This window comes from Coffea arabica, chromosome 3e, assembly GCF_036785885.1.
Source record: "Coffea arabica cultivar ET-39 chromosome 3e, Coffea Arabica ET-39 HiFi, whole genome shotgun sequence".
Taxonomy (NCBI): domain Eukaryota; kingdom Viridiplantae; phylum Streptophyta; class Magnoliopsida; order Gentianales; family Rubiaceae; genus Coffea; species Coffea arabica.
The window spans coordinates 33578597-33722775 of record NC_092315.1 but is presented as its reverse complement, the minus strand read 5'-3'; the positions used below and the strand labels follow the sequence as shown (position 1 = coordinate 33722775).

Below are 144179 nucleotides of genomic sequence, written 5' to 3'. Positions count from 1 at the left end.
TTTTTATTGTTAGTTCAATCTGTTTTACAATATATCCAAAACAATAACTTCTATTCTATCAATTGGTAAAAAAAACATTTACTTTCTATTGCTAATTAGTAACATTTCGATGTTGTATCCCATGTTGATCTTTATTGATTTTTCATTACTAATGTCTTACAAATTGTTTAGTCATTTTATGATATGTTTAAGTAAATAAAGATTTTTGTTTCACAAATTGATGAAAATTAGTTACATTTGGTTACTTATAAATAATATACATGCTGATTGAACAAAAATTTAACTAGTTATCTATCACTATTATGGAAGTAATGGCTTTAGGTAAAATTTTAGTTATTAATATATTATAATTTCGAAAAGCAATAATTGCCCATCAACAAATTTGTAACACCCAATCATAGTGTCACTCGTTTCCATTTTTACCAAACCCCAAACTAAAAACTTTAGAACCGTGGTTGGGATGTCAATTTTGGCATACTTCTATCATTTAATTGCTCTTTGAACAAATATCATTGGATTTATTAGGTATGATACATATAAAAATAACATATACATAAAGAGAGATGATGTGTGATTTAAAATGAAGAATGGATTCTTCAAAAAAAAATAAAGAATGGAGGAGCTTGTTAAGTTTATAAACATAACAAAATGCCTCTTTATTAGATACTCTTATTATTTACAAATATTTCTAAAAATTGAACAAAAAAAATTAACCAATGTACACTCTAGTTATAATAACATGTACAACAATTCTAATAGATATATATAATGCTTCAAATAAATCTACAAATTGAACAAAAATCTACGATGATTACAATGATATCTACAAGGATTCTTACCTATCACTACATAACATTTTCTATAAATTGAAATTGAAAATTTACAAATGTTGTGATAACAAATAAATAAAAAGAAGGTAAAAGATTTATACACTGTTGTTAGTTGAGTTTCGCTTGCTCCATTTCTTCTTCTCAAGTTGATTTCTTCTTTTCCTTTCTAATTATAAATAATGGGATTGGTTCTGCAAGCTCAGTAGTTCTCCCTATTTATATTTCTTTCTTTGCACTTGGATTCTTCTTTGTCATTTTCCTTGCCATCTTGCCACTGCTCATGCAAATTGTAAAGGCTATTTACTTTGTTCAACACAACCATTCTAAATGATGTAATATTTTTTGAACAAGGCGTAACTCTACGTAAACTACTAGTAAAACTTAATAATAGAGACACAATTATTACATATGGGATCCATATGAACAGTAACAAAATATCACACCTCTATTGTAACGATGTACAAGAAGTTTGCATAGAGTTACAAAATGTTCAAAAAATGTTACATTGTTCAGGGACGGTTGATATGCTTCCTTTTTGTCCTGGCATTCATATGACATTATAAAATCACAACTAAATATGATATACTATATTCAAATCTGAGTTAGGCATACTCAACATTTAGTACATTTAGCCTAATACATACATATTACAACCTACACTTATCCAATCAAGTTTAATCCTATAGACTAGGAATGTACAAATAGGTACCAAGTTACAAACACGCAATAATAATTGTCAAATTAATAGTGTGCGCACTTCACCCCACTTCTCTTTCTTTTATTTCTTTTCCTTTCATTATAAATTCCTTAGCTCTTACTTTAACATCATCTTGTTACTTCATTGCTGAATTACAACCACATAAAAGTATTTGTCGATTGTCACTAATTGTTCACCAATAATAATACTTATCCAACATGATGTACAGGCATATTAACTAAGACATCTTGTAACCATTTTCTACCAATAAGTAAGGCATACTGAATAATATGTACATCAACCTAACACATAAAAATTAGACTTTACATCAATGCCAATCAACTTTGAAGCAATCCACTTCAATTGCTATACTACTATTATACAAACAGGGACCACCATTAATATTTGATGCGTGCACATCTTTTTATTTTTTTCCTTTATTGTCAAACCTTCACACCTTTCTTCAAATGCTAAATTAAAGAAGGTAAGGAGGGTCCTTACAATATTGGCACGGCTTATACCAGGCACAGATATATCTGGAATGTCTTTAAAGAGTTCTTTAGGATCTAAACCAATATCATCCAAATGGAGAGTCATTAACTTGGTCTTTTTGCGCTTCCAATGCTGGTTCGTGCTAATGGATTATTCATCCTCCTCATCAAAAGGGTCGCTCCTCTTCTTCTCATGGGAATTGCAAGAATCATGATCAATAGCCTTCACAATTTTTGAAGGAAGATGAAATGAATTACCCTCCGGAAATTCTTCATTAGGAGTAAGGTTTTTAGGGGTAACAGCCTTGTTGCTTGAACTCTTCAAATTCTCCTTCTTGCTTCTCACAGTCTTTTGCTTCATCTCAAGACTATTGTCAACCTTGGAAGGATTGTTCAGGTTTGCAAGTTCCTTTCCTTTTGATTTCTTTTGCTCTCCATTTGATTGGACACTCTTAATCAAAGCATCACGCCCTTTGAGGAGATGATCATCATGCACCATAGACTACCATGTTTGAAAGCTTGAAAATGTATGTTTGCTAGCATTCAAGGGATAGTTAGGAAAAAGCACCTTCGATTCTGTTTTATTTTGGATAGCAGTGCGCTAAAGTATTCGACTGAAGTCATAATTTGTGGAACGAACATCTGCTCCAAATTCCTGTGGGGAACTTGATAAAACCCGAATTGCCGCTCGAATCTATAGGGGCTATATGGCTCAACAAGGAAGTCTCCATCAGCATGCAAAACTAAGTAATTTAAGCAGGAGCTTACAAAATAACTTAGTTCTGGATTCGTTAACTTGTCATTATCAACAAAAAGTTCATTTTGATTCTTCACAAGAGAAGTCGTCTCCCAAGTTGCTTTGTCTCCTCGATGAATGAGGTCGCGAGCACTGTTTTCATCAAAGTACCATGCACCACCCTCTTCAGAATAATTGGTCATTGTTGGTTCATGCATGGTATTTGGAGTTAAATAGTGGGTAGAGAAGCAACTCGCTAGCCAAGCATATACATAGTACACCGGAAAAGCCGCGCGCGCGCACTCTGAGGTAGATGAATTTGAAATTTTGTTGAATCCTCGATAGATATTTAGCAAGACAGGAATAGCGAGGCAAGTCTTACGGCCGGCGGCCATCGTACTAGCCATTTTGAAAGTAGATGGCCTGATATAGTAGAGGTCCTCAACTGGTAAAACAGAGACACAGAGCCAACAAGATATAAATACTGCAAGATAGATCTCTTCTCGCAAGTGAAATTTAACTCTAATGATATCAAATACGCCATTGTCCTGACTTGAAAACTTGCATGGTTGTCCAATTTTTCCATCCGGATTTTGGGTCGCTTGAGCACGAGATGCTCTCTTTATCCTTCTCTGCTTTGGTTTTGAATACTTGGTTTTGCCTTTAAACCAGAAGTTAATCCATTGGGTAGCTGAAATTCCATGTCTATTGATTTCTCCATGTTGAAGATGGTGGAGGGCAGCGAACAAATACTCACAACTTTGTGGAATATGCCTTAATTTATTTTTTTAACTCCAGTTAGTTCCTCTGTGCATGGAATTACCTCTTCATAGATACCCCCAATGATTAGAAGTCCTCCTAACTTGTGCAAATCCCAAAGTGAGAGAGACAATTCTCCGGCAGATGTATGTAAAATATTAGTATCCGGGCACCATGCCTCGCAGAATGGCCTAAGTACATAAGGATTCCTATCGTATGTGAAGAGAGAAACATATAAGGCGTCAAACAAGTGATTTTCACGGAGCACTTGTTTACTCCTTCCGAGAATATCCTCCAACCACTCCCAATAATATTCGACATAACTAAATGCACCACTAAGCCTCAAGGAAGGACCCCCAGTGTGCATCTCCGTCTATGATCCGCCTGCCAAGGGTTTGAAAAGGAGTTGCCCTTGGCTCCTTATCATGAATAAGGGATTTCAAGGAGTGAACTTTCGTGTCATTATCTTGAGAAAGTTTGAATGACCAATCCTTCAGCTCTAGGTACTGGTGAGAAGGCCACTTGCCAGAGTAAGTTACTTGTATAGGAGGCACCAATAATGTTGTCTCTTTGTCACCAGGGTCATCATGGCTGTCGGCGATAAGAAGAAACTTTTCGTCTGAAGATATGTCTTTCTTGAAGAGCACCATCGTATCAAGGTCAACTTGCAACAAGACAAGAAAAAGAAAATCGGGTTAGATCGAAAATAGTAAAAGGGTTTCTCGAGTTTTGGTGAGTTTCCATTGAAGTGGGTAATCACGCCTCCTCCTTTGTACTCCTCAAGCCATAATATGGCTCTCGTGGGAGTTTGTGGTTGCACCTTCTTCAAATATTGGTTGCACCTCCTTTGTGTACTCCTCAAGCCATAATATGACTCTCGTGGGAGTTTGCGGTTGCGCCTTCTTCAAATTTTGGTTGCGCCATCTCCTTTATACTCCTCAAGCCATAATATGGCTCTCGTGGGAGTTTACGGTTGCACCCTCTTCAAATCTTGGTCGCAACTCCTTCATGTACTCCTCAAGCCATAATATGGCTCTCGTGGGAGTTTGCGGTTGTACCTTTTTCAAATTAAATGTCCACCATATAGGATGTGTCGGGGGATCTTCCTTTCACATTACGCAAAAAAAAAGGAGAAATCACCATCAACAAGGAGTAAAAGCCATGGAATAAGTGAATTACCTTAGTACCCCAAGTGATGAAATCCTCAATTGTAGAATCACGGTCATGATTGAGGCGAAGATGCAACTTTATTTGCAAGCTAAAGAAATAAAAGAGGGGAGGGTATCGATTTGCCTTGAATAATGGATACCGACACAAGGTGCAAAAAAAAAAAAATCACGAAGGCAAAGGGGTTGTGCGAAAATAAAGTTACACAATGAATAACAATTGAAATCAAGAAAATGGTGGCTTACAAGTGAAAATCTTGAATATGGCATGCAACCAAATAATGCTATTGGAATGCTAGTTGCTTTCTTTGACTTCAAGGTGTCTATTAAATTCAAACCATCAGAGATTCCTATACGCAAGATTTGGAAGCGTACCATGGTAACAGAAAAGAATGACCAAAAAAAAATCTAAAAAAAAAGAAAACATTTTTTTTCTCTTTTCTCTTTCTTTCTTTCCAAGGTGGAAATAAATCAAGTTTTGACAGATCTCAATGAAATTTGGCGAACATCTGTTACTCGACCAACATGTAGTCTTCCAAAGGCAGTAAAGATGATTACCTTCAGGGTGCACGTGTAAAACATGTTTCTTCCTCAAATATTGTGGTAGTCTTCAGTAAAGATGTTTGTCACAGTTTCAAGACAAAAACATGTCTTGTGCAGCTTTATAAGGTGCTTGGAGGAATCATTTTAAGAAGTTTTAAATTTTGGGCAGCTACTAAATTCAGTGATTACCATTTAACTTTTTGGAATCACATGAATTTGGTTCCTAAGATTAACTTCAAAAGCTGGAAGTCAGTTTAGGAAGCTCTTGAAATTCAGCATTCAGAGGTTGCCAACATTTGTTTTGGAAGTACATTTTCGATTTAGGAAGTGTTGAAACTCTGCAAATTCCATTTTGCCAAGTGCCAAAAACAAGATTTGGTAGTCAGCGACCTAAGAGCAAACTCCAAATTTCGGCATATGGTTTTCACGCAGAAGCCCGCATCGCATAACGAGATGGGAGTTTCTAATTTTGACTGGTTAAAGCTATGGTCTGGTATTGCGGGGCGGCATTTCCAAAGACTACTAAATTAAGAATTGGAAGATTCAAAGTGGAGACTCGTGACAATTGCCTACCCAATTGGAATTTGAGATGCAATTCTTCAATTGATATGAATGATTCTCTGCTAAACAAAAAAAACGGATCATCATATGCCGAACGCTTGAAGTATTTAATTTGGTTTGACTTTAAGTCAACGGTAAAAAGATTGATACTTCAAGTCTTGCTTCTAGCGACTGCATGCAATGCTTCACCAAGTCTTGAAGTGGGGGCATTTGTAGACAAATAAAATTTATTTATTCAAGATTTATTTAAATTAAATTGACCTTGATTAAATTAAATTAAATTATAGAAGTCCATTATGTTTTGGACTAGCAAATTGGGGCAATATTAAATGGGCTATTAAATCAAATTAAATTTGTAATGCCCACTCAAAGTAAAGTGAATTAATTAATTTATTAGTTCACAAGGAACTATTTAGATTGGTTCATTATTTAAGCCCAAGTTAAATGGATTTCTTGAGGGACAAGTGATCCAAAATGCAGGAAGGTTCTGAGGGTTTTCTTGAAGATTTAGCCTACATATTTTGGCTATAAATAGAGGTCTTCCCTCAAGACAAAAAGAGATAAAAACATCCCTAACTTTCGGAGAAACTCTGTCAAATTCTCCCAAGAGTTTTTTTTTTTCTGAAATCCAAGTCCAAATCAAGCCAAATAAATTCTCCTACCATTGGTGTTGAAGACTTAAGAGTTCCAAGTGTTTGACGCTACCATCAAATCAATCGTTTTCTACGCCAAAATTGTAGGAACCACTCCTTCAATCGGAGAATAAGCTTTTTGGGACCTTCGATTGAAGCCATTCGAAGAGAAGAATCAGGGGATTAATTTCTTTGATTCAATAATTTTCAGAGATTGTAACCTACTTATTATTTAATTCAATAAATTTGTGCAAGTTTTCTTGTCTTTTATTTTAGGCAACAAAATTTGTGCATACAGGCTGGTTCCCTATTTCATCTTTGAGTTATCTGATGTTCTGCTTCAAAATTGGATTAGTTATCCATTTATTTCTTTAAAGTTATATTTGGTTAACTATAAAAGAGTTTCCATAACTATCAGCAGAAAGAGGAATGCAAAATACTATAACTAAATTAAATCTTCTTGTCCATTAATATCAAAATTAGCTATAATATTGAATGGATGGATGTTTTAGTTATAAGTAGCCGCTTGTTATGAGTTAGTTGAGATTCTTCTTATGTATATAGACATCTTCAAATCCTGACAAGTTCGCAGACTTTCAAGTTAGCAATCAAATTAATCTGCTAATTGTAACACTTTTTTTTGGATGTGTAAATGTCAACTGTAACATTTATATCGGTTTAACAAGGAGAGTGAGTAGAGATTTAGATGAGGCAAGATGAATAGTTGACATGAAGTCCAGAGGTTTGGGAACATGACGAATTGTGTTCTGTAATTAGATTGCAAATGTTAGGCCAGTTAGTTTTGGTTTTGAAATTTTCGGTATCATGGTTACTTTGACAACTTGAGTTTGTTGCCCTTGTACTTGCCCATACCAAATTAAATACGTTTTGCATTTTCTGGTGGACAACTTGTTCAATTTCATGTTTAAATGAAGGTAAATGCAGTTAGTCTATGTCATGCTTTTGGAGCCTTGCTTCCATGCTAGTCATTTTAAGCTATTCCAGTTTTAGATGGTTGATAACATTTTCTTGTGAATAAAAAATCATCTTATAAAAGGAATGGAATTTTCCTCACGTTGAAAGAAGAAGTTCTTTCTTTGACCTTCTCAGGAACTTCTTCTACATATACGGGGGGTTTTTGGGTTGTACTTTGAGGAAACTGATTAACTGTTCAGCATGAAAGTTTTAGAAGATGAGCTGTGCACTTCCACAAGTATGATGAAGATGAAGAAGAGTATTCTTCTTTGGAAAATCTTGTTGTCCCTAAACTTTCTTTTATCCTCTTCGACACTCCTATTATTTAGTAAGTTGCAAATGGCAAGCATGGAATTAGTTGCTTTAGATATTCTATAATAGAATATCTAAATGTGAATCCTAATTATGATATTTGCTTTGGGTTTTCTGATACATGGTGATTTACTTATCAATCATGCCATCCCAGTTGGATATTTCTTCTGCTTGCTGCTGCTATTAATGTAGTGGAATTGAAAAGTATACTTTCTTCTTCCGAGAGAATAATATTTGTCCACATGCCTTCATGTGTTTCTTTTGATTTCCCTTCTTAGATAAACATTTTAGTCAAGTTTAGACGATGCCTGTTGGAAAAGAAGTTAATGAATTACTTGTGTTATTAAGAATTGTTTCTCGGTTGAAAAGCAGATATGGCCAAGATGTAGTGAATCAAATGCCATGCGGGGTATTTTGAATTAGAAACAGATGATCTAATATGAATAACAAACTGCCATCAGGTAGATGGCTGGTTTGAGGTTGAGTTTCATGGTTTCTCTTTCTTTTTTTTTTTTGAAGATGAAAATATGGGATAAGATTCTTGAAATGTGATTTAGTCCTCAAATTTTGTGAAATTTGATATCCATTAACATTAATAGGTTTGAAGCCATTTTAGATTCTTTTCCGATCCTTAAATTAATTACTGAGATATTGATTAGTGAGGTATCTACATTGCAATAAGGAAAGAAGCAATGTGGATGCTGAATATCATCAATGTTTTATTTCTTCATGGGACGATGTTGACCATAGATAGTAAATAGTCTGCGCATCTTTGTCAATTTTTCTTTAGGGCCTTTTAGAAAGCACAATCATCAGCAGTCTTTAAACTTTTCTTTTTCCAACAATCATTTTTCACTCACTGGTGCAAATGTCGAATGAATTTGGATATTGAGTTTTCGTCCTTTTCCACACGCAGCAAAATAACTGAAATTCATTACAACTTTTTTGTTTTTGAGAACCTAGACACTGCTATGGACCATGTCGTGGCCCTGGCTAGTCCTGATTTTAACACCTGTTGCTTTTGAAACAAATTAGACCACTTCCTTGTCTACAAGCCTTTAAATAGTGACATTTTTATTTTTATTTTGCATGCCATTCACTTTATGTTTCTTCAAACTAATGTAAGAGCAATTCTGCATGTCATTACAGTTAGGCTTGTGGATATTCTCTTAGTTAAAGTGTTATTTTTTCTGTTTTATTTACTAACTGTTTGGTCTCAAGGTTAGCTTGCATCCGAGTACACATTAGTTGTGTTGTCTTAAGTATCTGAAGTGGTTTCTGAATTTAACCTTGGCTTATCTATCATAGTTATTAGGGTTTTTATCAGTTTACCTCCTTAAACTATACCCCAACTATCAGTTTAGTCCCTAACGTTAACTTTTAGTCACTTAAGTCGTTGGACTAATGGTGTTGACCGTTAGTCCAAGGACTTAAGTGACTAAAAGTTAACGTTAGGGACTAAACTGATAGTTGGGGTATAGTTTAAGGAGGTAAACTGATAAAACCCCTATTTTATAATTTACTTAAAAAGATATGTTTAGATCCAACTTAATTATAAATGGACAAATATACCCATAAATTGCCCTGCTAACTAACTAAAGTTTAGTGAAAAATTTTATAACAAAAATACCCTCTCCTTGTACTTTAAGTATAAAACAAAGATTAGAAAGCTTTTCTCTCCTCTATTTTCTTAAATTGTTTACAAAATTTTTTATTTTGCGCAATACCTTGTCAAAACATTGCAAATATGATGATATCGAAGTGTGAAATTTTATAACCTGTTTGCACATCATCGAGCAAAGACAATCTTAGAAGGAAAATTTTATAGTTATTCCATTATAAGGTCTATTTTTTCTCAAGTGATATGTTAGTAAAAAAATTTTCCCTAGTGTTCCTTTTCTTTTCATAATTTTCCAAATTATAAGAACATGCGAATTTTTCCAAATTGAAGCAATTCTCACATATTAGCAGGGCAATTTATGGGTATATTTGTCCATTTATAATTAAGTTGGATCTAAACATGTCTTTTTACGTGAATTATAAAATGCCTTCTCATTTGACCGTTAGTCCAAGAACTTAAGTGACTAAAAATTAACGTTAGGAACTAAAATGATAGTTGGGGTATAGTTTAAGGGAATAAACCGATAAAAACCCTAATTATTAAAGGTGTGTCACGGAGGCACAGCAAGGGGCAATTTTTGCACATACTTTCTGATATAGGAAATTGTAAGAAAGCTCACATCTTTTTGGCTTGGGAGAAAGAAGCTCTTAGGAACGCAGTTTTTCATTTTTCTCCTTTTTTGTTGAGTCTTTAATTTTAGAGTTGGCTCATTGAGATGATTATTCAAAATCTTTAGTGGTTTCTTAATATTATCTACTTTTCATCATGTTGTTTCGGGTTGATGTACATTCTTTATTGTGACTATGATGGTGTGTTAATATGTTTATGACTCTTATATAAACGTGCTTAGTTTTTTGAGGTTGGTTATTGATGCTTTATTTTCTGTGCTCTTATTGTGAATGATTGAATATTGCATATGCTGTTTTTTTTTTTGGGTTCATTTATTAGTTATGCACATCTAATGTGAAAAAGCAAGTGTCGTGCCTTAAGCCTAAGATGCAGGGACCTTGGTCCCTAGATGCGCCTTGTGGCTCAAATAATTAATATCTCAAGAATTACGTCAAACAGAGGGGTGCCAGTATCTTTGATTTGAAAGTGTCCATATCGTTCGTTTGTGTTTCATTCTATGTATTAATTCAATATCTAAGAAAACGCTTATACGAACGCAAGTATTCAGACTGTATGATATATATATATCCTATAGGTCTCCACTCACACTACTGCATAGATATGTTTGCCCTTTTATTCCTGATAGTGCGATTCTGCCACCTGCTACATTTTCTCAGCTTGACCCGCAAACTTCATATTTTTCCTATCTTCCTAATAATGCTTCTTAATTTATGAGAGATTAGTGTACTTTTAGCTTTCTCAACGGAGAAACAAAATCTGAAGGAACTTTCTAGGGAAATTTACAGAGCTCCTCCTTCCAACATTTCAACTCGATCTAGGAGGCATCGTAAGAAGGTCTCACCTATTTGTAATTCTTGCAACTGTCTTTCTGCGTTTGATTTTAGAATAGTTTTTTTTTTCCTGATTTTTGAGGATATGGCGTGTGATATACTTTAGTTTGCTTATTGTATATTAGATTCATTAGGAATTGAAACAATTTTTCTCAATTAACCATGCCCTCCGTTGACCCTTGGACTTAAGCGGTATCTGTCTATGTGATGCAGAAGGAACTGCTTTAATTTTCATATCTGGTGTTCTTTGTACAACTCTGAGGACAACTAATTTTAACAGTTACAAAAATTGAATTCTTAGAAATAGTCAATCTTGGAATTAGGAGTTGGGATTCGTTCAAGATTTTGGGATATTAATTGAACTTGTCAAAAGATAATCAAGATTCCGAAATTTTGCTGACTAATTGTGTGATAGCCTCTTAGTTTTGGCTTAGAAAGAATAGTAGGTGAATGTATGGACCATCTAGAATATAAATATTTCTTTCTTGAAAAAGGTAGAACTACTAATTTTGTTTTGTCTTGACCTTTCTTCCAATGTAATAATATGGTTTATTTAATATTTGTTTCATAGTTCTGCTGGGTATGCAAGGTTTTCCTTTTAAACAAATTAAGAAATTCTCTTATTTTTTGTGGTATGTAGGAAAATTGTACTTTTTTACTTTATATACTGGTTTTTCTTTGGTGGACATTTTTATGTGAAATTGAGTTTGAGTTTTTCTCTTCAATTCCACAATTCTGTTCGACATTTTGCTTCAAATCTTGTTGTGGTGTTATGAAATTCCCACTTCAACTGCTATGAGGTGGGAAGATTACTGATAGAGAGTTTAGGTCATTAAAGATATATTGGAGTTTAAAATTGTTTCTAGTTCCAATCTGGTTTTGAGCCTTTGTTGCTTATGTTAAAGATGTCATAGATTTGCAGCATATATTGGCAGTTGAAATTACTGCACTGAAGGTCAACACAAAATTCTGCTATTTTTTTTTTTAATTTCTAAAATTCCGCTTTTGTGTGAAAGTTTTGTCAGACAGATTGGTTGATGGAAGCCATGTTTTAACTCTTGCTTTGTTGCTGCCTTGTGCCCTTTTGGAACCTAATCTACACCTTTTAAGCAAGTTACTAGAAAAATGCATCTATTACTTTTGTCTCATTAAGTGTTTTTAGACTTAAATTGTTTTCAGTTGCATTTTAAGGTCTTTTTGTTTAGCTCATGCCTTGAAGAAAATGTTATGTCATGAGTAAGCCACTGATTTACGTCCTAGAACTTTCTGGTGATTGTATATGGTTTATAACTTGTCATGTTTAAATGTTTAATAAGTGAATGTTGTTTTGTAGGTTGAACTTCCAAAGGGACCATCATCCTTCACCCATATTTACCATAATGATTTTGTTGGCCGAAAGTAAGATTTCACATTGTTTGTGCTCCTTGCTGAGTGATATTTACTCTGTTGAACCGAGTGGTAAATTTAGAGCTTGTCTACTCTTCTCCTTCTTATGGTATGTGATTGCTTGTATGGTTTTTACTTAGATTACTGACACTTTGCTTCTGGACATCTTTAATGGGCAAAATTAGGGACGCAAAGAAAACTCATCAAAATTTCATTTTACCAATCTTAGTTTGCAAATTAATGTAACATTGCAAGCACGCACCACTTGTGTTAAGGATGGATAAATGTAATGAAGTAGCTTTGGATTTTAGCTGGACGTTTATTCCTGCTTGTAATTATTTGCCTTTGAAATCACATATTAAAGTACTGCTTTCTGCTCTCAGACCAAAGAAGCTGAAGGATGATGATGTGGCCATTTGTGTCTATAAATATGATAACCCTGAAAGTGCGTGCGGAGAGGGGTGCTTGAATGTCATGACCAGCACAGAATGCATACATGGGCACTGGCCATGTCAGGACTATTGCAAGAATCAGGTAAGTTTTACTATTTGAGTTATCTATTGCAAAAATTTCCACAAGGGGACCATAACCTTTGTCTGAGTTTTAGTCCCAAGAGAGATTTTGCAAGAAAGTGAAACAGGACTGGTACTATAAATAATTTTTTAGCCCCTAGAATGATGATTAAGTTGCTATAGACCTGCTACATGATTTCTGATATGGCTTATGAAAATCATGTTGTTGCTGACTCTGATTACATTTTAGTCTTCCCAGTTGACACATCTTGTGCTGGGTATAGGTCCCGTGATGATGTGGAAAAGGACTTTACATCTGTTATCACTGAGTCTGAACTCTTATATGAGGTGGACCTGTATGTTTGGTTAGCGTTGAACCCTTGCCCTCAAGAAACCACATTAGAAATGGCATTAGTATACTTGCTTCTTGTACTTTAGCCGATGGATCTAACACTAAAATTAAAGAACTAGGTACTGTAGAAATTAATCCATCTTTTCCGTTGTCTTCTGTTCTTTACGTACCCAGTTTGTCTTTTAATCTAATGTCTGTTAGTAATCTTACTAAATTTTTATAGTGTTCAGTTATTTTTTCTCTTGATTTCGTTGTCATTCAGGATTTGAAGACAAAGAGAACGATTGGTGGAGGGCATGAGTATAATGGTCTTTATTTTCTCAACCCCAATGGTTCGATTGCATGTCCTACTACTGTTTTTTCTCTTGAAATTCACTGTCGTTGGGTCATCCATTTCTACAAATTTTGAAAAAGTTGGTTCATACTTTGAGTCAGTTGTCTTTATTAGAATGTGAGTCCTGTCAGTTAAGGAAGCATCATTGTGTTTCTTTTGCCCCTAGAGTCAATAAATGGGTTTTTGAACCCTTTTTGTTAGTTCATTCTGATGTTTGGGGTTCTAGCCGAATCACTTCAAAGTTAAGTTTTAAATATTTTGTAATCTTTATTGATGATTTTTTCAGAGTTATATGGTTTTATTTAATGAAAGATCGTTTAGAATTATATTCCATTTTTTCTGCATTTGTTACAGAAATAAAGAATAAATTTGGTGTGCCTATAGTATACTTCGCAGTGATAATGTGAAAGAATATTTTTTCACTCCTTTTGATACTTTTATGACTAAGTCCGGTATTATTCATCAGTCCTCTTATTCCCACACTTCACAACAGAATGGAGCTGCGGAAAGAAAAATTAGACATTTAATCGAAATTGCTCGAACACTTTTGTTGCACATGAATGTGCCCAAACAATTTTGGAATGATGCAGTTCTAACTGCATCTTATTTAATTAATCGCATGTCATCTAATATTTTTGGAGGTCAATTACCTCACTTCATTTTTTTCCTCATGAACCTGTGTTTAAATTATCTTCTCGTATTTTTGGATGTGTGTGTTTTGTTCATCAACTTATTTCTGAGATGGATAAATTAGATCCTCGTACTATTAAATGTATTTTTTTAGGATACGCACGAGCGCAAAAAGGGTATACATATTACAGTCAAGTTTTAAATCGATTTTTTACTTGTGTTGATGTTACTTTCTTTGAATCCACCCTTTATTTTATGAAACAAGGTATGCCTTGTGAGTTAGACCAGTGTCTCTCTTTTCCCTCTCTTATTTTACCAGTCCCTTTCTCTTTATTACCTGAGTTATCTAGTCCACCAGATTCCGCAACTCGATTATCTCGTCCTAATTTTCAAGTTTACTTTTGTCGTTCCATAGTTGAGAAAGCTTCTGATATGTCATGCACTTCATCAATTAACTCTCAATCTTCAAATCCAGGTATGACGCCCTCTTATGAGTTAGATCTTCCTATTGCTTTACGCATAGGTAAGAGGTATTTAATTCTCATCCTATTTCTAATTTTGTTTCTTATTCTTGTCTCTCTCTGTCATATTCTTATTTTGTTGATTCACTTGATTCTATCTCCATTCCTAAGTATATTACCCATGTTCTCAATCAGCCTGGTTGGAGATTAGCTATGCAAGAAGAGATGTCTGCTTTGGAGCAAAATGGTACTTGGGATCTTGTCCCTAAGCCTGTTGGTAAATGGGTGTATACTATTAAAGTTCAGCTTAATGGTTCTATTGATAGATTGAAGGCTCGTCTGGCAGCTAAAGGATTTACTTAGGTGTATGGAATAGACTACTTAGAAATATTTTCTCATGTCGCAAAGATTACCTCTATTCGTCTTTTTATCTCTTTGGCAACAACCTATAATTGGTCATTGCATCAGTTGGATGTGAAAAATGCGTTTCTACATGGAGATTTAGAAGAAGAGGTATATATGAAACAACCTCCTGGCTTTGTTGTTCAGAAGGAAAATTCGCGGTTGGTTTGTCGTCTGAAAAAATCCTTATATGGATTGAAACAGTCTTTTAGGGCTTGGGTTGGTCGGTTTAGTAGTGTTATCATGGAGTTCGGTCTGACAAGATGTGGAGTAGATCGCTTTGTATTTTATCGGCATTTTAATGTTGGTAAGATTTTATTAGTTGTTTATGTGGATGATATTGTGATTACAGGTGATAATGTTGTGGGGATCTGGAAACTTAAATCCAATCTGCAGGCAAACTTTCAAATAAAGGATTTAGATCATTTACAATATTTTCTGGATATTAAGATTGTGACGACCCCACCTCCCCTTAAGGCGAACCAAAGGGTTCGGCGGACCGCCTGCCCAGCTCTCGCCGGGACTCAGTCGTTCACTACAGTCCTCAAATGAATTACAAAATAAATCTCAAATATACATCCAAGTCTCCAATAATTACATATCAAAAGCGAAGCGTCCACGCTTCCGCTGCGCCACTCTGATCCTTAATACCAACTATGATACAGGAGGAATTTCAAAATTTAAAGTACACATAAGATAATTCATCCGATTACAGGAATAAGTACTACAAGCCCTTCTTTCACCACGAGCCATGTGGAGGGGAATAAAATAGTTTTGGGGTGAGCTAGAAACTCAGTGAGTAACCAGTAAAATCAGTAAGCAGATATATTTCACAATAACGTATTTCGATGATGTCATGATTCAGAGATCAAATGTACGTTTATTGCTCTCGTGAGCCAGTGAAATCGTTGCACTTAAACACCCAACGCTCAAATAGATCCAGTAACAGTGAAACAGTAAGAGGGAGCCATTTGCTCCAGATGAACAGTAAACAGAGGTGGAGACGTTGGTGTTTAGCACAAGACTTCCCAAGAACTCAGTGAAGCCAAATCATGTCATGAACTCACATGCAAGCACGCATGATATGCAGTCGAGTAAATAATGCAAGAAACGGTTCAAAAGTAACTTTAGAAACAGTTTAAGGTCATTCACCTCCACGACTCAGGAACCATCCATCATATATCATTATCTTGTCCGAATCTAAGCTCTAAATCACAAACTCAAAGTCATATACAGAACCATCTCATTTCAATAGCCATTCTATAGGCTCCAAGTTATATGATTACCAAACCAAGCTAGGACATATGCGGAAATGACGTTTAACAAAAGACAGATTTGACGGGTTTTTGCGGAAAGGACACATCCGAGGCTACACTTATTGGATTGAGGTACAACTTATACCGTTTCGAAGCTAAGTCAAAGGCCTACAACTTTGATGAAGACCACTCAGTCCAGTTCATAGTGTAGTTAGGTCAAAATTGAAATATACGAAACCAGAATCTCACAAACAGGTTGGCTAACCGCACAATTGTTAAACAGCAATAACTCAGGCTACCGAAGTCCGATTGAAGTGTATCTTATGGTGTTTCGAAGCCAAAACACAACCCTACATTTCTTATGAAGACCTCCAAGGCCAAATCATGCATTTTCATGATAAAAAATGGAAAACTACACGAAAACAGAAATCTGGGCGCGAAACAGGTTTCATGGACAGTCAAGGGTATTTCGGTCATTTCACATGCTACAGTGGTAGAATCAAGCTGAAATTTTGTAGGCAACTAGTTTATACCATTGGGTACAACTTTTATGTTTTGGGCAAAATCTAATTCGGTAAGGATCAGAGTGAAAAGTCACAGTCAGATTGGGTGAAAAGACAACCCTGTTCATTGAACTCCTACCTAGACCAGTCTGGGTATTTCCGACCTTTCACAAGCTACTGAGCTTAGATTGGCCTGAAATTGTACAGGAAACTATAAAACATCATTCTCTACAACTTTCATGTTTTAACCTAAGGCTAATTCGGCCTCTAGCTTGCTCAAAAAAAATCGGACAGAACAGGGTCATTCAAAACCCTAACCTGGAATTCATGCATTCAAGTGCTAATCTTCCACAAAACAACATCTAAAACCACTAATAAGCAATTAATTGAAGTAAGGAGGATGTTCTAGGCAAAATACCTTAAAACCACAAGAAAAGTAGTAGCTTAGTGGTTTTTCTTCCAAAACAACTCCACCAAGACCTTCAAACTCCCTTAGCAAGTCACTTTTGTGGACTAATTCAAGGTGTAATCGGTTGGATTTCAAGATTTGTACAAGAATGGAAGATGAAAGGTTGAAACTTTCTTTTCTTTTCTCTCAAGAGAGAGTCAGCCAAGAGAGGTGAAATGAAGGTGATTTTTGGGTCAAATTGAGGTTTTAGTAAAGGTAAGAAATAATGGTCAAAGTCCAAGCTCGAATGAAAAAGTGACACGTGGCACCTTGTAAGTTTAACACTTATCCTTTTGTCTCTCCACTACTAATCCATATAGGTAACTTCTAATTATCTCTTAGCACCTTGTATAATAATATCACTTAATACAAAACTCCAAAAAGTTGTCAAAAATATATCGCATTTACCGCACTAGTGGGTCCCACCTCCAGTATACACTCCTTATTTCTCAAAAACTACCCGATACTAGAAAAATCATCTTAAAACTATATTTGCTCGTAAACTTTATCTGGTGAATTTTTCTAATAAAGAAAATGTAGAAAAGGCGGGCGATTAAATAAAATAAACCCTAGAAAATTAAAAAATTTCCGGGTTCTCACACTCATTCTTTTGGGGCGTCACAAAGATAGATCGGTCTAAATGTGAGATTTATTTATGTCAAAGGAAATATGTACTCGATATGCTTAGTAAAATTAGGATGTTAGGTTGCCGACCTGTGAATACTCCTATGGATCCTAATATGAAATTAGTAGGGGATCAAGGTGCATTACTAGATGATCCTAGGCAATATCGAAAACTTGTAGGTAAATTAAATTATCTCACTGTAACGAGACCCGATATTTCGTTTGCAGTGAGAGTCGTGAGTCAATTTTTTGAGACCCCTTGTACCAGTCATTGGGATGTTGTTATATGAATTCTTAGATAGTTTAAGAGTGCACCTGAAAAAAGATTGCTGTATCAAAATCATTGACACACTGATATTGAAGGATATAGTGATGCAGATTGGAGTGGGTCTACCTCAGATCAAAAATCGATGATACGATATTGTGTGTTTGTTGGTGGTAATTTAGTGTCGTGGAAGGGTAAGAAGCAAAAAGTTGTCTCCAAATCAAGTGTAGAATTTGAATACCGTGTTATAGCTCATATTGTGTGTGAGTTGATTTGGTTGAAGAGCATGTTACTTGAAATTGGGTTTGAGTATAAACAGCCTATGAATTTAGTGTGTGATAATCAGGCGGCTGTTCATATTGCGTCTAATCCAGTGTTTCATGAAAGGACAAAATATATTGAAGTTGATTGTCATTTCATTCGAGAGAAATTGCTTGATGGTGTCATCATGTGACGGCTCCACCTCCCCCCTAGGGCGTACCCCAGGGTTCGGTGGGTCGCCTGCCCAGCTCTCGCCGGGACTCACTCACTCACTACGATCCTCAAATAATTTACAATATAAATCTCAAAAATTACATCAAATTCTTTAATAATTACATAAACGAGTATATCAAGTTATACAAACCACGAGTACCAGAAGTACCCTAGAAAAGCTGATAACTCTAACCACCATGACAAATATATACAACTTACTAGTCCACTTATAACAAGTACAAGTTCAACTTATCTAAACACCTTCCCGACCGATCCCCGTGTCGGCCCCCTGCTAAGGAAAACAAATAGAATGGGGTAAGCTATATGCTTAGTGAGTAATCAGGGGTAAAAATGTAATTTTTACATGTCAACATTTGACCGGTAAGAGCAAAGCAAAAGCAGAAAAGTAACACTACATAGTAAGGATACGGGTGGCTCCCAAGCCAACTCTTGCCCTGGTTGACCCTTAAGATCCTGAGCTACACAGCTCACTTCTCTTGCCCAAGTCACGAGCAATAAATGCTCTAAAATATTTTTCAAGCAATAAATGCTCTGGTTCAAGCAATAAATGCTCTGGTTCAAGCAATAAATGCTCTCAAGCTATAAATGCTCTGGTTCAAGCAATAAATGCTCTGGTTCAAGCAATAAATGCTCTGCAAATATTCACAAGCCATGAATGCTCTATAACAAATCATAAAAATCATATTTCACAGGTATTAATAGCAACTAATGGGGTTTAGATCGAGTGTGATAAAGTACACCCTCGCCTAAGTGCCCATTCATAGTAAACTCATTTTTGTATTGAGTTACACAGAAATCCTGATCACTCACCTAAAGAGCAAGTATAACGAGAGAAAGTACGGAAAGGAATTCAAATCGCCAGCTAGTGGGCCCCACCGACTCCGTCTAGCCCGCCTTCGCCTGTAGCAGAAGTTTGAGCCATATCATCACACAAACAACTACTAAAGGATGCAAATTAAACAAAACGGAAAAATCGGCACATGCACGCGTGCGGAAACGGCAATGGAAACGGCCAGATTTGACACCAAAAATCGTTTTGATCAAAAGTTTGGCTGGGAATGTCGGATCAAAGTGGGTGAGACACCGCTTCGAAGCTATGAGGAAGGGCTACAATTCTCATGAAGACACCTTAATCTAGATCTGAATGGAAGCAGGTCGAAATTATGGAAAACAGTACCAGAAATTTACGTGTTCGGGTGACAAACAGGGTTATTTTGCTGGACCATAACTCACAGCTCACAGATCCAAATCAAGAAATTCCAAAGGCGTTGGAAAGCTAGGACATAAGGCTATAACTTTCATGTTTAGATCAAAAGCTGAATCAATACAGGGCATGGAGAAAAATGGGTCCAAACATTCCTGTCAGAACTGTCCAAACTTGAAGGCAGTTCTGACAACCGATCTTGTCTTGGTCATAACTGGAGCTACGGGACTCGGATTTGGATGAAATTTATACTGTTTCGAAACTAAGAGATAAGGCTACAATATTACAGAAGGTCACCCAACCCATTTTCGAGTGTAACCAGGTCAAAAATGTAAGAAACTACACCAGAATCACAAAAACAGATTCACAGAACGCGTTCTAGCGGAAACATCATAAATCAGGCTATCCAAGTCCAAATCCAGAAATTCCAAAATCAGATGAAAGCTAAGAAACATGAATAAATTTCATCAGAAGGTATCAACAACAAATTCGGAAGAAATTCCAGCCAAAACAACTAATTATAGGCGCAATTCTTACATTCGGGTAAAACCAGAATAGCAATAGTAATTTTGACTTATCTCATTCTACACTACTCCGATTGACCTGAAATTTTGTAGGCACCTCTAAAATGTCATTCCATACAACTTTTATGTTTTGAGTTAAGGCCAATTCGGCCTCTATCTATGACCTAAAATTTCGGACAGAATGTAGCTTCAAGAACCCTAGATTTTTCAATTTTCTTCCAAAACAGAAATTGGTTGAAATTAATCACTTTTTCCACCTTCTAGATGCCTTATATACCATTTCCAATCATTATACATAGCCACACAATCATGCTTATATTAAAACAGAAAAATCTCCAAAAATAATAAAACTTCACCAATTCAACCAAAACTCAAGATTTAATCCATAAATTTGCATCTTATACTACCACTAAGCATGATTTAAGCATCAATTAAAGGAGGAGGGTGGTTCTTCACAACTTACCTTAAGAACAAGAGAGAGAGAGCTATTGGTCACCTTAACTTTCCAAACAACTTCACCAATCACCTGAAAATCACTAAGTGAAGGGGTTTTATGGAGTAATTGCAAGATCAAATGGTTGGATGGTTCAACTTGAGCAAGATTGGAGCTAAAACTTGAAGAGTTTTCTTTCTTTCTTGAGAGAGAAAGGGTCGGCCAAGTTTGCAGAAATTTAGGTGCTTTTTGGGTCAAAATTGAGTATTAGTAAAGGTAAGAAATAATGGTCAAGTCAAGGTTGAATAGGAAGGTGACACTTGTCACCCTTTTTAATGCAACTCTATCCTTTTGTCTCTCCAATGATAGTCCATCTAGGCATCCTCTAATTATCTCTTAACACCTGATAAATTAAAGCCGGTATCCAAAACTTAACTTAATTGATCGAATTTTGCCGAACTTTCCGCACTAGCGGGTCCCACGTCAGATATACGCTCTTAATTTCTCAAAAACTAACCGATACTAGAAAAATCATCTAAAAACAATATTTACTCATAAACTTTGTCTGGGAAATTTTTCTAATAAAGAAAATGTAGAAAAGGCGGGCGATTAAAAAAATAAACCCTAGAAAATTAGAAAATTTCCGGGTTCTCACACTCATACTTTTCGGGGCGTCACACATCAAAATATCTCATGTATTGTCTGTAGACCAATTGGTTGATTTGTTTAAAAAGAGTTTAGGGGGTTTTTGAGTGAAATACATTTGTAACAAGTTAGGCGCTTATGATATATATGTTCCAACTTGAGAATGAGTGTTAAGAAAATATAAGTATTCTTGTACATAATAAATTAGTAAGGGTATTCTTGTAAATAGTTTGTTAGATTTGTACTACTATAACTGCACTTGAGAGAGAATGGATTTAGTTGTTGAGCAAATGATTGGGTCGATGGAAATGAAAGATAACATGATTAGGGTTTGTTGAGAACAATCCAGACCAAAAGGTTAATGGCCTAAATCATTGCAGAAAGACTTGAAGGTTCGGATTTAAAGGTTGATTGAAAAATGAACTTTGAAATTTCATTAAAATATGATATTGATGGCACAAATACCAAAAATACCATACAATGGCTTTGGAAAATCATGAGGGTTGGCTATGAAGATTTGACAAAAGGAGTATTCAGGATTTGTTCCAAAGGGATTTAGAATTGATACTCCATATGAACTAAAAACTTCTAGTTCATATTGGTTTCGAATTCTTTCTATATCTTCTTTGTCCCAAAGGTAAGGTATTTCATGGATATTTGGTGGTTCTGAACAAACAGGTGTAAACATGAAACAGGTTGAGATTTCTTTTCGGGTGGAAACTTCTTTGGTTGGTTCTTTTCTTGAAAAGAAATCAGCTACAATATTTTTTTCCCTTTAATATATTTAACATCAAATGAGTATTGAGAAAATCAATCTGACCAACAGAGTAGTTGAGGATGAGGGATGGTTTTTGTTTAAAGTGCAACATTTTAGGAAATGATCCCATATCCATTTCAACCAAGAAAGGATGAAAAATGAGAAAGAAAGAGAATTTTTTAATTCCATTTCTTACTACAAGAATTTCCTTGAAAGTGGAATGGTAGTGTGGCTTTGAAACTTTGAATTTTCCACTTGCAAATCCACAACAATACCTTTGTCCCTGTTTGTCTTCATCAAGTAGTATGGCTCCCCAGTATTTATCACTTGCATCAGTTTGTAAAATCTTTTTACCATCAGATGGGATGTACAGGGTTGGAAGATGAAGTAATTCTTCTTTCAGACTTTGGATTGCTTTGGTCTGAGATGGACCCCATGGGAGTGGTTTCCTTTTAAGTATTTTAGCCAGAGGACTAATATGCTTAGCGGTTTTTGAAAGAAATTCTCGGACATAATTTACAACTCCAAGAAATTGTTGAACTTGTGTTTTTCTCAAATCTTTTTGTGAAAAATCTGCAACTGACTGTCTAACATGTTCTTCGGGAGTGCACTGTCCTTTAGAAATTTTCATGCCAAGAAATTGGATTTCTTGTTTTGCCAAAAGCATTTTCTTTTTAGAAATCATGATACCATATTTCTTAACAATCTTATGAAAATCATTAAGCAATTGGATATGCTCTTCCGAAGTGTTACTGAAAAGAAGAATGTCATCAATATACACAAGTGCAGTGTGCAAGATAGGCTAAAAGGTTTTTATCATGGCCTTTTGAAAATGTGATGGGGCTATCTTTAGGCCAAAAGGCATCATCTTCCATTAGAAGTGATGGTTTGGAATGCAAAATCCAATTTTGTGTCTATTTTCAGGATGCATTCCCAATTGCCAAAATTCAGATTTGAGATCAAACTTTGAAAACCATTTAGCTTTTGCAATTTGAGCAAACAGAGTAAATCTATCGGGAACTGGAAACTTGACATCAAGAAGAAAAATGTTGAGAGGCTGATAGTTGATTACCAGTCTCATCTTTCCTCTTATCTGCTCAGATCTTTTGTTGACATAGAAAGCTTGACATGCCCATTATGAATCAGAGGTCTCGATGAGACCAAATTTCAAGAGTTCATTACATTCTTGCTCAGCTAGTTTGGAATCTTCAAGATTCCTTTCCGAATGACTAGCTTTTGTGGGGTTTATATCTTCATTCCTTTTAAAAGGAAGTTGGATATAAAATTCTGGGTTTTCCCACAATGGATGGTCACATTTCTATAAAAACTCTTGATGATTTGAAGCACAAGACTCTTTGATAATTTGATCTTGAAATTCTTTGAGCTGTTCTTCAATGGAGAATATCTCATCTTGGATTTTGTACAGCTTAGGGATCTCAATGAAACTTTTGAAAAATTTTTTAGACTTGATCCCATAAGGTGTAACAAGATATTGAGTGTGTTTGAATTGTAAATTATTTGAGATATTTTTACTGTAGCACTTTTTGTGATGTGATATATGTGAAATAAAAATGTAATTGGGATGATAAAAAGGTGTATTGAAAATTGTAATGGTGATGTAAACAAATAAATTTGGGCAAATAATCTCTTGTCCAAACACACTCAATGATTTGTTCTATAAATATCAAATCCACGAATAAGATCTTTTCCAGTGAAATTTTCTTCCAAAAACTTTGATTTTATTTGACAATCTAGGAGAAGTTTAATGGTGATGGGATCTTTAGTTATGAACTTTGTTTGGAAAAGCTCACCATTAGCTGTTCTGAAATCATGAGTCTTATGAACCCAACATTCATCAGGTAAGTATCTTTTTTTATGATTGACAAAGATGCACCTGAATCAAAGAAAGCTATTACTGGAATTGACTTAGAATACTTATCCAAGAAGATATGAACAAGCGTCTGAGGATAAGTTCCTTTGTTGTTTGGAGGCTCTATGGTGAATATTTTGCTTGGAATTTGCAAGGCCAAGAGAGTATGATCAGTAACATCTTCTTGTTCAGAAAATTCAGATTCTAAATCAGAGAATTGACAATGGAATTCATCCTAAATTTCTGAAATTAATTTTACTCCCCTTTGATTTTGAGGACAATTTTTTGTAAAATGTCCTAGTTTTTCACAAATAAAACATTTACTGCCTTTCCTTCCTCTGAATTTTTTCTCTTTCCTCTTGAAGTACTTCCATCTCTTTCAAAAGGTTTTTTTTTGGATAATTCTTATGAAAACTTTTGAACTTCTTTCTTCTTTTGTAAGGAATACATGTTTGACACTTCCCTTTTGTAATCAATTCAGGCTTTTTACAAGTTTGATCTAAGCAAACATCTTCTTTGAGATATTCTCGAATAACTTTCCTCTTGTTGCAAAGATCATCCAAGGATAAAAGAACTGCTTGCTTTATTTGTCCTGTAAACAAATTCAAGTTGGATCCATACGTGTTATGGATATACATTTTAGTTCCATCAGCAAGAGATTTCGGGAGTGAACTCACAAAAACTTGTTTAAAATGAATATCTGCACCAAGAGCAAAAAATAATTTAGTCATTTTCTTGAAATGTTTATTAATATCTTTACGATCATATAAGAGACATTTCATTTGGAAGAATTCTTCTCTCTTTGTTTCTTTGCTCTCTTTCAAATCTCCAATAAACATTAAATGCAGAATATTAATATTTTCAGAGAAGTCTTGTCGAGTCACAAAATACATCTTGTCCTACTCTCCTAAGCTTGACCACCAATCCTTGAGGATTCCTGAGAAATAAGCAGTGAAGTCAGACAAGATTTCAAAATGAGATTCTTCTGTAAGATTTTGAATAACCATCCAAGCATGAAAGGCCTGAAATCTTGATTCCCATTTTTCTGATGGGATATAAACAATGGTAAAGATTTGAACTCCTTTTATTTTTGAAAAGTAGATCTCTGGTTCCTAAGAGCATTTGAGATTTCTTCTTCACCATCTTCTTCATCATCAGGATGTAATACTTCTGCCTCAGTAGCCATATTTATGATCATTATTTCTTCCTCAAAAGATGTCATTTCGTCAGATTCTTCTAACTCTGAAGTTTGACTATCATCTAATTCAAAATCTTGTTATGATTCTGTTGTATCAAAATCTTTTGAATCTTCATCCAACTGGTCATAAGTGGAAATGTATGGTACTGATTCCTGATGTAGTTCTTCTAACATTGATAATAAAGGATTGTCATAGACTTTGGTAGTCTTTTCTGCTTCCTTTTCCTGTTCAAGAGAAAATACAAGATTAGAATGTATTTTTGTATACATTAATGAACTGTCTGGTTCCTGAATAATCTCTTTTTCCTTTCTTTTTCTTTCTTCTTCAGCCTTCTTGCTTTCTTTTTCTTCATCCTTTTGTTTTTGCTTATTCTTACGATATTCTCGTAATACTTTTGCAATATTAAAAGGAGGAGGAGTCTGTTCCTGTTGGCTTGGAAAGAATATAGAAGGATTAGGTGTAGTTACACCACCAAAGTAGAAAGGAGTTGGCCAATTTCTGATGGGAGTGGCACCAAAACCTGGGCTGATCTTTGGTACAAATGGTTCAATTGGTCCAACATCAAATTTAGGAATCTCACCTGTAGTCCTAAGGGTTTCAATCTGATTTTTTATGAAATGAGTTTCCTTTTTCTGATTCAAAACAAAATTAGCCAAAAATGAAGAATGTGAAGGTAATTCATATTTCAGATTTTCAAGCCTTTTTCAAAAACTTCAATCTTATGAGATACTTGAGAATTTTGCGTTTTGACAGCAGTATCAATATGATCAATTTTCCCTTTAACCTCAGTCACATTCTTATGGATAGAAGTAAGATCAGTATTTTGAACCAAGAAATTCTCAATTTGCCAATTCAAAATTTTCTTAGTAGGACTAGATATGACCATTTCTCTTGTTGGGAGAACTGTAGAATGAGCATTTTGAAATTTTGGAACATGTCTAGAGCCATTTTTGACAAAAGATTTTAGTTTAGGGAAATCTTCTTTATTGAACATGAAGATCTGTTGAAGAGGTTCCTTAGGCTTTTGGTACAGGCATTTTGATGGCTGTACCGGCTTCTATTTTTTATTTTCTTTCTTGGCCTCCTTCTCCAAAATATCTAAACATTTTTGGTAGTATGGATGGAGTTTGTGTTTGGGAACCTATGGTTCCTGAGGGATCCAGGAAGATGGAATTTGATAGCCATCAAAACCACTTCAATCTGACATGAAATTGTCAGTGTCAGGGTCCTGTGGTTCTAGATCTGGTTTGCAGGGCCTTTCCTCATATGGCTTTGTCTTCCTGTTTCTCTTTGAGGATGATGAATAATCATTATCAAAAGAATCTTCCCAATGACAATCATCACATCTGCTGCATACATCAAAATATGTGTCCAGAAATGAGATCCTGGAAGTGATATAATGGTTGTCCTTCTTGATTAAAGTAGGAAATGATATCTTGAAGATTACATTTTTCACAATTGTCATCATAAGCCTCGAGTGCTTTTCCTTCTTCAGTTGGCATCTCCATAGAGACCTGTGTAAGCATAATGGAAGGGTGAGACTTTTTTGGATTTGACTTTAAATGAGAATGATCAAAAGTAATTGAAATTCTCCCTTCTTGGATTTGGGAGATCTTTGAGTTTGAAGACTCAATAAGTTCATTTGCTTCTGAGTGCAGATTTTCGTAATCAGCAATCCAGTTGTCTGGTAATAATTGGATTAGTTCTGATTTTGAAATCTGTCTAGGAACATGGGTACTGTACACCATCTGGTAGCGGAAAGTTGCAGCAATAGCATCAGTGACCTGATCTGCTCTTATAATTTGAACTTGAACCTTCAAAGCATCTAACAAATGAGGATCAGACAGAGACATATTAAAATTTGAAAAAAGGGCCACAAAACAGTTCGAGCATTAAGAGTAGTTTCCACAGCTGTTATATAAGCATGCTAGTATTTTGTGAATTTGGTGTCAAGCAAAGTTATGCGAGCCACCATAGGTAGTCTTTTTCTACCATGAAAGGATAAGGAAAATCTGATTGCACCAAAGTGGATATAGATAAATCCTTGTTGCTTCCATTGAGAAGGAAATTCTGAAGGGATGTAGAGTGTCATGAATTGTTCCTTCTTGGTGGCAAGGATGGGATGTTGATCCACCTTTGAAGCTTGGATATATTCTTTCACACCTTTTGGATGGTACTTAATCAAAAATTTTATAACCCTTAATGGTGAAAATTTTTGTTTACCAAAAGCAGAATAAGGATTAATAACTGGCAGAGAGGTAGGATTAACCACTTCTGGTTCTACAGATATTTCATACAAATAATCTAATTTATTACTATTAATTTTATTTAACATAAGCCCACTAGAAGTAGAAGTACTCATATTCAAAATTCTAGTACTTGAACAGTGACTTTGGATGTACAATGGGTTACTTGATACAATGGGTTACTTGCTTAATCCAGTATACCAGAATTTATTTCAAAAATTCTCTGCCACAATCTATCTATAATTACTTGTCTACTGACTCTGTGATATGAAAAGAGATGCAAATATTCTAAGAGTTCAAGTATTTCTGTTTGCAACTTATTTATATACTCTAAGCATTCTACTTTGTTGAATGTCTCAAACTGGAAGACTGGAGTTTCTTTCCACACCTGTTGAAAAACACGGCAATACCAATCAGAAGGAATGTTAGCATAATCATAAGGATTATGATTCATAGATGGATTCATAAATAATAGATAATGGATAGGTATAAATGATGAAAATTTTTCCCTTTAGGTCTAGCTCTGATACCAAACTCAGAGTGCCAGTGTAACGATCCCACCTCCCCCTAAGGCGTACCAGAGGGTTTAGCGGGCTGCCTGCCCAGCTCTCGCCGGAACTCACTCACTTACTACATTCCTCAAGTAAATTACAAGGTACAACTCAAATAATACATCCAATTCTCCAAAATTACATATCATAAGCGAAGCGGAAACTAGTTCTAAGCGTAAAATGTAGATTTACATCCGATTCAATTCCAAATAGTTATACAAGCCCAAAAGTACATAAACCAAAATCAAAACTAAACTATACAAGATGTACGCCATCCAGCCACATACAAGTTCTTCCTTTACCTCGATCCCTGTGGGGAGAAGAAGATAATAGGAGGTGAGCTAGAAGCTCAGCGAGTGACCAGTAAAATCAACAGCCAAGTATATTTCACAATAAAGCATTGATATTATGTCATGATGCAGTAATCAAATGTTCGTTTATTGCTCATGTGAGCCAGTGAAGTTCTTGTACTTAAATATCCAACGCTCGTTTAGATCAGGTAACCATGAAACAGAAGTAAGGAGCCATCGGGCTCCAAAGAATATGTAAACAATAGTGGAGACATTGGTTCTAAGCACAAGACTTTCCAGGAACTCATTGGAGCCAAATTATGTCATGGCATACACCCAAACCCAAATGATATGCAATGGAGTAATAAATGCAAGAATTAGTTCAAAAGTAACTTTGGAGATAGTCGAGGGACCACTCACTCAAAATATAGTGCTTCAAGTATTCACGTTCAACTATACTCCAGGTTTGAAGTTCAGATCTGCGATAGAAATCCAATTTGAGAACTTTGAAACACGAGTAAGATTTGACACTTAAATGTTCCGTTCATTAAGAATCAACCAATTGAAATTCATTTGAAAGGCATTCGTGAAACACTTGCTCGCTTCTCAAATCGTAAGGTTTTTGTAGTATATATACTTGAGTTGAAAGTACAAGGAAATACAAGTTTACATTGGCCATTATATCTTTTCCTCAAGGGTACAAGTTCGTTTAGGTTTTTAACGTATAACCATCGATAACAAAGTAGCAAAAGTTCTCGCTAGTTCAAGTGGTAATCACTTAACCTTCACTCAAGTTGCAAATATAGTTTTCTAGTTCTCGAGTAAAAATTCGGCAGCATGCCCTTTGTGTTTACCTAATTTTTCAGCCATTTAGGCTTCATTATTTTTCCTCAACCAACCCAACATCACACATATAAGCAATTCAGGTCAAGAGCCATTCCATAGGCTCACAATATGATACGTTCCTCGATCAACACGTTTCGAGACACGTAGCACGTTTGCCCAAGGATCTAGCGAGGACGTCCAACGCTTGGAATTGCGGGATCTAGAACCAAACGGACGACACGATTTGATTCAAGACGGTAGACGACACTCCGATGAAGGTGAATACTCCAGGGGAATAGGTCGGTAGAACAATCTAGGACAGGACGCAAGACTGCTCAAAACCCTTGCCAAAGCAAGTAAAGGGGTCGAATCTCTCTCTCAAGAAGAATCGAAAATATGCAAAACTTTATTGATAAAACGTCTCCCTTAAACCTTACAAAGCAAGCCTATTTATAGGCTAAAGTGACTAAAATCCTAAAGGCTAGGAAAAGGAAAAAGTCGGCCCATGTTTTTGGAACAAGATGGGCCGGCCCATGCTCTTACTTAATCATTAACTAATTGCTAACTAATTGATGGGGCCTAAGGCCTTATTCGCTTGGTGGCCCGCTTGACTCTTCGTGGACTTGGATCATGGTGTAAACGACTCGATTGTCTCTCTCCAAGCCCTCAATATCTTAGTGAACTCCATGTTGGTCTTGAACGTTCCTTGAATTGCTTAGCCCGTGCACATGTGACTGGGCCCAATGGTACTTGAACTGGGTCATTGGTGGGCCAAGGTCCGTGCACACATCAGTCCCCTCCTCTTAAGAAGGATTTGTCCTCAAATCTAGATGGGGATGGAAGATACTAACAAGAGTTAGTAGTATGACAACTCAAATCGATAGTGCGTTTGGAAGTCAGCCACGTTGGGAACAAATGAAAGGTCACGAGCCAAGTTAAATGTCGTTTGGTCAGCTTCATTAGGCTCTCAAACAAGGACATGCGCCAAGATAGGAAAGAGCTTGTGTAAGGCTCGCGAAACTTCCAGGTAGCAATCCAAAGCGCTCTAATCATCCTTCGGCCATGCATTGTTATAGTGTCACCATTCTCATGCACAAGATAAGGATCTTCAGAATGATGCTCATGGGAGCAAGAGAAATTCCAAATCGGGTTTGTCAAGGTGGTATGACTCGTCCCTGGTTGTTGCTGATTTGGCACAACTTGCCTATTTGGAGGTGAAACATTGAACCAATCGGGTTGCACTTCCCTAGAAGTACGAACCAGTGATGTAAGACCAACGTTCGGATCTTTATTGACACATTTGTGGGTATCACCCGACAAAAGTGGCAGCAATGAAGTGAGACGCACTCCATACGAATCATATGAATTTGTGCAAGTTGGAGTTGGTGAAGTAAGCTCGTGGTGACCAGCTTTTGGACATGTGAAGAAGCACGAACATGCTCCACTTTCAGCAGGAATAAGCACGAAATCGGGTTGCAAGTCCTTAACCATAGTTGGAAAATTTTGGACAGCATTACAACCTACAAAAACAAAATAACCTTCAACTTGAAGCAATTCGGAAATCGGGTAAAGAACTAATGGTACATTATTAACTAGATGGTAAGAAGGTGTAGAGCAAGATGGAAATGAGAAAACTCCCTTTGACACTTCAATATTCCTTCTACCAATTGATTCAACTTGAGATGCCAGTGCTAGTCCTTTACACTTCTCTTTAACACCTACATGAGAGCGACAAGAGTTAGTGCTAGTATCATGCTCAAAATAAGGCAAAGGTGAGGAATAAACCATAGGTAGAGAACAAGCAGTAGAATCTGAAATTTCCCTTTTAAGACGAGCTCGAATCAATCCTCCAATGGTGTGGACGGGTTTGAGTTGACATGGTTCCATGAATTGAGACCAAAGAGATTTAGCTCCTAGAAGACAAACTCCATGGAAACTCGCAAAGTGTCCAAGTGACATGGGAATGGAACATGCCATGACCAACTCTACTTGACTTTGTTTAATCTGCACAAAAGAAGAGGTACTAAACAAAACACATGTTAGCTTGTTAGCAAACAACACGTCCAGACTTTCAACTTTTGCGAACATGGCCAACTCCTCCTCTTTACTCATCAATAAGGCCAAACTATTCTTGCCTTTTCCCACTCCATTTGTCTCGGACCATTGTCCATTCATTGCACTTGAGTTCGGATTATGTTCATGGCTTAGTTGCATCTCATTCATAGAGGGCTCTTCAATCGACGAGGGACTAGGATGAATATTTCCTTTGTTACCACCAGTCGACACATGATTAAGTTGCTCCAAGTGGGAATCCCATACTTGGCTAAGTCTTTCCATCATAGAATCAATCAATGCATTAGTCCGACTTCGGAATTTATCCTTTGATTCACGAAGCTTTGACTCAATTCGAGAATTCTCAAACTCCTCGTCTTGATTGTCAAGACACTTCTTAGATGCACCTCGTTTGCTTGAAGTTGACCTCGATTTAGATGCTCTACGCAGACTTCTTTGGTCCTTCTCACACTCATCACAATCTTGTTTATACCTTTCATATACACACAAAGCACGGTGGCGTTGCATCTCCTCCCGGAGTGAATGATACCCATGTTGTGAACTGGATTGCATGGAACTAGAGTACTTGTGAGTAGGCATCTTGAGACCCCTCCTCTTGAAAGGCTCATTCTCCAAGAATTCTTGGTTGTATCGGTAAGATGCAACTTCTCTAGGCATGAGTGCGTGACCTGCCAAAATGGTAAGCAAAGAAAAGGAGATTCCTCACGTCACACAAGCTCACGTGTATGTGCTCATCCCTCGTGTATCTCTCGAAGCGTTCTAATGGACTTACCAAATACCTTTACCTGTTGGATTAGGTAGTTGAGAAATGCTGCTCAAGTCCAACAACCGTTACCAACCTTTCCACAAGTGTAACCACAAGAATGTAGGAGAAAAAGTAGGAAAGTGTTCCTAAAATCTAGGAAGAGAATATAGGAGATTTTCCTAAAGTGGATGAGAGAATATAGGAGAGTTTCCTAAAGTGGATGAGAGAATTTAGGAAAGTTTCCAAAAAATAGATGAGAGAGTTTTAGGAAAATTTCCTAAAAATGGTTGAGAGAATTTAGGAAAGTTTCCAAAAAATGGATGAGAGAATTTAGGAAAGTTTCCTAAAAATAGATGAGAGACCTTAGGAAAGTTTCCAAAAAAAATAGATGAGAGAGTTTGGGAAAGTTTCCTAAAAAGGTAGGAGAGAGAGTGTCCAAGTGAGTACAAAGAGTTATCCAAGTGCTTTACTTAGTTTCCTAATTGATTTTGGAAACAAGTTAGTTTTTGGAAACCCCTTTGAAAATCCTTTTCCTCTTGAACAACTTTTGGTAACCTTCTTGAAACAACTTTTGGTAACCTTCTTGAAACAACCTTTGGTAATCTTCTTGAAACAACTTTTGGTAACTTCCAAATTCTACTCCAAGAAAGATTACACAAATCAGATTTGGTTCCCTATTCAAAACAATTCGGTTGCCCCTTTCTTTCCTTTCCTTTTTTTTTTTCTTGCCAACCGATTCCTCTTTTCTTTCTTTTTTTTTTTCGTTTTTGTTTTCTGTTTTTTTTTTCTTGACTACAACTATCAACCACGATACAAAACAAGGAAGTCAACAAATAATAACTACCAAAAACTCCAAGATCTTTCAAGGAAGTTGTCAGGAACTTCAGAAATTTCAAGATTGTGGTCAAGAATTCAAGAAATTCAAGATTATTGTAAGTTCTCTTCAAGATTCACAAAATTCCAACATGTTTTGCCAAAATCCAGATTTGAAAACCAAGTAAACAAGTTGGATAACACAAACAACAAGGCTGGACAGATTTATATTCGGTGAACAGTAACTATGAACAGTACTATGAATAGTACGATGAACAGTGTCGGGGGTGAACAGTAATGGTGAACAGTACCGGTGAACAGTGACTTTTTTTTTTTTTTTTTTTTTTTTGACAGCGGAAAGTACTAAGAATTCTACGACACAACTATGAAAAATATGGATATAACGAAAGATACCTCTACCAAAGGCTGGACAGATTTATATTCGGTGAACAGTAACTATGAACAGTACTATGAACAGTACGCGTGAACAGTATGGTGAACAGTACCGATGAACAGTGATTTTTTTTTTTTTTTTTTTTTTTTTTTTTTTTTTTGCACAAGGCAGCGGAAAGTACTAAGAATTCTACGACACAACTATGAAAAATATGGATATAACGAAAGATACCTCTACCAAAGCTCTGAAGCCAACTGATACGTTCCTCGATCAACACGTTTCGAGACACGTAGCACGTTTGCCCAAGGATCTAGCGAGGACGTCCAACGCTTGGAATTGCGGGATCTAGAACCAAACGGACGACACGATTTGATTCAAGACGGTAGACGACACTCCGATGAAGGTGAATACTCCAGGGGAATAGGTCGGTAGAACAATCTAGGACAGGACGCAAGACTGCTCAAAACCCTTGCCAAAGCAAGTAAAGGGGTCGAATCTCTCTCTCAAGAAGAATCGAAAATATGCAAAACTTTATTGATAAAACGTCTCCCTTAAACCTTACAAAGCAAGCCTATTTATAGGCTAAAGTGACTAAAACCCTAAATGCTAGGAAAAGGAAAAAGTCGGCCCATGTTTTTGGAACAAGATGGGCCGGCCCATGCTCTTACTTAATCATTAACTAATTGCTAACTAATTGATGGGGCCTAAGGCCTTATTCGCTTGGTGGCCCGCTTGACTCTTCGTGGACTTGGATCATGGTGTAAACGACTCGATTGTCTCTCTCCAAGCCCTCAATATCTTAGTGAACTCCATGTTGGTCTTGAACGTTCCTTGAATTGCTTAGCCCGTGCACATGTGACTGGGCCCAATGGTACTTGAACTGGGTCATTGGTGGGCCAAGGTCCGTGCACACATCACAATATCATAATAACAAGAATCACAACAATCACAAGTGTAGAAATTCAATTTAGCAAAAGACAGATTCGATGTATGAATGCGGAAATAACATATCCGAGGCTACGCTTATTGGATTGAGGCGTAACCTATTCCGTTTCGAAGCTAAGACACAGGGCTACAATGTTCATGAAGATCACTTAATCCAGTTTCTAGTGCAACTTAGTCAAATCCTCAAATTACTGAACCAAAATCCAATTTGTCGGCTACTTAACCGCATTACACTGTAATGGACATATCTCAGGCTACAAAAGTCCAATTCAGGTGTTCTCAGAGGCATTTGAAATCTAAGTCGGAATACTACCACTTTCATGTTTTGGCCAAGAGCTAAATCAGTACGTATCCTAGTCAAAAAACACGATAAACTGGACAAACGGATCACACGGACTGATGGGGAAATACTTAAAAAAGTAAGGGTATTTTGGACTTTTCATGACCTACGTTGCTCCGATTGAGCTGAAATTTTGTAGGCACCTATAAAATACCATTCTATACAACTTTCATTCTTTGACCTAAGGCCAATTCGGCCTCTAACATACAGATACAAATTCGGACAGAATGTTGGGGAAAATTTCCAGGTTCTGGAATTTTTTGTAATCAATGGAACTTTCTCAATTTTCTTGTTCTAATCACTACCAAAACACCTTATACAACCTTAATTGCAATATACAAGCATCATACAACAAATTGGGCAGAAATTCCTCAAGCCCTAGTTCATCATATAAAAGGGGAAAACTTCCAAATTCATCACACCCACTTGCATAATCATGAAATCAAGCCAAAACTTAAGCTAAAAACACATCTTAAAGCAAAATTCAAAGCAACCAAGATCATGTTCAGATGTTGGTACCTCAAAAGCAAGGCTTGGTAGAGTGATCCTTCACCCCCTTTGATATTTCTTGGTTCCTCAAGCTTCCCAACTCACACTTAGTACTTTAATCGGTTTAGAATTGGATTGGTTACTTGGGTTGAAGCAAATCAAGAAGGAAATTGTTTTCTCTTGCTCTCCCTTTCTCTCTCTCTTGTCTCGGCCAAGCTCAAGGAAAAATGAAGAAGAAAGGCTGCTCTATGGTGATTTAAAAGGCAAGAAGACTAGGATTAATCTAAGCCACAAGTTTTGCCAACACTTGGCTTAATTACAACCACAACAATTTCTCTTTCTTCCTTGCTATTTTAGTCCACAAATTTCGGTCAAAAGGTCATCATGAGAGAGGAGATATTTTGCTCAATTAGTAATAAACTTGTATGGCAAGAAAGTGGTGGTCAAGTGGTGGTTCAATCGGTAGTGCGCGGGACCCGCCGGTTCGCGCCGTTTCTCTTAAAAACACACGTACTAGTGTTTTTCATTTCTTTTCACTAACTTTTATTCATTGTTTCATATCACATATTATTTCTCACTTAAAAGTCATTTTTAATCACCAAAAGTGATCCTTACTCTGTACCGAAAATTCATCCGGCGAAAAATCGCGAAAACCCTAACTTTGCTCCAAACTTGAAACCGAAATGTAAAACCCTATTTTCTAAGTTTATTTACACTTGTGTGAAATAATTGGGTAGTGGGCTTTGATAAATAATAATTTTCAAATAAGGCTATTTTAGTACTTATTGGGCCTTATCGGAAAGCCTTAAAGAGCTGGCTCTTTAAGCTATTTATGCGGACCGAATTTCTTCCAGATTTATGTGGGCCGGATTCCTCACAAAACACTATTCACCAGAAATTTTTCCTTTTCTTCTGCCTCGGGGCGTTACAGCCAGCCTTAATTTTTGAAGGTATTCCTGAACACAACAGCCTCTCTCTCTTAGGCTTTCAAAAGTTCAAGGGACTTTTATCACAAGATCAGAGTGATCACCTTCATAAGGATTTCGGCCTTCCTAAAGGGAAAATAAGGAGTTTAAGTTGCCATATTTTTTAGAATCAAACTACTACTAATTTTATTGATTTTCTCGATGATCCTCCCTAATGGTAATAGTAATCTATTTATTCAAGATAAAATGACCTTTCAGGAAAGTCACAGACACTTGTCCTTTCAAAAAGGAAATAGTAAAATGACTCTTGGTGAAAGGTTACAGGCAACCTTTCAGGAAAGCAAAAGACAATTGACCTTTCAGAAAAAAAAAAGTTATAAACAACTCATACAAAATTTCAGACAACTTTTCTTATTGCTAGGACCCGTTATAGACATGACTTGTCCCCTAGATTAGACACACCAATAATACTCATCATCTGGGGTATCCGAGGGAGTAGTATCTGGATCAGTAATGTTGTGCAGCTCAATGTGATCTTCATGCGCTCTCATGTTTCTTCTTTTATTATCCTATCTTTTAGCTTCTGATCTTTCTTTATGAACATAAGAAGATGAGGGACTAGATTCTGATTGGCTTGTCTCATTTGGATCTGATGAGGGACCTGATTCATTGTATTTTGATATTTCTTTTGGCCTTTTGGATCCTAGTCCAGTGAGGATGACTAGTCTGATAGTTCCATGAACCATAGTATCCTGGCCAAATTTCTGGTGGAATGGTTCTGTTTTCTTGGAATATGTATCTCTGTACTTCCTCATATTCATATTCAAGATCTAAAATCATATGAGATATTTCTTTATAAATAATTGCACTTGGGAGAGAATGGATTTGGTTGTTGAGAAAATGATTGGGTCGATGGAAATGAAAAATAACATGAATAGTGTGACGACTGAAAAATTCGTTCATATTTTCTTAAAATTCCCTCTTATTTTGATTAAATTACTTTATAACATCTTTACTACTTATTTACTCCCTCAACAGTTGTAATGAATACGAGATTTAAGTGTCTTACCCTTAGTTTTATAGTTCGGGTAAATTAGGGTTTTTGCGTATTTTGGCCATGTGATCACTTGATGAGATGTGTGTACTAAATTTGGTGGTTAAGAGTGAGTTTTAGATAAGAAAAAGTGTGTGATTAGAAGTGATAATAACAAGTTAGTGAATTATAAGTGAAAACCCGAGTACGTGCGAGTTAAGGAAAAACGGTGTGAACTGACTTGTACCGTTTGTTACCGAGTGAGTACACCACTTGAACACTACTTTATTACCTTAATCTTTTCACTTTTATGTCAGCAAAATTAGCCCAAAATATCCCTCAAGTCAGCCGAAAATGTTGACCACAAAAGAAAGAGGAAAAGAAGAAAAATAGGAGATTTGATCTTACGGCGACACTTGGTGGTCATCTAACCAACTTTTGTGACACTCCCACTTCTCTCTAAGGCGAACCAAAGGGTATCCGCGGGACGTCTGTCCAGCTCTCGCCAAGACTCAATACAATATTCATTCAAACTTAATACAATACTAGCCATTACCACGATGTAAAGTAAGCAAAAGCGGAAAACGTTCAAACTTAACAATATATAACAATCATCCAATCCTTACAACAATCAGCGGTTCTCAAAAAGATACATCATATCCCAAAATATACAACAGTCAAGATGTCTATTCAATTAATTGAAACCCTAATACAAAAGTACATCCCAAGGGTTCCTTCGAGTCTTACTTCATGTCCATTTCTGTTAAGGAAAACAAATCTACGGGGTGAGCAATCGCTCGTGAGGTCAAGAACACACATGCAAGCACGTTGTCCAAATAGCAAACCCAAAGAATAAGTAAAACAATAACATTTGAGTAAATAACAATTCAGTGAAATGTAAACAGAAACAATTTAAGAATATATTAGATCTCAGGAGCTAATTTCCACTTGCTTTGCAAATTTCATTCGTATATCTTCCCGTGATGACTCTCCGTCAACCGGGTCGATATTCTCAATCCGTAGAACTCCATTTACTTCTCATGTCCGTCCACCGTACACCGCACCGGGTTCGCACGACATTTATAAGGCAATACTCCACGAGTATGCCAAGCGAGATCTCTCCAATAGATCAAACTTATCATGTAATTCTCATGACTCGCCGAGGTTCCCGACCAAATCCATGCTGGCTCGAGTCCCAAGGTCGGCCTATGAGTTTGGGCATCCCCCATATACATTTGAGAGTTGAGGAGATTCACTCCAACGATGTATGCAGCTATAGCATACCATTTCATTTCATTCAAGCATTCAATGATTTCATTTCATTTAATCAAGTCATTCATAGTTCATTCGTTTCATTTCAATCATGAATCATTCATTTCAAATAAGAACGAGTGCGGTAAAGTACACACTCGCCTCCATTTTCAAAATCTCCAATCAATTATAACAATTAAGCATGTATCAAGTATTCATACACTTGACACTCACCAATACAAGAAACAATGAAGTGTCCACTTGAAGGTTCAGGCGTTCACCGTGGGATCCTCTTGAACGTCCTTTTGGGTGCCTGAGTAATTGATAATAAACTATCATTTATAAATCTCAATTATCATGAAAGATTGTACACATGTACAATCTAGAAATATCGTGAAGACGAGCCTAAAATTTTCTTGTAAATCAAGGTTTTAAAATGGGGTCCAAGAACACAAGAAAATCTGATTTTTATCCTTAAAATCATTGGATGGAAGTAAGTAGGTATGAAATCATATAAATTATTTTTCAAACGAACGGCCGAGGCAGGACTGAGAAGGGACACGTCACAATCCGACCGGATTTCTGGCCGTATTCGAGGCAGAGAGAAACTGAATTTTTTTTCAATTTTCACCACTAATCCGGCCAACTATGCGGCCAAGAACTGGCCCGATATACTGCCGGATTCTTTGAAAATGTTTCCCGTCCGAAAATTTTTCAGAAGGTCATGAATTATCGAATTTAGGGGCATTCTTGAAAAAAATCATAACTCACTCTCTGAAAGTCCAAAATTGAAAAATTTGGTACCGTTGGAAACTACTTCCAAAGAACTAAAAGGTCCTAGAAAATACTTTTCCATGATTCCAAATGGATGACATTCAAAATGTGGTTCAAAGTGACTGTTTTGGAATGCCAAGACAGATTTGGGTTGATTTTCGGCAAAGTTTGAAAATTCGGCAAAATGCACACAATACGAACTAGTTTCTGAAATTTGGAATTCAATTAGAATTACAATCAAAGTTTTCAACACAACAAGTGGAATAAGAATTTGAGTTTTGAGCACCAAGATATAATGACTCAAAGTCACTGAAATTTCCTTCTCAAACAGGGGTTTTCCAGGTTTAAAACTTGAGCTTTGGTACTTTAATTGAACATCTAAATGAATTTGGAATGGCACCAAATTTGTCAGTATTACACTACCATATGAGGGCTATTCCACTTTCATAGAAAAATACGTACGGAAAGTCAGTTAACAAAATCATTAAAATCCCACAAGTTTCCAAGGCAAATCTGCCTTGTATGTAAATTTCTCTTTTCTAAACATTTGGCCAAAGAAATCTTCTCAAACATGGTCCATTTGGGTAGACAATGCCTAAGAAACATTCAAGATACATTTGATAGGTAATTAACACTAAGTATTTCGAATAACAAGTCCCAAATCAAGATTTGCTATAAATTAGTCCAAAATAAGGGTTTTCTTACACGAAGACAGTTCTGTAATTTGATCACATCTCACTCAATTCAATTCAGAATTGAGCATAGTCAGTGGCGTTGAAAACTACATTCATGAGGCTACAATTTCTCAGAAGAAATCGTTTTAAAATTCTATCCACAACTAGCTCATATTTGAGCATCAAGTTACTGTTTAAAACAGAGCTTCCAGTATAGATGAGAAACAGAACAAGCAAATTTATGAGGTTAGTACGGATCACTCAAGTGGAATCAGGATGTACATTTTATACCGTTGGAAAACTGGGAATGTCTAGTTTTCAATACCACAAACAGCACTCAATTTTGACATCGGAGCAAGGAGTTATAGCTGTTTAAAAATCACTGCCAGAGTAATACGAGACACAATTCCAGTTTTGGTAGAATTTCGAAATCTCAACATTTGTCCAACCAAATCAAGTAATTTTTTTATGAAACTTTCTACACAACCTATATTACACATTTACATCAAAATCCAGTCATTTGAACCACAAAAAAATGCACTAAGGGTCACGGCAATGACAAGGGCAGAACGGGTAAAATTTTCCTCTCCACTTCCTTTGAACTTTCTTCAACAATACAACTCATTTCCACTAGATTAAACACTAATCCAACATAAACAATATCAAATCTCATCAAATCAGTCCATCAAGCCATAGTGAGATTTCATCGATCCCACGCACAAAATTTCCAACAATATAAAGCTACCCATATGAATTTATAAGCTCACAAGTGTAAGATAACTTCCATAAACTAAGATTTTAGAGGTTAATCGTTCATTACCTCTTTGGATGAGCAAGGCAGAAAATTTCGATCCCTTGGAGCTAAAGAAAAACCGTGAGATGAAGCTTTTTTCCTAACTTGAGGTGATCTCCAAGTGGTTAGCAAATTGTATGTAAATTTTGAGGTGATTTGGTGAAGATTTAGTGATGAAATGAAGAAGAACTTGATGAAGAAATTTGGTTCTTTTCTCCCTTGGATGGCCTGCTAGCTTAGAGCAAGAGAGAGAGAGAGTGTTTGATGAAAAATGAAGCTTCCTTGAGAAGCTAAAAGGTGTGGCTAAGAATACCTCAAAAGTTAACTCTCTCCTGCGTGCACACGCGCGCGTTTCGTGCTCGATTCCTTTCGAGTTTGTTTCAATTGTGCACTAAACCTCTAATGCACTTCCATTCATATTATTATTATTCACTCTTAATGATTTAAAAATAAAGGTCTAAAGTCCCTCAATTAATCGCGCGCGCGAAAACATGTACCTCCGATTTGTGCGCGATAAAGTGAAATTTTCAAAAAAATTCTTATAACGATAGTATCACTAACTAATAATTGAACACTTACACATAAAAATACCTATTTCAAGACTAATGTACAAGTCTCCAATTTTTCAAACTTATTGTATTCTCGAATCGATTATTGACTCCAAACACGTATTCACTATTCTCACTTAACGAGCCTTTCAAAATTAAATTTTGAAACGAATCATTTTAAAAATATAAGCAAGTCATAGTTCCATGCAATTGGGTCTAAAAAGATTGAACTAAAAAATTCGGAGTAAACGGGCAATTAAATATTTAAATAAGCTAGCAATAGGAATTTAAAATAAAGAGAATTTGTGAATCCTTACATCCTCTCCCCTTTAAGAAAATTTCGTTCTCGAAATTTACCTTGATTGGCAAATAAGTCTGGATACTTCCCTCGAATTGCTTCTTCGACTTCCCAGGTTGCTTTCTCTATTCCATGATTCCTCCAAAGAACTTTTACCTATGGTATCTGTTTATATCTCAATTCCTTCACTTTACGATCCAAAATCTTTACCGATTTCTCCTCATAGGTCAAAGTCTTATCAATTTCAATACTTTCCGATTGCAAAATATGAGAAGGGTCTGGATAGTACTTTTTATGTATAGACACATGGAAAACGTTGTGAATCCGAGACAAACTCGGTGGCAATTCCAACTTATAGGCCATATTTCTTACACGTTGGATAACCTTATAAGGTCCTACAAACCTCGGTTGTAATTTTCTTTCCTTTTCCAGACATTAAACTTACTTTCAGAGGTGTAATCTTAAGAAACACTAGATCTCCAACCGCAAACTCTAAGTCCTTTCTCCGATTATCTGCATAATTCTTTTGACGACTTTGAGCGGTCTGAATCCTCTGGCATACCAACTTTACTTTCAAATTAGCTTCCTCAATCCAAGGCACTGTAGTCGGGTCTAAGATCTTTCGTTTACCTATTTCATCCCAACAAATCGGAGATCTACACTTCCAACCATAAAGTGCTTCATACGGAGCCATTTGAATAGAAGAGTGGAAGCTATTGTTATAGGCAAATTCCACCAAAGTTAAATACTTACTCCAACTCTCCCCAAAATCCAACACACAAGTCCTCGACATGTTTTCAAGGATTTGAATTGTCCTCTCGGACTGTCCATCGGTTTGGGGATGGTAAGTAGTACTGAAATTCAATTTAGTCCCCAACACCTCTTGCATCTTTTGCCAGAATCTCGAAACAAATCTTGTATCTCTATTGGACACAATACTTACCGGTATTCCATGCAACTCGATAATATCATCCAAATACAATTTAGCCAACTTCTCCAATGGGTACTTCAAATTAATCGGCAGAAAATGAGCTGATTTGGTCAGTCGATCTACTATTACCCAAATAGCATCATGGACTCTTTGTGTCCTTAATAATCCTGATACAAAATTCATAATGATGTTCTCCCATTTCCATTCAGGTATCTCCAGAGGTTGCAAAAGTCCAGACGGTTTCTGATGTTCAACCTTAACCTGTTGACAAATTAAACAGGTCTGGATAAATTGGGTAATTTTCCTTTTCATGCTCTCCCACCAAAATAAACTTTTTAAGTCTTGATACATTTTATTCCCTTCAGGGTGTACCATAAATTTCGATCGGTGTGCCTCTTCTAAGATTTCCTTCTTAAGTCCCTCATCTTTTGGCACCACTATCAGATTTCGAAACTTCAAAATACCATTTGATCCCAAGTTGAAATTCGACTTCTCTCCCTTTTTGACTTTCTCCACCCATTTTTGCACTTCAGGATCCTTTTCCTGAGTCTCTTTAATACGTTCCAGCAAAGTGAAATTCACTATAATATTCCCAACAATTACTTTTCTCGGACCAAGTCTAGGGTTCCAATAACTAACTTTCTCTAACAAGTGCAATTCCTTAATCATCAATCCGGCCACTTGTACTTGGCGACTCAGAGCATCGGTCACTATATTGGCCTTCCCTGGATTGTACTTTATCGTGCAATCATAATCTTCTAGAAATTCCATTCACTTACGTTGCCTTAAATTCAACTCCTTTTGAGAAAATAAGTATTTAAGCCTTTTGTGATCAGTAAAAACCTCGAATGTCACTCCATACAGGTAATACCTCCATTTCTTTAAAACAAACACTACAGCTGCCAACTCCAAATCATGAGTCGGGTAGTTTCTTTCATGTGGTTTCAACTTCCTAGATGCATATGCTATCACTTTCTCATTTTGCATTAAAACACATTCAAAGCCTTCCTTGGAAGCATCTGTGTAGACCACAAAGCTATCTTTTCCATTCGGTAGAGCTAACATAGGCGCTCTTGTTAAACGTCTCTAACTCTTGGAAACTCTCCTCACACTTAGAACTCCATATAAACTTTTCACTTTTCTTGGCCAACTCAGTCATGGGTCCAATAATTCTAAAAAAATCCTGGATAAATCTCCGGTAATACCCTGCTAATCCTATAAAGCTTCGAACCTCAGTAGGGTTTTTCGGTCTTTTTCACTTTGAAACAACTTCGACTTTGGCTGGATCCATTTTTATCCCATCATTAGAAATTATGTGTCCCAAGAATGTCACTTCTTTCAACCAAAACTCACACTTGCTAAATTTAGCATACAATTGGTGTTCCCTTAGAGTTTGCAAAACAATCCTCAAGTGCCTCTCGTGATCCTCCACATTCTTAGAGTACACCAAGATATTATCAATAAAGACTATCACAAATTGGTCTAGATACGACTTAAAGACCCAGTGCATCAGATCCATAAAGGTAGCAGGTGCATTCGTTAATCCAAATGGCATCACAGCAAAATCAAAGGGTCCATACCTCGAGTTAAAAGCAGTTTTGGGTACATCTTTCTCCAAAACCCTCAATTGATAATAACCCTGTGTCAAATCCAACTTGGAGAATACCACCACCCCTTGTAATTGGTCAAACAATTCATCAATGTGGGGTAATGGGTACTTATTCTTAATAGTAACATCATTTAAGCCTCTGTAATCTATACACAACCTCAAACTCCCATCTTTCTTTTTAATAAACAGGGCTGGGGCTCCCCATGGTGAATCACTCTCTTTTATAAATCCCCGTTCTAACAAGTCCTGCAATTGCAGTTTCAACTCTTTTAATTCAGCTGGAGCCATTCTATATGGCGTTTTAGAGATAGGTGCTACTCCCGGAGTCACATCAATCTTAAAAGTTATGTCCCTTTCCGGGGGTAAAGACTCTAACTCTTTAGGAAAAACATCCGGGTAATCTTTCACTACAGGCATGTCTTCTAGTTTCGCTTTATCATTAGGGGTGTTGATTAGAAAAGTCAAATATCCCTGAGATCCTTTACTTAACATTTTCCTAGATCGGATTCCTGAGATAGATGCAGATGAGTGTAATCTACACGTTACATCCTATGATCACAATAAAAAATTTCCTACCTTGAGTTAAAGAAAAACTGTGAGATGAAGCTCTTTTCCTACCTTGAGGTGATCTCCAAGTGGTTAGCAAAGTGTATGTAAATTTTGAGGTGATTTAGTGAAAATTTAGTGATGAAATGAAGAAGAACTTGATGAAGAAATTTGGTTCTTTTCTCCCTTGGATGGCTAGTCAGCTTAGAGCAAGAGAGAGAGAGAGTGTTTGATGAAAAATGAAACTTCCTTGAGAAGCTAAAATGTGTGGCTAAGAATGCCTTAAAAGTCAACTCTCTCCCCGCATGCACTTGCGCGCGTTTCGTGCTCGATTCCTTTCGAGTTTGTTTCACTTGTGCACTAAACCTCTAATGCACTTCCATTCATATTATTATTATTCACTCTTAATGGTCTAAAAATAAAGGTCTAAAGTCTCTCAATTAATCGCGTGCGCGTACCTCCAATTTGTGCGCGATAAAGTGAAATTTCCAAAAAAATTAACGATAGTATCACTAACTAATAATTGAACACTTAAACATAAAAATACCTATTTCAAGACTAATGTACAAGTCTCCAATTTTTCAAGTTTATTGTATTTTCAAATCGATTATTGACTCCAAACGCGTATTCACTATTCTCACTTAACGACCCTTTCAAAATTAAATTTTAAAACGAGTCATTTTAAAAATATAAGCAAGTCATAGTTCCATGCAATTGGGTCTAAAAAGATTGAAATAAAATATTCGGAGCAAACGGGCAATTGAATATTTAAATAAGCTAGTAATAGGAATTTAAAATAAAGAAAATTTGTGAATCCTCACAACTTTGACCAAACTAATTCCTATATTCTTATCTTTTCTTGAGCTTCATTTCTTCCTCATTATCCTCCATGGTGGCCGAGAGTTAGGGAGAGAAAAGTGATACGAACCAAGAGACACCATTGAGAACTATTCGAGTTCCCCTAAGACCCGTGACTCGAGCACGAGCTAAGACGATAAGGGAGGAACTCTAAGGGCTTGTTCGTGAGATACAAAGCCAAGAAATTGTCCCCAAGGTCATTGAGGGACTTGAACATGAAGGAATGAAGGTCATCCATGTGGTACACGTCAAAGAGAACCATGTGTGACCCTTCCCTAGTAACATTTGCTGTTTTAGTTAAGTCATTGTAATAAGAGTTTAATGGTCCATAGCCTTGCTTTATTTACCTAAGGGATGACCTCATAAGATTCGGTCAAACCCACAATTCTTAGTCTTATGGAAATAGTCAAGCCTACAATTCTTAGTCTTAGTCAAGCCCACAATTCTAGACTAGTTCCACATTATTTAGTTTTTTCATCTCTACGTAAGGCTATAAATAGCCCACACTTCCAACGATTTTAGACATTCAATCAATAAATCAGATTTTGAGAGTTATCTTGGTTTCTCCAAGGATTCTTGAATACCTTAGAATTTCTCTAGGTGTTCGTGACTTATCAATCTAGAATCACACTAGGTTGTGGCATCTTCTACCATTATACCAAGGTTCGTTAACCACATGATTAACGGGTTGAGGTCATCTGCTCCAAACTTGGTGTCCTCTTGTCGATCCTGAAGCTAATTCTTTTACGGATTTTGTCACAAGGTTGGCGACGTTCGTATCAGTTGGTAATCAGACCTAGTTAAAAGGTATCACGTTATATCCCTTTATTTATTTCCTTTTCGAGTCAAATTGTCCAAAATTCTGTTTTCGTGCTCTAAGTTTGCTATCCGTAATTTCCAGATTTGTTGCATCGTGTTCTTGCGTTACTTTTCCAGATTTGTCGTGTCATAAACTTGCATCTAGTTGTTGTTAATTGCTGTGGTTAGCCTTGTTTGGTCCAGCCTTTTTTTTGTGTCTTATTCTTGATTCTTTGTTTGTTTTTGTGTCTTGTTTCTATTCTGTTATATTCATTTAATTTCAGTCTTTTGTTCTATTTAATCACCCGAGGTTACTGTTCATCCGAAAAAATCAGTTTGTAGAAAGGGTTTTAGAGTCCTATCTAGTTGTTACCTTGTGTTCTTGTTGTTTACATACAAAAAAAAAAAAAAAATAGCTGGCTGACCTTACAAAATTCTTGAAAATCTGTCTTGATCAAAACTTGGGTTTCTTGAAGTTCTTGATTGTTTAAAACCACAATCTTGAAGTTCTTGGAACTTTAGTTGGGATTCTTGAAACCAACCAAAATCTATCTTGATCAAATCGTGAAAGCTTGGATTGTTTAGGGAGGAAATCATCTTCAATTTCGTGTTTCTTGAATTCTGGAAATTAACATCTTGAATTCTTGAAAGAATCTTGAAGTTTCTGGGTTTTGGGAACCAAATCTTGGTAAACAACAAGACTGCAAAATTCCAGCTGTCAAAATCCTTGTCTTCACCACAACAATGTTCTTTTTTGATCAAGAACATTTAAGCCACAAAATTTGACTCTTGAAAGCCAGCCATCCTAAGCCACAAAATTTGACTCTTGAAAGTCTCCAGAATTGACCATTGATAAGAAGAAGAACACTCAGCCATGAAATTTGACTCTTGAAAACCAGCCTTCCTAAACCACGAAATTTGACACTTGAAAGCTTCCAAATTTGACCATTGATTGTGAATGCCTTCCTAAAAGTTGACCATCGAAATATTGGTGTCTAAGAGGCTCCGAGTCAAGTCAAATTTTTTTAACTTATTCAAGTCACATTTTCCAACCTATTCAAAGTCAAAATTTTCAACCCGTTGAAGTCAAATTTTCCAGCCTTGTTCCAAAAAAAACAAACAAATCAGTTCCAATCTTGATCTTGACCTTAGAATTCGTGGGAACCAGCAAATAGGAAGACTAATCTGTGACGCCCCCACTTCTCCCTAAGGCTAACCAAAGGGTATCCGCGGGATGCCTGCCCAACTCTTGCCAGGACTCAAGACAATTCGATTCACGTTTAACGATACATAACGATTAATACAAGCCAAATAAAGAAAAGTCGCTTCCATAATCGAATATCCAAGTCTTACACCACGAGTTCAGAATACATCAGCTATCCAATTATTACATCAGGTCTCCAAAAGATACATCAATTTTCAAAATATACAACAGCCAAAATGTCTAGTCATTTACATTTGAAACCCTAATACAAAAGTACATCCAAAGGGGTTTCTCCGAATTTCACTCCATGTCCATTTCTGTTAAGGAAAACAAATCTACCGGGTGAGTAATTGCTCATGAGGCCAAGAAAATATACATGCAAGCACGTTGTTCAAGTAACAATCCCATTTGACGAGTAAAACAATAATATTCAAGTAAATAACAATTCAATCTAGAAAAGTAAATAGAAACAATTCAAGGATATAGAAACTCTCAGGAGCTATTTTTTCACTTGCACGATCAAGAACCTCAACGAGTTGATACTCCGTCAATCGGATAGGTTATAGTCCGCAGAACTTCACTTATCATGTCCCCGTTCACCGTTACATACCCCTGTATCGGGCCCGTCTATCATTTGTTTGAGACGATAATGCTCGAGCATACCAAGCAAGACCTCTCAATAGGTCAACCTTATATTTTCCCATGACTCACTAAGGAGGCCGACCAAACCCGTGTCGGCTCGAGTCCAAAGTTGGCCAGTGAGAATTTGGGCGTCCCCCAATTAACATTTATGAGTCGAAGAGATTCACTCCAACGACGTATGCAGCGATAGCATACCATTTCATTCATTCAATATATTTCAATCATTCATTTCATTCAATATATTTCAATCAATTCAATCACGATTCATTCAAATGAGAACGAGTGCGGTAAAGTACACACTCAACTCAGCATTTTCAAAATATTCGATTATTAATAACAATTAACATGTAACACGTATTTCATGCACTTGACACTCACCAATCAAAAACAAAGAAGTAGTGCCCACTTGAGGGTTCAGGCGTCCACCGTGGGATTCTCTTGCAGGTCCTCTTGAGTGCCTGAGCAATTTATAATGAACTATTACACACTATCGTTTAAAACCCCTAATTATCAAGGAAGATTGCACATTTGTACAACCTAGAAAAATATCATGAAAATGAGCCTTAATTACTCGTAAATCGAGACTCATAATTAAGACTATCACTTAAAACCCCTAAATCCCACTTTTGAGTCGTAAGCCTATCGCTTAAAACTCCTAAACCCCACTTTTGAGTCTCGATTTACGAGTAATTAAGGATCATTTTCATGATATTTTTCTAGATTGTACAAATGTGCAATCTTTCTTGATAATTAGGGGTTTTAAGCAATAGTGTGTAATAGTTCATTATGAATTGCTCAGGCACTCAAGAGGACCTTCAAGAGGATCCCACGGTGGACACCTGAACCCTCAAATGGGCACTACTTCTTGGTTTTTGATTGGTGAGTGTCAAGTGCGTGAAATACGTGTTAATTGTAATTAATAATAGAATATTTTGAAAATGCTGAGTCAAGTGTGTACTGTACCGCACTCATTCTAATTTGAATGAATCGTGATTGAATTGATTGAAATATATTGAATGAATTGAATGAAATGAATGATTGAAATATATTGAATGATTGAATGAATGAAATGGTATGCTACGGTTGCATACGTCGTTGGAGTGAATCTCCTCGACTCATAAATGTTAATTGGGGGACGCCCAAATTCTCACTGGCAAACCTTGGACTCGAGCCGACACGGGTTTGGTCGGGCTCCTTGGCGAGCCATGAGAAAATATAAGGTTGACCTATTGAGAGGTCTTGTTTGGCGTACTCGAACAGTATCGTCTCAAACAAATGATAGGTGGGCCCGATACAGGAGTATGTAACGGTGAACGGGGACATGATAAGTGAAGTTCTACGGACTATAACCTACCCGATTGATCGTTGAGATTCTTGATCGTGCAAGTGAAAAAATAGCTCCTGAGAGCTTCTATATCCTTGAATTGTTTCTGTTTATTTTTCTAGATCGAATTGTTATTTACTTGAATATTATTGTTTTACTCGTCAAATGGGATTGTTACTTGAACAACGTGCTTGCATGTGTGTTTTCTTGGCCTCACGAGCAATTAGTCACCCCGTAGATTTGTTTTCCTTAACAGAAATGGACATGGAGTGAAATTCGGAGAAACCCCTTTGGATGTACTTTTGTATTAGGGTTTCAAATGTAAATGACTAGACATTTTGCCTGTTGTATATTTTGGGAATTGATGTATCTTTTGGATACCTGATGTATTCTAAACTCGTGGTGTAAGACTTGGATATTCGATTATGGAAGCGACTTTTCTTTATTTGGCTTGTATTAATCGTTATGTATCGTTAAGCGTGAATCAAATTGTCTTGAGTTCTGGCGAGAGTTGGGCAGGCGTCCCGCGGATACCTTTTGGTTCGTCTTAGGTAGAAGTGGGGGCATCACAGATTAGTCTTCCTATTTGCTAGTCCCCACGAATTCTAAGGTCAAGATCAAGATTGGAACTGATTTGATTATTTTTTTTTGGAACAAGGCTGGAAAATTTGACTTGAACGGGTTAGAAAATTTGACTTTGAATTGGTTGAAAAATGTGACTTGAATAAGCTGAAAAAAATTGACTTGACTCGGAACCTCTTAGACACCAATATTTCGATAGTCAGCTTTTAGGAGGGCATTCACAATCAATGGTCAAATTTGGAAGCTTTTAAGAGTCAAATTTCGTGGCTTAGGAAGGCTGGTTTTTAAGAGTCAAATTTCATGGCTGAATGTTCTTCTTCTTATCAATGGTCAATTCTGGAGGCTTTCAAGAGTCAAATTTTATGGTTTAGAATGGCTGGCTTTCAAGAGTCAAATTTTGTGGCTTAAATGTTCTTGAGCAAAAAAGAACATTGTTGTGGTGAAGACAAGGATTTTGGCAGCTGAAATTTTGCAACCTTGTTGTTTACCAAGATTTGGTTCCCAAAACCCAGAAACTTCAAGATTCTTTCAAGAATTCAAGATGTTAATTTCCAGAATTCAAGAAACACGAAATTGAAGATGATTTCCTCCCCAAACAATCCAAGCTTTCACGATTTGATCAAGACAGATTTTGGTTGGCTTCAAGAATCCCAACTAAAGTTCCAAGAACTTCAAGATTGTGATTTTAAATAATCAAGAACTTCAAGAAATTCAAGTTTTGATCAAGACAGATTTCCAAGAATTTTGTAATGTCAGCCAGCTATATTCTTTTTTTTTTTTATATGTAAACAACAAGAACACAAGGTAGCAACTAGATAGGACTCTAAAACCCTTTTTACAAATTGATTTTTTCGGATGAACAGTAATCTCGGATGATCAAATAGAACAAAAGACTGGAATTAAATGGATATAACAGAATAGAAACAAGACACAAACACAAACGCAAACAAAGAATCAAGAATAAGACACAAAAAAAAGGCTGGACCAAATAAGGCTAACCACAACAATTAACAACAACTAGACGCAAGTTTATGACGCGACAAATCTGAAAAAATAACGCAAGAACACGATGCAACAAATCTGAAAATTGCGGATAGCAAACTTAGAACACGAAAACAGAATTTTGGACAATTTGACTCAAAAAGGAAATAAATAAAGGGATATAACGTGATACCTTTTAACTAGCTCTGATTACCAACTGATACGAACGCCGCCAAACTTGTGACGAAACCCGTAAAAGAATTAGTTTCAGGATCGACAAGAGGACACCAAGTTTGGAGCGGATGACCTCAACCCGTTAATCATGTGGTTAACGAACCTTGGTATAATGGTAGAAGACGCCACAACCTAATGTGATTCTAGATTGATAAGTCACGAACACTTAGAGAAATTCTAAAGTATTCAAGAAGCCTTGGAGAAACCAAGAAAACTTTCAAAATCTGATTTATTAATTGAATGCCTAAAATCGTTGGAAGTGTGGGCTATTTATAGCCTTACGTAGAGATGAAAAAACTAAATAATATGAAACTAGTCTAGAATTGTGGGATTGACAAAAACTAAGAATTGTAGGTTTGACTATTTCCATAAGACTAAGAATTGTGGGTTTGACCGAACCTTATGAGGTCATCCCTTAGGTAAATAAAGCAAGGATATGGACCATTAAACCCTTATTACAATGACTTAAACCCTCCCTTTCCGGCGGTAGAGTCTTAAGCTCTTCAGGGAAAACATCCGGAAACTCTCGTACCACTGGTACATCCTCCAACTTCACTTGATCACTGGGAGCGTTTATCAAGAAGGCTAAGAAACCTTGCGCTCCTTTAGACAACATTTTCCTTGCTCAAATTCCTGAGATCATAGCAGAAGATGCTAACCTACCCTTAACATCTAACCTCAAGGTTGCTTCACCAGGTATACAAAATTCCACCACTTTCGCTCGACAGTCAAGTTTAGCATGATGATGGCCTAGAAAATCCATTCCTATAATAACATCGTAACCTTTTATATCCAGACTAATCAGATCCACTAGCATCTTACGCTCTCCAATCCAGAATTCACAATTCTTATAAGCCAAGCTAGTGATTACGTTCTTGTTACCCATGGGTGTCCTAACTTCAAGATCAAAGGGTAATCTAACTGGTTGCACATCTATTCCAAACATAAAAGATGGATTAACGAAAGAATGAGTTGCCCCAGGGTCAATCAATACTTTAGCTAGTCAGTGAAAAATTGGGAGTGTACCTTCCACTACCTCCGAGGAATCGGGTACAGGTTGGTCCCCTAAGGCGTACACTCGGGCAGGAACTGTTGGTCGGCTCCCTCCAGAATTGTTTGGTCTAGCGTTCTGAGGAGTCCCTTCTTGCATCTTTGGACATCCAGAGATTTGGTGCTCACTACTTCCGCATCTCAAGCACCTTCCTTGCTTCTTCCAGCAGCTATCCATAGGATGACCAGGTTTCTTGCAATAAGCACATGTCGCTTGAGGAACTATTGCTCGACCCCCTTGCGGTCGATTCCTAGGTTGTCCTCTTCCAATTGGTCCCCCTCTAGCTCCATTATTTCGTCCTCCTGCACTTCTGGCCCCATTTCCTCTTGCTTGGGCGCCTCGTGGTGCTCCAGAACTGTTCACTCCACTAGTTCCTCGGCCCACTTTGGCCGGTGGAGCATTTCCAAAAGTCGGCTCCCGACTACTGCTAGGAGCAAATCTTTTCTTGGACTGAAAAGACTTCACCTGAGCTCTGGTTACTTCTACTCGCTGCGCTCTTTCAACAGCCTCAGCAAAGGTATCTATCCTTATAGCAGCTAAACTTTCCTGTAGTTCCACATTCAAACCCTGTACAAACCTTCTGACTCTCCTTTGCTCCGTGACTACCAGTTCAGGAGCAAATCGAGATAGTTTGGTAAACTGGACTTCGTACTCGGCGACGCTCATCGCCCCCTGCTTACATTTTATGAAATCATCCTCCCTCTTTTCTTGGATGAGCGGTGGGAGGAATTTGGCATTGAACTCCCTTGTGAAGTTCGCCCAAGTCCTTGGAGTACGATTCATGTCCCAGTTAGTTCTCACCAGATTCCACCAGGAGCGAGCAGCTCCCTCAAACTGGAATGCGGCAAAAGTTACCTGCCGCTCTTCCGTATAGTTCAGGGCTGTGAAGATGTCGGAGATTCTCTCCCACCATCCCTCAGCTATCTCAGGTTCAGGTCCTCCGTAGAACTTAGGAGGTCCGAACTTTAGAAACCTCTCCAGTGCCCGGTCGTTAGAATCGGCTGGGCCTCCTGGATGGCGCACTGGTCCAGCAGCTTGGTGTTCAATCAAGCGCTCTAGGACGTCAGTGATACGATTGATAGAGGTGGCCACTCCGTCTCTGGCCCCACCCTCTTGCCTTTGGTCTGGGTTGACCTCGGGCTCTCTATCTCTACCCGCTTCCGGGTGTTGTCTAGTGGGTCTTCCGCGGCCCCTTCCTACCACTTGGCGATCCATAGTCTAAGTTATGCCTATTATGGAGGGATCAAACGATTAGGCGTTGGATTATTTATTTAGGCTTATTAATATTTCCTGAGTAAATAAAATCGATATGGAATGGAGGAGAAGTAAGTAAAACACTTAACATATATCACCGGATAAAAGTCATACAAATAACGGGTTGGGGCATTCCCAAAAGTAAGGCACGTAGTTAGCAAAAATACATACAAACAATCCCTTAAACAAAAATTAGGGATATAGTGCCTCAAAATAAGTCATCCACCTAGACAAAACTTGATGACCTAGCTAATGTCCCCCTATTCTAACCCTACATATCCATCATAGTCAAATCGATCCAAGCCTATCCCTCCGCAGGGCTATCAGGAGCTATGTCCTCCTCCGGATCCTCCTCCGGGTCCTCCTCTGGATCCTCCTCCGGATCCTCCTCTGGATCCTCCTCCGGATCCTCCTGCTCGACACTCTGGAGGATACTTGTGGCCTCATCTATCATCATCGCGGCATCAGCTCTGATACCGACGCTCCTATCACGAATCCTCTCAGCCAATCGGGTCACCCTCGTCCTCTGACGTGCTATCTCTACGCGGGCAGCTCCGGCCTAGTATGCTCCGCTGCTATCCTCTGCTCTTGCTCCGCTATGCGGTCGAACTGAGTGTCCACCATGATACTCAGCTCTTCTACATCCTGAGACAAGGTGAAGTTAGCGTCCTTCAAATGGCGGCGCTCGTCATCCAGGGATAGTACTAGCTCATTGGGGTAGGCGTACATGGCCCTACACTGGCACCTAGGATGCCTATCAGCTGGGGTGTAACGTATCTGGGCTCCTCCACCTCGTGGTCTGTAAGAGATAGACCTAAGAGGCTCTATATGACCATTAGGCGCCCCATTACCATAAGCATGTCCATTACCATTCTCCATACCTGCAAAAGAATTAAACTTAGAGGTTAGAACTCAAATAGCTAATCAGATCCGCATCACTTAAAACATATCTAAGGTCTCAATTCTTACTCCTAGACAAATCGGGTTTCCTGACTTGTGTTGTATATCTCTCAAGTAATTTTTCTAACCTAGGCTCTGATACCACCTGTGGCGACCCCACTTCCCCCTGAGGCGAACCAAAGGGTTGGCGGGCCGTCTGCCCAGCTCTCGCCAGGACTCACGCAAGCAATCTAACTCGAAACCATTCGAAAAATAATCTTATACATTACAAAACAACCTCTCCCGAAAAGGATCACCCTTAAAGCCACATTAACTTCAGAGATAGCATTGATAAAATAACCAACGGCGCTCTTAAACGTTTTACGCTACGTACCAAAGCATAAAAATCGCACCAAGCCGGACAGATACATATATAAGTCCCAAATACAACCCAAGTATTCGAGTTAGGGTTACACATTTTCCAGCTTCAAGTGGCAATCCAAAAAAAAAATGAAAAGCGCAAGGCATAAATTACAATCCGCTACAATCCGCAAACTACAACCAAATTATTTAAGTTCAATCATAAGAAACACAACTGCGCAAATACTTTCAATCTTCCCATCCTGTAAGGAAAACAAATAAACGTGGGGTGAGCTAAAGCTCAGTGGTGCCCCAAAACATGCAGTCACGTAATTCAAGTAACGAGCAGTCATTTACACAAATTAAACAATTAAGAAAGCGTATAGCCACACAAAGTAGGATACAGGGCTCTCAGGAGCCATTTCCCTTGCTTGGATGCCGTTTTATCGTAGTTGACCCTCCGTCAACTCTCACTACTTAAAGTCCATGTAGATTCACTTATTTTAATCCTAACCCGTCACCGTTCATAACTCCGCTTTGGGCCCTAACTTCATCTACCGACGCAGTATACTCGAGATATACTCGTAATAGAATTTGTCGAGGGATTCACCCAACGACTTTATTGTAGATCGACTCAGATGTCGAGGGATTCACCCAACGACTCATTACAATTAGATTCAAGGGTTTTGTAGTTAGATTCAGATGTCGAGGGATTCACCCAGCGACTAACTACGGTTAGGTTTAATGTTTTTGTAGTTAGATTCAGATGTCGAGGGATTCACCCAACGACTAACTACGTTTAGATTCGAGGATTCATTAGAAAATGATTCACACATGTCACCACTCGAACGGCTAGTGCGATAAAGTACACACTGCTCACTTCGATGGATCAAAACTCATTTCTTTGCAGTTTAGCACATAGCAAGTCAAGAAAGCACTTAATTCAAGTAGGAAAAGAACAGGCAGGGACACTCACCAAAAGTGGAGTTCAGATAACAGGTTGGGAGTCAAAATCCGTGTCCTCGAGGAATCCTAGAAACCAAATTTTGAAACTATAAGTTTCTATTCAGTTTTTAACTTATTCGTAAAAGAATTCAATACTAATTACTCCCTTAAGGAATTCCAAAACTATTTAGATTGAAGCTTTGTAAATGTAGTAAAAGTGTTTCATACTTTTATACTAGGAAAGGTAACTAGTATCACTTACGAGAAATAAGTCGATAATTTTCCCAAAAATCCAAGTTAGAAGGTTACTTTGAATATTTCTCTAAACTACGGCTTTTTGTAAAGCTTATATGTAAAAACTATTTTCCCTTAGAATAGGGTTTCTTGCCGAGCAAGTATCCCAAGCTTTCTCGCTAAAGTTGGTAAAACTTATATTTTGAAACTTTCATATAGTTGACTATCCAAGTGCAAAGCTTAGGGAAGGAAAAGAATTAAATTAAAACTTAGAGTTTCCAAAAGCTATACAAATTATTTTCTAGAGCTAGCAAGGCTAGTTTGAGTGGGAGGAAATTTTTGAATTAGAAAGTTTTAGGCGAAACGCTAATTTTGGAGCTTAATAATATAATGCTAGCTGAAGAATATTTTTGGTAAATTTTTTTTGAATGCGGCTACTCGAGTTCGTAGGGTCGATACAAGTTTCCCGTTCCGATTCCAAACAGAATCCACAGGCTACTTGTGCGTTTAATCATGCAATTCGAGTTCCCTACAACTTAAGGAAATAAATTCTAAAGTCAAACCGCAGATTCTGGTTCATAATCAAGTTCGAGCAATAGAGTTAAACTTCCCAAAATTTTCAAAAATCTGTTTAGTAAACCACGAATGACTTATGCATGAAGGGAATTTTCTGTTTACTTCATTTACTCGGATAGAGCAGGCCATTAACTCTCACTTTCTCATGTAATGACTTAGCTAAACACTGCATAATTTTTGTTCGGAAGTTGGAGTTAAACCATTGTTAAAATTTCAAGATTTTCAGATTCAAGTTAACGGTAATTCGAAAGCGGATTCCAGCAATAGAAATGATTCCAAAACAGAATTTTTCTTTGGTTAAAACAGGAATTTTTTGTACTCTAATAGCTCTTGAAGACATGTAGCTAGCTAGTGAAAATTTCCAATTCAAATTCAGGTTCATACTATATACTCGAGTTCATCACACAAATCCAGAATTTTTTTCCAAGTTTCCAATTACATTATCCATTCGTGCAACTCAACATACAGGCCCTTAGATGTCTTATCTTCCCTTAGTTAGTTAAGATAATAACCACAGTTCATCAAAATTGGCTAATTAAACAAATTGAGCAAATCATTCCCTAATCAGATTCGGCAAAAAGAGTTCCCTCAAACCAGAATTTCTCGGTTCTTTAATTCGTCTACTAACTTCATAGAATTAATTTGCAGGGTCCTAGACATCATACACATTAAGTTTCACTCGGCTATTTGTACTTGAGAGCTCAAATGATCACAAGCAAAAAGAATTCCAGTTACAATTCCATACCAATCCTCTCGGCAGATTCATGCACAAACAAAACAGGATTTTCTAATCTCATTAGTTCCTTATCTGTTAATATCATCAGTTGAGGCCTTTCAATTTACTCCTTGATTACTTAAGCACAAATTCTGAATTTATTAGCTATCAAGTCAGTCCAGAAAATTCAGCTCGGCAGCTACAACAAGACACCAATATCTGAAAGAAAATTCTGTTTTCATCTTCTTATTTTCCAGATTAATCCAGGCCCAATTATTATCATGCATGACACTTAATCAATTACATGCAGAGTCTAATCCTTGATATAAGCTATGTAATTATTGTTATAACTCAGATCACAAAATTAAAACCAATTTAGACTGCAATAATCAAAGTAAGCTCACGGAAATTTCTCTATTATTATGTAACAGAAATTCTTTTCAAAATTAAAATAAAATCCCATCCGGATGCCTTAACCTCCCCATGCAAGCTCTTATAAGACCTGAACTTATGGTTTTTAATTGGTTAAACAATTAATCACCTCAGATTGTCGCATAATTTCGGAAGTGAAACTACCAACCCAAGCAAGCTCCTCGGCAGAAATTTCTTCAACCAAAACAGAATTTTCTAGAGTTTTGATTTCCTCAACCGACTGCCTAAACCATACATGCATGCCCCTGATTAGCTTAGTCTTCTTGTTCATGATTGGTTAAACATAGAATTAGGTTCAGATTGTCACAGGAGGAGCGAAAATAAAGCTATAATTTCCAATCCACTCTCGGCAAAGACATTTAACCGAAACAGAAAAATTTTCTAATGTCTTAAGTTCATCATCCGAACACCCAGATTGACATGCATGACTTTGAGCATCATGTTTAGTGGTAAGCAGCCTCATATCTGAGCTCAGAATACTTCAATTAAGCAATAATCGAGTCTGCATTCCTTATTCAAGCTCACGGCAAAACCAATTCTTCCCAAAACAGATTTCTCATTCATTTTTTTTTTCTTTCGTCTGACCACAACAACAACACAAGCATACTCTGAAATAACTTCAACTACTGATGCTTGACTTAAATTTAACCCAAGGAAATTACCTCAAAAACCAGATAAGCCCTCACGCAAGAGATTTGAAATTCCTATCCTCAGCTCGCGGACAGCACAGGGAATTTTCTGCTCAAGGATTTCTTTTCTTCTTGCTCTCGGTCACAGCAGGTAACTCCCTCTCCTCTCGGTCGATACTCACGATGCACTAGTGAAGTGGAATGCGGCTTGTGGTTGTGGTCTGAGATGTAGTGGTGCAGAGGAGATGGAAGTGGTGCTCGGTTGAGTGTGTGTGATGTTGAGTATCGAATTGGTTAAGCTCCTCACTGGCCGAATGAAGAGGTAGCGTATAAGGTTGTGAAGTGGTGCTGCTGGTTTGAGGGTGGTAGAGTGTTGATAGAGGTGGTGTGCTGCAGTGGTGAAGTGAGGGATTGGCCGGCAGAGGTGGTGGAGCTGCGGTTGGCCAGCTTGGATGGCTGGTGATCATGGTGTCCGGGGGCTGTTTGGTTGAGCAGGGAATGGTTGTGGCCGTGAGTGGTTTTTGGTGAAATGGTGAGGGTATTTTAGTCTTTCTACTAATTCTCCAATTAGCCACTCCGGTCCTTGGTCCTAATTAAGCTCCAAAACTTGTCCCCAAAATGCTTTGAACGCCTAATTGAATTGCTAATCTTACAAGACTTTGATTATTGAAATCTTAGGTTTTGAATATAATTATAGTACTTGTATTAATTTAATCTAGAAATTTATTGATTGCAAATTAGTATAAAGCTTCCTATACTAATCTTGTCTGATTAATTAAACTATTAAAATCAAGTTTGACCAATATAAAGGAAATCTAAACTTTATGTTAATACAAGAAGAAATTTTAATCTAGCTCTACGAATCTTAACTTAGTTTAGCGAAACCAAGGAATTCATTACTTAGGAAAATTATATAAATTTCCACGCAAACATGTTTTACGTAATTAATTGCCAACAAATCAAAGTAGTACTAGAAAATATTAAAGAGCAAATAAAATGCAATTGACACATGAAATATTATTTATATAAGCATTTTCAGGGTTCTCACAATACTATCATTATAAGAATTTTTTTGGAAATTCCACTTTATCGCGCACAAATCGGAGGTACGCGTTTCGCGCGCGCGATTAATTGAGGGACTTTAGACCTTTATTTTTAGACCATTAAGAGTAAATAATAATAATATGAATGAAAGTGCATTAGAGATTTATAGCACAAGTGAAACAAACTCGAAAGAAATCGAGCACGAAACGTGCGCAAGTGCATGTGTAGACACCAAATTTTTGGTGTTTTATTATTTATTCATTTACTATTCATTTTTTGTTTGTTCTATTTTTATTTGTCAGCCATTTTAGCATAGCATTAAGAGAAAATCGAGGAAAAAGAAAAATAGAGTTTTTGTTTTATTTTGATTTTATTTATCTATTTTAGTCATCTCTACTTCATTTATCTTTTATTTGGTTCATTTAGAAAAAGAGAAAAAAAGAAGGAAAAATGAATGAAAATGAAAAAGGGAAAATGTAGAAAAAGATTGAAAAATGGCCATTTTTTGTTGTTTTTAGTTGTTAGTTTTTTTAATTGTTTTCATCATTATTAGTATTATTATTGTTATTACCTGGTTTTTTTAATTTGTTATTATTATTATTATTTATATTTTATCAATTTTGTACTTATTATTTAAAAAAAAAAAAAAAAAATAGTACGCAACTTGCAAGCTGCGTTTTCGCAGCTTGCAAGGAAGGGCTTCGGGCAGCCCTTGGCTACAAATACAGAAGAAGTGGCTGGGTGTTTAGGGTTGGTTTTGGCTCCCATATAAATAGAAAAAAGAAAGGCAGCCGCAAAAGAGAGAGCTTGAGGGGAGATAGAGAGAGGCTAGAAGTAACGGCTGAGGGATAGAGAGGAACCAAAAAGTGACGGGAAAATCTGATGGCTTTGAACATAAAAAACGCAGCTTTGAGAGAGAGGGAGATAGACTGAAAAATCTGGGCGGAGGTTGAGAGAGTTAACGGCGAAGAAAAAACCGAGAGCAAGGGAGAGAAATTGGGGCTGAGGTCTGGGAGAGAAAGAGAGAAAACAGTGGTTCTTTGGACGGCAAAAAGAAAGAAACCAAGAGGATAAAATACGGCTAAGGGGAAGGGAGTTGGAGAGAGACGGAACTGAGCAAAAAGGAAGGTGATTGAGGAAGAAGAAACCCACGGCCCTTGTTCGTTTTCCATCATCGCGGGGAGGCAAAGGTGTTTGTTGAAGATCCTTATCATCGTTGCTCCATTGACGTCCCTTTGAAGATCAGCCAGAAACCATTTCAGCAATCATCCCACGCTTCATTAAGGTAAGATCCTTATCTTTTATGGTAGAAAGCTGTCTTCTTTATCAATTATTTGCTTCTGTCTTTGTTGCTGTGATTAGTTGATGTTTCTTTGCTGATAAAGTTGTGATGTTTGGAGCCTATGTGTTGAATCAGTAGGTCTCATTTGAATTTTACTATAAGATTGTGTTTTGGTCGAACAAAAATTGCAGAAAGTTTGCAGCTTTGCCTGTTTTGTGCTTAGAATCTTTAACCGCAAGTTCGCTCTCTTCTTCGCTGTATTTTGTCCGTTGGCTTTGTTCAAATTTTCAAGACAGTTCATGCTTGAGTGGCATTTGATGATAATGGGGGTGAATTCCTTGCATTTGGTTTTTGGATGACAAGCTGATTTGAGTTCTTGCACGCAAATATGTTTAAGCTAAGATAAAAGAAGTAAAAGCTGCTGCATTCATTTCTTTACCTCTGCTGTTTTCCCTCTGCTGAAGTAAAAAAAGCTGTTTGTTTGAATATTGAAATGGTGTGTTATGATGCTTAGATTGGTCTTGGGTGTTTGGGTCTATTTGAGCTGTGATTGCATGTTTGTTAGCCATATAGACAATAAGTAGCCGAACCATTTTTGCATGAAAGTTGCCAAGAAATTTGCATCAGTTTTTTGTTATGCTGGTTTGCTGTCAAAGTTTCGGACCTTATGTTTAGTTCCATGCCATGATTTTGGTTAGCATTTTCTGTTTTTGAACAAAGCTATCCTTTTGGGTCTGAAGTCTGCATTTGGAGATGAAAGTCACAACTAGTTGGGTTACTCCAAAGGCTTCACCCGTTGCCGAGGTTTCTGAATTGCAGCAATCTTCTTCCATCTCGCATGAAGTTTTGTTAGCATTTGCATGATTTCCTTCTATGTTGCACGCTTGCCTGCTGCATTTTTGGTTGTTGTTCTTATTTGATTTTGGGCTCATAACATTTTTGTTTGGGATAGTTAAGGGAAGACAACAACACTTGAGCTATGGTTGAATGCTTGCTGAAAAGGAGCAAATCAGGATTGCCGAACCTTTTGCATTGAATTTTCCAGCATTGGCATGAATTTTCTTCTATGTTTGAGTTGGTTTGAATGTTGAAATTGTGAGCTATGATGCTTAGATTAGTTTTGGGTGTTTGATTGAAAGGTTTTGGATCAAAATTGATGTTGAGATTGATATGTATTTGTAAAAATGAAATTTGCAGCAAGCTTGGATACAAAAGGAAGTTTGTTTCATTTTTTGTTGCAGAAGTTTAAGTCATACGTAGCTGCATGTTTTGCATGAAAATATTTTCTAAAATTTGCACTTTGACCCCCCAAGTCTCCCCTTGTCCTACTATGGCCCAACCAATTGAATAATTTCATCAATTTGATCCTTAGTAGTTTTAATTTTTGCAATGTCATCGCTTGCTTTGCTTCAATTAACTACCATGCTTTGTCAATTGCACTTAAGTCACGACTTTAGGGGCTTTATGACCAAGTGAGCTTGTGTTTGCTTATTTTCTTTAATTTTCCCAAATAAAGTGGTACCTTGACCGTTTTATTGTTTTGAAGCCATTTTTCTTTCATTTGGACTCCATTCCAAGGGAGGTACACTCTATCCCTTATTTGCACTTCATTTGACCCTACGTGCTCTTACGTGTTATGTGAATATGCATGTCTACTTTGCTTTATTTGCCTTTCTTTAATTCCTTTCATTTTCTTTATTTACTTTTGCTTTTTATTTAAGTACTTCATTATGGGGTATGTGTACACCTCTTGGCTTGTAATAGATAGGGCTTGGAAAACACTTGATGAAGACCTATTGAAGACATGTGCCTAGCTAGCAAATGTAATCGGTTCATTAGCTTGATTGCTTGCTTTTGTTGCTATGTGTTAATTTGCTTTATTAGGTTCTTGCATCTAGTCGAGCATGCTAAATGTTACGTGCTACGTGTTTATGAGTATTTGGTATGTCTACTTGCTTTCCATAGTGTGGATGAATGGAATGGATGAATGTACGTCACCACACTAGTCCAACGCTAGTTGTGGTTTCTTTTATCGTTTCCACTAGTCTAATGCTAGTAGGAATTCATAGAAAGGGCTAGTCCAACGCTAGACCCAATAGGATTTTTCCTTTGTTTTTCATTAATGCATTATTTGCCTATTCACTACATATCATGCATTTTTCCTTAGTTTTATCATCTGGCATGCTCCTCGATTCCCCTTTCCCCTCACTTTAGGTCTTGCATCTCATGCTAGTTAGGGTACATTTGCCTGAAGAGTCCCCTTAAATATGGGATATAGACGAGTGTGGCTTTTTCTAAGCCTTAGCACGCTTATATTCCCTCTATCAAAGGAAAAATCAAGTCACAAAGTTAAGAGTCCCCGTACCCGTTTTGCTTGCATTCCCATAGGATTCATGCATTTCATTCATTCACTATCACTTACTTTATATTCCATTCCTCTTTCTACATTCTCACTTCACACTACTTTCACACTACTTTCTACATTCTCACTTCACACATGCACCTTATGGCATTTTTCACCTTATTATTCTTTACTTACCTTACCTTGCAAAGACATTTGCACACCTCCACTTATATCTTATTACTTTTATCATTTTTCTCACTTCACACAAACTCACACTTTCACATGGCATGCATTCCACTCATTTTTACGTCATTTAGGATTACATGTGACCTCTCCAAAGGATCATTATTGGGCTTCACAATTAATGTGATTGGCACCACTCAACCTTTGAAGAGAAATTTCCCCCATGTCCCCCTAGGTCTAGGTTTTTGCATTCATATAGACATATCCAACACGCGATACATACCTTGGGTAGAAAAATTAGGAAAAATTGGTTTAAGTCACGCAACTAGCCTTGGCTAGGTCGAAGGGGTGCCTTGGATTTTTATCCTTGCCTTCCCCTTCGTCAAATGTGACCCCCGATCCCTCTTTTGGTTACGTAGACCCAAAAGTTTTCTAAAAGGGTTTATTTACTTTTTTCATTCAAAAACAAAAATCATTTTTGGGTGACTTGGTACACCCTAACTCTATACCAAGTGGCGACTCCATTTTTCAAGAAACCCTTTTGAACTTTTTTTGGCCAAAATCGTCGCATTCTTAAGTCCCATGGCCTTTTACTTCTCATTTCGCACACGTTCACATTCCACTATACACACACTACACACACCACACATTCTCAAAAAGTGGGGCGCGACAGCATGCTGGGAGAGAGTTGACTTTTAAGGCATTCTTAGCCACACATTTTAGCTTCTCAAGGAAGTTTCATTTTTCATCAAACACTCTCTCTCTCTTGCTCTAAGCTGACTAGCCATCCAAGGGAGAAAAGAACCAAATTTCTTCATCAAGTTCTTCTTCATTTCATCACTAAATTTTCACAAAATCACCTTAAAATTTACATACACTTTGCTAACCACTTGGAGATCACCTCAAGGTAGGAAAAGAGCTTCATCTCACGGTTTTTCTTTAACTCCAAGGGATCGAAATTTTCTGCCTTACTCATCCAAAGAGGTAATGAACGATCAACCTCTAAAATCTTAGTTTATGTAAGTTATCTTACACTTGTGAGTTTATAAATTCATATGGGTAGCTTTGCCGAATTTCCAAACTTTGCCGAAAATCAACCCAAATCTGTTTTGGCATTCCAAAATAGCCACTTTGAGCCACATTTTGAATGTCATCCATTTGGAATCATGGAAAAGTGTTTTCTAGGAACTTTTAGTTCTTTCGAAATAATTTCCAACGGTGCTAAATTTTTCAATTTTGGACTTTCAGAGAGTGGGTTATGATTTTTCCAAGAATGTCCCTAAATTCGATAATTCTTGACCTTTTGAAAAATTTTCGCGCCGGAACCATTTTCAAAGAATCCAGCCGTATATCGGGCCAGTTCTTGGCCGGATAGTTGGTGAAAATTGAAAAAAAATTCAGTTGCTCTGTGCCTCAAATCCGGCCAGAAATCTGACCGGATATCCGGCCATATATTGGCCGGATTGTGACGTGTCCCTTCTCAGACCGGTTTCGGTCGTTCGTTTGGAAAATAATTTACTTGATTTCATACCTACTTACTTCCATTCAATGATTTTAAGGATAAAAATCAGATTTTCTTGTGTTCTTGGACCCCACTTTAAAACCTTGATTTACAAGAAGATTTTAGGCTCGTCTTCACGATATTTCTAGATTGTACATGTGTACGATCTTTGTAACGGCCCCACTTCCCCCTAAGGCGAACCAGAGGGTTCAGCGGACCGCCTGCCCAGCTCTCGCCGGGACTCAGTCGATCACTTCAGGCAACCATCGGAAAACAATAAGAATAACATAAAACGGTCCAACTTAAATCAAACTTATATACAAAGCCATCCCAAAAGCAATACAACTTATGTACAAAGGTTCTCCATTCTCCATACAACCAGCCCACCAAACATTGGGGCGAGAACCATAACAAAAGAAAATCAAGAGCTAGACCCAGCTAGTCTATACAGGCTCTCGTCCTTGCACGGCTTCCCCTGCTAAGGAAAACAAAAAAAACTAAAGGAATGAGCTGGAAAGCTCAGTGAGGTTCCGTACACATAGGCAACAAGAGAATCAATGCATTCAATACATATATACAACAATTCAAGATACAAGTACCAATAAAGCGATAAACACATTCATTAAAAGGATACGGGCTCACAAGGAGCCATTCGTTCATTCGTTCATTCATTCATTCTCCTTTCATTCCCCTACCTTCAATCATTTGAAAATGCATTTTGTATAAATAAAACCCCTCGTTCATTCATTCGTTCATTCATTTCGTTCACCCCGTCCCTGGCTTTTGGCCAGGCTCCACCAACCTACAAGGTAATACTCGAGTATACCGAAACGTTCACCCAAGTCCCTAATCGCCCGACCGAGTCCGCTTCTGGCTCGAGACGACCGGTAACAAGGGGCAATGGCCAGTTCAGCCCAAAAGGCTTACATTCATGCACAATTAACATTTCAATCGCTCGATCATTAAAATTTCACAATCATTTAGGCTAAGTGCGATAAAGTACACACTCGCCTCGAAAACTCGTTGAGCAATCATTGAAAGTATTTATCAATCATTCAATCACATAATCAATCAATAATAACAAGCCCATAAATCAAGAAGCTATAACAAACAAGGAACACTCACCTAGTTATTGTGCACTTCTCAATCACCAATGAAACCTAAAATTAAATAAGATCACATTACAATTCATCGAGCATGATTTAGATGAAATCAAGAAATACCCGACTACTTGCGAGTAAACGTATAAAAGACTTTCAAAGTATAAAGAGGCATTTGGATCCGTGGGCAAGAATAACCCTAATGCGACCCAAACCAAAAGGGTTATAAAATTTGTAACGAAAACACTTCACTCAAAACAATTCAAATTTTCCAGGAAATAAGCTAAGGCAATATTCTTTCGGAATCGTTTGTATGACTCAATAGCATATATATTCAAGTGGTCAATAAATGACCGAAGCCAATAAAATCATGTGAAAAGGAGGACAAAATACTTTAACTTCCACACTTAAAACCTTGCTTAGAAGCAATGCCCTTATGGCCGATACAAAATACATGTCCAAAACTCACTTTAACTTATTCAATTTACAAGAAAATAAACGGACGGCATGTCCCTTGTGTTTACCTATTTTCCAGCCATTAATGGCTTCATTTTTTTTCCTTAAATCAGCCCCAACATGTCATATAGAATAATCCCATCCAAAAGCCATTCACTAGGCTTACAAGTCATATAAATACACAATAAATACAAAAAAACAAGCTAGAAACATTTTCGGATAAAAACAGTTTTGACATCATTTTGCGCTCATGGCACGAATTGCACTACGATTATCGGATTAGGGTGTACGACCCACCGTTTCGAAGCTAAGAACCAGGGCTACAACAATGTAGAAGGTCACTCAGTCCAAATCCCAGCACAACTAAGTCAAATATGCCAAATAACAAACCAGAACCGTAATTGCAGGTTTACAAATTACCCTATGCTGTAATCAGTACAACTCAGTCTAAACAGGTCCAAATGCAGAAATTCCAAAGGCATATGGTAGCTAGGACATCAAGCTACCTTTCATCAGAAGACCTCAACACCCAAATCCAAAAAAATTCCAGTCAAAACAACCCATTTCAGACGCAGTTCTAACATCCTGATGAACCCAGAACAGCAATAGTAATTTCGGCTTGTCTCACTCTACAAAACTCCGATGAACCTGAAATTTTACAGGAACTTCAAAAACATCAATACCTACAACTTTCATGTTTTGAGCCAAGGCCAATTCGGCCTCTAACTATATGCTACAGTGCCGGACAGAATTGAGGGTAATGAAACCCTAAGTTTTCCAAATTTCCTTCCAAACACAAATTTCTTGCAATTAACCATCATTCACACCAACTAGCCTCATTCTATAACATTTCCATTCATCATACTTGGCCACATAGACAAAATCATATGCAAACAGAAAAATCATAATTAACTAGAAAACTTCACCATAATCAACCCAAATCAAGATATAACTCACAACATAACATATCCAACCCTTACAATTCACAATTTAACCATTAGCAATGCAAGAGAGAACTTTCTTAATCATCTTACCTCACAACTCAAGAAGACTAGCAATTCCAAGCTCCCCTTTAAAATCACTCCACCCAAAAGCTTTAACCTTCCAAGAAGCTCACTTGTACGGAGGGAATTTAAAATCTATTGGTGAAGTTTCAAGATTGAAGGAAAATCAAAGATGAAGATTGAAGAGTTTTTCTCTCTTTGCTCTCAAAGCTCACGGCTGAACAAGAAGAGAAATGAGATATTTTGGTGCTCAAAAGTGATAAGAAGGAAGAAAAAACGCTGGTCAAACCAGCTGTCCTGTCACAATCCGGCCGGTTTCTGGCCGGATTCCTGGCCGGATATGAGGCAGAGACGAAACACATTTTTTTTTCAAAACTTCTCCACAATCCGGCCAACAATCCGGCCAAGAACTGGCCGGATTTCCGGCCAAGAACTGGCCGGATTTCCGGCCGGATTCGGTCCTTCAGCATTTTCGCAAAATTTTCCCTCTTTTCCAAGTTTGATTGCCACGCTCAATTGTACTTCTAACACGTGCACATACATACATATCTCATACACAAGTGCACATAACAACAAGGCCTTCCCGTTTTTAAAACGATTAGTGAACAATACTTCAATTAAACGGGAACAGGAGTAAACCAAAACACTTAGAAAGTATGAAAGGTTTAGGGTTCTCACAATCTTTCATGATAATTGAGATTTATAAATAATAGTTTATTATTAATTACTCAGGCACCCAAGAGGATCTTCAAGAGGATCCCACGGTGAACGCTTGAACCTTCAAGTGGACACTTTCTTGTTTCTTGTATTGGTGAGTGCCAAGTGTATGAATACTTGACACATGCTTAATTGTTATAATTGATTGGAGATTTTGAAAATGGAGGCGAGTGTGTACTTTACCGCACTCGTTCTTATTTGAAATGAATGACTCATGATTGAAATGAAACGAATGAACTATGAATGACTTGATTGAATCAAATGAAATGATTGAATGCTTGAATGAAATGAAATGGTATGCTATGGCTGCATACGTCGTTGGAGTGAATCTTCTCGACTCTCAAATGTACATGGGGGACGCCCAAACTCATAGGCCGACCTTGGGACTCGAGCCGGCATGAATTTGGTCGGGAATCTCGGTGAGTCATGAGAATTACATGATAAGCTTGATCTATTGGAGATATCTCACTTGGCATACTCGTGGAGTATCGCCTTATAAATGTCGTGCGGGTCCGGTGCGGTGTACGGTGGACGGACATGAGCAGTAAGTGGAGTTCTACGGATTGGAAATATTGATCCGGTTGACGGAGAGTCATCACGGGAAGATATACGAATGAAATTTGCAAAGCAAGTGAAAATTAGCTCCTGAGAGCTAACATATCCTTGAATTGTTTCTGTTTACATTTCACTGAATTGTTATTTACTCGAATGTTATTGTTTTACTTATTTATTGGGTTTGCTATTTGGACAACGTGCTTGCATGTGTGTTCTTGACCTCACGAGCGATTGCTCACCCCATAGATTTATTTTCCTTAACAGGAATGGGCATGGAGTAAGACTCAAAGGAACCCTTGGGATGTACTTTTGTATTAGGGTTTTAATGTAATTGACTAGACATCTTGACTGTTGTATATTTTCGGATATGATGTATCTTTTGAGAACCGATATAAGGATTGGATGATTGTTATATATTGTTAAGTTTGAACATTTTTCGCTTTTGCTTACTTTACATCGTGGTAATGGCTAGTATTGTATTAAATTTGAATGGATATCGTATTGAGTCTGTTATTCTTGGTTTTGATGATCACAAAAGTTCTTTGAAAGAATCAGGTACTAAAATGTCATGAATTGCAAATCAACCAAAAGAAGAAGCAAAAACAGGACACTCATGTCGGACCGCCGAAAGGAATCTGTCGGACGTCCGAAGGGATGAAGAACATCAGGAAGGAGTTTCTGTCGGACGCACATCGATCGTGTCGGACGTCCTAAAAATTCCACATAGCTTTGATGACTCTCTGCCAAGACACTGTCGGACGCTCGCAAGGAAGCATCGGACGTCCTGAAGGATCGGACGCATGCTTCGGACGAACATCAATATCATCGGACGTCCTAAAAATTCCTCGAAGATTTGATAACTCTCTGGACGACGTTCGGACACTGAAGCTCGGACGATAAAATTCTTTCGGACGTCCGAACTTCAATTTGGCTATTTTTCGGACGATTGGTTCGGACGATAATTTGATCGTCGGACGTCCGAAAGCCCCAACGGCTAGCTGACCCTTCATCTGCCTTCTATCCGTTGGAAGCTTTAATGAAGCCCATTTTTGTTCCCCTTTAAAAGCAAACTGTTCTGAACGAAGGAAGGACTTTTGCACACTTTGTTTACAAGATCTCAAGAGATATTTTAGCAAGAAAATAGTCTCCAAAGCAAGATTTGTTTTAAAGTGGTGTGAATTTCTGGTGAGCATTTCTTTTGTGACTGAAAGGATCTTTAGTGTAGATTTGTTGAGGGTTTTCTGAGTGATTGTAAAACTTCTTAGCTTGACTAAGTGAGGCTTAGGGCAAGGAGGAAGTGCTCCCTCCATTGTACATCTAGTTGATCTTCTTCCATCTAAGAGAAGTTGCTCTTCCTAGTGTGTGGTCTTCAAGTTTGAGGATAGCTTGGTAGACACTTGGTTTGATTCCCTAATTTACTTTTCTGTTTAATAAAATTCTCATTGCTTGTCTATACTTGTGTTTCTGATCAATATTGCTCTTGTCTTCTAATCTACTTGGTTGATCATTACTAGAAAAGAAGGTAAATTTTTATTAAAGAAAAAGTGCATAAATTTGGTTAAGATTTTAATCAACCCAATTCACCCCCCCTCTTGGTTGTTTTTGGGACTTACAATTGGTATCAGAGCTTGGTCTCCTTGAGATTAAGCTCTAACGGCTTGGAGTAAAGATGACAACCAGTCATGCTATGTTTGTTGAGGGGCAATCTGTTACTAGGCCTCCCATGTTCAGTGGCTCCAACTATGTTAGCTGGAAAGAACGGATGATTATCTTTTTGCAATCTTTTGATATTGAACTGTGGTTTATTGTGAGTGAAGGACCGCATGAAGCTAACTTTCTTGATGCAGATACAGGGCTGCTTCGGCCAAAAATGAGAGCTGAAATGAATGCTCAAGATAGGACTAACCTCACATTGAATGCCAAGGCCATGAATGTTCTTTATAGTGCCTTAGATTCAAATGAATCAATTAGAGTGAAAGGCTGTAAATCAGCCAAAGAAATGTGGGATAAGTTAAGAGAAATCCATGAGGGTGGTGACAATGTGAGAGAACAGAGAAAGGCCATCTTGGTCACAAAGTATGAATCATTTAAGATTGAACCTCTTGAGGATATTGACAAAATGTTTTGCAGGTTCACTGACTTGATCAAAGATCTCGAGGTGTTGGGCAAAGAGTACACCTTGGGAGAGAAGAACAGAAAAATTCTCAATGCATTGGGCAAAGAATGGGAAAATAAAGTGACTGCAATAGAGGAGGCTAAGGATTTAAGTTCTGTGCCTATTGAATCTATCATTAACTCACTAACCTCTTATGAGTTAAAACTAAAATCTAAAGTGCAGGAGGAAGAGGATGCTAGAGCAAAAAGAAATATTGCTCTAAAGACTACTCAAAGTGAAGATGATCCAGCTCACTTGGATGATGAAGATTCGGATGGTGATGATAATGATCTTGCTCTCATCACAAGAGGTTTCAAAAGAATCTTGAATAAAAGGAAGTTCAGAAAGGGAGGACCTAGCAATCAATTCCAAAATTATTCATCAAATGCAAGGAACAAAGGAAAACAAGAATTCAACAAGAAGCAAGTGGACAAATGCTATGAATGTGGACAGCCTGGACACTATGCAAACGAATGCCCCATGAAGAAAATGAAAGATGGAAAAGCTGATCGAAAGCCAAGATTCAACAACTTCCAGATTACTTGGAATGAATGCAACTCTGAAGGGGAAGTTGAAGAAGAGGAAGAATCAGCTCAAATGGCCTTCATGGCTATTGGAGATAATGAGGTAACTTCCATACACTCTCAATCTGAAAGTGATGATGAAGAAGATGATGATCTTGAATCCTTTGTTGAAAAACTGCATAATGCTTTGAAAGAATCTTATGATAAGAACAAGCAGCTAAAACAGAAAATTGCTTTTCTCATTCATGAAAATGCATGTCTCCTTCAACAAAATAAACAACTAAAGACTGACAATGAATGTCTTGTAAGAGCCGGATTTGATGTTCAGAATGAGATTGATAGAAAGACAAATATTTGTAAAATGCTGAAGGAAAGACATGGTGATTTAAAAAAGAGAATGGACAACTTGGATGAGACTTTGAAAGCAAGAAAGCAGGAGTTTATCAAAAGGAACATGTCACCTACACATCCTACTATTTTTCAAAGAACATTTGCACACAACAAAAATGCACATGGTTTCACAACATATAGAAAAGGTGGATTGAGATATGTCAAACCAGTACATGTTAAGGACTCTTCCATTATGTGTGGTTTTTGTTGTCAAAGAGGGCATTTGAAAGGTGATTGCTATGTGAAAAGAAATCTGAACAAAGGGATGAAATGCATGTGGTTAGTTAGATACAATGCTAACTATTGCGGACTCAAAAATTAAAAAGGGTACCAAACACTTTCTATTTTCAGGAAAAAGGATCAAACAAGTCCAAATGATTTATTGATAGCGGCTGCTCAAGGCATATGACCGGTGATCCCTCCTTGTTCATAAAGCTAAAATCAAAATCAAGTGGAAAGGTGACATTCGGTGATGATGTGAAAGCTAAGACAATTGGTATAGGAGATGTTGGTAAGGATGGTGAAACTTTTGTCCATAATGTGCTCTTAGTTGATAACTTAAGTTATAACTTGCTTAGTGTTAGTCAATTATGTGATAAAGACTTGAATGTGTTATTCAAAAAACATGAATGCATTGTGCTTGATTCCAAATATAATATTGTGTTCAAAGGTAAGAGGTTCAACGACATATATATTGTGGTTCTTGATAAAATTGATTCATCTAGCTTGAAATGTCTTAAAGCCTCAAATGAAGATCCTTGGTTGTGGCATAGAAGACTTTGTCATTTTAACATGGATTTACTAAAGGAAATTTCGAAAAAGGAGTTGGTTAGAGGCTTGCCAAAAATCAGTTTTGATAAGGACAAAATATGTGATGCATGTCAATTTGGGAAGCAAACAAAAAATTCCTTTAAACCTAAGATGTGTGTATCTACTTCTAAACCTTTGGAACTCTTGCATCTTGATTTATTTGGTCCCACTCAAATTACTAGCTTGGGTGGTAAAAGATATTGTTTTGTAATTGTTGATGATTATTCTAGATACACTTGGGTGCTATTTCTTGCTCATAAAGATGATGCCTTCAAGAATTTTACTTCATTGTTTGCTAAAGTGCAAAATCTGCTTGGCTTAAAAATTGTTAGGATTAGAAGTGATAATGGAACGGAATTCAAATATTGTGGTTTTCCAGATTTCTGTGATCATAATGGCATTACACATGAGTTTTCAATTGCAAGAACTCCACAACAAAATGGTGTTGTAGAAAGGAAAAACAGGACACTACAAGAGGCTGCTAGAACTATGTTAAGTGAATGTAGTTTGCCTAAATACCTTTGGGCTGAAGCGGTAAACACTGCATGTTATGTGATGAATAGAATACTTTTGAGACCTATTTTAAAGAAAACTCCTTATGAGCTGATTTTTGATAAGAAACCTACGGTTGGTTATTTCAAAGTATTTGGTTGTAAATGCTTTATTTTGAATCTAAAGGAACATCTAGGTAAGTTTGATAAAAAATCTGATGAAGGAATATTTTTGGGGTATTGTGAGAATAAAAGAGGATATAGAGTTTTTAATAGAAGGACTCTTGTGATTGAAGAAGCTATACATATAACATTTGATGAAACAAATGATGATAATTCCAAAAGTTCGTGTGAGGATGATGATGTAGGTGTTCGAGAAGGAATGGAAAAGCTATCAATTGGAAATGAAGGAAGCTCTAAACCAGCAGCAACTGAAATGGAAAATGAAGTTCATAATGATCAAGAAGAAGATGATGAAGACAAAAATGATGATCCACTCAAAGATCTTCCCAAGGCTTGGAAATTCAGCCAAAATCATCCAAAAGAGCTTATAATTGGTGATCCATCCGAGAAGGTAAACACTCGTTCCTCATCTAGAAAATTGATTGACAATTTTGCTTTAGTTTCTCTCTTTGAACCCAAAAATATCAATGATGCTTTAAAGGATGAAAACTGGATTTTGGCAATGCAAGAAGAACTAAATCAATTTGAGAGAAATGAAGTTTGGACACTTGTTAATAGACCTCAAAATCAACCTATCATTGGTACAAAGTGGTTTTTTAGAAATAAGTTGGATGATAAAGGTGTTGTTGTAAGAAATAAAGCCAGATTAGTTGCCAAAGGATATGCACAAGAAGAAGGAATTGATTTTGATGAAACATTTGCTCCCGTAGCAAGATTAGAATCTATTAGAATGCTTCTTGCTTTTGCATGCTTTAAAAGCTTCAAATTGTTTCAAATGGATGTTAAAAGTGCCTTTTTAAATGGTTTTATTGATCAAGAAGTATATGTGGATCAACCCCCCGGTTTTGAAAATACAAAATTTCCAAGTCATGTGTTTAAACTATCTAAAGCTTTATATGGTCTAAAACAGGCTCCAAGAGCTTGGTATGAAAGACTAAGTGGTTTTTTGATTGAAAATGGTTTCAAAAGGGGTGTTGTGGACACCACACTTTTTACTAAGCAAGTGTTGAATGACATTCTTATTGTGCAAATATATGTTGATGATATTATTTTTGGTGCTACTAATGAGTATCTATGCAAGGAGTTTTCCACCACTATGCAAAATGAATTTGAAATGAGTATGATGGGAGAATTAAATTTCTTCCTTGGACTTCAAATACATCAAGCGCTTGAGGGAATTTTTATAAATCAAGCAAAATATACCAAGGAATTGCTGAAAAGGTTTGGCATGGAGGACTCAAAGCAAGTTGGAACTCCAATGTGCACTTCTACAAAGCTTGACAAAGATGAAGAAGGTAATCATGTGGATGAAAAGCATTATAGAGGTATGATCGGAAGCCTACTCTATTTAACCGCAAGTAGACCTGATATTATGTTTGCTGTTTGCTTGTGTGCTAGATTTCAATCTTGTCCAAAAGAATCACATTTGAATGCTGTAAAAAGGATTTTTAGGTATTTGAAAGGTACATTAGACTATGGTCTTTGGTATGCTAGATCTAATGAGTTTGCACTATATGGTTATTCGGATGCTGATTTTGGAGGTTGTCGTGTGGATAGAAAGAGTACTAGTGGAACTTGTCATTTTCTTGGAAATTGTTTAGTCTCTTGGTTTAGCAAAAAGCAAAATGCAATATCTTTGTCTACAACCGAAGCGGAATATATTGCCGCTAGTGCATGTTGTGCTCAACTTTTATGGATGAAGCACACTTTGAATGATTTTGGATTGTTGTATGACTGCATGCCTGTATTCTGTGATAATACTAGTGCTATAAATTTGACCAAAAATCCTATTCATCATTCTAGGACAAAGCACATAGATATAAAGCATCACTTTATTCGTGATCTTGTTCAAAAAGGTGAAATATGTGTAAATTATGTTTGTTCTAAAGATCAATTTGCTGATATTTTTACCAAAGCTCTGCCATTAGATCAGTTCATTCATCTAAGATCAAAATTAGGAATAATCGAAAAATCATCCTAAAATTTCTCAAAGTCTTCGGACGTCCGAAAGAATATGAACGGACGTCCGATGATGTTCTTCAGCCATTTTCCAGAATTGCGCCTGTTCGGACGCAACTGTCGGACGCACAACTTCGTTCGGCCGTCCGACAGTGCAACGGCTCATTTTTTAAAACAACTTTCTTCCTCATTTGCTTCAGACTCTCCCCATTTTATTTCCTCTCGGACGAAAACCCTCTTGTCTCTCACTCTCAAATTCATATCGTTCTGAAGCCCCCATTCCCAAATTGACTCAACCAAAACAGTTCCTGATCAATTGCGAGTCATTATTCCTGATCATTTCATAGAATCATCTATCACTTCGCACATTCCCAAATTTTCTTCAAAACCCTATCTTTTCATAACCGCTCTGTCAAATCTTCTACAAGGCTTTTTTGTTCCAAAATTTTTGTGCGATTCACTTTCCTACTACTGTGTGTATCATTTGCATCTATCATTCCATACATTTCGCACAATGGTGAATCTAAGGGGAGGAAAAGTTACTGCCGGACGCAAGCATCCACTCAGGGATGAGGATGAGAGTCTTCCCACTGTCAAACGGACATCCAAACGCTTCAAAAGAGGAGCTATCAAGGGTCAAATGTCACGGCCTACACCACAACCCTCCTCTCAGCCTGAATCTGGACAGGGGACATCTTCTCAACCGCCTCCAAAATCAGCCCCTCCTCCTACATTCTTTGATGATGCTGCGAAAGACAAATACTCCTGGATATCCCAGAAGGGTGTCATCCCTCAAAGAACTGTAAACCCCTCTGAATTTTGCTCCATAGGTTTAGAATCCATTCTGAGTCTATTTGCTTTCCAGAAATGGTCACATCTTATTTCTATGCCAAATGTCTACTATCCTGATATGTTGCATCAATTTTTTGCCAATCTTAGGAAAGGTTCTGACCAAACTGAAATATTTTCCAGGGTTAATGGGGTAGACTTAATCTTTGACTCTGAAATTGTGAACTCCATTTTAAATACTACCATTGAACGTTTATGCAAAGATAAGATTGCTAATTTCTTTTCCTATGAAGAGCTCCCAACTGCGGCAAATCATTTTGATGGGACAAAAATGTTAACCTATTTCAAAAGAAGTTTTTCCTCACCTGCTGATGCTAAATTGAATGATCTGGCCCCTGTGAATTTAATTGCTTTTTCTATCATTTCAAACCTGCTTGTGCCTACTGATGGCCATAGAACTGATGCAAACAAAATGGAGTTGTACCTCTTTTATTGTTTTCAAGAAAAAATTCGTATTGATTTTGGCTTTGTCATGTGCAAGTTTTTACTTCGCTATGCCACTGATTCTCGCAGAAAATTATCTTATGGAAAGTTTCTTCAAAAGATTTTTGAGTTTTACAAAGTCCCTATTCTAGGTGTTTGTCCTAAAGAAGCATCTTCTTATGCCTTTACCAAAGGATATTTTGAAAGGAAAAATCTTGTTTTTAAAGATAATCTGTGGGCTTATAAGGGGGCATCATCTAGTGAACAGAGATCTAAGACTGCACATGATCCTTCATCTATTCCACTCACTCCCATTCATCCTAGGAAATCTGCCACTAAGGCATCTTCCTCCTCCAATGATGGAGTGATTGAGCTTCTTCATGAACTCAAACAGCATGTTCTTCTTCTAGAACATGGCCTAATGCTCACCATGTCCTCTGAGCAACAAACTGCCTTCCTAGACAAAAAGAACCTCCTGTTTTCCCCCTGTGGTTGAGGAAGTTTCCCATGACAAAGAGTCACACCCCACTGATCCGAGTTCATCAATTCCAGACCCTGGTTCATCAACCCCTGTGACTCCTCATGGCACTTCTACATCAGATAAAGGCAAGGCACCAGTTGAAGAGGCGGCTGAAGATGATGAAGAAACTGAAGAGGAGGATCTCGACCAATATCAGCTCTCTCGGAGGACACCTGGATCCACATAGTTCATCACTTAGGACATTTGCATTATGTCTTGTTTATGTGTTTGTGGTATTCAACAATGAATATGTAATGTAATGGATATTTTAAGTTTCTTTTGGTATGTTTTGATGGTTGTTTAAGTACTGTTTTGATGGATGTCTAAGTATTTTAATGGATGCTTGTTTGTCTATTCTGATTGTGTGAATGCAATGAATTTGGTTTTCATGGATAAATATGTTTGTGGATGTGTTGATGTGATTGGTTACCCTTTTGTGATGACAAAAAGGGGGAGAGGATTGGTGTTGATTGATGATTGATAATTGATGATTGGTGTTGATTGATGATTGATGATTGGTGATGTTGGATATGTTGGATTGATTGTTTAAATTCAGTTGATGATTGTGATGGATTGATTGGCTGATATGCTTAATTGTCATATTTTTGGAAAATTGTTTAATTCGGTTGGGCAGCCAAGTGAGGGGGAGCTTTTCAAATCTTTTTATGATTCATCAAGTAAGGGGGAGTTCTTGTCTATTGAGAAAGGGGGAGTTTTTACTGCAATTATCAAATCTCATTTCAAACTTTTGTTTTGTCATCATCAAAAAGGGGGAGAATGTTATTCTTGGTTTTGATGATCACAAAAGTTCTTTGAAATATCTATCTAACCTTCTTCAAATATAAGTGTTTTTGCCTATCAAAGAATCAGGTACTAAAATGTCATGAATTGCAAATCAACCAAAAGAAGAAGCAAAAACAGGACACTCATGTCGGACGGCCGAAAGGAATCTGTCGGACGTCCGAAGGGATGAAGAACATTAGGAAGGAGTTTCTGTCGGACGCACATCGATCGTGTCGGACGTCCTAAAAATTCCACATAGCTTTGATGACTCTCTGCCAAGACACTGTCGGACGCTCGCAAGGAAGCATCGGACGTCCTGAAGGATCGGACGCATGCTTCGGACGAACATCAATATCATCGGACGTCCTAAAAATTCCTCGAAGATTTGATAACTCTCTGGACGACGTTCGGACACTGAAGCTCGGACGATAAAATTCTTTCGGACGTCCGAACTTCAATTTGGCTGTTTTTCGGACGATTGGTTCGGACGATAATTTGATCGTCGGACGTCCGAAAGCCCCAACGGCTAGCTGACCCTTCATCTGCCTTCTATCCGTTGGAATCTTTAATGAAGCCCATTTTTGTTCCCCTTTAAAAGCAAACTGTTCTGAACGAAGGAAGGACTTATGCACACTTTGTTTACAAAATCTCAAGAGATATTTTAGCTAGAAAATAGTCTCCAAAGCAAGATTTGTTTTAAAGTGGTGTGAATTTCTGGTGAGCATTTCTTTTGTGACTGAAAGGATCTTTAGTGTAGCTTTGTTGAGGGTTTTCTGAGTGATTGTAAAACTTCTTAGCTTGACTAAGTGAGGCTTAGGGCAAGGAGGAAGTGCTCCCTCCATTGTACATCTAGTTGATCTTCTTCCATCTAAGAGAAGTTGCTCTTCCTAGTGTGTGGTCTTCAAGTTTGAGGATAGCTTGGTAGACACTTGGTTTGATTCCCTAATTTACTTTTCTGTTTAATAAAATTCTCATTGCTTGTCTATACTTGTGTTTCTGATCAATATTGCTCTTGTCTTCTAATCTACTTGGTTGATCATTACTAGAAAAGAAGGTAAATTTTTATTAAAGAAAAAGTGCATAAATTTGGTTAAGATTTTAATCAACCCAATTCACCTCCCCTCTTGGTTGTCTTTGGGACTTACAGAGTCCTAGCGAGAGTTGGGCAGGTGTCCCGCGGATACCCTTTGGTTCGTCTTAGGGAGAAGTGGGGGCGTCACAAACTTACATCAAGTATTAGGGAAAAATCAACTATTCTACAAACCAAAAGTCACTATACTATACGCCTTCCCGAGCGAACCCCGCATCGACCCCTGCTAAGGAAAACAAATGGAATGGGGTAAGCTATATGCTTAGTGAATAATCGGGGGTAAAAACGTATAATCACATCCAAATAAACATGTAAATCAAGATATTTCGCATCAATAAACAGAAATGTAACATCACAATGGTAGGATACAAGTTGCTTCAAAACCAATTCAATTCCCCGAACTTGACCACCTGTTGACATTTTGTCAACCAAAATACTCATAATCCGTAGATTCCACTTACTTTTCCCGTTCACTTTATTAACCCCCGCTGGCTAGCCAATAGCACACAACAGCTCGAGCAAAAGTAAAATCACTTTGTTTTAACAAAGAACAAAATCTCAAGGTTAGCATAGAACTGATTTCAACTAAACCCCGGCCGACTCGAATAGTCTGTCTACCCTTGGAACCGAGTTAGAACCAAGCTCTGAGATATCCAATCTCTCAACAAAAGGTATCTCTCAACAAAGTACTCATCAAAATATTCAAGTCATGTAATCACCCCAATAGCACACAGCACAAGGGGGATACTCAACACAAGACATGTATTCTCACATATTGAATCAAGAACAGATAATGGACATAGGTCGAGTGAGATAAAGTACACCCTCGCCTAAGTACCCATTTAACATATACAAAGCATTTTGACAATTTATCACATATACAAACCCAATTACTCATCCAAAATAACTAGCACGTAAATCAAAGCAATTTATACGGGTCCACCGACTCCGTCCGGGTTGTCACTACCTGTGATAGAAGATTATACTCAACTATCAGTCAAACAACCATTACACTAGAAATAAGGGCTAAAACGGCCAAAGTGGCAAAAACGGTAAAGGAACGCATGCGCACTTGTTTTAGTGAGGCAAAAGCCTAGTGAGATTTCCATACACATAACCAAGTAATTAAAACAAGAACATTAGGCATTTAAGAACAACCAATCAGGAAAACATTTATAATATAAAAGCAAGGAGAATAAACTCATTAAAAGGATACATGCTCACATGGAGCCATTCGTTCATTCACTCGCCAACCATTTTTCTTATTCCTCCAATTATTAAAAAAATATTTGCAAGTGAAAACTCCTCCAGTGTTCTTGACATTCATTCATTGATTTCATTTCCCGTCACTAGCCAATTCACTAGCCAGTTCTCCGCCAACTTTCGTGGTCATACTCGGGTATACCAAAACACTATCCCAGGGTCACCAGCCGCCCGACCGAGTCCTCTTCTGGCTCGAGTCGACTGGCAACGAAGGACAAGGGCGTAATTCAGCCAAAAGGCTTACATTCATGCACAAATAACATTCAATCATTGAAAATTTCTTTGGCTTGGGTCGAGTGTGATAAAGTACACACTCGCCCATCGAAAATCCATTTAACAATCCTTGGAAAGCATTTAACATTCAAGCAAACATTCACAAATAGTCACATAGTAATTTGTTGTACAAACACATAAGAAACACTCACCAATATGAACAAGACATATGTCAAAAGTTTCCTTCCGGTTTGTACTCCGGATCTCTAAAGAAACCTAGATTAGTCAAAATAAGGTATTATGGTTCAACTAATCAAAATCTTGATGAACCTTAAAAAATCCAGAAATTACTAGTGCCAATATGAAAATACAATTTTAGAGTGAATAATAACATTTGAACTTCCAAATCACGAAAAATCTTGAGTCATTTCTCAAATTCAAACATAGCAAAAGAAAATTCCAGGAATCAGTAGTTGAAAGAACAACCAATCCGAAATTGAAGTGAACAAATGTAATTCAAAGTTTTCGAGATAAAACTAATATTTTTCATCTTAGTTGATAACAAATCTTGGTCAAAAACAACTCATATACTACTATTGAAGTGCATTAAAGGATACATATGTAACTTGAGATCCAACTAACCCTAAAATCAAACCTTACATCTTACTAATATTCTTAAGAGCAAGTAATAGAAATTTGGGCAGCATACCCTTTGCATTTCGCTATTTTCCAGCCATTTAGCTTCATTATTTTCCTCAACTCAGTCCAAAGTCACACATAAGCAATATTAACACATTAGCCCTTCAACTAGGCTTAATGTCATCCAAATACAAGGCAAGTCTAGCAATACAACCGGAAACCAGTTTTAAAGACGAATAGCTAAATAGCAGGTTTGACGTCTTTTGGCGTTTTGGTCACAAATGAAGCTACGCTTATTGGATTAGAGTACACTTTATGGCGTTTTGAAGCTAAGAAGAGACCTACATTTCCTATGAAGACATCGACAGCCAGTTCGTGCATTTTCAAGGTCAAAATGTGAAATCTCAGAGAAAATAGAAAACTGCCCGCAAAATAGGGCATTTGGCAGTCAGGGGTATTTTAGTCATTTTGTAAGCTACAGTGCTCCGATTGAGCTGAGATTTTGCAGGTAGATATTAACTCCATGCCCTACAACTTTCATGTTTTGATCAAGAACTAATTCGGCCTTTATCATGCACGAATATGCAGGTCAGAACTGAAATTACACTTCTTAAACTAAAATTTGCATATAACCATCACTAATTGCGATTAAAAGCTAGAAATTCCACCTTCACACTACACTAGCTTCTACTAATCATATACATGCCAAATCAAAGATGAAATAACTTATATCAAATCTGGAAAATATCAATCAAATTGAAATTTATCATCTCATGGCTAGAAAATGAAACCCTAAGCTAGAAATTTCACCAATCTTCACAAATCTAGGTTATCTTCCATAAAACTTCCAATTTCAAGTCATCTTCCTAATAAATTGCAAGAATAGAAAGAGAAGGAAGTTCCTCAACTCCATACCTTCAAACCTCCAAGGAAAATACAAAAACAAAAGCTGTCTATGCAAAATCACTGCACCTCAAGCTTCCTTGTCACCTTGTTGCACCTTTGTTCGGATTAGATTTGTGGTTCTTGTTGATTTTTCTCCCAATCAAGCAAAACCCAAGATGAAATTTGAAGTTTCTCCTCTCTTTTCTCTTTCTTTAGTTCAGCCAAGAAGGAAGAAAAATGAAGAGGATTTTAGCCAAAAGGAAAGATAAGAAGAAAGGAAAATGTCTTGGTCAACCTTCCATGGATTTCCAACACTTGTCACTTTAAGATCTTTTCTTTGTTTTGTTTTGTTTTCTTCCTTTTCCTTAGTCAATAATGGTGGCTGACTTAAGGGTTAATTAAGAGCTAATTAGCTCAATTAAAACAAGGAGATTAAGATAATAAAGTAGTGTTCAAGTGATGTATTCAATCGGTAGCAAACGGTACACGTCGGTTCAAGTCGATTTTTCTTAACTCGCGTGTATTAGTGTTTTCACTTATGATTCACTAACTTATTATTAGCACTTCTAATCATACACTTTCTCTTATCTAAAACTCACTCTTAACCACCAAATTTAGTACACACACCTCACCAATTAACCACACGGCCAAAATACGCGAAAACCCTAACTTACGCGAACTATAAAACTAAGGGTAAAACTCTTAATTGTATGATTTATTGCAACCATTGAGTGAGTAATTGAGTAGTAAAGATATCATAAAGTAATTTAATCAAAATAAGAGGAAATTTTTTGAAAATATGAGTGAATTTTCTAGTTATCACACTCTCTCCCCCTTAAAAGAATTTCGACCTCGAAATTCATACATGTATTCATAAATAACTCAGGGTATTTTCCTTGCATGTCCGTTTCTAGCTCCTCGAAATTCATACATGTATTCATAAATAACTCAGGGTATTTTCCTTGCATGTCCGTTTCTAGCTCCCAGGTCTCACCATAGCCAAAATTTAGCTAAACAATGGAAAACATGAATCGTACCTTATTTGCAAATAATAAGGGTCCCAAATCTCACTAATATCTTCAATATATCCCAAGTCCAGATTATTCGCATCCCCCGTGCCTTGACTTTCGCCATCCAGACTTATCCTACTATTATTCGGGATATCGACTTATCATAAAGGTATCCTCTTTGGTACTCGGGTACAGGAATTCGAAAATATGATAATTCACTACTCGAGTTAGTTAGGCTCAAGAGGAAATCAACCACTTTTGAGATTCCTACCCAACATACATATCTAAGGTCCCCAACATTAGACATTTGTTCCATACTTAACAAGCCAATCCCCATTGTGGCGACCCCACTTTCCCCTAAGGCGAACCAAAGGGTTGGCGGGCCGTCTGCCCAGCTCTCGCCAGGACTCACGCAAGCATTCTAACTTAAAACCTTCCGATGATTAACCTAAACTATTACAAAACAACTTTTCCAGAAAAGGATTATCCTTAAAGCCACATTAACTTCAGAGATAGCACAGGTAAAAATAACCAAACGGTGCTCTTAAACGACCTACGCTACGTACCAAAGTACAAAATCGCACCAAACCGGATAGATACACACATAGATCCCAAAACAAACTTACAAACCAAGTATTCGAATTAGAGATTACACTTTTCCAGCTTCAAGTGGCAATCCAAAATGAAAAGTACAATACTTAGATTACAATCCAATACAATCCGCAAGTTACAATCAAATTATTCAAGTTCAACCATAAGAAATACAAACTACGCAAATACTTTCAACCTTCCCATCCTGTAAGGAAAACAAATAAACGCGGGGTGAGCTAAAGCTCAGTGGTGCCCCAAAACATGCAGTCACATAATTCAAACAACGAGTAGTCATTTAAACAGGCTAAACAATTAAGAAAGCGTGTAACAACACAAGGTAGGATACAGGGGCTCTCAGGAGCCATTTTCCTCGCTTGAACACCGTTCTTCGTAGTTGACCCTCCGTCAACTCTCACTACTTATAGTCCATGTAGATCCACTCATTTTAATCCTAACCCGTCACCATTCATACCTCTACTCCGGGCCCGTACTTCGTCTACCGACGCAGTATACTCGAGATATACCCGTAATAAAAATTGTCGAGGGATTCACCCAACGACTTTATTGTAGTTCGATTCAGATGTCGAGGGATTCACCCAACGACTCACTACATTTAGATTCAAGGTTTTGTAGTTAGATTCAGATGTCGAGGGATTCACCCAACGACTAACTACATTTAGATTCAAGGTTTTTGTAGTTAGATTCAGATGTCGAGGGATTCACCCAACGACTAACTACATTTAGATTCAAGGATTTATTAGGAAATGGTTCACACATGTCACCACTCGAACGGCTAGTGCGATAAAGTACACACTGCTCACTTCGATGGATCAAAACTCATTTCATTGCAATTTATCACATATCGAGTCAAGAAAGCACTTAATTCAAGTAGGAAAAGAACAGGCAGGGACACTCACCAAGAGTGGAGTTCAGATAACGGGTTGGGAGTCGAAATCCGTGTCCTCGAGAAATCCTAGAAATCAAATTTTGAAACTATAAGTTTCTATGCAGTTTTTAACTTATTCGTAAACGAGTTTATTTAATTTATTACTAGTTACTTCCTCAAGGAATTTCCAAAAATCTATTTAGATTGAAGCTCAGTAAAAGTAGTAAAAGTGTTTCTTACTTTTATACTTAGAGATGGTAACCAGTATTACTTACTAGAAACAAGTCAACAAACTTCTCAAAACAAAGTTGGAAGGTTACTTTGAGTATTTCTCTAAACTACGGCTTTTATAAAACTTATATGTAAAAACTATTTTCCCCTAGGGTAGGGTTTCTTGCCGAGCAAGTATCCCAAGCTTTTCGCTAAAGTTGGTAAAACTTGTATTTTGAAACTTTCATATAGTTGGCTATCCAAGTGCAAAGCTTAGGGAAGGAAAAGAATTAAACTATAACTTAGGGTTTCCGAAAGCTATATAACTTAATTTCTAGAGCTTAACAAGGCTAGTTTGCGTGAAAGGAAATTTTTGAATTGGAAAGTTTTAGGCAAAATGCTAGATATAGAGCTTTATAATATAATGCTAGCTGAAGAATATTTTTTTTTTTTGGTAAATTTTCGAACGCAGCTACTCGAGTTCGTAAGATCTATACAATTTTCCCCGCTCCGATTCCATTTTGAAAACGCAATATATATATCCAAATATGGCAAAAATCACATAGCACGTTACTAAGGCTTCGTCAATCATTAGCCTTAGCTTTCAACAATTGCATTTCCGAATAACATAAAATAGTCAACCAAGGCTTCATCAATCATTAGCACTTGGTTTCAGCAACCCAACATAAGCAAATAAAATAAAAGTAAGGCCTTCAAGGCATTCCAGAAATTTAACTTCCAACATCCGGTAATACTTGTAAAATCATGCTAATGGCCAAAGGCTTCATCAATCATTAGCCCTTGACCTCATCAATCACTTCCAACCACAATTTAATCAGGAATTTAAACCACAAGTAAGCAAGAATCTCAATCCAAATCCAAATCCAGTTTCCCCAGGAAATAGGATATTCAACCAAAACAGTCCACTTTAAAAAAATTCACAGGCAGCAGTACACATAGAGGAAAAATACGAAATTTCTACAAGACAAAGGTCTATGATTCTAGTTTCAAATGCCACTGACGGCACCTTAAACGAATTTTCCTACATCAAGATATATACATTTTACTGGGACTGGTCAGTGGAATCCAAAAATCTGGAATTTCATTTTCCACTTATGAAAAACTCCCTTTTTCTCTTTTAACCGCCAACATGTTTTATTCGAACCATCCTTACATTTCTTAAAGACTCCCAAACAACATATTCCAGGCATTTACATCCTTCATGCTTCAGGGGAAATTTCCAAAAACCAAGAAATTTTCCAACTCAATTTTCGGCTATCACAACCAAAAATTCCAGCAATTATACACTAACATTTTTTTTTGTTCCATCATCTAGTATATAAATATTCATTGCTAAACTACTTATACCACGCAATTAATCCACTCTTAGGTATTTCTAAAACATTATAATCCAAGGGAAAAGCACAATAATTTCCAGAAACCAATTTAAACTTCCCAAAAGAAATCTGAAAAATTCGAGTTCATCATACGGCTTCCAAAATTTTCCAGCATCCAATCTGCTTTAGTTCAAACTTTCCCTTGGTTTTAATATGGTGTTCGGTACTCAAGTTCAGCGTTTAAACTCTTAGCTAGTAAGTAATCATTTCCATATCAAAATTCGAGTTCAAACTATCATTATTAACATCACAATTTCCAGAATTTTTCCTGCTTGGGCTCGGATGATCTTGCATTGAGGCAGGTTGCCCTCTTAATTTTATTTCTCTATTTTAACGAACTAATTGGCTACATGCAGGGCCTAATTACTTGTTATTAGCTATCTAATTATAATTATAGGCTTAAACCACAAAATTAAAACCAATTTAGGCTGTAATAATCCAAGCAAGCTCACGGCAATTTCAACATTTACACATAGCAGAAATTCTTGTTCAAAAAAAAAAAAAAATTCCATTCGAGTGCTTAACCTCAGCATGCATGTCCCTAGCTAACTTTTCCTTATTGTAATTGATTAGTTAAACACTTAATCTACCTCAAATTGTCGCAGGAAATCAGAATTAATGTTACGCGTCTAATCCAGCTACTCGGCTGAGATGTTTAACCCCAAAACAGAATTCTTCATGCTATACTCACATCATCCGAAGGCTCAAACCAACATGCATGGTATTCATCATCAAGTTTTACCCAAACTAAAGACATTTAAGAGTTCAAATTATCACCGAAAAACACAAATTAAGCTGCATTGCTCAATCAGCTTCTCGGCAGAAATGGTTTGCCCAAAACAGAATTTTCCACAGCTTTGGTTTCATCATTTGATTACACAAATTAACACATGCAAGGCCACAGCTAGCTTAAGCCACCTCTGATCATCCATATTTATTCCAGAAAATTTACCTCACAGCAAGCTAGTTCACACACGAAATTCTGAAAAAAATCTCTGCTCCCTCTCGGCTCTCACACACACGGCAGGTTTGATGATTCTGGCTTGGTGTAGTGGCTTCAACTGATGGAGGTGGAAGCTGGTGATGTTGCAGCCGTGAAGTTGGGTGCAAATGGAGTTGATGGTTCCCTGATCTCCTCCCTCAGCTTACGGACAGGGCAGGAACGAAATGGAGTTGCAGCTCGCGGCTTCTTCCTTAGGTCGATACTCACGAGGAGCAGCTCTCACTCACTTGCTCTCGGATGCTACAATGAAGGTGAGGTGCAGCTGTGGTTTGATATGTGAAGTGGAATGAATGAAGTGGTGCCGTGGTTATGGAGATGTTTGTGGGCAGAATTGGTGGAGTGTAGGATTTGGTTTGCTTGTAGAATTGGTGAAGTTGTGGTTGGCTAATTGGGGCGGCAGTGGAAGGCTGTAAGAGGGAGTGTTTGGCCGTGCATGGTGAGGTTGTGGTGGAATGGAGGTTTTGTGAAATTGTGAAGGGCACTTTGGTCATTTCACCTTGCTCCCTAACCTCGACTAAACTCTCAATTCTAATCTTAATTCCAACAATAATCCCCAAGTGTGATTTGAAAGCCTACTTATACGTTAGAATACTTAAACTGTTATATCGAATATACGCCGATTACGATTTAGTATAAAGGTTCCTGACATTCTTATTTTATTAATTACTTATTAAAATCAAGTTTGACCTTGTAATAAAAATCTAGCATTTAACATTCTTGTTTTATGAATTAATCTATTAAAATCAAGTTTGACCAATATATAAAAAATCTAACATTTTATGCTAGTATGAAAAGAGAATTTAACCTAGCTCTACGAGTCTTAACTTAGATTAGCGGAACCAAAGAATTCTTTATTTTGGAAATTGTATAACTTTCCGCATAACCATGATTTACGTACTTAATTGCGAACAAGTAAAAGTAGTACTAGAGATTAGAAAGAATAAAAAGGGTGTGAAAGACATACGAAATATTATTTATATAAGCATTTTTCAGGGTTCTCACATCCTCCCCTCCTTACAAAGAATTTTGACCTCAAAATTCACACATTCTGGATAAATAAATCAGGATACTTTTTCTGCATTTCTTCCTCTAACTCCCAAGTTGCTTCTTCAAGTCCATGATTTTTCCACAAAATCTTTACCAAGGGAATTCTCTTATTTCTCAGCTCCTTCATTTCTCTTTCCAGAATCTTGACCGGTCCTTCTTCATATGATAACGTCTCATCCACCTCAATTCCCCCCAGAGGCAGTACGTGACTTGGGTCAGAATAATATTTCCTAAGCATGGAAACGTGAAATACATCGTGAATCTTAGCCATGCTTACAGGCAATTTCAGTTGATATGCTACATTCCCAACTTTCTTCAAAATTTCGAAAGGTCCAATATACCTTGGCTTAAGCTTCTTACCTTTCTTAGACACTACTCCGCCCTTCAAGGGTTTAATTCTGAGAAAAACTTTGTCACCTACTTTAAATTCCAAATCCTTCCTCCTTGTGTCGGCGTAGCTCTTTTGTCTACTCTGAGCAACTTGAAGCCTTTCTCTGATCAATTTTACTTTCTCTTGAGCTTCTTCTATCCAAGGTATAACTGTAGGGTCTACGATTTTCTTTTCTCCAACTTCATCCCAATGAATTGGAGATCGGCACCTTCTCCCATACAAAGCCTCATAAGGTGCCATCTGGATTGAAGCCTGATAGCTATTATTATAAGCAAATTCCACTAAAGTCATATAATTACTCCATTTACCTCCAAAATCCAATATACACGACCTCAGCAAGTCCTCCAAAGTCTGAATTGTCCTTTCCGACTGCCCGTCGGTTTGGGGATGATACGCAGTACTAAATCTCAACTTAGTCCCCAAAGATTCTTGAAATTTTTGCCAAAAACGCGAGACAAACCTCGGATCTCGATCAGACACGATACTCACGGGAATACCATGTAACCTTAGGATCTCTTCTGTGTACAACTTGACTAATTTCTCCAATGAGAAACTCATGCTTACAGGTAGGAAATGTGCAGACTTAGTGAGTCGATCGACTATTACCCAAATTGCATCAAAACCTTTTTGACTTTTAGGTAAGCCCGTTACAAAGTCCATTGTTATATGTTCCCATTTCCATTCAGGGATTTCCAACGGCTGCAATAAACCAGAGGGTTTTTGGTGTTCAGCTTTCACTTGTTGGCAGATCAAGCATTTTTGCACAAATGCTGCCACGTCCTTTTTCAAACCTTCCCACCAGTACAATTTCTTTACATCATGATGCATCTTGGTCACACCTGGGTGTATGGTATACTTTGATCGATGTGATTCTTCCAAAATTTCTTTTCTTATTTCTTCATCTGACGGAACCACAATTCGATCTTGAAACCTCAATACCCCTTCAGGCCCTAATTTGAAGTCTAAGGCTTCCCTTTTTTGTACTCTCCCCAAATTCTTCAGAATCATAGGGTCCGTTTTCTGGGCCTCCTTAATACGCTCTAGTAACGGTGACTTCAATGATAGATTCCCAAATAAAACCTTCAAGTTCTCCAAGCGAGGGTTCCAACCACTTATTTCCTCTAACATATCCCACTCTTTTACCATTAACCCTGCTACTTGGGCCTTCCTACTTAGAGCGTCAGCCACCACGTTGGCTTTCCCTGGGTGATAATTAATCGAGCAGTCATAATCTTCCAGGAATTCTACCCATCGCCTTTGTCTCAAATTCAGCTCCTTTTGGGAGAACAGATACTTGAGGCTCTTATGATCCGTAAAAACCTCGAAAGTCACGCCGTACAAGTAGTGTCTCCATTTCTTCAAGGCGAAAATTACTGCGGCTAGTTCTAGATCATGAGTTGGGTAGTTTTGCTCGTGGGGTTTCAATTTCCTAGAAGCGTAAGCAACTACCTTACCCATTTGCATTAAAACACATCCCAGACCTTCTCTGGAAGCATCAGAATATACAGCATAACCTTCACCTCCGTCAGGTAAAACCAAAACGGGAGCGGATGTTAACCGCTTCTTTAGTTCCTGAAAACTTGACTCGCACTTCGGAGTCCAGACAAACTTAGCTCCTTTCTTGGTTAGCTCAGTCATAGGTCCTGCAATTTTCGAGAAATCCTGAATAAATCTCCTATAATAACCTGCTAAACCCAAGAAGCTTCTAACTTCAGTTGGAGTTTCTGGTTGTTTCCAATTCATAACGGCTTCCACTTTTGCCGGGTCCACGGCAATACCATCCTCAGAAACTCTGTGCCCTAGAAAAGATATCTCAGTCAACCAGAACTCACACTTGCTGAATTTGGCATATAGCTTATGTTCCCTTAATATCTGCAAAACCACCTCTAGGTGCTTAGCGTGTTCCTCACGAGTCTTAGAGTAGATCAAGATATCATCTATGAAAACCACTACAAACTGATCCAAGTATTTCTTAAAAACTCTCTGCATCAAATCCATGAAAGCAGCTGGTGCATTGGTCAATCCGAAAGGCATGACTGCAAACTCAAAATGTCCATATCTTGTACTAAAGGCAGTCTTGGGTATATCTTCCTTCTTGATCTTCAACTGATAGTACCCTTGCCTCAAATCCAGCTTAGAAAAGACCACTGACCCTTGCAGTTGGTCGAACAAGCTATCGATCAACGGTAGAGGGTATTTATTCTTAATGGTAGCCTCATTTAGCCCTCGATAATCGATACACAACCTCAAGCTTCCATCTTTTTTCTTTACAAATAGGACGGGTGCTCCCCAAGGTGAGTCACTCTCCTTCACAAAACCTTTCTCCAACAGATCTTGCAATTGGATTTTCAATTCTTTTAGCTCGGCGGGAGCCATTCGATACGGGGTCTTGGAAATTGGAGCCGTTCCAGGCACCAAGTCAATCTTAAATTCCACTTCCCTTTCTTGTGGTAGAGTCGTAAGCTCTTCAGGGAAAACATCCGGAAACTCTCGTACCACTGGTACATCCTCCAACTTCACTTGATCACTCGGAGTGTTTATCAAGAAAGCTAAGAAACCTTGCGCTCCTTTAGACAACATTTTCCTTGCTCGAATTCCTGAGATCATAGCAGAAGATGCTAACCTACCCTTAACATCTAACCTCAGGGTTGCTTCACCAGGTATACAAAATTCCACCACTTTTGCTCGACAGTCAAGTTTAGCATGATAGTGACCTAGAAAATCCATTCCTATAATAACATCGTAACCTTTTATATCCAGACTAATCAAATCCACTAGCATCCTATGCTCTCCAATCCAGAATTCACAATCCTTATAAGCCAAGTTAGTGATTACATTCTTATTACCCATGGGTGTCCTAACTTCAAGATCAAAGGGTAATTTAACTGGTTGCACATCTATTCCAGACATAAAAGATGGATTAACGAAAGAATGGGTTGCCCCAGGGTCAATCAATACTTTAGCTAGTCGGTGAAAAATCAGGAGTGTACCTTCCACTACCTCCGAGGAGTCGGGTACAGGTTGGTCCCCTAAGGCATACACTCGGGCAGGAACTGTTGGTCGGCTCCCTCCAGAATTGTTTGGTCTAGCGTTCTGAGGAGTCTCTTCCTGCATCTTTGGACATCCAGAGATTTGGTGCTCACTACTTCCGCATCTCAAGCACCTTCCTTGCTTCTTCCAGCAACTATCCATAGAATGACCAGATTTCTTGCAATAAGCACATGTTGCTTGAGGAACTATTGCTCGACCCTCTTGCGGCCGATTCCTAGGTTGTCCTCTTCCAATTGGTCCCCCTCTAGCTCCATTATTTCGTCCTCCTGCACTCCTGGCCCCATTTCCTCTTGCTTGGGCGCCTCGTGGTGCACCAGAACTATACACTCCACTAGTTCCTCGGCCCACTTTGGCTGGTGGAGCATTTCCAAAAGTCGGCTCCCGACTACTGCTAGGAGCAAATATTTTCTTGGACTGAAAAGACTTCACCTGAGCTCTGGCTACTTCAACTCACTGCGCTCTTTCAACAGCCTCAGCGAAGGTATCTATCCTTATAGCAGCTAAACTTTCCTGTAGCTCCACATTCAAACCCTGTACAAACCTTCTGACTCTCCTTTGCTCCGTGGCTACCAATTCAGGAGCAAATCGAGATAGCTTGGTAAACTGGACTTCATACTCGGCGACGCTCATCGCCCCCTGCTTACATTTTATGAAATCATCCTCCCTCTTTTCTTGGATGAGCGGTGGGAGGAATTTGGCATTGAACTCCCTTGTGAAGTTTGCCCAAGTCCTTGGAGTACGATTCATGTCCCAGTTAGTCCTAACCAGATTCCACCAGGAGCGAGCAGCTCCCTCAAACTGAAATGCGGCAAAAGTTACCTGCCGCTCCTCTGGGTAGTTCAAAGCTGCGAAGATGTCAGAGATTCTCTCCCACCATCCCTCAGCTATCTCAGGTTCAGGTCCTCCGTAGAACTTAGGAGGTTCGAACTTTAGAAACCTCTCCAGTGCCCGGTCGTCAGAATCGGCTGGGCCTCCTGGATGGCGCACTGGTCCAGCAGCTTGGTGTTCAGTCAAGCGCTCTAGGACGTCAGTGATACGATTGATAGCGGTGGCCACTCCGTCTCCGGCCCCACCCTCTTGCCTTTGGTCAGGATTGACCTCGGGCTCTCTATCTCTACCCGCTTCCGGGTGTTGTCTAGTGGGTCTTCCGCGGCCCTTTCCTACCACTTGGCGATCCATGGTCTAAGTTATGCCTATTATGGAGGGGTCAAACGATTAGGCGTAGAATTATTTATTTAGGCCTGTTAACATTTCCTTTAGGAAGTAAAATCGATATGGAAAGGAAGAAAAGTAAGTAAAACACTTAACATATATTTCCGAATAAAGTCATACAAATAATAGGTTGGGACATTCCCAAAAGTAAGGCACATAATTAGCAAAAATACATACAAACAATCCCTTAAACAAAAATTAGGGATATGGTGCCTCAAAACAAGTCATCCACCTAGACAAACTTGATGACCTAGCTAATGTCCCCCTATTCCAACCCTACGTATCCAGTATAGTTCCAGCAAATGATGCTCAGCAGTTAGCCTAACCTCCAAGTCGGCTATGCGGTCGAACTGGGTATCTACCATGATACTCAGCTCCTCTACATCCTGGGTCATGGTGAAGTTAGCGTCCCTCAGATGGCGGCGCTCATCATCCAAGGATAGTACTAGCTCATTGGGGTAGGCATACATAGCCCTACACTGGCACCGAGGGTGCCTATCAGCTGGGGTATAACGTATCTGGGCTCCTCCACCTCGTGGTCTGTAAGAGATGGACCTAAGAGGCTCTATGTGACCATTAGGCGCCCCATTACCATTAGCATGTCCATTACCATTCTCCATACCTGCAAAAGAATTAAACTTAGAGGTTAGAGCTCAAATAGCTAATTACATCCGCATCACTTAAAACAAATCTAAGGGTCTCAATTCTTACTCTTAAATAAATCGGGTTTCCTAACTTGTGTAGTTTATCGCTCAAGTAGTTTTCTAACCTAGGCTCTGATACCACCTGTGGCGACCCCACTTTCCCCTAAGGCGAACCAAAGGGTTGGCGGGCCGCCTGCCCAGCTCTCGCCAGGACTCACGCAAGCATTCTAACTTAAAACCTTCCGATGATTAACCTAAACTATTACAAAACAACTTTTCCAGAAAAGGATTATCCTTAAAGCCACATTAACTTCAGAGATAGCACAGATAAAAATAACCAAACGGTGCTCCTAAACGACCTACGCTACGTACCAAAGTACAAAATCGCACCAAACCGGATAGATACACACATAGATCCCAAAACAAACTTACAAACCAAGTATTCGAATTAGAGATTACACTTTTCCAGCTTCAAGTGGCAATCCAAAATGAAAAGTACAATACTTAGATTACAATCCGATACAATCCGCAAGTTACAATCAAATTATTCAAGTTCAACCATAAGAAATACAAACTACGCAAATACTTTCAACCTTCCCATCCTGTAAGGAAAACAAATAAACGCGGGGTGAGCTAAAGCTCAGTGGTGCCCCAAAACATGCAGTCACATAATTCAAACAACGAGTAGTCATTTAAACAGGCTAAACAATTAAGAAAGCGTGTAACAACACAAGGTAGGATACAGGGGCTCTCAGGAGCCATTTTCCTCGCTTGAACACCGTTCTTCGTAGTTGACCCTCCGTCAACTCTCACTACTTATAGTCCATGTAGATCCACTCATTTTAATCCTAACCCGTCACCATTCATACCTCTACTCCGGGCCCGTACTTCGTCTACCGACGCAGTATACTCGAGATATACCCGTAATAAAAATTGTCGAGGGATTCACCCAACGACTTTATTGTAGTTCGATTCAGATGTCGAGGGATTCACCCAACGACTCACTACATTTAGATTCAAGGTTTTGTAGTTAGATTCAGATGTCGAGGGATTCACCCAACGACTAACTACATTTAGATTCAAGGTTTTTGTAGTTAGATTCAGATGTCGAGGGATTCACCCAACGACTAACTACATTTAGATTCAAGGATTTATTAGGAAATGGTTCACACATGTCACCACTCGAACGGCTAGTGCGATAAAGTACACACTGCTCACTTCGATGGATCAAAACTCATTTCTTTGCAATTTATCACATATCGAGTCAAGAAAGCACTTAATTCAAGTAGGAAAAGAACAGGCAGGGACACTCACCAAGAGTGGAGTTCAGATAACGGGTTGGGAGTCGAAATCCGTGTCCTCGAGAAATCCTAGAAATCAAATTTTGAAACTATAAGTTTCTATGCAGTTTTTAACTTATTCGTAAACGAGTTTATTTAATTTATTACTAGTTACTTCCTCAAGGAATTTCCAAAAATCTATTTAGATTGAAGCTCAGTAAAAGTAGTAAAAGTGTTTCTTACTTTTATACTTAGAGATGGTAACCAGTATTACTTACTAGAAACAAGTCAACAAACTTCTCAAAACAAAGTTGGAAGGTTACTTTGAGTATTTCTCTAAACTACGGCTTTTATAAAACTTATATGTAAAAACTATTTTCCCCTAGGGTAGGGTTTCTTGCCGAGCAAGTATCCCAAGCTTTTCGCTAAAGTTGGTAAAACTTGTATTTTGAAACTTTCATATAGTTGGCTATCCAAGTGCAAAGCTTAGGGAAGGAAAAGAATTAAACTATAACTTAGGGTTTCCGAAAGCTATATAACTTAATTTCTAGAGCTTAACAAGGCTAGTTTGCGTGAAAGGAAATTTTTGAATTGGAAAGTTTTAGGCAAAATGCTAGATATAGAGCTTTATAATATAATGCTAGCTGAAGAATATTTTTTTTTTTTGGTAAATTTTCGAACGCAGCTACTCGAGTTCGTAAGATCTATACAATTTTCCCCGCTCCGATTCCATTTTGAAAACGCAATATATATATCCAAATATGGCAAAAATCACATAGCACGTTACTAAGGCTTCGTCAATCATTAGCCTTAGCTTTCAACAATTGCATTTCCGAATAACATAAAATAGTCAACCAAGGCTTCATCAATCATTAGCACTTGGTTTCAGCAACCCAACATAAGCAAATAAAATAAAAGTAAGGCCTTCAAGGCATTCCAGAAATTTAACTTCCAACATCCGGTAATACTTGTAAAATCATGCTAATGGCCAAAGGCTTCATCAATCATTAGCCCTTGACCTCATCAATCACTTCCAACCACAATTTAATCAGGAATTTAAACCACAAGTAAGCAAGAATCTCAATCCAAATCCAAATCCAGTTTCCCCAGGAAATAGGATATTCAACCAAAACAGTCCACTTTAAAAAAATTCACAGGCAGCAGTACACATAGAGGAAAAATACGAAATTTCTACAAGACAAAGGTCTATGATTCTAGTTTCAAATGCCACTGACGGCACCTTAAACGAATTTTCCTACATCAAGATATATACATTTTACTGGGACTGGTCAGTGGAATCCAAAAATCTGGAATTTCATTTTCCACTTATGAAAAAACTCCCTTTTTCTCTTTTAACCGCCAACATGTTTTATTCGAACCATCCTTACATTTCTTAAAGACTCCCAAACAACATATTCCAGGCATTTACATCCTTCATGCTTCAGGGGAAATTTCCAAAAACCAAGAAATTTTCCAACTCAATTTTCGGCTATCACAACCAAAAATTCCAGCAATTATACACTAACATTTTTTTTTTGTTCCATCATCTAGTATACAAATATTCATTGCTAAACTACTTATACCACGCAATTAATCCACTCTTAGGTATTTCTAAAACATTGTAATCCAAGGGAAAAGCACAATAATTTCCAGAAACCAATTTAAACTTCCCAAAAGAAATCTGAAAAATTCGAGTTCATCATACGGCTTCCAAAACTTTCCAGCATCCAATCTGCTTTAGTTCAAACTTTCCCTTGGTTTTAATATGGTGTTCGGTACTCAAGTTCAGCGTTTAAACTCTTAGCTAGTAAGTAATCATTTCCATATCAAAATTCGAGTTCAAACTATCATTATTAACATCACAATTTCCAGAATTTTTCCTGCTTGGGCTCGGATGATCTTGCATTGAGGCAGGTTGCCCTCTTAATTTTATTTCTCTATTTTAACGAACTAATTGGCTACATGCAGGGCCTAATTACTTGTTATTAGCTATCTAATTATAATTATAGGCTTAAACCACAAAATTAAAACCAATTTAGGCTGTAATAATCCAAGCAAGCTCACGGCAATTTCAACATTTACACATAGCAGAAATTCTTGTTCAAAAAAAAAAAAAAATTCCATTCGAGTGCTTAACCTCAGCATGCATGTCCCTAGCTAACTTTTCCTTATTGTAATTGATTAGTTAAACACTTAATCTACCTCAAATTGTCGCAGGAAATCAGAATTAATGTTACGCGTCTAATCCAGCTACTCGGCTGAGATGTTTAACCCCAAAACAGAATTCTTCATGCTATACTCACATCATCCGAAGGCTCAAACCAACATGCATGGTATTCATCATCAAGTTTTACCCAAACTAAAGACATTTAAGAGTTCAAATTATCACCGAAAAACACAAATTAAGCTGCATTGCTCAATCAGCTTCTCGGCAGAAATGGTTTGCCCAAAACAGAATTTTCCACAGCTTTGGTTTCATCATTTGATTACACAAATTAACACATGCAAGGCCACAGCTAGCTTAAGCCACCTCTGATCATCCATATTTATTCCAGAGAATTTACCTCACAGCAAGCTAGTTCACACATGAAATTCTGAAAAAAATCTCTGCTCCCTCTCGGCTCTCACACACACGGCAGGTTTGATGATTCTGGCTTGGTGTAGTGGCTTCAACTGATGGAGGTGGAAGCTGGTGATGTTGCAGCCGTGAAGTTGGGTGCAAATGGAGTTGATGGTTCCCTGATCTCCTCCCTCAGCTTACGGACCGGGCAGGAACGAAATGGAGTTGCAGCTCGCGGCTTCTTCCTTAGGTCGATACTCACGAGGAGCAGCTCTCACTCACTTGCTCTCGGATGCTACAATGAAGGTGAGGTGCAGCTGTGGTTTGATATGTGAAGTGGAATGAATGAAGTGGTGCCGTGGTTATGGAGATGTTTGTGGGCAGAATTGGTGGAGTGTAGGATTTGGTTTGCTTGTAGAATTGGTGAAGTTGTGGTTGGCTAATTGGGGCGGCAGTGGAAGGCTGTAAGAGGGAGTGTTTGGCCGTGCATGGTGAGGTTGTGGTGGAATGGAGGTTTTGTGAAATTGTGAAGGGCACTTTGGTCATTTCACCTTGCTCCCTAACCTCGACTAAACTCTCAATTCTAATCTTAATTCCAACAATAATCCCCAAGTGTGATTTGAAAGCCTACTTATACGTTAGAATACTTAAACTGTTATATCGAATATACGCCGATTATGATTTAGTATAAAGGTTCCTGACATTCTTATTTTATTAATTACTTATTAAAATCAAGTTTGACCTTGTAATAAAAATCTAGCATTTAACATTCTTGTTTTATGAATTAATCTATTAAAATCAAGTTTGACCAATATATAAAAAATCTAACATTTTATGCTAGTATGAAAAGAGAATTTAACCTAGCTCTACGAGTCTTAACTTAGATTAGCGGAACCAAAGAATTCTTTATTTTGGAAATTGTATAACTTTCCGCATAACCATGATTTACGTACTTAATTGCGAACAAGTAAAAGTAGTATTAGAGATTAGAAAGAATAAAAAGGGTGTGAAAGACATACGAAATATTATTTATATAAGCATTTTTCAGGTTCTCACATTGGTTTAGTTTAACTTGAATCCAAAATCTAAACCGATTAAACTCTCACTTGGGAACTTAGGAAGCTTTGTGTGGTAAAGTTTTGGAATGAAAGGTTGTGGTTTTCTCTTGCAAGCAGCCTTGGTGAGATATTATGGTTTCCTTTTCTTTTCTTGTACTTAATCTTGCTAAAGTTTGGATAGAAACTCTTAATCTTGGTTTATGATGGTTAATTAGTGAGTTTTGCATGATATAGTGGAATGTTTGTGACGCCCCCACATCTTCCTAAGGCGAACCAAAGGGTATCAGCAGGACGTCTGCCCAACTCTCGCCAGGACTCAGTACAATTTCAGTTGAAACTTAAAGTACAATACTAACAATGAAATCGGAATAAAGGCACGAAGTCATTTCCATACATAAATATTCAATCTTACATCACAAGTTCAAGATACATCCACTTTCCAAAATATACAACTACCCAAAAGGATGTCTAGACAAAATACAATCCAAAGAGCCATCAAGTAGGCTTTTCCATAATCCCTTTCAGTTCAACTTGTGAGATTCCGAATTTTTTCTTATTTTTCTAGGCATTTATTTTGTTCCTTTGTGCATATTTTTAATATTTTCTTTAGTATATGAATTTTCTAGGGGTTTTGTGAGAAAATACGATTTTTTTTAAATCATTTTTTTCCAAAATAAGTTATTTTCTGTGGTAATGGTGGTGTACGGTGGAGGTAGGACCCACTAGGGCGATAAGTACGATAAATGTGGGTAATTTGGAGAAGTTTTGTATATAGAGATTATATTACATGGTATTATGAGCTAATTAGAGGTTATCTAGATAAGTAACCCTTGGTAAGTAGTAGGATGAGATAAACACAAGAATTGCCACTTGTCGATCTCCCATTAGATGTTGGACTTTGACTAGAGTTATATTACCTTTCCTAAATCAATTTTGACCCACAAAATCATCTCCATTTTTCTCCTCTTAGCCCTACATCATAGAGAGAAAAGAGAGAAGAGCTTCCAACTTTTGTTCTTCATTTCTTGCTCCAATCTTGCAAACCTACCATTCAAATTCCAAATTCCTCAACAAAAGTAAGTTGATAAGCTAGTTTAAGGTCCTTGGTGGAGCCATTTGTGAAGAAGAATCACTAGCTACCTTGCTTCTTGTAGTTGATAAGGTGAGTTGTCATGACATCTCCTCTTTGATGATAATAATGATCAATTAAGGGATTCTAGTGGTGAAGAATGTCATCTTGTGGATTGTTTCATGAATTATGGTTGAGTTGTGCAATTTTCCTATTTATTGAGGATTTTTCTATTTTATATAGTATATTATAGTTAGCAATGGAATGATAGCCTTATATTGAGCAATATAGGGCCTCTATATGTCAATGGTGGTTTGTTGCAGAAATTTCAGCTTTTAGCGGAAAATTCCAGTTTTAGGGTTTTATATATTTGGGGCTTTTCTATGGTTTGCTCATAAGTTTGTATTGTTTGAAATTTAAGGGTATTGTGACCCTAGTAAGGTGTTTTGACTAGCCTACCAACTGTGTTTGCTCTCATGATCGTTTTGTGTGAACATTGGTGATGAATGATAGGTTGGACATGTGAAATTAAAGGGGAAATGCTGTCCAATGTTAGGGAGATTTAGTAATCTTGAGTTGGGAGTGATTTTGGGTAGAATTGAAGAGGTTTTGAGGTTGTTCATACCTAACACCCACTGTCACTCCATTTTACTTTTAGTTATATTATACTAGTAACTCATTATAGTAGTTTGACTTGTGTTCGAGTCTCAATGGTGGTTTCTTGCTTATTATAGGTCGTGCCAGTGATCCGGGGCCTACGTCTGAAGCAAACTTGTGAACTTGCTTATTTGACTCGGTGAGTGTACCCTTATATGGTTTATTGCTTAAATGATTGTTTGTCCTTGTTATGTGAACTTGGTTGACCTGACTGGGACGAGAGTATACTTCATCGCTCTCGTTCTCTTATCTGTATGACTGTTACTATTTATCTGCGAAACTATATTTGTGCATGATTTAGCGCCGTTTGGGACTATGACCGATGACTTAACTGTCATATCTGAGCTCATACCCCATTGGTTGTTATTCGAGTCGAGCCGGTAAGGGCCTGGGCGATTCGATAACCAACTGTGAGGTTACTGTTAGTCGAGTGGAATGTTGTTCCCTCGACCCTGTGGTATACTCGAGTATCGCCCCTCTGTTACTGTGAGGTGTTCGGGCCCAGCAAGGGGAATGTTTAGTGGAAGGAATGTGGTGTATAGTGGGATCTACGGTCTTGTCCCTTTCTTCAAAGGTTGACGAAGTGTCAACGAATATGAGATCAAGTGCGGCAAGTGGAAAGTGCTCTTGAGAGCCAATTGTATCCTTTCATATTGGTTTACTATCTTATGTGCCTTGGTTAATTATAGTGAAGTATGTTTATACTTGTGTGTCTTCGTGGTATCTCACGAGCGTAAGCTCACCCACGTTACTTTTGTTTTCCTTACAGGAACAACTTTTGGAACAATGTTTTGAGGTGAGTTGAGCTAGTTAGACATTCTTTTTTTGTATAGCTCCTCCATTATGAAAAACCCTAAATGTATTTGGATTCTATGATCCCTTTTGAGTTGTAAAACTTGGAATGCAGGGATGTATAAAAGTGTTTCCTTACTTGTATATGTTATATATTGCTTTGGTACGCACTTGCTATATTGGTGGATTCATGTTACTTGTGTTTAGTTTGGATTTGTGCGAGTACGGGAATCGAGCGAGGAAAGAAAAGTTTTGGTGAAGTCACTGTTCACCAAATCCGGCCAAGAATCCGGCCAAGGTCTGGCCGGATACGAGACCGGATATGCAGGGGAAATGGAAAAAATTTGAGGTTTTGGCCTCTGGCCAGAATCTAGCCAGAGCAATCCGGCCAGATTCTGGCCGGATAGTGACGTGGCCGACACTATTCATCCGCGGCTTTGTCTTCATTTTTCGATTTTCGTGACCGTTGCAGTGTTCGAATGCTATTATATCGATGCGAATATGTATTCTGAGTGTGATAAGCTTCGTAGTCCTGGCGAGAGTTGGGTAGGCAATCCGCTAACCCCTTTGGTTCGCCCTAAGAGAAGGTGAGGCTGTCACAGTTGGTATCAGAGCCTAGGTTAGAAATGACCTAAGCAAGTTTGAATGTCGTTTCTTAGGACCTATATGGAATGTGTTAAAGTGCCGTTAAGTGTGATTACATTGTCTAAGACATGAACACTTTTGGTATTCTTATAGGCTATGACTGGAGCAAGTGGAGAGGGCAGGGGTGAACCGTCTCAGAGACGTCCTCATGTGATCGATTATCAAGAAAGGCCGAGAGGTCCGATCCGGCTTTGGTATACCGCCAGTCGGGCCCGTCGTTGTAACCGTTGCCGGAACCACTCTTACGTTGACCATGTGGTCGTGGCGGTGCTAGGCGAGCGAAGGAGGCTTAGACGTGCCGCCACCATGGATCACATTGAGATACTCAGGCTAAGAGGCATCATGAGGATGCAAGCGGATAGGATTGGGGAGCTTCGAAAGGACATAGCCCTGGAGCAGGAGCGAACGAATGCTCTTAGAGAGCAGTTGCGAGGGGTTAATAATCATCTTACGAACGTGGTTAGGGAAGTTAGGGACCATTCCGGCGGTATTATTAACGAGTGTGAGGTGTTAATCCAAGGAGTGATTGGCGCCAATACGCAAGCGGAGGCTTCTGAGGAGGGAACTTCTGGAGAGGGGAGTACCTCTAGTTCTAGCCAAAGGGGAGAGTCTGTGGGCTCAGTAGGGAACTAGGCTAGAAATCTTTTGAACTAACTTTTGATCCCATGAGGGGAATAGTTAGGAAAAGCTCTTAGTTAGCTGCTTTTGGCCTAGCTTTGTATATTGTCTTTTGGAGGACCCCTTTTTGATTCATGGGATTACTTTTGTATGTACTTGACTGACTGCTTCTGTATGACTGTTTGAAACAGTTACGTGTTCCATGTATAAATGTTCTATGTGTATACATGTCTTGTGTGGTGTTATTTTTGGTTATTTGTTCATGTTTAAATGCTTATGCCCATATGCCTCTTTAACTTTTATGTGTGCCTCGACCCTAGATTGACCTAACCCATGGAGGGCACTCGTAGTGGATGAGGCCGTGGATGTGGGAGTAGGCAACCTACGTCTGAAAGGGGCACTGGGAAAACCTCGTCTGGACCAAACCCTGAACCTAGGGTTGATCCCAATATCCAAATAGCTGCTGCTATGCAGCAAATGACTGACTTGCTGGCCCACGTGGTGCAACACCAGGGCCACAACCCTAATCAGCCAGTGGAAACCCTGGGGATCATGTAGAGAGTGAGGATTAAGCCCTCGAAAGATTCCAAAAGTTTTCCCCACCGAAATTTCTAGGAGGGCCCGACCAGATGTGGCTAAGAGATGGTTGGAGAAGATGGTTGATATCTTTGCGGCCTTACACTACTTAGAGGAGAGACAGGTTACTTTTGCCATCTTTCAATTAGAAGGGGCCGCCCTGTGAGGCCCCAGTCCGTTCTTAAGTTTGATATTAGGTTATATTCATTATTTGTGCGGTAACATTAGGTTTTGGGACTCATTCGAAAACCCTAAGTTGGGGTTAGTATTGAAACCCTAGTTTTTGTATTAATTATAAGCTCGAGTGGTGATTAAAATTAGTTATGTTAGTGTGTGTTTTGGTAAAGGTAAGTATAGGATTTGATCCATTTTATATAGGTTAAGTGAGGTTAAAAGTTAGAAAACCCTGAGCTAGCAAAACCTTTAGTGTTATGATGTATTAGAAGTTTAAGTTGGGTTTAAAACCCTAATTTCACCCTTGACAAAAAGGTTGTTATTTAATTGCTTTTATGTGGGATAAAGTATGTTTAAGTATAGGTGATTAAGATAGGAAGGTGATTAGTGAAGCAATTAAGTGTGGTTAAGTGTTTTAGATTAGATTAAGTTATAACCTATGGAGTTAATTGAAAGATTATCCAATGTTTGGGGGAAAATGAGTAAGAAAGAGAAAATAAAGTTGTAAGGGTTAAGAGGCAATAAACAAGCTTTCATTTGATTGGTTGAATGATAAATATCTTTCCTAAGTCATTATTGAGACAAAACAAAACAAAACAAGAGAGAGCAAGAGAGAGGTGGAGCCGTGGAGAAGGAAGAGAGAAACCAAGGGAAGTTTGCAAAGTTCAACCAAATTTCTGTTATAGATCTTCATCTTGAAGCATAAAGAATCCATCTTGGAGTTGGGTTGAGTTCATTAGTCATCATATAACCTTCATCTTGAGGTAAGAAAGTTCCTATGCAAAGCTAAGTGTGGTTTATGATGCTTGGGCTAGTGGAAATGATGATAATGGTTGTTAGTTGTGATTGATTATGGTGTCTCTTATGTTTATCACTTGATTTTATGGATTAATTTAGTGAAAAATGAGGCCTTCAGGTTCGGCCATATGAACTCTAATTAGGGTTTCATGCTAAACATGTTGGTTAGCCTTAATCTTGTGTTATTGAACTTGTAATGGTTGTGTTTGATGATTTATTTCATTTGTTTGGTGAGTGAATGGTAAAAACTGATTTGGGTTAAGAAACCCTAGGCTTCCTTAGGTTAGTTTAGCTTGGCTAATGTTTAGTGAGTTAGGGTTTGGTTAGAAGGTTGATAGATTAAGTTTAGTGATGCAATAAAGTTAGGTTAGAGATTATGGTTAGTTTTGGGTAATTTTGTAATGACTTAGAGGGGAAGTTTTGGACCATTTGTAGGTCATTTAGAAGTTAGTATATGTGTGTTTATTTGGCATGACTTGGGTTGGAAATTGTGGATAAGAACCATAGAAATGAACCATGCGTTTGCGACATTTGAAACCGGCAAAACGGGTAAGCCGGGCAGCCCAGCACCTGAACTTGAGCTCCATTTTTCTTGATACTACATATTGATTCAGAAGTTTCTCAAAACATGAAAGTTTTAGCCTCTTATGTCCTGAGTATGCCTGCAAAATTTCAGGTCAAACGGATCTCTGTAGCCTGAGTTATGGCCAAAATAGTGGCATCTATTCTAAACTCAGAATTCTGCCGCATTTCTTGTTTTAGCCTCTGACCATGTTCTGTCCGTTTTGATAACGTATGAACTGGGTGTTGACCTCTTCATACGAAATGTATATATTGGTTTTAGCTTCGAAACGGTATAAATTTCATCCAAATCCGAGTTCCGTAGCTTCAGTTATGACCAAAACAAGGTCGGTTGTCAGAACTGCCTTCGAATTTGGACAGTTCTGACAGGAATGTTTAGATCCATTTTCCTCCATGATCTGTATTGATTCACCTTTTAGTCCAAACATGAAAGTTATAGCCTTATGGATGGGCTTTCTAACGCCTCTGGAATTTCTTGATTCTGATTTCTGAGCCGTGAGTTACGGTCTTTCAAACAGGGCCTGTTTGGTAAACCAAAATGAAATGGCTGGAACAATTTTGTGCATTTTTGACCAATACCTATTGAGATCTGGGTTGAGATGTTTAAATAAAAGTTGTAGCCCTTCCTCGTAGCTTCGAAACGGTGTCTCACCCACCTTGATCCGATATTCCTAGCCTAACTTTTGATAAAAACGGTTTGAGGTGGCAGATTTGGCCGTTTCCGTTTGCCGTTCCGCGTGCGCGCGTGTGTCCATTTTGCCGTTTCCGCACTTGCATGTGCCGATTTTGCCGTTTTGCTTGTTTTGGGCATGTTAGTGGCCGTTTGTGATATAATGTGATGCAATCTTCTATTTCAGACCGTGGTGAGTTAGGCGGAGCTGGTGGGGCCTACTACTAGCTAACACGCACGAAGTGATTTCTGCTCTTGTACTACTTTTGTGTTTTGAGTAAGTATTCGGGCCATTTTGTATATAACTTGCTTATGTGTTTAAGGTGAATGAAAGGGTACCTAGGCGAGGGTGTACTTCATCGCACTCGACCTAAACCCTAATTTACGTGCATATTTATACATGACATGTTTAAATGAATTATTTTGGGTTTGAACCCCTTGAACTTGGAGTTCGGGGTGACTTTCGTGAGTTCGTGAAAAATGTTGAAATTGTGGGCCCTGTAGACACCAAATTTTTAACCTTATTTGTTTAATTAATTTAATAGCTTTATTTGTTTCAATTCTAGGGTTTTTATTTTATTTTATTTTGTTTTAATTTATTTTTATTTTCTTATTTTTATTTATTTATTTTTTGTCTTCATACTAAATTTCAGAAAAAAGAAAGGGAAAAGAGAGAAAAAAAAACCATCAATCAAAATTAAATTTTCAGGGCATTTCATTTGTTTGAATCTTATTTTTATTGCTTTATTTTTTAGGAAAAAAAAAAGAAGAAGAAAAATGAATGGAAAAAGAAAAAAAAGATAGTTTCTGCGGTTTCTAGCATTTGGCCTATTTTCATTACTGCGTTTTCTGGCTCCGTTAAGATGAGGTAAGTACAGGCCATCTAAGGGCTCCAATTCAAAACCATAATCAATGGCTAGGAGGGGGGCCGGGTGCTGGAATCATTTAGGGCCATCAAGATGAGTTTTGAGGGTTTTAGGGACCTGAAGTTCCCATATAAAAGGCAAAGGGATACGGCAAGAGAGCGGAGAGGGAAGGTTGGCGGCGGAAACCATAACCAGGAGAGCAAACAGATGAAAAAAGAGGAGGTGGCTAAGCAAAAGGAGAGAGAGAACTGAGAGAGAGCCGAACGAGAAAAATCTGAGAGAGGCTATGGGGTTGCGGGGAAGAGGAACTAGAAACCAGAAAAGTGTAGAGAGGACGGACGGACAGGAAAACAGAAAGAGAAAGAAAGAAACGAGAGAGCTGCGAGTTGCGGCGGAAACTGATAAAAAGGAAAGTGAGAGAGGGATGGAAAGGAGGAGCTAACGGCTGGAACAAGGAGGTTTTCTGGGCAGAGGAAAAGGGAAAACCAGACGAGCAAGAAAAGGCTAGAAATAAACGAGGGCTGAGGGAGAATTTTTGGAAAATCTGGTGCGGCAGCTGCAGTGAGAGATAGAAAGGTAGCTACGGGCTGAGGGTTTGAGGAAAGAAAGAAAAACCAAGTGAGGAAGAAACGAGAAGAGTGCAGAAAAATCTGGGGAAAGAAATGAAGGAAAACAGAATTTTCGGCACAAACTTTTAGAAAAGGCTGGATTTCCGTCACCTTGCGATGCGATTTTCTCCATCGGAGAGATCTCTTCTGGGATACCTTAATTGATCTGGATAAACTCCGGTGTATGGGGAAGAATCTTTGTATACAAAGCTCTTGGGAAAAACTGCTGGAACGCCCTTGAATCGAAGCCTAAACCTGCTGGAGTCGCAGCTCTTGTGTCGTCGGCGCCGAACGTATCTGCTTGTAGCTGCGGTATTTGAGCTCCTATCCCCTCAAGCTTACAGCATCATCTCAACTTCCCAAAGCTTTTAAGGTGATGTAGTTTCACTTGACTCTTGCCATTCAAGTTTAAATCTTGACCAAACTCATCTGAATCTAGCCTGCGTTACTCTTTTCTCTTGCTGCACTTTTCCTGCTCACCTTGTGCGATGGCAGTTCAGGTTTTATGGCACGAATTTGATAACCAAGATTGAATCTTGATGCTTGGGGCTCCATAATCTTCATGTTTTGGTCTGAAAACTTGATGTTTTGCTTGGATTTTGTTACCTGGGTTTGGTATGAATCTCATAGCAGCGAAATTGCAGAAATTCTATTTCCAGTTTTGCACGCTCTTTCTTTCTGAATTTTGTGTTTCAGCCTTAGAATTTTATGCTGAAAACTAGGAAGAATGTTTTGAGGAGCCTGTTTACCTGGTCTTAGAATAGTTCTGTGCTTAGAGTTGCGCATAAAAATCTGCTGCAACAAGCTTAAAACTCTCGGTTCGTTGCAACAGCGTGGACAAACAGATCCTGTTTCTTTCCTTTGCTTGTTAAAGTCTTGGCTTGTTTGAAGCTTGTGAGTTCTGTAGTGTTCGGTTTGGTATTCGGTGTGCATATCTGCCATGAGTTTTTCTCCTTGCGTCTTTGCTGCATATTTCCATTCAGTCACATGTTGGAGCATTTCGTTGCTGATGCTTGTAGTCTACTGCATCTCTTGCTGTTGTATGTGTTTTGTTCATCCCTATTGCCTTTCTCTTGCATGTTTACCAAGTTTTTGGATGATAAGCTTATGTAGAATTTGGGATTGTTTCTGGTTTGAGGTTATTTGCCGTATGAAATTGCTGAAATCTCAAAGTAGCAGAAAGAAAACCCATGAACTGTCCAGATTTGCATGCCCTTTTGTCCGACTTTTGGTGTTTAAATCTAAAGTTTTATGTGGCAAAGTGAGAGGATTAGGTGGTTGTCTTGTTGCTTTAGCTCATATTGAATTTGGGTGTGTTTAAGAGCTACGGAAAGCTTATGGATAAAAATTGCAGAAGGATAGCTTCATAGCTTGAGTTGCAGAAATAAGAGCAAAGAAAGCCTCGTAGCATGCATGAAAAACTTTCCAAAATTGCAGTTTGATCCCTCAATTTTCTCTTTATTTTACTATGACCCAACCAATTGAATAGTTTCCTCAATTTGGTCCTTGGCAGCTCTAATTTTACAACTTTTCATTGCTTGTTTGCTTCAATTAACTACCATGCTTTGTTTAAATTGCACTTAATTCATGATTTTGAGAGCTTTATGATCAAGTGAGTTTGTATTTGCATGTTTTTTTTAATTGTCTCAAATTAAATTGGTGCCTTGACCTTTTCTTTGTTTTTGGAGGTAAATAAGTAATTTTCATCCCATTAGAGCCCCGACTCGAGGGAGGTACACTCTATCCTTTATTTTTTACCTTATTTGACTCTACGTGCGTATATGTGTCTTATGTGTACAATTGCATGACTTTGAGTGTTTATTTCATTTTCACTTTATTTATTTCTTTAGTTGCTTAGTTTCACTTTAATTTTGGTTCAATTTTTGATCATTTGAAGAGGCATTTAAATGCCAAGTTGTAATAGTTAGGTTTATTTTATTTATTTTTATTTTTATTATTCCGTTTCCTCTTTTTAGATTGTAGTAGGCCTTTCCCCCTAAAAATGTAATAGTTAGGGCCTTAATTGCCTTATGTGTTTTGCATGCTTAGGCGCTATGTGTTTAATCGCTTTCTTAGGTTTTGGCATCTAGATATGCATGCTTATGTGTTATGTGAATTACGTGCTCACATGTCTACTTGCTTTAATTATGCACATTACTTATATATGTGTATGATGGATGCAAATGCACGTAACCGTGGCTAGTCCAATGCTAGTCATGGTTGTCCCCTCGAGCCCTTACAAGTCCAATGCTTGTGAGAGAGCGCTAGTGAAGGACTAGTCCAATGCTAGATCCAATAGGACCGTCCCTCGCTAGTACATTCGCATGCCTTCATCTCATGTTCATGCATTTTTATTCCTTTTAGTATTTTTACATTTTTGCATGACCCTTCACTCCCTTTCCCTTACACATTTAGGATCACATTAGCTCATTTGCTTGTATAGGTTAGGGAGTCACTCTTTTGGTAAGGGGGATGGACGAGTTTGGCTATACATAGCCTTAGCACGCTCATTCTTTTTCTAACCAAAAGGAAAATTAAGTCACGAACATTAGTCCCCCGTACCCGTCTTGCTTGCACTCCTCTGGGATTCATGCATTTCATTTATCCACTATCACATGCATTTTTACTTCATATTCTATCCTTTTTTCCACATTCTCACTTCACACAACTTTTATCTTACACATTCTCACTCTACCACTAGCACTTTATATACTATCACGTGCACACACGCACTTCATACTATCACTTTACTCACCTCACATTGCACACTCATTTGCACACTCCCACTTATACACCATTATTTTTTATTACTTTTTTCACTTCACACAAGCTCATGTTTTCACATTACATACATTCATTCCACTCCTTCTTACGTCATTAGCATTACTCGTGACCTCTTGGAGGGCTCATCCTTGGCTATCACGACTTATGTGATTTAGTCCAATCAAACCTCTAAGAGAAATTTGTCCCATTCGATTCATCATTAGATCTAGGTTTTGCATTCATATAGTTCATCCAAATGCAATAAATTTTTAGGTTAAAAATAAGAAAATCCTTGACTAAATCGCGCAACTAGCCTTGGCTAGGTTGAGAGGGTGCCTTGGACTTCGTCCTTGCCTTCCCTCTGTTCAAATGTGACTCCCGAACCTTTTTCTTTGATTTACGTAGACTTGGAGTCGTTTAAAAAGGGTTTTCTCCTATTTTTCTTTAAAAATTCATTTTTAGGTGACTTGGTACACCTTAACTCTATACCAAGTGGCGACTCCATTTCTCATTTAAAAAACCCTTTTTAAACTATATTTTGGGTCGAATCGTCGCATTTCAAAGTCCCATTTAGACCCATATTTTTCTTTATTTTCTTTGTAAATCAAAATTCATTTTTCAAATAAAAATTCACTATCTAAACCATTTATTTTATTTATTTATTTTTATTTATAAAAAATGGGGCGCGACAGGCCCGATCTCAAGACCTGGATGGACTATTCGAGTCGGCCGGGACTTGGTCGAAATCAGTCCAACCTAGTCTGAGGTCACCAAGTTTATGAATCCGGTTCACCGAGTATGTGAACCAAGTTTGTGACCCGAGCTTGTGAACCAAGCTCAATTTCGTTCACTCGAGCAAGTTTGTGAGGTGACTGGCCAGTGAGGGTGATAAGGTGTACGGTGTCGCGCCCCATTTTTTGATAAAATGAATAAATGATTTAAAAATGTATTTTTCGATTCAATTTGTGATTGGAAAATGAATTGTGATTTAAAAGAAAAATGGGTCTAAATGGGGGTTTGAGAATGCGACGATTTGACCCAAAATTATAGTTTAAAAAGGGTTTTTAAAACTAAATACGGAGTCGCCACTTGGTAATGAGTTAAGGTGTACCAAGTCACCTAAAAAATGTATTTTTTAAAAAAATAGGAAAAAGTAGTGAGAAACCCTTTTTAAACGACTCCTAGTCTACGTAAACCAAAGAAAAAGGTTCGGGAGTCACATTTGACAAAGGGGAAGGCAAGGATAAAATCCAAGGCACCCCTTTGACCTAGCCAAGGCTAGTTGCATGATTTAATCAAAGATTTTCTTGTTTTAACCAAAGAATTTATTACATTTGGATGCACTACATGAATGCAAACCCTAGACCTAGGGGTATTGGGGGAAATTTCTCTTCAAAGGTTGAGTGGTACCAATCACATTAATTGTGAAGCCCAATAACGATCCTTTGAAGAAGTCACGAATAATGCGAGTGGGATGCAAATGAATGGAATGCATGTATGCAATGTGAGGACATGAGTTTGAAAAAGTAATAATAAACAATAAAAATGTAAAGGAAAATGTGCACGTGAGTGGGCAAGGTACGGTATGTGAAATGATAATATGAAGTGCATGTGTGCAAGTGATGATAAAAGTGTTCGTGTGCAAGTGAAGAAACACAAAGGTGCTCGTGTGCAAAAATGGGAGGAAAAAATGAAAGTGTGATGAGGGTAAAAAATGGTAGAGTGGATTTAAAAATGCATGAGCCTAGGGAATTCATGCACATTGGGTACTGGGAGACCTAAATCGTGACTCAATTTGCCCTTTTATAGAGGGAATACAAGCGTGCTAAGGCTTATAAAAAGCCACACTCGTCTATATCCCATATTTAAGGGGACTCTCAAGCAAATGAACCCCTATAAACTAGCATGAAATGCAAAACCTAAATTGAGAGGGAAGGGATTAGAGGGGCATGCGAAATGATAAAACTAAGAAAAATGCATGACATGTAATGAACATGCAAACATGTACTAACGAGGGGAAATTCCTAAGAGTCTAGCGTTGGACTAGCCCATTCTATGAATTCCGACTAGCGTTGGACTAGTGGAAACGTACATTCATCCATCACATTCATTCATGGCTATGAAAAGCGAGTAGACATGTCAAACACTCATAAACACATAGCACATAACATTTAGCATGCTCGACTAGATGCAAGGCCCTAACAACGCAAATTAACACTTAACACGTAGGCATGCAACCAAGCTAATGAACCTATTACATTCACTAACTAAAACACAAGGGGAAAGGGAAAATGGACCAAATTGCTCGCCACAGCCCTATCTATTACAAGCCAAGAGGTGTACACATACCCCATTAAAAGAATAACTTAATGAAAACAAAAAGTAAATGACATAAGTAAAAGGAATTAAAGAAAAGCTAGGAAAGCAAAGTAGACATGCAATTCACTTAGCACATTGAGTCACATAGGAGAGACACAAAGAGGGATAAAAGAAATTATACCGCCACCTTGAATTGATGCTCTAAATGGAGTGAAATCACTTATTTATCCTCCAAAATAAAAGAAATGGTCAAGGTACCAATTTATTTGGGGAAAATTTAAGAAAATTGGCAAACACAAGCTCGCTTGGTCATAAAGCCCTTAAAGTCATGAATGAAGTGCAATTTAAACAAAGCATAGTAGTAAACTGAAGCAAAGCAAGCAATGAAATTGCAAAAACTAAAGCTGCCAAGGACCAAATTGATGAAATTATTCAATTGGTTGGGTCATAGTGAAACAAGGAGAAACTTGAGGGATTAAATTGATTAAGTATTCCAATTACTTGGGCCATAGTGAGTCAAAAGGGGACTTGGGGGGCCGAAGTGCAATTTTTCTTTTGGTTTTTCATGCAGCTCATGCAACTCACGTAAGAAAATCTATTTCTGCAACATTTTCTCTTATGCTTGCTCAAACGAAACCCAACTCAAACTCACATCTTATTTCCAAAAATCAGATTTCAAGTTCACATACACAGCTTTAACTAAGCTGCAAACTATGTCATTACCATCACCTCAACAGGTAGAAAACTTAGAAGGAAAAAACATGCAAGTTCTATGCAATAGCCATGAAACAAGTTTCTGCAATTACTTCACATACACTAGCAACCGAAGACTGCTGCACTTTCTTCTCAAGCTCAAGCTTCTTAATCACAACCGTGATCAAATTTTCCAAACCAACCAATTTCATTCAGACCCAACAAACAGAAAACTTAGCAACTTTATTCAGACAAACAGAAAAATTAGCAACTTCATTCAAACAGAAAAATTAGCAAAACATCAAAGGTTTGAAACTTCAGCAAACAAATCTTTTGAGCTTAGGCAGTTCGCATGGAAGCTGCACTCAAGCATTTCGAATCACAAACCCATGCTCAAAATCCTGTTAAGCTTCTCATGCATACAAACTACAACTTTCGGTCAAGGCTGGAATTACTATCTAACAAAAACAGCAAAGTTTGGAACCACAATGGAAGAAAATAGCAAAACACAACCGTAAATTTCTGGTGCAGCAAAATGAATATGCATTTTCCAGCAGGTACTTGGTTGGTCTTAAATCCGAATTTACCTCGGTTGAATCATTGTGTTAAGTACCCAAAACTAACATGCAAGGCTACTTAATGAAATTACTATCATTTCTAGTTCAGATCAAGTTCGAACAGCAACTATAAACATCCACAAATCCAGAAATTCATTCGGCTATTCTCGGATGATCTTGCATGCAGCAGATTTTTGGTTTCATTCAAATCTCTGGTTTACACACAGCTAATTAATCATCCAGTATTTAGTTAGCTAAACACACAACCAAGTGAGGATCAAATGCTTTCCGGTAGATTTCGTACTAAAATACCATACAATTTTCAAAACAGCTCGATCGGCTAAGCTGGAAAATTGGTTCAGCAGTCAAACAACTTCCAATAAGAATTTCCAGCCATACAACCGAATTTCAGGCCATACAATTCACATGCAACACCAAATAATTAACTATCTATCAGTTTTTAACTAGCTAAACCCACAATTAAACTCAGATCATCACAAATTAACAACTAAAGCTGAAATTCCAGCTCAAACTCTCGGCAGCTTCAATTTCACTCACAACCAGATTTCCTAAATCTTAATTCTTCATCCAACCTCACAACTCTCACATGCATGCTTATAATCAACATCATCTACCCCTACCCAACTGGTCTAGGTCCAGAAATTACCTCAGCTTGGAGCTCAACACGCACGACTAGCCGTTGAATTATTTCCTTCCTCTCGGCAATCCAGAAATGCAGCCCGTCAACTCTCCCTCTCCCTTGCTCAAGCTTATGACTGGAATGGAGAAAGTTCGGCCCTCAATCTCTTCACTAGCTCACGGATGGAAGGAATTTAGAATAGCAGGTCTCTCCTTTTTTTTTTATAGCTTACGACAGAAAGGGAAAAAAAAGAAAATAAAAGCTCGGCTCTTTCCCTCGAACACTCACTCTCGGCTTTGCTCACGCGCGCGAGGATGGTTGGTCTGAGTTCAGTAATTGCAGCTGTGGTGATTGTGATTGAATTGATCACGGCTGGTTGAAGGCGAAGAATGAAATGGCAGCTCTCGAGTGATGGAGGAAGTAATGAAGCTCGCACGGTTATCTCTTGCTCTCACCCTCTCTCGGACAGTTCAAGGGCCGAAACTCGCACAGCTGTCTCTCTGATTTCCTCTCGTCGATGATACCAAGGCAGGAGGTGAAGTGAAATGGAATGGTGTTGTGGAATGTTGGAGTTGCTGAAAATGGAAGACCAGTCGCGGATGAGGGAGGTTGAGTGTTTTAGAGGGGAAAGGAAATGTGATCCGGCAGAAATGGAATTGTGATTTTTTGATTTTTTTTTTTTTGAAATTAATTAAATAAAACTGATAATAAAAATAGATAATAAACAACAAAAACAACAAAAAAAATAATAATTTAATTAACATTGGATAGAAACTAAATAAACTAGAATCAACAAAGCACAATTTTCCATTTTTCATCAATTTCCTCTTTTTTTTTTTCTTCTCTTTTTTTTTCATAAATTTTACGTTAAAACTTAAAACTAAAACTAAAACTAAAACGTGAACAAAATTAATATGACAAATAATTAGCAAATAAAAGACAAATAAAAAAGGTAACAACTAAAATGCAGACAATCTAAAACAAAAATCATGAATTAGATGCAACATACAAATTATTTAAAAATTTGGTGTCTACATACGGTGGGGGTACAAGTGGAGTTCTACGGACCATTATTTGTGGTCGACGGAGTGTCGACAGGAGATCACACGTGGCATACGATTTGGCTTTGGAGCCAACCTGTATCCTTCATTTGTGTTGTTGTTTTGTACTTTTATTTTGACATTTTGCGGCGTAATTGTTCGTATTTATGTGCAATTTACGTTTTTACTCCTGTTACTTACTAAGCATATAGCTTACTCCTTTTCCTTTATTTTCCTTAGCAAGGTCCGACACGGGGAACTCTTTGGCACATACACTAGTATAGTTAAGTGTGCATGTCTTAGTTGGACGTTTAAGTCATTTCTTGTTTTGGTGGCCTGTATAAAACCCTTTTATCGGGTCTACTTTATATACTTGGTGATTAGCATTTGGTGATGTAGTAATCTGAATATCTATTTTGGAGGATGTAATTAGAACTTTTTTGGACTTGTATATATATTGTATATAGAACTCTTTTGGTTTACCTAGCTTTTATTGCTTTAAGTTTTGAGTCCTGGCGCGAGCCAGGCAGGCGGCCCGCCGATACCCTTGGGTTCGCCCTTGGGAGAAGCAGGGTCGTCACACGCCCGTTCTTGGTGGATTGTGATTCGAATAAAGTGGGAAAGAGAACAAACGCCGAGAACATGGGTGAACTTCATGAGGGAGTTCAACGCAAAGTATTTTTTGCCTTTGATCTAGGAAAAGAAGGAGGACGAGTTTATTCAACTTCGTCAAGGAACCCAATCTGTGGCTGAATACGAGAGCCAGTTTACCCGATTAGCCAAATTTGCCCCTGAACTCATTATGACTGAACAAAGAAGGGTGCGACGATTTATTCAGGGGTTAAATGTGGAAATCCAAAAAGATTTAGCCGTGACCCAGATTAACACTTTCAGTGACGTAGTGGATAAAGCTTTACGAGCTGAGAACGCAAGGCTTCAAGTTCGGAACTTCCAAGTAAGAAAATGGAGATTCCCTGAAAGTAGCTCTACCCAGGGAGATAGGAGTACCCCTCCCAAGTTTGGAAGGGGAGCCGGAGGAGGAAGGCTACCAGGAACGGTGAGAGGGACTCCGTCAAGAGGTGGTCAAACTAGACGAGGCCAATAGAGGGTGCCTCATAGGGGAGTTCCGCTACTGTATCTCGTGGGCCGTGTGGATTCTGTGGCAAGCCCAACCAAACGGAGGAAAATTGTTGGAGGAAGGAGAGGAAATGCTTACGCTGTAGGAGTGCGGAGCATCAGATAGCCAACTGTCCTGTCTAACCTCGAGAGGCGAGAGGAACTACACACTCGTCGAAGGCTAATTCGGGGCAGTCGATGGTGGAAAGGACAAAATCGAAGGTGCTTGCTCGGGTGTACTCACTCGAGCAACGTCCGGTCCCAGATTCTGCAGAGGTGGTGGAAGGTACGATTCCTATCTTCCACCGTCTAGTTAGGATTTTAATAGACCCCGGTACCACCCATTCGTTTGTTAACCCCGAATTCATGTGTGGAATTGATATAACCCCTGTTCACCTGCCCTATGAATTGGAAGTGAGTACTCCTACGGGGAACTAGTGTTTGATTGCTAGTAAAATATATGCAAACTGTGAAATCTGGGTAGGAGAGAGAAAGTTATTGGGGAATTTGATAAGTTTGACTATTAAGGGATATGATGTGATATTGGGCATGGACTGGCTAGTTAGGTATGATGCCCAACTTGACTTTAAGAGGAAAGTAGCGAAATTTCGTATAGTGGGGGAGGCGACCTTAAGGTTAGATGTGAGGGGTAGTTTAGCCTCCTCCGCATTGATTTCAGGTATTCGAGTTAGGAAACTACTAAGTAAAGGGGCACAAGGGTTCCTAACTTTCCTTATTAACACTCTCACCGATAAGTTGAAGATAGAAGATGTGTCAGTAGTGGGTGAATATCCGGATGTGTTCTCTGACGAATTAGTAGATTTACCTTCGGAAAGAGAGATAGCATTACCGGGGACGTCACCTATCTTTAAGACCCCATATCGAATGGTACCTGCTGAACTCAAGGAGTTGAAATTGCATTTACAAGACCTGTTAGAGCGAGAGTTTATTCGTGAGAGTGGATCTCCTTAGGGGGCACCCGTTCTCTTTGTCGAAAAGAAGGACGGGATCTTGAGGTTGTGTATAGACTACTGGGGATTGAATAACATGACCATTAAGAATAAATATCCACTACCCCATATTGATGAGTTGTTTGACCAGTTACAAAGTGCAGTGGTCTTTTTCAAGCTAGATCTCCGACAGGGGTACTACCAATTGTTGATCCGAAAGGAAGATGTGTCTAAAACTGCTTTCAATTCTAGGTACGGGCATTTCAAATTTGCTGTTATGCCCTTTGGACTGACCAATACCCCTGCTGCCTTTATGGACTTAATGTATCAGGTTTTCAAACCCTACCTAGACCGATTCGTCGTTGTGCTTATCAATGACATTTTAGTCTACTCAAAAACCCGAAAGGAGCATGTACGACACCTAAAAGTGGTCTTGCAAACTCTGAGAGATCATCGGTTATATGCCAAATTTAGTAAGTGTGAGTTTTGGCTGGAGAAGGTTTCTTTCTTGGGGCATGTGATTTCGAAAGAGGGGATTGCTGTAGACCCGGCGAAGGTGGAGGCGGTGACTGAGTGGAAGAGACCTGAAAGTCCCACCGAGATTCGAAACTTCTTAGGGTTGGCAGGTTACTACCGTCGGTTTTTTAAAGATTTCTCAAAACTTGCCAGTCCTTTAACCGATTTGACAAAGAAAAATGATCGGTTTCTGTGGGATGCCCGGTGTGAGAAAAGTTTTTAGGAATTGAAGAAAAGGTTAACCATGGCCCCTATTCTGGCCTTGCCTAATGGTAAGGACAATTTCACTGTTTACACTGATGCCTCGAGGGAAGGTTTGAGGTGTGTATTGATGCAAAATAAGAATGTAATAGCCTTTGCCTCTAGGAAATTGAAGACCCACGAGCAAAACTATCCCACTCATGACTTGGAGCTAGCCGCAGTTGTCTTTGCTCTGAAAAAGTGGAGACACTACCTGTATGGGGTAATTTTTTAGGTTTATTTCGATCATAAGAGTCTTAAGTACCTCTTTTCCCAAAAGGAGTTGAATATGAGACAACGTCGGTGGATGGAATTCTTAGAGGATTATGACTGCACAATCAACTACCATCCGGGTAAGGCTAACGTAATAGCTGATGCCCTAAACCGGAAGGCTCAAATATCTGGGTTAATAGTTAAGGAGTGGGAAATGTTAGAAGCCGTTGGTGAGTGGAACCCTAGGTTGGAACGTAAGAAGATAACCTTTGGAAATATCCGAGTAACATCCGCTCTATTGGGTAGAATCAAGGAGGCCCAAACTGAGGATCCGATGGTTCAAAAGTGGGTGAAAAAGGTGCAGAAAGGAGAAATTCCTAATTTCAATTTAAGTCCTGAGGAAATTTTGAGATTTAGAAATCGAATAGTGGTGCCTATGGATGAGGATTTGAAAAAATAGATTTTGGAGAAAGCCCATCGATCAAAATACACAATCCATCCAGGTAGTAAAAAATGTATCAGGACCTACGACGGTTGTACTGGTATGATCAAATGAAGAGGGAGATTGCTCAATACGTACAAACCTGTCTAGTCTGCCAGCAGGTTAAGGCTGAACACCAAAAACCTTCTGGATTACTGCAACCTCTTGAGATACCTGAATGGAAGTAGGAGAATATTACGATGGACTTTGTTTCGGAACTACCAAGGACACAAAAGGGTCATGATGCCGTTTGGGTGATCGATGATCGGTTAACCAAATCGGTTCATTTCTTGCCTGTGAAAATGAAGTATTCCATGGACAAGTTGGCCCAGTTATATATGGAAGAAATTGTGAGGCTACATGGGGTCCCAGTGAGTATTGTTTCCGACCGAGATCCTCATTTCGTATCAAGGTTTTGGCAAAAGCGTGTCAAGGTTTTGACAAAAGTTTCAAGAGACCTTAGGGACAAAACTTAACCTTAGTACCGCTTATCACCCTCAGACGGATGGACAGTCGGAGCGAACGATTCAGACCCTTGAGGATATGTTAAGGACTTGTGTCTTGGACTTTGGGGGTAATTGGGGCCAATATATGACTTTAGTAGAATTCACCTACAATAACAGTTACCATTCCTCCATTCAAATGGCACCGTTTGAGACTCTCTATGGACGAAAGTGTCGTTCACCTATATATTGGGATGAAGTAGGGGAAAAGAAGGTCTTGGACCCAACAGTCATTCCATGGATGGAGGATGCTCAAGAAAAGGTTAAGTTGATATGTCAGAGACTCCAAACAGCTCAAAGTCACCAAAAGAGCTACGCGGACAACCGAAGGAAACATTTGGAGTTTGAAATTGGAGACCGTGTTTTCCTTAAAATTACACCACTACGAAGCGTTACAATGGGTAAAGGAAAGAAACTTCAACCAAGATTCGTAGGACCTTTCACGATTCTCCAACGAGTTGGGAAAGTGGCGTACCGACTCAAATTACCACCGAGTTTATCCCGAATTCATGACGTCTTTCATGTGTCGATGCTTAAAAAGTACTATCCTGACCCAACACATATTGTGCAACCGGAGCAGATTGAGGTGGATGAAGCCCTTACCTATGAGGAGAAACCTGTGCGTTTACTGGATCGAAAGGCTAAGGAGCTGAGAAATAAACAGATTCCATTAGTGAAAATCCTGTGGAAGAACCACAGGGTAGAAGAAGCGACCTGGGAGATGGAGGAGGAGATGCAAAAGAAATACCCTGAGCTTTTTTATAACCCAGGTGAGAAATTTCGAGGACGAAATTCTTTAAGGGGGAGAGAGTGCAAGATTCTGAAATTTTTTCTTATTTTTCTAGGCATTTACTTTTAAATCATTTTTTTTCCAAAATAAGTTATTTTCTGTGGTAATGGTGGTGTACGGTGGAGGTGGGACCCACTAGGGCGATAAGTGCGATAAATGTGGGTAATTTGGAGAAGTTTTGTATATAGAGATTATATTACATGGTATTATGAGCTAATTGGAGGTTATCTAGATAAGTAACCCTTGGTAAGTAGTAGGATGAGAAAAACACAAGAATTGCCACTTGTCGCTCTCCCATTAGATGTTGGACTTTGACTAGGGTTATATTACCTTCCCTAAATCAATTTTGACCCACAAAATCATCTCCATTTTTCACTCTTAGCCATGCATCATAGAGAGAAAAGAGAGAAGAGTTTCCAACTTTTGTTCTTCATTTCTTGCTCCAATCTTGCAAACCTACCATTCAATTCCAAATTCCTCCACAAAAGTAAGTTGATAAGCTAGTTTAAGGTCCTTGGTGGAGCCATTTGTGAAGAAGAATCACTAGCTACCTTGCTTCTTGTAGTTGATAAGGTGAGTTGTCATGACATCTCCTCTTTGATGATAATAATGATCAATTAAGAGATTTTATTGGTGAAGCATGTCATCTTGTGGATTATTTCATGAATTATGGTTGAGTTGTCCAATTTTCCTATTTATTGAGGATTTTTCTGTTTTATATAGTATATTATAGTTAGCCATGGAATGATAGCCTTATATTAAGCAATAGGGTTAAAAACAAAAAAGCCCCCTGTGATAAACCTAATACACAGAAAAATTGGACACAGGGGCCTTTTTTGTGTATTAGGTTTATCACAGGGGGCTTTTTTATTTTTTACCCTAAGCAATATAGGGCCTCTATATGTCAATGGTGGTTTGTTGCGGAAATTTCAGCTTTTAGCGAAAAATTCCAGTTTTAGGGTTTTATATATTTGGGGCTTTTCTATGGTTTGCTCATAAGTTTATAATTGGTTGAAATTTAAGGACATTGTGACCCTAGTAAGGTGTATTGACTAGCATACCAACTGTGTTTACTTTCATGATCGTTTTGTGTGAACATTGATGATGAATGATAGGTTGGACATGTGAAATTAAAGGGGAAATGCTGTCCAATGTTAGGGAGATTTAGTAATCTTGAGTTGGGAGTGATTTTGGGTAGAATTGAAGAGGTTTTGAGGTTGTTCATACCTAACACCCACTGTCACTCCATTTTACTTTTAGTTATATTATACTAGTAACTCATTATAGTAGTTTGACTTGTGTTCGAGTCTCAATGGTGGTTTCTTGCTTATTATAGGTCGTGCCAGTGATCCGGGGCCTACGTCTGAAGCAAACTTGTGAACTTGCTTATTTGACTCGGTGAGTGTACCCTTATATGGTTTATTGCTTAAATAATTGTTTGTCCTTGTTATGTGAACTTGGTTGACCTGACTGGGACGAGAGTATACTTCATCGCTCTCGTCCTCTTATCTGTACGACTGTTTCTATTTATCTGTGAAACTGTATTTGTGCATGATTTAGCGTCGTTTGGGACTATGACCAACGACTTAACTGTCATATCTGAGCTTATACCCCATTGGTTGTTATTCGAGTCGAGCCGGCAAGGGCCTGGGCGATTCGATAACCAAATGTGGGGTTACTGTTAGTCGAGTGGAATGTTGTTCCCTCGACCCTGTGGTATACTCGAGTATCGCCCCTCTGTTACTGTGAGGTGTTCGAGTCCGACAAGGGGAATGTTTGGTGGAAGGAATGTGGTGTATAGTGGGATCTACGGTCTTGTCCCTTTCTTCAAAGGTTGACGGAGTGTCAACGAATATGAGATCAAGTGCGGCAAGTGGAAAGTGGCTCTTGAGAGCCAATTGTATCCTTTCATATTGGTTTACTATCTTATGTGCCTTGGTTAATTATAGTAAAGTATGTTTATACTTATGTGTCTTCGTGGTACCTCACGAGCATAAGTTCACCCACGTTACTTTTGTTTTCCTTACAGGAAGAACTTTTGGAACAATGTTTTGAGGCGAGTTGAGCTAGTTTGACATTCTTTTGTTTGTATAGCTCCTCGATTATGAAAAATCCTAAATGTATTTGGATTCTATGATCCCATTTGAGTTGTAAAACTTGGAATGCAGGGATGTATAAAAGTGTTTCCTTACTTGTATATGTTATATATTGCTTTGGTACGTACTTGCTATATTGGTGGATTTATGTTACTTGTGTTTAGTTTGGATTTGTGCGAGTACGGGAATCGAGCGAGGAAAGAAAAGTTTTGGTGAAGTCACTGTTCACCAAATCCGGCCAAGAATCCGGCCAAGGTCTGGCCGGATACGAGGCCGGATATGCAGGGGAAATGGAAAAAAATTTGAGGTTTTGGCCTCTGGCCAGAATCCAGCCCGAGCAATCCGGCCAGATTCTGGCAGAATAGTGACGTGGCCGACACTATTCATCCGCAGCTTCGTCTTCATTTTTCAATTTTTGCGACCGTTGCAGTGTTCGAACGCTATTATATCGATGTGAATATGTATTTAGAGTGTGATAAGTTTCGTAGTCCTGGCGAGAGTTGGGCAGGCAGTCCGCTAACCCCTTTGGTTCGTTCTAGGGGAAGGTGGGGCTGTCACACAACTCCCGTTAAGGAAAACAAATCTAACGGGGTGAGCGGATGCTCGTGAGGCCAAGAAAACATGCAAAACACATAGTTCAAGTAGCAATGGTATTTAAGCAGGAATTAAAGCTGTAACATTCAAGCAATTCACAATTTTCAATTAAACACATTCAATGAGAATACAGGAGCTCTCAGGACCTAAGTTCCACTTGTTTCTCCAAGCCTCAATCGAATACTTTCCTGCGATGACACTCCGTCAACCGGGTTGGCATTTAAGTCCGTAGAATTCCACTTAACGTCAATTCCGTCCACCCTACACCGCACCAGGCCTGAACATCAATAAAAGGCACTACAAAGCGAGTAGGCCAAGTAAGATCTCTCAATAGATCAAGTTTACAGTTATCTCATGGTTCACCAAACTTCTCGACCAAGCCCTTGGTGGCTCGAGTCGCAAGGTCGGCCAATTTAGATTTGGGCGTCCCTACAGTTCAGTTATAAGTCGAGGAGATTCACTCCAACAACATGCAAGGAGTTCAGTTACAATTCAGTTACAAGCAGTTCAATTCAGTTGTTCAATCAGTTAGAAGAGAACGAGTGCGATAAAGTACACACTCGACTCAACAATCATAAACCATTCAGTCCATAAGAAACAATTCACATAATTGTAACAAATTATGCACTTGACACTCGCCAATCAAAATAGGGAGTAAGTGCTCAAACAACTTTTAGGCGTTCGCTTCGAGTTCCTCTTGAAAATCCCCTTGAGCGCCTGAGCAAATAATAATTGACTATTACACACTATCGCTTATAACCTCTTGTTAACAAGGAAGATTGTACACTTGTATAATACTAAGGATCTGTTTGATAACATACAAAAGTGTTGAAACTAAATCTTTTCAGACATTCAGATATTTTGAATGTTTGATAAATAAAATCCATCTGCTGAATTTGTTAAGTAGTGCTGAACTTGTGTGTAATTTTTTCAGCACAAAAATTCTAACTGAATGCTTAATTTTGATAAGAATCAATAGAATTACTTCAACTACTTTATCTTGTCTACCAAATCTACCCTTGTTTGTTATTTATGTTCAAAATTCTTATCTAATTAAACAACCTGATATTCTCTATCTAACGGTTTTCTGTTTCTCTTTTCTTTCTTTTTAATGACTTTCACATCTTTTCCATATTTCTCATATAATATACTTCATCTTTTATATTAATTTGATTTAAAAATAAATAGTCATTTTCATACCTAATAATTTTAACTTAATTAAATCATAAGTTCTATTTATTTTTTGAATGAAAAGATATTGATACGAACCTCGCTAACCTTGTGACTAAACCTGTAAAAGATTAGATTCAGGATTGACAAGAGTACACCAAGTTTGGAGCGGATGACGTCAACCCGTTAATCACGTGGTTAACGAATCTTGGTATAATGGTAGAAGACGCCACAACCTAGTGTGATTCTAGATTAATAAGTCACGAATACCTAGAGAAATTCTAAGGTATTCAAGAAGCCTTGGAGAAACCAAGAAAACTCTCAAAATCTGATTTATTGATTAAATGCCTAAAATCGTTGGAAGTGTGGGCTATTTATAACCTTACATAGAGATGAAAAACTAAATAATGTGGAACTAGTCTAGAATTGTGGGTTTGACTAAGTCTAAGAATTATAGGCTTGACTATTTCCATAAGACTAAGAATTGTGGGATTGACCGAAGCTTATGAGGTCATCCCTTAGGTAAATAAAGCAAGGCTATGGACCATTAAACCCTTATTACAATGACTTAACTAAAACAGTAAATGTGACTAGGGAAGGGTCACACATGGTTCTCTTTGACGTGCACTATATGGATGACCTTCATTCCTTTATGCTCAAGTCCCTCAATGACCTTGGGGACAATTTCTTGGCTTTGTATCTCACGAACAAGCCCTTGGAGTTCCTTCCTCATCTTCTTAGCTCGTGCTCGAGTCACGGGTTCTAGGGGAACTCGAATAGTTCTCAATGGTGTTTCTTGGTTCGTATCATCCCCCTCGTCTTGAAAAGGATTTGTCCTCAAATCAGCTTCATCGTTTGCAAGAAAAGGAGATAGATCAGAGACATTGAATGTAGCGCTCACATTGTACTCACCGGGTAGGTCCAGTTTGTAAGCATTATCATTGATGCGTTTGATGACTTGAAATGGCCCATCTCCTCGAGAAAATAATTTATTGCGCCTTTGGACTGGGAACCTTTCCTTGCGTAGATGTAACCACACCCAGTCACCAGGTTCAAACACGATGCGTTGGCATCCCTTGTTAACCCGTTGAGCAACTTGGTCCATCCTTCGCTCAATGTTTAGGCGTACCTGTTCGTGTAATTTCTTGACAAAATCTGCTCGTTTAGCACCATCTATGTTAATGTGCTCAGAAGAAGGTAAAGGTAATAAGTTTAGCGGTGTTAAGGGATTAAAACCATAGACTATTTCAAATGGTGAAAAATGAGTAGAACTATACACCGTGCGATTGTATGTAAACTCAACATGGGGTAAACACTCTTCCTAGGTTCTAATATTTTTTCCAATGATGGCACGCAAGAGTGCAGATAGTGTGCGATTGACAACCTCAGTTTGGCCATCAGTTTGTGGGTGATGAGTAGTAGAAAATAGCAATTTGGTACCCAATTTTTCCCACAAAGTTTTTCAAAAGTAATTCAAAAATTTGACATCCCTATCAAAGACAATTGTCCTAGGCATGCCATGCAATCTAATGATTTCTTTGAAAAACAAATCAGTAATGTGCGATGCATCATCTGTTTTGTGACATGGTATAAAATGTGCCATTTTTGAAAATCTGTCAACAACAACAAAGATGCTATCATTTCCCCTCTTTGACCTAGGCAACCCTAAAAGAAAATCTATGGAAATATCGGTCCAAGATTCCTTAGGTACAGATAAAGAACTATAAAGGCCATAGGATTGAAGTTTAGACTTAGCTTTGTGGCAAGTGATGCATTTAGCCACCATTCGTTCCACACCTCGCTTCATCCTTGGCCAATGGAAGTGCTCTTGAACGATAGCTAAGGTTTTAGCCACGCCAAAGTGTCCCATCAAGCCACCTCCGTGTGCTTCCCTAACAAGTAAAGAGTGAATAGAGCAGTTAGATATACACAGTCAATTGAGGTAGAAAAGAAATCCATCAAGGATGTAGAATTTACCTTGAGTTTCTAAACCACAAGAGTCATAAATACCTGAGAAATCTGGGCCATTGATGTATAATTCTTTAACTAAATCAAATCCTAACAACCTTGCATCAAGTTGAGTGAGCAAAGAGTATCGGCGTTATAATGCATCAGCAACAACATTAGTTTTTCCCACTTTGTACTTAATCACATAAGGGAAGGTTTCAATAAATGCAATCCACCTAACATAACGCTTATTCAACTTGTGTTGTGACTTAATGTGCTTAAGCGACTCATGGTCAGTGTGTATGACAAATTCCCTTGGTCTCAAATAATGTTGCCAAGTTTCTAAAGTACGGATTAAGGAGTACAACTCCTTATCATAAGTGGAATAGTTCAAAGCTACCCCATTGAGTTTTTCACTAAAGTGTGCAATTGGTTTGCCCTCTTGCATTAGGACAGCTCCAATACCCACCCCAAATGCATCACACTCTATTTCAAACATCTTGTCAAAGCATGGCAATACAAGTAGTGGTGCGTGTGTGAGTTGATGTTTAAGTATTTGGAAAGCATGTTCTTGAGTATCACCCCACACAAATGGCTCATTTTTCTTAATTACAGCAGTTAGAGGTGCTGCAATGGTACTAAAATCTTTAACTAATCGTCTATAAAAACTAGCAAGACCATGGAAGTTGTGTACCTCACCCACCGTGCTTGGAGTAGGCCGTTCTCGAATTGCTTTAGCCTTCTCCTTATCCATTTTGATTCCCTGTTTACTCACAACAAAGCCTAGGAAAACAAGTTGATCAGTATAAAAGGAGCACTTCTTAAGGTTAGCATAGAGCTTTTCCCTTCGAAGTACATCAAGAACAAGGTTCACATGTTCAACATGCTCATCTAGGCTCCTACTATAAATCAGGATGTCGTCAAAATACATAACTACAAATTTTCCAAGGAATGGACGAAGTACATGGTTCATCAACCTCATGAATGTACTAGGTGCATTAGTTAGTCCAAATGGCATAACTAACCACTCGTACAAGTCATGTTTGGTTTTAAAGGCCGTTTTCTATTCATCCCCCTCTTTCATCCTAATTTGATGATAACCGCTTTTTAGATCAATTTTAGTGAAAAATCACAGCACCATATAGCTCATCTAATATATCATCAAGTCTAGGAATAGGGTGATGATATTTTACCGTTATTGCATTGATGGCCCTACAGTCAGTGCACATTCGCCAACTTCCATCCTTTTTAGGCACCAAGATGACGGGAACCGCACATGGGCTCAAGCTTTCTCGTGCCCATCCCTTTGTTAGAAGCTCTTTGATTTGGCATTGGAGATCCTTTGTCTCATCTGGTCCCATTATGTAGGCTGGTCTGTTAGGAAGTGGGGCACCTGGAACCAAGTCAATTTGATGCTCAATTCCTCTTATTGGTGGTAGTCCATTTGGAATCTCATCGGGGAAGACATCTTCATAATCTTGCAAAAGAGAGACAATACTAGATGGTAGAGTGTTAGTAAAATCACTTGTAACAACTAACACCTCTTTGCACAATCACTTGTAACAACTAACACCTCTTTGCACAAAAGTACAAAGATGGGTGTATTAACACTCAAAGTTTTTCTTACTACATTGACTTTTATCAATAGATTTTGTCTTTTCTCTCTCTTTTCAATTTTGGCCGGCTCACCATATGTCTTTTTCCTCTCAATTTTCTCGGCCTTATCATTTTTTGTTGAGTTCTCTACTTTTTCTATTTTTTTTCTCATTCTCGAGCTCACTCTCCTTTATCAAGCTTTCTTGATCTTCACGAACTTGGATAGGAGTGAGTGGCATAAGCACAATCCTCTTCTTGCCTTGCTTGAAGGAGTATTTATTGGTAATGCCATCGAATGTAACTCCCTTGTCGAATTGCTATGGTCTCCCCAATAGTATGTGACATGCTTGCATAGGGACCACGTCGCATAACATCACGTCCTCATATTTTCCAATTCGGAAAGGTACTTGGACTTGCTTGGTCACACGAACATCCCCATTATCGTTCAACCATTGCAAACGATAAGGTGTTGGATGTCGTAGAGTGGGTAGTGCTAGTTTCTCCACCATCAAGGCACTAGCGGCGTAAGCACAACTACCTCCATCTATGATCAAACTACATACCTTGCCTTTGATATAGCAACGGGTGTAGAAAATATTCTCCCTTTGTGCATGGTCGGCAGCTTTCACTTGGGTTGCTAAGGCTCGTCTAACAACGAGTCCAACTCGTTCATCGACAGGCTCTTCTTCCTCAAGGGATGGCAACTCTTTCTTCTCATCTTCATCATCGGTGAGAAACTCACCATTGGGTAAGATGATCATAATGCGTTGGTTCGGACATTGGCTAACACTATGCCCTCGGCCTTGGCATTTGAAGCATCTAGTATCTCGATTTCGCCCCATGCTCGACTCAATGGCAGTTTTTGGTGTTGCTTTAGACTCCCACTTAGTCATATCCGGCCTCGGTCTTAAAGGGGTGGAATTACACGGCCCTTTATCCTCCTTCTTTGGTGGTGTTGTTAGCAGATAAGAGGGTGAAAAGTTGGAGTAACTCCGAGTCTAACCCCTCCTCTTAATCCTCCTTTCAATCTTGATGGTCTTCTCCACCAAGTCCCCAAGTTCGACATAGTGGTGTAACTTCACTTGGTCAGCGATTTCGGGTCTTAGTCCATTCAAGAAGCGTGCCATTGTTGCTTCTCGATCCTCTATGATGTCTGCCCGTAGCATGAGTATTTTTATTTCCTTGTGATAGTCCTTCACACTTCGTGCTCCTTGGTTGAGGGTTTGAAACTTTTGGTACAAGTCATGGCCCACCACACAAGTTTGTATGGTAGGTTCACGACTCCTCCTTCGACTAGTTGAGAGTTGATCCCACCACACAACGGCGTAGTCGGTGAAGTCGACCATGGCCAACTTTGTGACGCCCCCACTTCTCCCTAAGGCGAACCAAAGGGTATCCGCGGGACGCCTGCCCAGCTCTCGCCAGGACTCAAGCAATTCCATTCAAGCTTATTATCGGTCTACACAACACAAGTAAATAACTTAAATATAGTAAATGCGGAAGCGTTCAAACTTAACAACAATAATCCATTATCCAACCCGCACGTCAGGTGCTCAAAGTATATCATGAATCCCAAATATACATCATGCCCCAAAAGTTACATTCCAAATCCAAAAGTACAACCCAAAAACCAAGGCATAGCCAAAAATGTAACAGAAACCCAAAACAAAGCACATCAGGAGGGTTTCTCCAATACATCTCCGAGTTCAATCCTGTTAAGGAAAACAAATCTACAGGGTGAGCAAAACGCTCGCGAGGCCAAGAACACACATGCAAGCACGTAGTCCAGATAACAGTCCCAAATAACAGTCTAAGAGATAATTACAAGTAATTAATAAAGCCAGTGAAAGTAAGCAGAAACAATTCAAGGATATAGTAGCTCTCAAGAGCTAAGTTCCACTTGCTTTGCCACTTCATTCGTATATCTTCCCGCGATGACTCTCCGTTAACTGGGTTGATATTTCCAAACCGTAGATCACCACTTACTTCTCATCCGTCCACCCTACACCGCTTCGGTCCCGCACGACATTTATAAGGCTATACTCCACGAGTATGCCAAGCAAGATCTCTCAAATAGATCAAGCTTATCATGTGATTCTCATGGCTCACCAAGGTTCCCGACCAAGCCCATGCCGGCTCGAGTTCCAAGGTCGGCCTATGAGTTTGGGCGTCCCCCATGTATCATGTAAGTGTCGAGGAGATTCACTCCAATGACGTATGCAGCCATAGCATACCATGTCATGTAATAAAGCATTCGACAGGTTTAAGCATGTATTTCAGATCATGTAAACCAGGCAAAACATGTTAAGCATGAGTCATTTATTTCAAATGAGAACGAGTACGATAAAGTACACACTCGACTCCATTTTTCTAAAACAGGTGGGCTAAGCACGTAATCAGGTAAACCAAGCAGGAATCAAGTCTAGAGAGTACAAGTATCCATACACTTGACACTCACCATGTATTAAGTGCAAGTAGGGTCAAGGAAAGTTCAAGCGTCCACTGTGGGATCCTCTTGAAGGTCCTCGTGTGTGCCTGAGCAAATAATAGTGAATTATTATTTACACAACCCAATTATCGAGAAATAATTCGTGCACTATTATAATCTAGGGAATTTCGTGAAAAGGAACCTTAATTACTTGTAAATCGAGGTTCGAGTGGCATTTCATAAAGTACAGGAGCATTTGGGTTTTTATCTTGGAAATCGAGGTTAAAACGTTTGCATAATGTCGAAAGAATAAAGAGTTCTTGGAAAACTCTATTTCCTTGAAAGTTGGAAAATTTCAGTTTTGATATGGATCTTTGAAAAATCGTATCTCACTCGATACAAGTCTAAAATTGGAAAAATTTATACCGTTGGAAACCTCTTGGAAAGTACTAAAAGTTCTTAGAAGACACTTTTCCACGAATCGAAGTGAAAAGTACTCAAAAATGAGCTTGAAATCACTGTTCCAGAATGTTCAGGATTGAGCTGGGGTTGGTTTTTCGCTAACTTTGGAAATTCGGCAGAATTCACTCGTTGTAAACCAGCCCTTGAAATTTATAACTCAATTAGAGGTACAAGTAAGGTTTAGGGCAGAACAATAGGATCGAGAATCGGAGTTTCGAGCACCAAGATATGGTAGCTCAAAGTTGGGGAAAATTCATGACTGTTGAACAATTTGCAGATTTGGGTTTCTGACTTTGGATCTTTAGTTAAGTGTCGAAACGGACTTGGATTGGTGCCAAATTTTGTAGTATAGTACTCCTATATGAAAGGTATCTCTCTATCAAATTTCGTGGAAAAATACCTTCGGGAAGGTGGTTAACCAATCAACCAAAGTTTTGAAATTACTAAGGCAAAACTGCCTTTAGCCCCATTTCTCTCCGTTTCCAAACATTCGGCTAAGGAAAACCTCCAAACATGGTTCATTTGTGCAAGAAAAGTCTAAGGAACATACATGGTACATTTGGTAGGTGTTTAGCACCAAGAAATTCATTTAGTAAGACCACAACAAGTCTCACATCAAATCTGTCTAAATCTAAGGGTTTTCAAGAACCAGGCAGTCACCGTATTTTGATCATGACTCACTCAATTTACCTCGGAATTGAGCATGGTTGATAATTCTGGAAAATAAATTCATAGGGATATAATTTCACACAAGAAATTTTTTAAGATTCAGCATGCAACTGGCTCGAAATTAAGCCTAAAGTTGCAGCATCATCAAATCGTTCCAGCAGAACAGAGAAACAAGGCAGCCTTCTTAAAACGATTGGTTTGGCTCACACACTTGGAACCAAAACATGCATTTTATACCGTTGGAAAGGTGTGTATGTCTAGTTTCAAATTCCACCAACGGCACTCAATTTTGACGTCGGAGGACAGAGTTACGGCCGAAACACTATCGCTGCACAGAGCTACACGGAAACAGTTTTCCAGCTTGACTAGTTTTACAAAGAAATTCATTTGCCCAACCAAACCTCAATATTTTCCAATGAAAATTTTTACACAACTAATAAAACATATAAACATCATATTCAAGCCATTAGATCATAAAAAATTGGCCTTAAAATAACCGAACAAGGCAGGAGTAAAATCGGAAATTTCTATCCCATGAGTTCCTTGAGGTTTCTACTAATTATACACCATTAATCCACCATTTCAAACACTAAACCAGCATTATAAATATCATCAACCACAAAATCAGCAACAACCCAAGAGTGGAAGTTCATAGAGCCCACATTCCACTTTTTCCAACAACAACATCAACCCATATGAAAATAAGAGCTTAAAGGTATACTAGGACTTCCAAAAATCGAACTTAGAAAGCTTGATCTTTACTTACTCTAGTTGATGTCCAAGGCAGTGATTTTCGGCCCTTTTTGCTCCAGAAAAACCGTGAGTTTTAGCTCCCTTTTGCAGCTCAAAGAGGTGTCCAAGTGTAGAGCTAAGTGTATGTGAAGTTTGGTGTGAATCTATGAAGGTTTGGTGCAAGAATTTGGAGATGAAAAAATTTGAGAAGCCTTGGTTGTTTTTGCTGCTGCTGGTTCGGTCAAATGAGAAGGAAAAAGGAGTGTTTGCTGATGATAAAGCTTCCGTGAGAAGCTTAGCAAATTTTGGTTTTAAGTGTACAAAAGTCAATTCTCCAATAGTGCGCGTACGCGCGCGTTTTGTGCTCGATTCCTCTTGCATTTGTTTCACTAGTGCACTAAACCTCTAGTACACTTATATTCATATAAATATTATTCACCCTTAATTGTCCCAAAATAATGGTCTAAAGTCCCTCAATTAATCGCGCGCGTGAAAATGCGTATTTCCAATTTAGGCGCGCTAGAGTGAAACCTTCGAGGAATTCTTATAACGATCGTACCACTAACTATCACTTGAGTATTTAATCGTTAAAATACCTAATTTAGATCCATTGTATAAGTTTTTAATATTCCAAGCCTATTGTACTCTCAATCGGGTAAAATTTCCAAGCACTATTCACTGTTCTCACTAAACGCGTTCCCGGAAATTAATTTTTGAAACAAGTCACTTTAAAAATATAATGAAGCTATATTTTCACGTAATTAGGTTCAATAGGTCTAGAAAATAATACTCGGAATAAATGAACAAGTAAATAATTAAATAAGCTCAAAATAGGGTTTTAATAGGAGTTTTACGAGTCCTCACATGAGTCGAGTATTAACTCCTCAAATCTCCAATAAATTTGTATCCATGCGTCTTTTGGAAAACTATCCACGCGTGAGTAGTATAGGCTCACTTAGAACTTATTCACCTTTAATTCCCGATTAACTTTTCTTAATCTGTTATTGTCCGTTCTTAATTTCCCCAGGATAATCATACTCTCGAATATAATATCACCTTGAAACACTCGTGTTCATTATTTCTCACCTAAACAATCCTCCGAAAATTGAAGTTGTTAACGGGACATTTTAAAAGCATAATGAAGACATTATTCCATACGAATGGATTTAAAATGGTCGTAATAAATTATTTGGGGAAACAGGTGGATAAATACTTAATTAAACCATTAATATTCGATAAAAATAAGAAATTTTTCGGGTCGTCACATCCTCCCCTCCTTAACAGAATTTCGTCCTCGAAATTCACACCTGAGAAAATATCATTCCCTTCATGGTTAAGCCTATCAGATCGATCCCCAACTTACGTTTTTCCAACTTATACTTGACAATTTCCATTCATTCGACTAGCAATCAAATCTTGATTTTTTCTTCAATAAGCATTTTAACTTCCGAGTCATAGAGCAACTTAATCGGCCTCATGTCTACCTCATATAGGCAATATCTTCACTTCTTTAAGGCAAATATTGTAGTTATATACTCCCAATCAGGAGTTGGCTACTTCCTCTCGTAATATTTTAACTTCCTAGAGGCATATAAAATCACCTTATCATGTTTTATTAATATACATTCTAACCATCCTTTGAATCATCTGTGTAAATCACAAAATTACCTCCTACACATGTACACCGATTAACATTCTTCATCTCAAGATTTTCCCTTACATTTAGAACCTCAAATGGTTTGCCAAGTCTTGCACTCTTACAAAAATCCTTGATAAACCAAAGGTAGTATTCGGCTAACTCCGAGAATTCCAAATTTCAATATGTTTTTCTGGTCGTTTCCTCTTATACAATCTTTCATTTTAGCTGAGTCAATAATAATTCCTTCCTTAGATGCTGTATAACCTAGAAAGGCTATTTCTTCCAATCGAACTCACAGTTATTGAACTTAACAAAAGTTGGCGTTCTCTCGAGGTTCGTAAAACTACCATCAAGTGTCTTTCATGACCTTCTCAAACACTAGAGTATATCGATATATCATCAATAAATGCCACCACAGATTAATCCAATTACGACTTAAAACCTTGATGTATTAAGGCAATAATTGCTGCTAGTGCATTAGTTAACCCAAAGGGCATAATTGAAAATTCAAGCATCCCCATCTTGAATTGGAAGTGGTTTTAAATACATCAGTCCCTAGGATTCCCGGTTGGTAGTAACTCTACTTTAAATCCCTTATGCGCTGCTCCTGGCCCTTGATTATAATTCTCGTTTATGTGAGACTACGGAGTATTTATTCTTAATAGTCACATCGTTCAAGTCTCGATAATTTATATATATATAGCCTTAAGCGTCCATTCCAAATATGATATCCGGTCCTTAATCGTTAGTCTCATTCAATCCATCAAATATTTCCTTTCACTAACCCAAATCTCACCACTTTTAATATCTCAAATTGGCGATCAAACATTGGATCTCAACTTCAACATCAAGTTCTCAATTTGGTCACAATCCCTGGTCGTCTCCAAGACCTCAGGGTAGTCTATATTCTCAAGTCCAATCTCGATCACGTCTAACGCCGTTCGTGTCTTATTATAAATCTAAAGTGTGGGGCAAGATTTGAATATATATGTAAGTCATAAAATCAATTAAAAACGAAGTAAAGTTTCATATGTTTTAAAGATCATAATAAATACATCAAGTTGGGATAAGTTTATCAAACCATTTCAAAAGGGGAAGGGAAACAACGGGAGTATAGCAAAACGTGCCGAGTTACCAAGATACAAAATAACAAAAGATTTTCCCTTATACAAAAGATTAAATCTCCAAAAGTGCTAGTCTAATCTAGGGTAAAGTTATAACCTCTATCCCTCGAGTGGAGTTATCTACCCCGACTCGAAAATTTCCAGCACTTAGACCCCTTTCTGACACTCGATTATTTTGTGGCGAATCTAGCTGGCCACTGCATTTCCTTTTTCTAGATGCACTGGGGCAATTCGAAAACTTATGCTCGGTACTACCGCATCTCAGACATTTTCCTTGTTTTCTTCAGCACTTGTCCTCGGTATGGTTAATCTTGCCACAGTATCCACAATTCGCGTGAGAAGTGACGGCTTGACCAGTTTGAGGATTTCCTTTGTATTTCTTCTCTAGTTCTACGTTCTGGCATAGCAACTCAGTTTTCTCTGCATATTCTTGTTTCCACCGTCCTTCCCAGTAGTCAGCCAATTTTCTTTGAAATTCTACCTCATTTCGAAGAATATCCATTTCCTTACACATTTCTTCCAAAGTTGTCATCTTACCAGTTGGTTTAAGTCAAATACTAGCCTGCCAAGTAAATCAAATGTTCAAAATAAGTAGTTATTCATAGTGGAAGCTCGAGTCTTAATACTCTTTCATTCTTTTGCATATAGGTTACTCCGGAATGCAATTCTCAACTATTCTCTGCTTAATACGGGCGAGTTCTTAAATCTCCATGAGATTACTATCATTACATACAAACACAACCAGATACAGGGACCCCATTCCTTAATATAAAATTTTCATGTCTTAGTTCACTCTCCAATACTTGTCTACGAAGTTGTTCGAGAAGAGATCATAACCTCTTACTCCCACTAGTGTCTTATCGTATCCTCTTAAATCAATCTTACTATTTCGAGGTTAGGTTCCCCGTGAAATCTAGATAGGTACACTTCAAGAATCATTTCATTTTCACATCTCGCTGGGTCCCCAGGTGGGTTGATTGGTTTAGAGCTTTAGTGCTCCACTAATCGTGCTAGAGCATCAATCATCTGGTAAATAGCAATAACTACACGATTATTTCCCTTCATTTCTAGGGTTTTGATTCAGTCCAGCAGTCGTTCTATAATCACCCCCTTGAGCTTGGAGTTGCTTAACTCCTCGCCCTTAATCCTTTTTCACTCCTTTGGCCACCCATAAATTTAACATGTTTAAAGGCATGACATAAAGTGAGTGCACATAAACAGAGTTTGAAAAGTGATACCTTTATCACGCCAAATAAATACAAGAATAAAAGGAAAGACATCGAAATAATTGCAAATGTGTACAACTCAATCATGGATTTGAAATCGTAAAGCAGTAAAGTCAAGCATGTCATGAATAATGCTTTAATTGCCTCAAAATATAGAAAACATAGTAAAACAAGATACAAAATGCAATGGCCTTTAAACGAGTGCCACCCCGTCTATCTTTGGCAAAACTATTAAAATAGTTTAAATCACTAACTTAGTGATTGGCGGAGTCAAAAATCTTACTACCTCCGTAGAATCATTTTCATTTCCAGCACTAGGAGTTTTAGATCTCATGTCCCTTATCGAATATCTTATCATTCTCCACTTGCTCAACCAAGGTAACACACCCAGTCATCGACTTATCCATCCTGTCTTTAATTTCGGGCACTACCCTAACAAGTCGGGTCTTAGCTTTTTAAAGCTTCTCACAAGGAGCCTTTGTCTTCCTCGCTCCTTAAGTAGCTCAATCTCCACTTCAGGAATTCTAGTAGTCTAGGCATCCGCAATTGCCCTCAGTTCTCGATTATCCCCTCGAGTTACCCTAATTTTCTCGGATAGCCACTTTTAATGATCGACCACTATTAACACCCCATTATTTGGGTGCGAGCAAGTCCTTTGAAAATCACATGAAGTCCTAGTTTTGTGAATTGGATTATCTCTCCAATGCTCCCTTAGGTCTTTCTCAAGAATGGGCCACCGGAAGGCGTCCCGAGACCATTTAATATCACCCTAACCTCCCATAACTTACCCGTAAAAGTAAAAGCTCATGTAAGTCCAGGTATATTCAATAAACTAGATCTGATCATTTCGTACTATCCCACATGTATCACACAAGATCAAGACTCCTTGTCATCCACTAATTCAAACCTAGGTTCTAGTTTTCATTTTCACAAGCTGTCACTTAACTTTTCAACCAGTTCCACAGTCCGGTATCCTAAACTTTTAAGCCTAGGACACACTACAAAGATCTGAAGCCTGGGCTCTGATACCAACTGTGACACCCCCACTTCTCCCTAAGGCGAACCAAAGGGTATCCGCGGGACGCCTGCCCAACTCTCGCCAGGACTCAAGCAATTCCATTCAAGCTTATTATCGGTCTACACAACGCAAGTAAATAACTTAAATATAGTAAATGCAGAAGCGTTCAAACTTAACAACAGTAATCCATTATCCAACCCGCACGTCAGGTGCTCAAAGTACATCATGAATCCCAAATATACATCATGCCCCAAAAGTTACATTCCAAATCCAAAAGTACAACTCAAAAACCAAGGCATAGCCAAAAATGTAACAGGAACCCTAAACAAAAGCACATCAGGAGGGTTTCTCCAATACATCTCCGAGTTCAATCTTGTTAAGGAAAACAAATCTACAGGGTGAGCAAAACGCTCGTGAGGCCAAAAACACACATGCAAGCACGTAGTCCAGATAACAGTCCCAAATAACAGTCTAAGAGATAATTACAAGTAATTAATAAAGCCAGTGAAAGTAAGCAGAAACAATTCAAGGATATAGTAGCTCTCAGGAGCTAAGTTTCACTTGCTTTGCCAGTTCATTCGTATATCTTCCCGCGATGACTCTCTGTGAGAACCCTGAAAAATGCTTATATAAATAATATTTCGTATGTCTTTCACACCCTTTTTATTCTTTCTAATCTCTAGTACTACTTTTACTTGTTCGCAATTAAGTACGTAAATCATGGTTATGCGGAAAGTTATACAATTTCCAAAATAAAGAATTCTTTGGTTCCGCTAATCTAAGTTAAGACTCGTAGAGCTAGGTTAAATTCTCTTTTCATACTAGCATAAAATGTTAGATTTTTTATATATTGGTCAAACTTGATTTTAATAGATTAATTCATAAAACAAGAATGTTAAATGCTAGATTTTTATTACAAGGTCAAACTTGATTTTAATAAGTAATTAATAAAATAAGAATGTCAGGAACCTTTATACTAAATCGTAATCGGCGTATATTCGATATAACAGTTTAAGTATTCTAACGTATAAGTAGGCTTTCAAATCACACTTGGGGATTATTGTTGGAATTAAGATTAGAATTGAGAGTTTAGTCGAGGTTAGGGAGCAAGGTGAAATGACCAAAGTGCCCTTCACAATTTCACAAAACCTCCATTCCACCACAACCTCACCATGCACGGCCAAACACTCCCTCTTACAGCCTTCCACTGCCGCCCCAATTAGCCAACCACAACTTCACCAATTCTACAAGCATACCAAATCCTACACTCCACCAATTCTGCCCACAAACATCTCCATAACCACGGCACCACTTCATTCATTCCACTTCACATATCAAACCACAGCTGCACCTCACCTTCATTGTAGCATCCGAGAGCAAGTGAGTGAGAGCTGCTCCTCGTGAGTATCGACCTAAGGAAGAAGCCGCGAGCTGCAACTCCATTTCGTTCCTGCCCTGTCCGTAAGCTGAGGGAGGAGATCAGGGAACCATCAACTCCATTTGCACCCAACTTCACGGCTGCAACATCACCAGCTTCCACCTCCATCAGTTGAAGCCACTACACCAAGCCAGAATCATCAAACCTGCCGTGTGTGTGAGAGCCGAGAGGGAGCAGAGATTTTTTTCAGAATTTCGTGTGTGAACTAGCTTGCTGTGAGGTAAATTTTCTGGAATAAATATGGATGATCAGAGGTGGCTTAAGCTAGCTGTGGCCTTGCATGTGTTAATTTGTGTAATCAAATGATGAAACCAAAGCTGTGGAAAATTCTGTTTTGGGCAAACCATTTCTGCCGAGAAGCTGATTGAGCAATGCAGCTTAATTTGTGTTTTTCGGTGATAATTTGAACTCTTAAATGTCTTTAGTTTGGGTAAAACTTGATGATGAATACCATGCATGTTGGTTTGAGCCTTCGGATGATGTGAGTATAGCATGAAGAATTCTGTTTTGGGGTTAAACATCTCAGCCGAGTAGCTGGATTAGACGCGTAACATTAATTCTGATTTCCTGCGACAATTTGAGGTAGATTAAGTGTTTAACTAATCAATTACAATAATGAAAAGTTAGCTAGGGACATGCATGCTGAGGTTAAGCACTCGAATGGAATTTTTTTTTTTTTGAACAAGAATTTCTGCTATGTGTAAATGTTGAAATTACCGTGAGCTTGCTTGGATTATTACAGCCTAAATTGGTTTTAATTATGTGGTTTAAGCCTATAATTATAATTAGATAGCTAATAAAAAGTAATTAGGCCCTGCATGTAGCCAATTAGTTCGTTAAAATAGAGAAATAAAATTAAGAGGGCAACCTGCCTCAATGCAAGATCATCCGAGCCCAAGCAGGAAAAATTCTGGAAATTGTGATGTTAATAATGATAGTTTGAACTCGAATTTTGATATGGAAATGATTACTTACTAGCTAAGAGTTTAAACGCTGAACTTGAGTACCGAACACCATATTAAAACCAAGGGAAAGTTTGAACTAAAGCAGATTGGATGCTGGAAAATTTTGGAAGCCGTATGATGAACTCGAATTTTTCAGATTTCTTTTGGAAAGTTTAAATTGGTTTCTGGAAATTATTGTGCTTTTCCCTTGGATTATAATGTTTTAGAAATACCTAAGAGTGGATTAATTGCGTGGTATAAGTAGTTTAGCAATGAATATTTATATACTAGGTGATGGAACAAAAAAAAATGTTAGTGTATAATTGCTGGAATTTTTGGTTGTGATAGCCGAAAATTGAGTTGGAAAATTTCTTGGTTTTTGGAAATTTCCCCTGAAGCATGAAGGATGTAAATGCCTGGAATATGTTGTTTGGGAGTCTTTAAGAAATGTAAGGATGGTTCGAATAAAACATGTTGGCGGTTAAAAGAGAAAAAGGGAGTTTTTCATAAGTGGAAAATGAAATTCCAGATTTTTGGATTCCACTGACCAGTCCCAGTAAAATGTATATATCTTGATGTAGGAAAATTCGTTTAAGGTGCCGTCAGTGGCATTTGAAACTAGAATCATAGACCTTTGTCTTGTAGAAATTTCGTATTTTTCCTCTATGTGTACTGCTGCCTGTGAATTTTTTTAAAGTGGACTGTTTTGGTTGAATATCCTATTTCCTGGGGAAACTGGATTTGGATTTGGATTGAGATTCTTGCTTACTTGTGGTTTAAATTCCTGATTAAATTGTGGTTGGAAGTGATTGATGAGGTCAAGGGCTAATGATTGATGAAGCCTTTGGCCATTAGCATGATTTTACAAGTATTACCGGATGTTGGAAGTTAAATTTCTGGAATGCCTTGAAGGCCTTACTTTTATTTTATTTGCTTATGTTGGGTTGCTGAAACCAAGTGCTAATGATTGATGAAGCCTTGGTTGACTATTTTATGTTATTCGGAAATGCAATTGTTGAAAGCTAAGGCTAATGATTGACGAAGCCTTAGTAACGTGCTATGTGATTTTTGCCATATTTGGATATATATATTGCGTTTTCAAAATGGAATCGGAGCGGGGAAAATTGTATAGATCTTACGAACTCGAGTAGCTGCGTTCGAAAATTTACCAAAAAAAAAAATATTCTTCAGCTAGCATTATATTATAAAGCTCTATATCTAGCATTTTGCCTAAAACTTTCCAATTCAAAAATTTCCTTTCACGCAAACTAGCCTTGTTAAGCTCTAGAAATTAAGTTATATAGCTTTCGGAAACCCTAAGTTATAGTTTAATTCTTTTCCTTCCCTAAGCTTTGCACTTGGATAGCCAACTATATGAAAGTTTCAAAATACAAGTTTTACCAACTTTAGCGAAAAGCTTGGGATACTTGCTCGGCAAGAAACCCTACCCTAGGGGAAAATAGTTTTTACATATAAGTTTTATAAAAGCCGTAGTTTAGAGAAATACTCAAAGTAACCTTCCAACTTTGTTTTGAGAAGTTTGTTGACTTGTTTCTAGTAAGTAATACTGGTTACCATCTCTAAGTATAAAAGTAAGAAACACTTTTACTACTTTTACTGAGCTTCAATCTAAATAGATTTTTGGAAATTCCTTGAGGAAGTAACTAGTAATAAATTAAATAAACTCGTTTACGAATAAGTTAAAAACTGCATAGAAACTTATAGTTTCAAAATTTGATTTCTAGGATTTCTCGAGGACACGGATTTCGACTCCCAACCCGTTATCTGAACTCCACTCTTGGTGAGTGTCCCTGCCTGTTCTTTTCCTACTTGAATTAAGTGCTTTCTTGACTCGATATGTGATAAATTGCAAAGAAATGAGTTTTGATCCATCGAAGTGAGCAGTGTGTACTTTATCGCACTAGCCGTTCGAGTGGTGACATGTGTGAACCATTTCCTAATAAATCCTTGAATCTAAATGTAGTTAGTCGTTGGGTGAATCCCTCGACATCTGAATCTAACTACAAAAACCTTGAATCTAAATGTAGTTAGTCGTTGGGTGAATCCCTCGACATCTGAATCTAACTACAAAACCTTGAATCTAAATGTAGTGAGTCGTTGGGTGAATCCCTCGACATCTGAATCGAACTACAATAAAGTCGTTGGGTGAATCCCTCGACAATTTTTATTACGGGTATATCTCGAGTATACTGCGTCGGTAGACGAAGTACGGGCCCGGAGTAGAGGTATGAATGGTGACGGGTTAGGATTAAAATGAGTGGATCTACATGGACTATAAGTAGTGAGAGTTGACGGAGGGTCAACTACGAAGAACGGTGTTCAAGCGAGGAAAATGGCTCCTGAGAGCCCCTGTATCCTACCTTGTGTTGTTACACGCTTTCTTAATTGTTTAGCCTGTTTAAATGACTACTCGTTGTTTGAATTATGTGACTGCATGTTTTGGGGCACCACTGAGCTTTAGCTCACCCCGCGTTTATTTGTTTTCCTTACAGGATGGGAAGGTTGAAAGTATTTGCGTAGTTTGTATTTCTTATGGTTGAACTTGAATAATTTGATTGTAACTTGCGGATTGTATCGGATTGTAATCTAAGTATTGTACTTTTCATTTTGGATTGCCACTTGAAGCTGGAAAAGTGTAATCTCTAATTCGAATACTTGGTTTGTAAGTTTGTTTTGGGATCTATGTGTGTATCTATCCGGTTTGGTGCGATTTTGTACTTTGGTACGTAGCGTAGGTCGTTTAGGAGCACCGTTTGGTTATTTTTATCTGTGCTATCTCTGAAGTTAATGTGGCTTTAAGGATAATCCTTTTCTGGAAAAGTTGTTTTGTAATAGTTTAGGTTAATCATCGGAAGGTTTTAAGTTAGAATGCTTGCGTGAGTCCTGGCGAGAGCTGGGCAGGCGGCCCGCCAACCCTTTGGTTCGCCTTAGGGGGAAGTGGGGTCGCCACAGGTGGTATCAGAGCCTAGGTTAGAAAACTACTTGAGCGATAAACTACACAAGTTAGGAAACCCGATTTATTTAGGAGTAAGAATTGAGACCCTTAGATATGTTTTAAGTGATGCGGATGTAATTAGCTATTTGAGCTCTAACCTCTAAGTTTAATTCTTTTGCAGGTATGGAGAATGGTAATGGACATGCTAATGGTAATGGGGCGCCTAATGGTCACATAGAGCCTCTTAGGTCCATCTCTTACAGACCACGAGGTGGAGGAGCCCAGATACGTTATACCCCAGCTGATAGGCACCCTCGGTGCCAGTGTAGGGCTATGTATGCCTACCCCAATGAGCTAGTACTATCTTTGGATGATGAGCGCCGCCATCTGAGGGACGCTAACTTCACCATGACCCAGGATGTAGAGGAGCTGAGTATCATGGTAGATACCCAGTTCGACCGCATAGCCGACTTGGAGGTTAGGCTAACTGCTGAGCATCATTTGCTGGAGGCTGCTCGTTTAGAGATAGCACGTCAGAGGACGAGGGTGACCCGATTGGCTGAGAGGATTCGTGATAGGAGCGTCGGTATCAGGGCTGATGCCGCGATGATGATAGATGAGGCTACGAGCATCCTTCAGAGTGTCGAGCAGGAGGACCCAGAGGAGGATCCGGAGGAGGATCCAGAGAAGGACCCGGAGGAGGATCCGGAGGAGGACATAGCTCCTGATAGCCCTGCAGAGGGATAGGCTTGGATCGATTTGACTATACTGGATACGTAGGGTTGGAATAGGGGGACATTAGCTAGGTCATCAAGTTTGTCTAGGTGGATGACTTGTTTTGAGGCACCATATCCCTAATTTTTGTTTAAGGGATTGTTTGTGTGTATTTTTGCTAATTATGTGCCTTACTTTTGGGAATGTCCCAACCTATTATTTGTATGACTTTATTCGGAAATATATGTTAAGTGTTTTACTTACTTTTCTTCCTTTCCATATCGATTTTACTTCCTAAAGGAAATGTTAACAGGCCTAAATAAATAATTCTACGCCTAATCGTTTGACCCCTCCATAATAGGCATAACTTAGACCATGGATCGCCAAGTGGTAGGAAGGGGCCGCGGAAGACCCACTAGACAACACCCGGAAGCGGGTAGAGATAGAGAGCCCGAGGTCAATCCTGACCAAAGGCAAGAGGGTGGGGCCGGAGACGGAGTGGCCACCGCTATCAATCGTATCACTGACGTCCTAGAGCGCTTGACTGAACACCAAGCTGCTGGACCAGTGCGCCATCCAGGAGGCCCAGCCGATTCTGACGACCGGGCACTGGAGAGGTTTCTAAAGTTCGGACCTCCTAAGTTCTACGGAGGACCTGAACCTGAGATAGCTGAGGGATGGTGGGAGAGAATCTCCGACATCTTCGCAGCTTTGAACTACCCAGAGGAGCGGCAGGTAACTTTTGCCGCATTTCAGTTTGAGGGAGCTGCTCGCTCCTGGTGGAATCTGGTTAGGACTAACTGGGACATGAATCGTACTCCAAGGACTTGGGCAAACTTCACAAGGGAGTTCAATGCCAAATTCCTCCCACCGCTCATCCAAGAAAAGAGGGAGGATGATTTCATAAAATGTAAGCAGGGGGCGATGAGCGTCGCCGAGTATGAAGTCCAGTTTACCAAGCTATCTCGATTTGCTCCTGAATTGGTAGCCACGGAGCAAAGGAGAGTCAGAAGGTTTGTACAGGGTTTGAATGTGGAGCTACAGGAAAGTTTAGCTGCTATAAGGATAGATACCTTCGCTGAGGCTGTTGAAAGAGCGCAGCGAGTTGAAGTAGCCAAAGCTCAGGTGAAGTCTTTTCAGTCCAAGAAAAGATTTGCTCCTAGCAGTAGTCGGGAGCCGACTTTTGGAAATGCTCCACCAGCCAAAGTGGGCCGAGGAACTAGTGGAGTGTATAGTTCTGGTGCACCACGAGGCGCCCAAGCAAGAGGAAATGGGGCCAGGAGTGCAGGAGGACGAAATAATGGAGCTAGAGGGGGACCAATTGGAAGAGGACAACCTAGGAATCGGCCACAAGAGGGTCGAGCAATAAAGTTAGGACACCCATGGGTAATAAGAATGTAATCACTAACTTGGCTTATAAGGATTGTGAATTCTGGATTGGAGAGCATAGGATGCTAGTGGATTTGATTAGTCTGGATATAAAAGGTTACGATGTTATTATAGGAATGGATTTTCTAGGTCACTATCATGCTAAACTTGACTGTCGAGCAAAAGTGGTGGAATTTTGTATACCTGGTGAAGCAACCCTGAGGTTAGATGTTAAGGGTAGGTTAGCATCTTCTGCTATGATCTCAGGAATTCGAGCAAGGAAAATGTTGTCTAAAGGAGCGCAAGGTTTCTTAGCTTTCTTGATAAACACTCCGAGTGATCAAGTGAAGTTGGAGGATGTACCAGTGGTACGAGAGTTTCCGGATGTTTTCCCTGAAGAGCTTACGACTCTACCACAAGAAAGGGAAGTGGAATTTAAGATTGACTTGGTGCCTGGAACGGCTCCAATTTCCAAGACCCCGTATCGAATGGCTCCCGCCGAGCTAAAAGAATTGAAAATCCAATTGCAAGATCTGTTGGAGAAAGGTTTTGTGAAGGAGAGTGACTCACCTTGGGGAGCACCCGTCCTATTTGTAAAGAAAAAAGATGGAAGCTTGAGGTTGTGTATCGATTATCGAGGGCTAAATGAGGCTACCATTAAGAATAAATACCCTCTACCGTTGATCGATAGCTTGTTCGACCAACTGCAAGGGTCAGTGGTCTTTTCTAAGCTGGATTTGAGGCAAGGGTACTATCAGTTGAAGATCAAGAAGGAAGATATACCCAAGACTGCCTTTAGTACAAGATATGGACATTTTGAGTTTGCAGTCATGCCTTTCGGATTGACCAATGCACCAGCTGCTTTCATGGATTTGATGCAGAGAGTTTTTAAGAAATACTTGGATCAGTTTGTAGTGGTTTTCATAGATGATATCTTGATCTACTCTAAGACTCGTGAGGAACACGCTAAGCACCTAGAGGTGGTTTTGCAGATATTAAGGGAACATAAGCTATATGCCAAATTCAGCAAGTGTGAGTTCTGGTTGACTGAGATATCTTTTCTAGGGCACAGAGTTTCTGAGGATGGTATTGCCGTGGACCCGGCAAAAGTGGAAGCCGTTATGAATTGGAAACAACCAGAAACTCCAACTGAAGTTAGAAGCTTCTTGGGTTTAGCAGGTTATTATAGGAGATTTATTCAGGATTTCTCGAAAATTGCAGGACCTATGACTGAGCTAACCAAGAAAGGAGCTAAGTTTGTCTGGACTCCGAAGTGCGAGTCAAGTTTTCAGGAACTAAAGAAGCGGTTAACATCCGCTCCCGTTTTGGTTTTACCTGACGGAGGTGAAGGTTATGCTGTATATTCTGATGCTTCCAGAGAAGGTCTGGGATGTGTTTTAATGCAAATGGGTAAGGTAGTTGCTTACGCTTCTAGGAAATTGAAACCCCACGAGCCAAACTACCCAACTCATGATCTAGAACTAGCCGCAGTAATTTTCGCCTTGAAGAAATGGAGACACTACTTGTACGGCGTGACTTTCGAGGTTTTTACGGATCATAAGAGCCTCAAGTATCTGTTCTCCCAAAAGGAGCTGAATTTGAGA

At 38.3% G+C, this 144179-nt stretch overlaps 3 protein-coding genes across 3 annotated transcripts; 1 reads left to right on the top strand and 2 right to left on the bottom strand.

Moving 5' to 3' along the window:
• The first annotated feature begins 5639 nt into the window (after positions 1 to 5639).
• LOC113737139 (uncharacterized) lies at positions 5640 to 13658 on the top strand. The gene is made up of 5 exons (XM_072083837.1): positions 5640 to 5715; positions 10687 to 10787; positions 12117 to 12181; positions 12553 to 12703; positions 13296 to 13658. Exons 1-5 carry the CDS (start codon positions 5640 to 5642, stop codon positions 13440 to 13442), a joined length of 540 nt encoding a protein of 179 aa, XP_071939938.1. The 3' UTR covers positions 13443 to 13658.
• Positions 13659 to 51425: 37767 nt separating this feature from the next.
• LOC113737530 (uncharacterized) lies at positions 51426 to 53066 on the bottom strand. Its single transcript, XM_027264752.2, has 2 exons — positions 51827 to 53066; positions 51426 to 51733 (listed from the first exon to the last, which is right to left on the bottom strand). The coding sequence occupies exons 1-2, from the start codon at positions 53064 to 53066 to the stop codon at positions 51426 to 51428; spliced, it is 1548 nt and encodes a 515-aa protein (XP_027120553.2).
• A 579-nt stretch (positions 53067 to 53645) lies between these two features.
• LOC140038471 (uncharacterized) lies at positions 53646 to 92003 on the bottom strand. The gene is made up of 4 exons (XM_072083836.1): positions 91279 to 92003; positions 90332 to 91215; positions 87854 to 89809; positions 53646 to 53986 (listed from the first exon to the last, which is right to left on the bottom strand). The coding sequence occupies exons 1-4, from the start codon at positions 92001 to 92003 to the stop codon at positions 53646 to 53648; spliced, it is 3906 nt and encodes a 1301-aa protein (XP_071939937.1).
• Between the last annotated feature and the right edge of the window lie 52176 nt (positions 92004 to 144179).

Excerpts from the sequence above, each read along its gene's own strand:
- LOC113737139 (XM_072083837.1), top strand. The coding sequence starts at position 5,640 with ATGGTTTTCACGCAGAAGCCCGCATCGCATAACGAGATGGGAGTTTCT. Across the intron at positions 10,788-12,116 it reads CTAGGAGGCATCGTAAGAAG|GTTGAACTTCCAAAGGGACC; the intron begins GTCTCACCTATT and ends GTTGTTTTGTAG. Across the intron at positions 12,182-12,552 it reads AATGATTTTGTTGGCCGAAA|ACCAAAGAAGCTGAAGGATG; the intron begins GTAAGATTTCAC and ends TTCTGCTCTCAG.
- LOC113737530 (XM_027264752.2), bottom strand. The coding sequence starts at position 53,066 with ATGGATCGCCAAGTGGTAGGAAGGGGCCGCGGAAGACCCACTAGACAA. Across the intron at positions 51,734-51,826 it reads TTCCTCGGAGGTAGTGGAAG|ATGTGCAACCAGTTAGATTA; the intron begins GTACACTCCCAA and ends TGTTTGGAATAG.
- LOC140038471 (XM_072083836.1), bottom strand. The coding sequence starts at position 92,003 with ATGGATCGCCAAGTGGTAGGAAAGGGCCGCGGAAGACCCACTAGACAA. Across the intron at positions 89,810-90,331 it reads GTTGTCTAAAGGAGCGCAAG|TCATGCCTTTCGGATTGACC; the intron begins GTTTCTTAGCTT and ends TTGAGTTTGCAG. Across the intron at positions 53,987-87,853 it reads AAGGCTTCAAGTTGCTCAGA|GTATGGAGAATGGTAATGGA; the intron begins GTAGACAAAAGA and ends ATTCTTTTGCAG.